Below are 144,179 nucleotides of genomic sequence, written 5' to 3'. Positions count from 1 at the left end.
AGCTTTATAAAGACATAGAAGATCTGATTGCCATAATCAACCAACTTGACCTGATAGACATATACAGAACACCACGCCCAACAGCTGCAAAGTATACTTCCTTTTAAGCGCACATGGAGCATTCTCTAGAATAGATCACATATTAGGTCATAAAGCAAGGCTTTGCAGAATCCAAAACATTGAAATGTTACAAAGCAGCTTCTTGGGCCGTAAAAGTAGAAATCAATAACAGAAATACCAGGGAAAAGAAATCAAGTACTTGGAAACTGAACAAACTCTGCTAGAAAAAGACTGGATTACAGACGACATTAAGGATGGAATAAAGAAATTCACAGACTCCAATGAGAATGAAAACACTGGCTATCAGAACCTTTGAGACCCAGAGAAAGCAGTGCTCAGAAGTCAATTAATATCAATAAATGCACAGATACAAAAAGAAGAAAGGGCTAAAATCAAAGAACTGTCCCTACAACTTAAACAAATAGAAAGAGAGCAACAAAAGAAACCCTCAGGCACCAGAAGACAGCAAATAATAAAAATTAGAGCAGAATTAATTGAATTAGGGAACAGAAAAACAATTGAAAGAGTTAACAAGACCAAAGTTGGTTCTTTGAACAAATTAACAAAATTGATAAACCATTGGCCACTGACAAAAGAAAAACAGGAAAAGAAAGAAATAACCTAAATAAGAAATGAGATGGGCAACATAACAACAACAGACCCAACTGAAATTAAAAGAATCATAGCAGATTACTAAGAAAAATTATACTCTAACAAATTTGAAAACATAGAAGAAATGGATGAATTCCTAGAAACACACTACCAACCTAAATTAACACAGAGGTAGAACAATTAAATAGACCCATAAAAAAAGAAGAGATTAAAAATGTAATAATAATAATAAAAAAAAAAAAACTCCCACAAAAAAAGCTCTGGCCCAGACGGTTTCACTGCAGAGTTCTACCAGACTTTCAGAGAAAAGGTAACACCACTATTACTAAAGGTATCTCAGAAAGTAGAAAAGGACAGAATACTCCCAAACTCATTCTATGAAGCCAGCACATCCCTGATACCAAAACCAGCTAAAGACATCACAAAAAAAGAAAATTATAGACCTACATCCCTTAGATGCAAAAATCCTCAACAAAATTCTAGCCAAAAGAATTCAACAACATATTAAAAAAATAATTCACCATGACCAAGTGGGATTCATACCAGGTATGCAGAGATGGTTCAACATTAGAAAAACAATTCATGTAATCCACCACATAAATAAAAGAGAAGAACCACATGATTTTATCAACTGATGCAGAAAAGGCATTTGACAAAGTCCAACACTGATTCATGGTAAAAATTCTCAGCAAAATGGAATAGAAGGAAAATTCCTCAACCTAATATACGGAATTTATACAAAGCCAACAGCCAACATCACTCTAAATGGAGAGAGCCTGAAAGTATTCCCCTTGAGAACTGGAACAAGACAAGGATGCCCCTATCATGACTCTTATTCAGCATTGTGCTGGAGGTCCTAGCCAGAGCAATTAGACTAGATAAAGAAATAAAGGGCATCCAGATTGGTAAGGAAGAAGTAAAAGTATCTCTGTTTGCAGATGACATGATCTTACACACAGAAAACCCTAAAGAATCCTCCAGAAAACTACTGAAACTAACAGAAGAGTTCAGCAGAGTATCAGGATACAAGATAAACACACAAAAATCAGTTGGATTCCTCTACACCAACATAAAGAACATCGAAGAAGGAATCATCAAATCAATGCCATTTATGATAGCCCCCAAGAAGATAAAATACTTAGGAATAAATCTTACCAGAGACATAAAAGTCCTATACAAAGAAAACTACAAGACACCACTGCAAGAAACCAAAAGAGACCTACATAAGTGGAAAAACACATTGCTCATGGATAGGAAGACTTAACATTGTAAAAATGTCTATTCTACCAAAAGCCATCTATAGATAAAATGCAATTCTGATCCAAATTCTGACTTTTTTTTAAGGAGATGGAGAAACAAATCACCAACTTCATATGGAAGAGAAAGAGGCCCCAGATAAATAAGGCGTTACTGAAAAAGAAGGACAAAGTGGGAGGCTTCACTCTACCTAATTTTAGAAGCTATTATACCACCACAGTAGTCAAAACAGCCTGGTACTGGTACAACAACAGATACATAGAACAATGGAACAGAATTGAGAATCCAGACATAAATCCATCCACATATAAGCAGCTGATATTTGACAAAGGCCCAAAGTCAGTTAGTTGGAGAAAAGAGTCTCTTTAATGAGGTGCTGGCATAACTGGATATCCATCTGCAAAAAAAATGAAACAAGACCATACCTCACTCCATGCACAAAAATTAACTCAAAATGGATCAATGACCTAAACATGAAATCTAAAAAGATAAAAATCATGGAAGAAAAAATAGGGACAATGTTAGCATCCCTAATACATGGCATAGACAGAATATAAAACATTTCTAAAAATGCTGAAAAGAAACCAGATAACTGGGAGCTTCTAAAAATCACACACCTATGCTCATCCAAAGACTTCACCAAAAGAGTAGAAAGACTACCTACAGACAATGTTAGCAGCCCTAATACATGGCATAGACAGAATACAAAACATTTCTAAAAATGCTGAAAAGAAACCAGATAACTGGGAGCTTCAAAAAATCACACACCTATGCTCATCCAAAGACTTCACCAAAAGAGTAGAAAGACTACCTACAGAGTGGGAAAAAGTTTTTAGCTATGACATTTCCGATCAGTGCCTGATCTCTAAAATCTACATGATTCTGCAAAAAACTATAAAAAGACAAACAACCCAATTAAAAAAAAAATAGGCAAAGGATATGAACAGGCACTACACTAAAGAAGACATTCAGGCTGCTAACAGATACATTAGGAAATGCTCATGATCATTAGCCGTTAGAGAAATGCAAATCAAAACTACAATGAGGTTCCATCTCACTCCAACAAGGCTGGCATTAATCCAAAAAACACATAATAATAAATGTTGGAGGGTTGAGGAGAGACTGGAACACTTATACACTGCTGATGGGAATGTCAAATCGTACAACTACTTTGGAAATCGATTTGGCACTTCCTTAAAAAGCCAGAAATAGAACTACCATAGGATCCAGCAATCCCATTCCCTGGTATATATCCTAGAGAAATAAGAGCCTTTACATAAACAGATATATGCATACCCATGTTCATTGAAGCACTGTTTACAATAGCAAAAAGATGGAAGCAACCAAGGTGCCCATCAATGGGTAAATAAATTATGGTATATTCACACAATGGAATACTATGCATCGATAAAGAACAATGATGAATCCTTGAAACATTTCATAACCTGGAGAAATCTGGAAGATATTATGCTGAGTGAAATTAGTCAGTTGCAAAAGGACAAATATTGTATGAGATCACTATTATAAGAACTGGAGAAATAGTTTAAACAGAGAAGAAAATATTCTTTGATGGTTACGAGAGGGGGGAGGGAAAGAGGGAGCGAGGTAGGGGGTTTTCACTAGTTAGATAGTAGATAAGTTTTATTTTAGGTGAAGGGAAAGACAACACACAATACAGGAGAGGTCAACACAACTGGACTAAACCAAAAGCAAAGAAGTTTCCTAAATAAACTGAACGCTTCGAAGGCCAGCATGGCAGGGGCAGGGGTTTGGGGAACATGGTTTCAGGGGACATCTAAGTCAATTGGCATAATAAAATCTATTAAGAAAACATTCTGCATCACACTTTGAAGAGTGGCATCTGGGGTCTTAAATGCTAGCAAGAGGCCATCTAAGATGCATCAATTGGTCTCAAATCACCTGGACCAAGGAAAAATGAAGAACACCAAAGACACAGGGTAATTAAGAGCTGAGGAGACTGAAAGGACCACATAAACCAGAGACTACATCATCCTGAGACCAGGAGAACTAGGTGGTGCCCGGCCACAACTGATGACTGCCCTGACAGGGAACACAGCAGAGAACCCCTGAGAGAGCAGGAAAGCACTGGGATGCAGACCCTAAATTCTTGTAAAAAGACCAGACTTAATGGTCAGACTTGGACTAGAAGGACTACGGAGGCCATGGTCCCCAGACCTTCTATTAGCCCAAGGCAGGAACAATTCCCAAAGCCAACTCTTCAGACAGGGATTGGACTGGAATATGTGATGGAAAATGATACTTGTGAAGAACGAGTTTCTTGCGTCAAGCAGGCACATGAGACTATGTTGGCATCTCCTATCTGGAAGGTAGATGAGAGGGCAGAGGGGGCCAGAAGCTGCCCAAATGGACATGAGGAGAGAGAGTGGAGGGAAGTACTGTGCTATCTCATTAGGTGGAGAGCAATTAGGATTGTATAGCAAGGTGTATGTTAATTTTTGTGTAAAGACCTACCTGATTTGTAAACTGTCATTTAAAGCACAATAAAAAAAAAGCAAATGTGAATCATCTCTGCAGAAAAATAGCAGGTACTGTATGGAAGAGTAGAAAGGGTAAGCACATGTGGTAAGAGTCAGAAAGGGATCTTTTTATCTTATCCATTCAATACAAATTGACTTAATATAAGTTTTGTTTATTACCATAATGAACAATAGCAGATATTGAACAGAAAAGGTTTTCCACATATTATACGGGAAATATAGTAATAACCATGTAGATTATCATGATTCAAAGTACAAGAGCATACTTTTTGTTCTTTGTTTCTTTAACAGTTCCAGCATGAAAATGATTTTAAAAACTCTAATATTGTACCAACTTGGGTATCATTTTGCTATAATACAATCATATCTTCTTTTTCGTCCAAAGTGTTAGAGGATTCCACTGATACTATTCGTTAGGCCAGATGATTCTAAAATGCTTAAATAGTATAGAATTCATAGCTTACTTCTCAAAGACCTAATTGTGGTAAAAGTTAATGAGTGCTAAGAATATAACAGAAATAATTAGGCATGTTCTGCTCCAGGAAATTCACTCCGTGGCTACTTATGGCAAGCAATGATGTTGGAAAATAATTGGGGTTGAAATACAGTACTTGAATTTCTTATAGCCTTCTTAGTCATGGGTATAATCAATGCTTAAAGCATAAACAATTTACCAATTAAAAATTATGGTGTCATTATATTAAATATAGCTCTTTTTTTTTCCCAAGACATTAAATACCAATTCATTCTTTTTAAACCTTTAAAAAGTAGACATAAAAATAATTGCAAGCACAGAAATACTGAATATGGCATTTTGAATGTTCAGTCTGATCTTCATCCATCTGAGATGAGATAGCCTCTTGGGGTTTGGAAGTTTGCGTATGAAGTATTTTAGTGAGGTGGGAAACTGAGATTTAAGGTTAGGAGATAGGCTTGTAGATACTACTTTCACCATAAACCTGGGTGACATATAAACTAACAAATGAAGAGGACAGGGAACATCTTTGAGGGTCCTCAAAATTTACAAAGACAGCAATGAAAAATCACAAAAGATTGTTGACTTGGAGTGAAAAAAAAAAAAAAGAAAGAAATGAGAAAACTGGTGTAGAAGAAATCCAAGAAAAAACAGAATTTTTCAATCTTGGTTGGGGAGCAGGGTGTATATAACATGAAAGGGATCAACTGTTAAGCACTACAGAGTAAGGGGTAGGAGGGCTATAAAGAATACATTGGATTTGACAATGAAATTACTAGGATTTAAGTACATGGGAAATATTGATGAGATTTTGATTAAATGGGAATTCACTGAAAATGAAAAAAAAACGGAAATAGGTTATATAGTTTCCTCTTTCAAGAAGTGAGACAACATGACACCTTAGACAGTCACACGGTAAGCATCAAATGAAGGGATAAATAGCTAGATCTAACACCAAATGGAAGAAATAACTGATGGAAATCAGAGAAAGAGGAGAGATATGGAGTGGAGGTCCCTCGCAAGCAAACAAGGCACAGAGTCGCCTTCTTGAAGCATAGCCAGAAATGACCCTGGACAGAGAGTATGGGCAGGCAACATCACAGAGCTCCCAGCAGGAGTCAGAGCACTTTGCTAACCAGAGAAACATGCTTTCCCTCTCCTCAAACTTCTGGCCCCACCATACCGTCGTGACCAGAGAGTCACCAGCTCTCTGTCTCCCTGGGTCTGCCCCACCCTCACCCACTGGCTCCTGCCACAACTCCATTTTTTTCCTTTCTTTCTCCCTCCCACCTAGCCCCATACACCACCTTCCCTCTTCCAGCCAACCCCCACTGTGCTGCTAGAAAACCACAGGCACACGGGATTGCTTCTGCCCTGGGTCTGCCCTACTCCCACCCAATGGCTCTCCCTGTACCATCATTTCTTTCTTTCTTTTCCTTCTTTCTTCCACTTTGCACACCATAAAACACTGCCCTTCCCTGTCCAACATCCCCCAGGTTTGCCTTGCCCCACTCACTGGACCCCACAGCACTCCCATTTTTTTTTTTCTTTCTCCCTCACACCTAGTCCCATATGTCACCTCCCCCTCCTTCCCACCAGCACCCATCACACCATCACAGATAGCATACCACCAGAGCACTGGGCCACTGCTGCCCCAGTACCACCACACCTCCACTCAACGGCACTGCAGATGGAGCCATTTATTTATTTTTCTTCTTTTATTCCTTTTTCTTTCTTTCTTTTCTTTCTCCCTTCCACTTTTCCCCACTTCCCACTGGCCCCTAGGTCTGCCATGCCCCCATCCGCTGGCTACCACCTCACCACCCCCATCCTTTTTTTCTTTTTTTTCTCTTTTCTTTCTTCTTTTCACCTAGTCCCATATACCACCTTCCCCTCTTCCCACCTGTCTCCACCATGGCACTGTGGCTAGAGGATCTCCAGTACTCAGGCTCACTGACACACCAGGCCTTTGCTGTCTCTCTTGTCTGCCATTTGACCAGCTGCTGAACAATGGTAAGTAAGCCTGTACCACACCCTGTCTGACATTGCTGTTCACCTGGTGAGGGGCTGTAAATGCTTCCACACCAGTGGGGCAACATCAAAAGGCACAAAGCAGCCACACTGTCCACCTTCAGCCACCTCTCCAAGCCAGTGTATAGCAAAGAGGGCTCACCATGCCTGCTGCTGCCATGCCCAGCTGGACAAGTTCATGAGAGTGAGAGCTATCATTCCCACAGATGAACAAACAGCAAATCATGCCAGGCCCACTCACCCTAACATATCAAAACAAAACAAAACAAAATAAAAAAAGGACTAAACAAATGAACTTTCAATCAATAAATAAAGAAAATAATATCTTAATGTCTTAGAGACAGCAGACAATATTGAAACATGGAAAAAGCAGGACAAGATGGCTCCAGCAAGTGACTAAAATAAAGATCAGATAACCTTCTTGTAGAAGAACAGGGAGTGGAATTACCTGATGTAGAATTCAGAAGACTAATATTTAGGGCTCTCCAAGACATTAAAAAAGAGATCAAGGGAAACAGACAAAACCAATGAAAACATATCCAAAATCAAAGAAAACACAGACAAAGCAATGGAAGAATTCAGGAACATAATACAAGATCAAAACATCAAAATAAATAAAAAATTAGAAATCATACAAAAACAGCATAATGGAAATCCAAAAGATAAACAACAAAATTTCAGAAATGGACAACTTGAAAGAAGGTTTTAGGAGCAAATTTGAAACAATGGAAGATAGAAGCAGTGAAACTGAAGACAAATCCATGGACATCAATTTGTGTGAAAAAAAATCAGAGACAAGAATGAAGAAAAAAAGAACTTTAGTGAAGAAGGGTGGTAGGAAAGAAGAATGTATTCAAGAAGACAGACTTTTTTTGCTGTTTCTAGTATAATCCAGTGCCATTGAGTTGATTCTGACTCATAGCAACCCTATAGGACAGAGTAGAACTGCCCCATAGAGTTTCCAAGGAGCGCATGGTGGATTCGAACTGCTGACCCTGTGGTTAGCAGCCTTAACGCTTAACCACTACACCAACAGGGTTTCTGTTTCTAACATAGGAGTGTTTTTGTGTGTTTTTTTTTTTTTTTTACACAGAAGGTAAAGTGTCTTAGAAGAGGAAAAAAAATGAAGACATAGGAAAAATAAACTTATTAATAAAGTGAAGTCTAGTAGGAGATAGAAAGAGAAATAATTCAGCTTTTAAGCAAATGCATGGAAAAGTAAACTGAACCTGAGAGGGGAAACAAACCTAACAATTATTTTCCCCTATTTTCCACGCACTAGGTTTGGTTCCTTAAAAGTCCAATTTTATTTACCTCAGTTTTCTCCCAGATACTTATGTGCTGTTGTTAGAAGTTTTTAAAATAAATGCTAGATTTCAATAATTATTTTCAAAAGAAGTTGATTAACTGCAACAATTTACACCATTGTATCATTCTACTCTATTGCCCCCTTTTTTCCATTGTTGTATTTAAACAAATATTTATCAGACATCTATTTTGTGTCAGACTTTATTTTTGATACAGTGAATTAAATGGTGAACAGGACAAACACAAACCTTTTCCTCAATGTTCAGCTATTCCAGGAGGGTCAGATATATATAGTAAATATTTTTGAAAATAGTAAAATAACAATATTCTGGCTTTGAGTACAGTTGCAAAGACGATAACATATGTAACGTTGTAGACAGTTGTTGTGTTCCTTTGAGTCAATTTGGACTCATAATGACACTATAAAGAAAGAATAGAACTCTGCAGGGAGTTTTTTTAAACTGAGATCGTCTAAAAGCATCTCTCTGAGCAGGAAAACTTTGATTTGAGGAGACAAGACTGGAAACCATAACATTTTGTAAATGGAGCATTTCTAGAATAGTAGACAATCAAGTGTGAATTATCAGAGAAGGTGAAAATATGCTGGAAATATTTATGATTCAGAAAAAAAAAAATCCAGGATTGTTTTAATACATACAATGGTAATATACGATGGTAGGATTAGTGTAGAGGCGAATGTAATTGGATGTTAGACTGGGGCTAGAATACATCGAATATTAACAGTGAAGGCCAGTCAGATGAGAGATATATTTTAAAGTTACAGCAGAAACAGAGGATACAGTGTTATCAAAGATGATGCCAGATGACTGGATAGATAGAGATTATATTTAATTAATTGAGGAAGACATAGGTGGAGTTTATTTTGATGGCGGTTTTGAGATAGAGCTCAATAGTACTTTTTTTTGGACGTGGTATTTGGAACATGCTTATTAGGTATGCAAGTGGAAATGTTGAACAGGCATTTGATGAGCTCTGGTGAGAGCTCTCTATCAGGGATGTAAGTGCAAATAGTAACTGAATCCGCTTAGTCTAAATGAAACCAGAAGCCACAGCCAGGCCACTGCCATCAAGTAGTGATAAACAAAACAAAAGTAGATTTAAGGCAGAATCTTAGCATCTATTAAAGAAGCAAATGCCATCAAAAAAGAATGGGAAGAGACAATGAGATAGGAGAAAAATAAAGGTATATCTATGTCACAGAAGATAGAAAAAAATTCTAGAGAGAGGTAGAAGAGTGGCTATCCTGTTATCCTGTTAACTGTTACTAAAGCATCAACAAAAATGTACACCAGGCTTTGCCTATTGGCTTAATTATGAGAGTGATCACTGGCATCCTATTTCAGTAGAACTACGTGGAAAGAATTCACTAGCATAAAAAGCCGGGAAAGGAAACTTCAAATAGGAGTATAACCCCACAAAAAGCCAAACTCATTGCCGTTGGGTCAATTCTGACTCATAAATACAGGTATAGAAACATAATTTTACAAGGATTGTTGTGATAAGAATGTAGTTTGACAGAGCTACCATGCAGCTGTTTACATTTAAAGTCTCTTTAGAAATTATATGGATGTCTTTACAAAGTGACAATGAATGAAGACTTAAGGTTAAAGATGAGTAGTTTAGTTGGTTTAAACAAAATATATTAAAAATACTAAGTATCTATACAGCATTCCCTTTTTGCAGTTACTAATTTGAATGCCCCACCACTCATCTGTCAGCTTGTCTTACTGTAGTGGCATGTGTGTTGCTGTGATGCTGGAAGCTCTGCCACCAGTGTTTCAAATACCAGCAGGGTCACCCATGGTGGAAAGGTTTCAGTGGAGCTTCCAGACTAAGACCAACTAGAAGGAAAGACCTGGTGATTTATTTCTAAAAGAAATTGGACAGTGAAAATCTTATGAATAACAGCAGAAGATTTTCTGATATAGTGCCAAAAGATGAGTCCCTGAGGTTGGATGGCACTCAAATTATGAATGGGGAAATGTGCCTCTTCAAAGTAGAATCAATCTTAATAAACTCTATGGGAGTAAAGGTTTTGGGATCTTCATTTGCTGTTGTGGCACAACTCAAAATGAGAAGAAACAGCTGCAAATATCCATTAGTAACTGGACCTTGAAAAGGATGAAACATGAAACTGGGAAAATTATAAATCATCAAAATTGAAATAAAACACATAAAAATCAATGTTCTAGGCATCAGTGAGCTGAAATGGGCTGGTATTGGCCATTTTTAACCGGATTATCATATGTTCTATTATGTCAGAAGTGACAAATTGAAGAGGAATGGTATCACATTCATTGTCAAAAAGAAAATTTCAAGATCTACTTGAGTACAACCTTGTCAGAGGTAGGATAATATCCATGCACCTACAAGGAAGATCAGTTGCTATGACTATTAATCAAAATTAAGCACCAATCACTAAAGACAAATATAAAGAAATTGAAATTTTTTACCAACTTCTGCAGTCTGGAATTGCTCAAACATGCATGCACTCAAGATGCATTGATACTTACTGGTGATTGGAATGAGAAAGTTGGAAACAAAGAAGAAGGATCAGTAGATGAAAAATATGGCCTTAGTGATAGAAATATGATGGAGACTGCATGATAGAATTTTTCAAGACCAATTACTTATTCATTGAAAATACCTTTTTTTCAAGAACACAAACAGCAACTATACAAGTGAATCTCGCCAGATAGAATGCTCAAGAATCATATCAACTACATCTGTGGAAAGATACAATGGAGATGCTCAATACCATCAGTCAGAATAGGCCAGGGGCCAGCTGTGGAAATGATCATCAATTGCTCACATGCAGGTTGAAGCTGAAGAAAATTAAAACAAGTCCACAAGAGGCAAAGTACATACAACCTTCAGTATATCTCACCTTAATTTAGAGATCATTTCAAAAAAATATTTGACACATTGAACAGTAATGAGCAAAGAACAGATGAGTTGTGTGATGAAATCAAGGACATCATATACAAAAAAAGCAAAGGTCATTAAAAATACAGGAAAGAAATAAAAAACCAAAATGGCTATCAGAAGAGATTCTTAAACTTGCTCTTGAACATAGAGTAAAAAAAAGCTAATTGAAGAAAAGATGAAGTAAAAGAGCTGAACGGAAGATTTCAAAGAGTGGCTCAAGAAGACAAACTAACATAATGAAATGTGCAAATGTTGTGGGGCATTAGACCAGCGAACACATATCGAAGTTTGTTTCCTGAAAAGAATTGAAGGTAGCAGGTAAAACCAGGAGAAAAGATTATATAGTGATAATAAAAATACAGTTATATTAATACAGCAACCAGAATAGAAGTTCCTAAAGAAGGGTATAGTTAAAAAGGAGATAGAAAGAATGGAGACCAGTATGTCTGTTGAAGGAGTCTCTAGGTGTTACCATTCAAACCCGCCTGGAGGTAACATGGAAGACAGGCATGGCAATCTGCTTCCGATAGGCCACAGCCTTGAAAATCCCGTGGACCAGTTCTACTGTGCATACATGGGGTCACCAAAATGAATTGGAATCAACTTGGGGGTAAATAACAACACATCATGTGCCTGTTGAAGCCTGTAAATGGGGTATCAAATAAATTAATTTTGGGGTGGTTTGTGTTGCTTGTTTGTTTCTAGTAAGCATTTACATAACTAAACCAGGTTTCTTTAAAGTGGCTATGACAGATTGGACTGAACAAAATAAGGTTGAGATACATGAATGACACAAGAAAACTACAAAGTGCTATGGAGTGTAAAAGAAGTGAAACAGTCTATGAAGGACGAGAAAATGTTCATAGAGAAACTATCTGTTAAGAGGGACCTTAAAATTTGGATGGAGATTTAATTCCTAGATATAAGGAAGAAGTGTGTGCTAGTTAGAGAAAACACCCCTAGTACCTCGTAAGGCCATTCCTTCATCCATTTATTGATTTATGTAATGTATATTTATTGACTTATGTGTACAATATTGTTAAAATATTGTAAAGTAATGCAGAATATGAAAGAGCGATTACAATATCAACACAAAAATTTATTAATTCATTGGAATTACAAGAAAATCAATGCTTACTTGCAATTATCCAAATGATTATTTTGCAGACATAAAAATCACATTTTAAAAAATTGGTGCAATTATATATATATATATCTTTATGTATTTAAATTGAATACTTATGCAGAATAACATCTGATTTCATATACATATATATACACATATATAATACATTTAAATTCAATATATATTCTACAAGCATATTCAATACATTAAATATATATGTATATATTTAACATATTTTAAATGCATTCAGTTCTCTGAGAAAGCATTTGTATTTCATCTTCACTATGACTTTATTTATAGTTAATATGTAACATAATTTAAAAGATGCATGACTTAAGAATGCATCTATTTACATAATATCCTATTGTCAACTGCTCCCTCCTCCTGCAAGGTATTTTCTGTATGCACAGCCATGCCAAATTTTTCTACATGTTGCTGTAAAAAAAATTAGCATAGCATGCTTATGAAAACACCTCCCAGGTGGGAGGGAACATTTCGCAAGCAAACATATAAGCTGTGAGCTATTTGGTAAAAATACAATAGTCACTTCATATAAATGTATGCCTTTTTATGATACTTATGACATTAACTCTACTTACTATATTCTCTCTGCAACACTTGAAATTAATTTCAGTAGCAAGTTTACTCAGTTATTTTTATTGTATCCAGTTGTATCCAGTGTGTAATAACTCTTATTTTTTTCTAAGAAACTAGATTGCTTAATAATCCACAAACAAGTCTCACATTGAATTATAGATCTGTTTACTTTTTATATAATTTTCACTTTACAAGGTGTTTTAACCATTTGTTCTACTTAGTCATTGTCTGATATAGTGCTGGAACATTGTCTGACATAGTGCTGGAAGATGAGTCCCTCAGGTTGGAAGGCACTCAAAATAGGACTCGAGAAGAGCTGCCTCCTCAAAGTAGAGTTGACTTTAACAATGTGGATGGAGTTAAACTTTCAGAACCTTCTTTGTTGATGTGGCATGACTCAAAATGAGAAGAAACAGCTACAACACCCATTAATAATTGGAATGTGGAATGTACAAAGTATGAAAATAGGAAAATTAGAAGTGGTCAAAAATGAAATGGTACCCATCAACATCATCCAAACAGCTGAAATGGACTGGTATTGGCCATTTTGAATCAGACAATCATATGGTCTACTATGCTGGGAATGAAAAATTTGAACAGGAATGGCTTTGTGTTCATCGTTAAAAAGACCACTTCGAGATCTATTTTGAAGTACAATATCAGTGATAGGATAATATCTATATGCCTACAGGGAAGACCAGTTAGTATGACTATTACTCAAATTCACTCACCAACCACTAAGGTCAAAGATGAAGAAACTGAAGATTTTTACCAACTTCTGCAGCCTGAAATTGATCAAACAAGCAATCAAGATGCATTGGTAATTACTGGCAATTGGAATGGAAACAAAGAATTAACGACAAAAACAAACAAACAAACAAACAAAAATTGGAATGGAAACAAAGAAGAATTAGTAGTTGGAAAATATGGCCTTGGTGATAGAAACAGCGCTAGAGATTGAATGATAGAATTTTGCAAGACAAACGACTTCTTCATTGCAAGTACCTTTTTTTCAAGGACATAAGTGGCAACTGTAAATGTGGACCTCTCCAGATGAAATAAACAGGGATCAAATCCACTACATCTGTGGAAAAAGACAACAGAAAACTCAATATCATCAGTCAGAATAAGACCAGGGGCTGACTGTGGAACAAACCATCAACTGCTCATTTGCCAGCTCAAGTTGAAGCTGAAGAAAATTAGAGCAAGTTCAGCTATTAGAGCCAAAATAAGACCTTGACTATATCCCACCTGAATTTAGAGATCATGTCAAGAATAGATTTGAAGCATTGCACACTAATGACCAAAGACCAGACGAATTATAGAATGACATCAAGGACATCATACATGTTGAAGAAAGCAAGGGGCCATTAAAAAGGCAGAAAAGACAAAAAGAACAAAATGGATGTCAGAAGAGACTCTGAAACTTGCTCTTGAACATAGAGTAGCGAAACTGAAAGAGAAAATAGTGAAGCAAAATCCTGAACAGAAGATTTTAAAAGGATATTTGAGAAGACAAAGTATTGTAATGAAATGTGCAAAGACCCGGCATTAGAAAGCCAAAAGAGAAGAACACTCTTGAAATTTCTCAAGTTGAAATAATTAAAAAAAGAAATTCAAGCCTCAAGTTGCAATATTAAAGGATTCTATGGGAGAAAATATTAAACAACACAGGGAGCATCAAAATAAGATGGAAAGAATAAACGAAATCACTGTACCAAAAAGAACTGGCCGATGTTGAACCATTTAAGATAGCATAAAATCAAGAATTGATGGTGTTGAAGGAAGATGTCCAAGAGGCACTGAAGGCATTGGTGAAAAACAGGGTTCCAAGAATTGACAGAATACCAGTTGAGATATTTCAACAAATGGATGCAGTAGTGGAAGTGTTTACTTGTCTATGCTAAGAAATTTGGAAGATAGCTACCTGGCCAACCTACTGGAAGAGATCCATTTTGTACCTATTCCAAAGAAAAGTGATCCAAATGAAAACAGAAATTGTCAAACAATATCATTAATATCACACATAAGTAAAATTTACCGAAGATCATTCAAAAGCAGTTGCATCAGTACATCCACAGGGAACTGCCAGAAAGTCAAACCTGATATAGAAGAGGACGTGGAGCCAGGAATATCATTGCTGCTGTCAGATGGACTCTGGTTGAAAGCATGGAATCCCAGAAAGATGTTTACCTGTGCTTTATTTACTATGTAAATATATTTGACTATGTGTGGATTATAACAAATAATGGATAACTTTATGAAGAATTGGAATTCCAGAACACTTAATTGTATTCATGAGGAACTGGCACTTAGACCAAGAGGCAGTCGTGCGAATAGCCAAGGGGATAGTACATGGTTTATGGTCAAGAAAAGTGTGCTGCAGGGTTGTGTCCTTTTACCATTCTTATCCAAATCTGTATGCTGAGCAAATAATCCGAAAATTTGGACAGTAGGAGGAAGAATGTGGCATCAAGATTGGAGGAAGACTCATTAACAGTTTGCGATATGAAGATAAAGTAACCTTGCTTGCTGAAAGTGAAAATGACCTGAAGATCTTTCAGATGAAGGTCAAAGAGCACAACCTTCAGTATGGATTATACTTCAATGTAAAGTAAACAAAAATCTTCACAACTGGACCAATAAGCAATATTATGATAAATGGAGAAAAGACTGGGGTTGTCAAGAATTTCAATTTACTTTAATTCACAATCAATACGCACGGAAGCAGCAGTCAAGAAATCAAATGAAGCACTGCATTGGACAAATCTGCTGCAAAAAGACTCCTTTAAAGTGTTAAAGAGCAAAAACGTCACGTTAAGGTGTGTCTGCCCCAAGCCATGGTGTTTTCAATTGCCTCATATGTTTGTGAAAACTGGAGAATGAATAAGGAAGACCAAAGAATTGATGCTTTTTGATTATGTTGTAATCAAGTAATATTGAATACACCACAAACTGCTAGAGAAAGGAACAAACCTGTTTTGGAAGAAGTACAACCAGAATGCTCATTAGTAGCAGGGATGGTGAAAATTCTTCTTACATACTTTGGACATATTATCAGTGGTATCAATCCCTGGAGAAAGATATCATACTTGGGAATGTAGAGGGTAAGGAAAAAAGAAGAAGATTCTCAAGGAGATGGATTGACAGTGGCTACAACAATGGGCTCAAGCATAACAATGATTGTGAGGATGACACAGGACCTGGCAGTGTTTTGTTTTGTTGTACATTGGGTTGATGATATGAGTTGGAACTAAATCAATGGCACCTAACAACAACAGCAACTTATATGAATTTAAATTATTTTTTGAAGACAGAAAATCTTTTTAAAATTTACTCTTAATGTTTTTACCTTTAAACTATTTTTAAAAAGAGACAAAAGCACCTTAAATTTTACCCTTAATGCTTCTGGTTAGAATAAAAGGAAAAAAAAATGATAAGGAGCTCAATCTGGCTTCAAAATGATTATTTGAAAGGTAAGTATGTGTAAGGAGATGGATGCAGATTTTCTTCTATGGAAAATATGTTTGTAAGGGTATATATTAAATTAGGAGACAAGAACTCCAACGGTGCAATGGACTTTTATCTTCACTGTGCCTACAAAATCCCTACAAAATATATACATATTTGTATCTTGGAAAGAATAACCATGAATATATGTAACCCAATTCTTGGGTCCTTATTTCTATCCTCCGATCTATACAAAGTCATAGAATGATTTTAACTTTTGTTCTCCTACAAATAACGGACATTATACAGGAAACTCAGTTAACCTGGAATAGGAATCTCAGCTTGCCCGAGTTGATAAATTTTCCCAAGGAGATAAATATCTTTTAAACCCTTGAAGACTTAGATATAAATACAAAAATTAAGAAGTAAATAACATCAATGCTATTACTGCTTTTGTTTAATTTTATAGTAATGTTTATTAAAAAAAATGATTTAAAGGTTTAAGAGAATTTGTCATATTAATTGGAAAATGGATTAGCACACGAATCTATTTTAAAATGTTATTGAATTTAAGTCACTGGCAATGGTGAAATAGTTTGTATTGAAATAACCCTTCCACATATAGCAATTAAAAACTTTGGACAAAAAAATAATAAATTTACTAAAAAAAAAATAAAACAGAAAAATACTAAAGAAAAGAACTGAATTGGGTGAGTTCTGCATATAAATGGCTTCTCACCTGACTGAGCGCTCCCCAGTCCACAGTGTAGGGAGCACAGTCTTATTGGCTCAAGGTGTCATCTAAGGGAACCTGAGAATACTACAGTATCTGGAAAATGAGTCAAAAAATCTGGAAATTAGATAACCACGGAAAAGTAAGTCCCAATAGAAACTCCACCAAACTTCTAATTCCTGAACATTCATACATGGAAATGACTCCAACTTTCCCAGTAAGAAGAAACTGTTAGAAGGCTGATTCAGTCGTTAACCTCTGTAGAGGTGACTGATGTCAGATTTGCGTTCAACCAAAGTAGTTGCCTGTTAGCATAAACAAAGAAACAAACGAAAACCAAGTCTTCAGTGGAAGATAATGAAATTCAGAATCTCTGAAATATGTTATCTGTTACGTACAATATACAATAAAATATGACTAAATTTTGAAAGAAATAAAAAAGTAAGGCCCATAATTAAGGAGGAAAAAAATAAAAAGGGCAAGAGAAACATTCCATAACGACCAGATGATGGAATTAGTAGACAAGGACTTTTAATCAGCATTTAAAAATATGTTCAAGCCTTAAAGGAAACTATGATCATTATTAATTAACTGGTTAGGAAACACAACAAAGAAATAGAGGCTATAAAAAAGGGAGGAGGGCTCTAGAAAAAAAAGATAAATTGACTGTATCTGGTTAATGGTAGATTGAAAACAGGAGAGAAAAGATCAAGTCAAGTTAATGATACAGAATTAAAATAATCTAGTGTGAAGAAAAGAAACAATAAAGATTGAAGTCATGCTGGACCAATAATGTGCTGTGAGATAATATCGACTAGTGTAATATACATGGAATTAGAATCCAAGCCTAAGAGAAAAGAGATTATATGGCAGAAAATAATGCTTATAGGAAAATTGGACAAAATGTGCTCATTTTTTGAAGAAATGTAGGCATATATCTCCAAGAAGCTTAGCCAACCCCAAGCAAACTATTTAAAAAGGAAATTACACCAGGGTAAATAGTAATCATCCTTCTAGAAGGCAAAAATAATTTTTACAAAGTTAATAAAGAAAATAATGACAAGAGAGCAAAGTTATAAATTATGGTTGATCACTCAGCAGACTAAATTAAAGACAAAATTCAAGGAAAGGGGGAAAAATTAAGCTGTCATGACAAAATTGTATAATCAGGGAAAATAACCGTCAAATATAATGGCAAAAATATATTTTTTGGTAGGAGTAAACTCAGAGAATCTATCACCAGCTGACCTACACAACAAGAAATGATAAAAATGATATATGGAATTTTTTTCAAGCTTAATGAAAATGGACCGAGATATGAACTTGAATTTACAGAAAGGAATGAAAATACCAGAAATGTTAATTTGCTGGAATATATATTCTCTATGATAACTCTCATATGCCCTTTGAAAATGTCAAGATTAAGAGAGACAAGAAAGATTTTATAATTTTACATTAAAATACACAAAAGAGATATGACAAATAAATGAAATGTGTGAACCTAAGTTGGATATTGTAGCAGAAAAAAACATTATTGAAATAATTAATAGAATTCAAATATGTACTGTAGATTAGAAAATAATAGTGTTATCAGTTAATTATTTTTTATTTGGATCATTTTACTATGGTTATGTGGGAAAATACCCTTGTTCTAATGAAATACAGATTGAATTATTTAGGTGCAAGAGAACATGCTATCTCCAACTTAGTCTTAAATAGTTCAGAAAAAAAAATAAAAATAAAACATAGATAGTGAGAGACAGAATATTGAGCAAGTAGGGTAAAATATAAACAGCTGGTGAATCTCAGTAAAGGGAGTATGGGAGGCCCCTGTAGGATACTGACAATTTTCCTCTACTTTTAAAATTATATCAACATAAAACAAAAAGTCGTTGTATTTACATTTGGGATTTTAAAATGAAAAGGTTAAATTAATTTGACAAGGCTGTAAACAGTGTACTTTTAGAGAACTAAACTTATATTCTTAATTATTTTAATTAATTAGAATTATACTGATCATTTAAGTATTTGGAGGTAGTTTTCTTATTAGGATTTCAAGCTTGTTTGTTCAGGCATTTTAGTGCTCAAAAGGAAAACTAAATATTTTAACTTAGAGCATATCTATTTTATAATATTTTCAAGTTTTTTGAAGAAGAATTTAGTTCAATTATTCTAACTTTAATCAGAGTTCCTCTATAAAGTGATTTTTCTTTTGGATATGAAATTTAACAGATTAATAAATAAAATTACAAAATACAAAGGTATGACTTAAAGATTTAAACATAACTAATTTTTCTAATGTGTAACAAAAAGAATGAATATTGAATAAAAATTTGACTTCTACCAATTAAAAAAAAATAAGGCCACATTGATTGTACATGAACCACCCTCAGTAAATGGGATTCACCTACTAGTGTGTTCATACCCCAGTGATTTGCAATTTAATCACTATTTCACCATTTACCTCACCTGTATTTGGCCAGTAGGGTGACTATCTCTGGTACAACTGGACAAATTCCTATTGTTTTAAGATTACAGTGGAGTGTTTAAAATGCATGATTGTGGTAGAGATGAGGAGTTTGGAATAGCTAATAACATGTATGATATTATTGTCTTAGTTATCTAGTGCTGCTATAACAGAAATACCACAAGTGGATGGCATTAACAAATTTATTCTTTCACAGTTTAGGAGGCTAGAAGTTCAAATTCAGGGTGCCAGCTCCAGGGGAAATCTTTCTCTTTCTTATCAGCTCTAGGGGAAGGTCCTCATCATCCATCTTCCCCTTGTCGAGGAGATTCTCCTCACAGGGACCCCAGGCCCAGAGGACAGTCACTACTCTGGGCTATGCTTTCTTGATGGTAGCCAGTTCCCCTGTCTCTCTGCTCACTTCTCTCTTTTATACCTCAAGCAATTGACAAGACACAACATAATCTTGTATATTGAATCCTGCCTTATTAACATCATTGAAGTAGGATTTACAATGCATAGGAAAATCACATCAGAGGACAAAGTGGTGCACAATCACAAAATACTGGGAGTCATGGCCTGCCTAAGTTGATACACATTTTGGGGGGACACAATACAATCCATAACCTTAAGAATTGGAGAAATACGTACATGTAGTGCAAAGTTCTTGCCACCTTTTTGGAAAAGCTGGTCACGCAGCAAATAACATCATTTGAGAAGGTTAACTTGCTTGTATTGGAAGTATGGTTTCACACTTTTGACATAATTTTATTTGATTATCTATGACAGTACTTAATAATTAAAGACACCATATTTTGACCTTGAGTTCTTAAAGCAGTTCTATAAAGTGACACGTGTTTGTTTTTGTTTCAAGAAAAGATTTGTCTTGATTGCTGATTTGCCTTTTGCGTAATTTGATGTTTTAGAATCTTGACATATCTGCAAATTCAGGCTTAAGAAATGTGCTGACTTTAGAAATACACAAAAATAGGGTTTGTTTTTCAACTTTTGTACTATATCTGAGGCAAAGTCAAAAAGAAACAAAAGTTTTATAAGATTAATCTATACTCCCCAGATGTCCTTATTAAAGAACAGAACAAAAACAAGAAAAGTAAAAAAGTAGTTAAGTTTCTATTGTTAGAATATTTTCTAACAAATCTTCTTCAGGCCAAATTGACAAAATTATAAGAATTATCCAGTAAATAAAGGTTTTTCTACTCTCTGTACAGGAAACCCTGGTGGTGTAGTGGTTAAGAGTTACAGCTGCTAACCAAAAGACTGGCAGTTTGAACCCACCAGGTGCTCTTTGGAAACTTTATGGAGCAGTTCTACCCTGTCCAATAGGGTCGCTATAATCAGGATCGACTCTATGACAACAGGATTTTTGGTTTTCTACTCTGTTTGTTCTGGCTTCTCCGTGCCTAATCTGCTGTTTTTTTATGTACAAAAAAAAATGAATAGGTTTAAGATACAATCTACACTGATATGGCCTCCTTAGCATAAAAAAGAAAACCCTATTCCCAAATGAGATTACATCTACAGGTATGTGGTTGATGTTAGTTGCCTTAGAGTCAAATCCCACTCATGATGACCCCCAGGAAAACCCTATGGAGCAGTTCTACTTTGTCACGCGCAGTTGCTATGAGTAGAAAATCTACTCAATGGCACTTAAAAACAACAATAACAACAATTTTTTTTTTTATAATTTTTATTGTGCTTTAAGTGAAAGTTTACAAATCAAGTCAGTCTCTCACACAAAAACTTATATACACCTTACCACATACTCCCAATTACTCTCCCCCTAATGAGGCAGCCCACTCCCTCCCTCCACTCTCTCTTTTCACGTCCATTTCTCCAGCTTCTAACCCCCTCTACCTTCTCATCTCCTCTCCAGGCAGAAGATGGCAACATAGTCTCAAGTGTCCACCTGATCCAAGAAGCTCACTCCTCACCAGCATCCCTCTCCAACCCATTGTCCAGTCCAATCCACGTCTGAAGAGTTGGCTTCAGGAATGGTTCCTGTCCTGGGCCAACAGAAGGTCTGGGGGCCATGACCACCAGGGTCCTTCTAGTCTCATTCAGACCATTAAGCCTGGTCTTTTTATGAGAATTTGAGGTCTGCATCCCACTGCTCTCCTGCTCCCTCAGGGGTTCTCTGTTGTGTTCCCTGTCAGGGCAGTCATCGGTTGTAGCCAGGCATCATCTAGTTCTTCTGGTCTCAGGATCATGTACTCTCTGGTTCATGTGGCCCTTTCTGTCTCTTGGGCTCGTAATTACCTTGTGTCATTGGTGTTCTCCATTTTTCTTTGATCCAGGTGGGTTGAGACTCATTGATGCATCTTAGATGGCCGCTTGCTAGCGTTTAAGACCCTAGACACCACTCTTCAAAGGGGGATGCAGAATGTTTTCTTAATAGATTTTATTATGCCAATTGACTTAGTTGTCCCCTGAAACCATGATCCCCAAACCCCTGCCCTTGTTAGGCTAGACTTTGAAGCATTCAGTTTATTCAGGAAACTTCTTTGCTTTTGGTTTAGTCCAGCTGTGCTGACCTCCCCTGTGTCATGTGTTGTCTATTCCTTCACCCAAAGTTGTTCTTGTCTACTATCTAATTAGTGAATACCCCTTTCCCAGCGTCCCTCCCTCCCCCTTCTCGTAACCACAAAAGAATACTTTCTTCTCAGTTTAAACTGTTTCCCAAGATCTTATACTCGTGGTCTTATACAATATTTGTCCTTTTGCAACTGACTAATTTCACTCAGCATAATGCCTTCCAGGTTCTTCCATGTTATGAAATGTTTCACAGATTCCTCACTGTTCTTTATTGATGCATAGTATTCCATTGTGTGAATATACCATAATTTATTTATCCATTCATCCGTTGATGGGCACCTTGGTTGCTTCCATCCTTATGCTATTGTAAACAGTGCTGCAATAAACATGGGTGTGCATATATCTGTTCGCGTAAAGGCTCTTATTTCTCTAGGATATATTCTGAGGAGTGGGATTGCTGGAGCATATGGTAGCTCTATTTCTAGCTTTTTAAGGAAGTGCCAAATCTATTTCCAAAGTGGTTCTACCATTTTACATTCCCACCAGCAGTGAATAACAACAGTATTAATGAAAGCAGATTGCCAGGCATTTTCTTCTGTGGTACTGTTAGGTGGTTTTGAACCACCAACCTTTGGGTTACAAATCAGTTTGTATCACCCAGAAAACTTACCTATTGGTATTGTTGTTGTTGTTGTTGTGTGCCATCAAGTTGTTTCTGACTCATATCAACCTTATATGACAAAGATGACTGCCCCATAGCATTTCCGAGGCTGTAATCTTTACTGGAGCAGATCACAAGGTCTTGTCTTCTGTGAAACTACTGGTGAGTACAAACCTCTGACCTTTAGGTTAGCAGCAAAGCACTTAACTATTGTGTCACCTGGGTTCTGATAGGGATTAGGGATTAGGACTCCATTGCTTGTTTTTGAAGTGCACAGTTCAATCTATACCAGTATCTAATTACATAATTTGTCTCTTCTCCCCCAATTTTTTTTTTATTTAAGTATTTATTTATATCAGTATGGATTCATGGATTTTTATTTTATACTTTGGGGTATAATTCAATGTTAATTTACTTATTTTGTTGCTCAGATTGTTCCATCTTTGTCCATTGGGTACTCTCAGTTGCCTCTTGTGTTCCTTGGCATATTCTGGTTAATGTGGGATTTCTTTTTTTTTTTTTTTTTAGCACTTCCTTAGTTTCAGTCAGTCATTTTTCTAAGGTGCTTTGGTTCTTTTTTATTGTAGAAAGGTATTAGTAACTAAGGTCTTGATGCTGGATGTGCTTGTTGCTACTGGGGTGTTAGTTCTTTAGGCCCTGCAAGCTGAGAGAGCAAAGGAATATATTAGTGCATATTAACCAATGCCTGTACACATATCTATAAATATGTACGCATCCGTGTCCGTATTAAGCTAAATATGAGTGTTTACTATATCTTCAATTCTAATCCGTTATCACACAAATCATTGTAGCCTATTTTCTTTGCTTGTATATAAATTTCCACTTCAACAATGAAAAGCTTGGCTCCCACAATTATACCAATATCATAATTGTTAGCCCACATTCCAGTTAGAAACTACTTTATCAGTGAGAGTAAAATGCTAAAGTGCATTTCCTTTTGTCAGATTTATTTCGGTTAGCATCTTTAGCTCAGCCCCCTTTACTGAGGTTGTTTCAAATACCTGTAATACAGTTAGGCTCTCTTCTTACAATCTGCATTCCTTCTTGAGAGCCTAAGACCTCCTAAATTATTACTGTTGTTTTTTAATTTGAATATATCAAATCATACTTTTTGTACTGCACAATTCTATAGGTTTTGACAAATACAAAATGTCATATACACACTGTTAGATTATCACACAGAATAGTCTTACCATCCTAAGAATTCCACTTGCTTCAACTATTCACGCTTCCTCCCTCCCTTCCCTTGAGCCCATGGCAACCACTGATGTCTTTTATTCTTTCCATACTTTTGCCTTTTCAAGAATGCTATTCTTCCATAGAAGGACATCTTGTTGCTTCCAATTTGGGACAAATATGAATAAGTTTTATGAATAACCATATGTGGGTTTTTGTGTGAACATAACGTTTCAGATCATTGGAGTAAGTAACCAAGACTATGATTAGTGAACCCTACAGGCAGATTATTTTTAGTTTCGTAAGAAACTGTGAAGCTGTTTTCCAAAGGGGCTGTACCATCTTGCAATCCCACCAGCAATAGTTCCTGTGACTCTGAATCCTTGGCAGCATTTAATATTGTTTAATTTCCTAATATTTTGAATCTTCCAACAATCTTTCTGTGATTCACTTGTAGTTTATATGCAGTGTCATCTGAGAACATACTTCCTATAATTTTTATTGTGTCATATATCTTAGGATGTATTTTACAGCCCAGAATGTTGTACTTCTAAGTGAATATTTCCTCTGAACTCAAGAGGAATATATATTCTGCTTTTGTTGATTGAAATACTTATATATATCAATTAGATCAAGTTGATTGATATTGCTGTTTAGGTCAACTATACGCTAATTTTCTCCCTGTTTAATCTATTAATTACTGAAAGAGAGATGTTGAAGTCTCCAACTACAACGATAGATGTGTCTGTTTCTCCTTGCAGTTTCATCAGTTTTTAACTTATGTATTTTGATGCTGAGTTGTTAGGTGCATACACATTAAAAATTTTTATGAATCCTTGGAGGATTTACCTCTTTATAATTATGCAATGCCTCTTTTAACCCTGATAATTTTTCTTTTTCTGAAATCTGCTTTGTTGAAATTAGTATAGCTACTCCTAATGTCTTTTGATTAGTTTTTTCACGATGTATCTTTCTCCATCACTTTGCTTTTAACCGATCTATATGTTTCTGTAAAGAGCCCTGGTGGCACAGTGGTTATGTGTTCAGCTGCTAACTGAAAGATTGGTGGTTCAAACTCACCAACCACTCCAGGGCAGAAAGATATGGCAGTATGCTTCCAGAAAGATTATAGCCTTGGAAACACTACAAGGCAGTTCTGCTATGTCCTACTGGTTCGCTATGAGTCAGAATTGACTTGACAGCAATGGGTTTGGTTTTTGGTTTACATGTTTATATTTAAAGTGGGCTTCTTGTAGATAACATACAGGTGGGTCTTCATTTTTTTTTTTTTATCCACTCTGACAATCCCTGTCTTTTAATAGGAGTACTTAAGCCATTCACAATTAAAATCATTATTGATATGGTTGAATTAGTATCTTGATGTCACCTAGTAATACACCTGTAAAAAAGTTAAAGTGGCAAAACTGTGGGACATATACTTTTATAATAAAAGAAGAAGAAAAGAAGGAGGAGAAGAAGGAGGAGGAAAAGAAGAAGGAAAAGGGGGAGGAGGTAAAAAAGAAGAAGGCATGTAGCTGTTGAGGCTTTTTATGTGCAGCTAAGCACCTCGCGGGATTTGGTTTCTTGGTTTGGAAGTTTAGGGTCATGGTTTCGTAGAATATTACAGTTAATTGACCTACTATACTTTTTAGTACTTCTGTTCTACCTTCCAGTTTATGGCATAGTGCCTGGCAATTTAAAAGCTTGCAAGTGACCAGTCAAAGTACAATTGGTCTCTATTTGCCTGGAACAACAGAGGATGAAGGCAAGTCAGTGATAGGAGGAGGAAATGGAATGCATTGCTAGTTGCCTCCATGAACATCTGGCTCCTTTGCTATGAGGCCAGAAGAATTGGGTGTGCCCATATATCATTACTGAACACATGTTCAGTTTAGAAGAATCCTGATGAAACAGGGGGAAACATGAAACAGAAATTCAAATTCTCAAGGAATCCAGACTTTCTGAAGCCACTAAGGCTTGATGAATCCTTGAAACTACTGCCCCGAGACAATCTTTAAACTTTAAACCAAAAGTATTCCTTGAAGCCTTCTTAAAACCAAACAATAAAAGCCCATCAAACCAAATGCCATTGTGTTGATTCCAAATATTAGTTACCCGATAGGATAGGCTAGAATTGCCCCATAAGGTTCCCAAGGCTATAAATCTTTTTTTTTTTTTTTAATTGTAATTTAGGAGAAGTTTTACAGAGCAAATTAATTTCTCATTAAACAATTAATATGCATATAGTTTTGTGACATTGTTTGCCAGACCAGAGCTCCTCAAACCGAACAATAGATCAGGTTAGTTAGTAAAGAATGTCTGCTTTGAACAGTGTGCTCTTTTAAGAACTATCTATATAGAATCAAATTGACAACAGCAACTGAAAAGTTTAGACAGGAAACTTAGGAGGCGGTGAGTTGATGTTATACTGTTTTAAGATTGTCCCCCAGTTCTTAGATATCCTGCTGTTTTGTCATTATTTTTTCACTTTGCATTTCAGTTTGGGAAGCATCTATTGACATATTTTCAAGCTCATTGATTTATTTCTTGTCTAGATCTAGTCTACTGAGAAACTCATTAAAGGCATTCTTCACTTCTGTTACATGATTTTTGATTTCTAATACATGTATATATATTTTTACTCTTTTTTAGACTTTTCATTCTCTGCTGACATTACCCATCTGTTCTTGTACTTAATTTTTTTTCCCATTTGAGTCATTATCATATTAATGTTAGTTATTTTAAACTCCCTGTCTAGATAAAGTTCTGTTAGGATGGAACTGACGACTCCTAAGGTTTTTAAATATTACACAAGAAATTGTGAGTATAAATGACAATTTCAACTTTTCACTGGCTAATGTCTGCAATATCCTTTCCTGTGTATTGGTAGAAATAAAGAAATGATGGCTTTCCATGCTACCTTGACGTTAAGTATTCTTTAATCCTTTTTAACATGAAGTTAAGACAACTGTGATGCTCAGCATATGCTTGAGTAGAAACATGTCCTATATATCTGTTATTTTACTGAACGATTAAGAATATGATATGTGAGAATTTTCACACCTGCCTGGTTTCTAGGATCTACCAAAACTTAGTCCCAAAAATGGTAATTAGCTATCAACAATAAAAAGTCAGTATTGGAAAAAATAAATATCAAGTTCCTAAAGTAGAAAATAAAATCATGCTAACCTAAGGTTTCTTTTCTTTTTCCTTTTTTTTAACTGATCAAGAGCTGCTAAATATGACAATAAAATACTTATAAAATTGTAAATATATTTCCTAGGATAAAATGATCTACAATCAAGTAAATGAAAGTAAAAAGTAGTTCAAGTAAAAATAATTCCTGGCCAGCCAAAACGATCAAGGAGCCAAAATTTTTAGGTATCAAAATTTATTTCTATATGAAGAATGATTTATTAAATTTCTAGAACAATGACATCAATATACGACAAAATAATGTTGATGCTAATTAATTTTTCGCCAAGTGTTTATTAAGCATCTACTCTGTACTAAACTCCATTAGGAAATTAACAAAACAATGCCACAGATCTTTCTCTGAAATAACTAATGCTCACAGTGTCATAGAATGGATAGTTCTGGAAGAGATCTTATATAACACATTTAGAGACCAGGAAGCTGATGAGCAGAGTTATGTGATTTGCTTAAATTCTTAAACAACGAATGTTAGAATTTCCAATTATTAGTCTCATGCTATAAGATAAAATATGTATGTTAAAAACAACCAAAAAGCATTAACAAAACTATGATACAAAGGGTATGTGTTATATGTCATTAAAAAATATGGAAAAAATGCTATATGTGAATAAAAGTGAATTTATGTAAAACAATTTAATATCCTCCTTTATATTATTTTGAACTTACCACTTCTGCAAACAAAGATTTCCTAGGGGTTAATAAAAGTTAAAATGTTCATCAGGACTTGAACATATATTCATATTATCTACTTATTTAAAGAGCTAAATCAGGTTTATCTGTCATGTCACTTCCAGCTTGAGAATCCTGGCTTTTGTCTCTATAGCATTCTGCCTATACATTGCCCCTGTCAAAATGCTTCACCTGTAATTACAAATATTGGCCAGCCATCTATACCTGTCTTCAAATTTTCTGTTCCAAATAGACACTGGTAACACTTATCGAATATTGACTAAACAATATGCAAGAAAAATCACAACACCTTTAATTATCATATGTTTCAAATAATATGGTCTCAAAATAGCAGTTAGTAGAATGTGTGTAATTTTGTGTACTTGGCAGTAAGACTTAAAAGCAGCATTTGGTGATGAAGTCATTTCTGTCAGTATGTGTTATCATTTTTTATCAAAGACAATACACTTGTTAATTTCACACTGGTATTTGAAGAAATTCTCACAAATTAAAATACTGGCAGAAAAATATGCAAAATTGTCTACAGCAGGCATCTCTGACAGGACTCTGAATAATCCCTATCCTGGTATTCATACCTTTATAAATGCGGACTAGGCCAATGAATTCTTTCCAATAAATAAAACATTGCAAACATGAAGTGATGTCATTTCTCTAATCAGGATATGAAGAACTATAACTTTTGCTTGCTAGCACTACCTCTCTCTTGTTGACACTCTCTCTTGTTCTATCCCTTTCTTGCTCTCACGAATCAAGCTGCTATGTTTTAAATTACCTCATGGAGGTGTCTATATGGAAAGAAATTGAGGGAGGACTTCAGTCAACAGTTCATCAGGAACTGATAAATCAGTCCAAAAACCTGAGAGAAGTTGAATCCTTCCAACAATCACTTGAGTAAGCCAGGAAGTAGATCCAATCTAGCCTTGAAATAACTAAAACTAAGCTACACACAGATTCTTGGATCACAGAAATTGTCAGGTAATGTATGTGCATTGTTTTAAGCCACTAAGTTTTCAGGTAATTTCTCTCAGCAATAAATAATACACTGTTCTAATTAAAAATGTATGCTATCACCAGTGTTCATCATAAGTTTCCATGAAAGTAGCTTCCTCCCCAATGCTTTCATCACTGAGTAAATAGCCATGCCTCATCTTCACAATTCCAAGCATCAAGAAAAAATAACAATGTGGAGAAAAAAAAAAGACAGAAAGAAACTGAGTTGACAAATATCTTTTTTCAAAGAAGTATTTCATTTCAGTGCCACATATATGTCAGTTTGTCGTATTGTGGTGGCTTGCACTTTGCTCTGATGCTGGAAGCTATACCATTAGTATTTCATATACCAGCAGGGTCACCCATAGTGGACAGGTTTCAGGGGAGCTTCCAGACTAAGAAAGACTAGGAGGAAGGACCTGGGGGCACACTTTTAAAAGAAAAAAAAAAAAAAATTGGCCAGTAAAAACCTGAATAGCAGTGGAACACTGTGTGTTATAGTGTCTGAAAATGAGCCCCCTCAGATTGGAAGGCACTCAAAATATCACCCGGGAAGAGCTGCCTCCTCAAAGTAGAGTCACACTTAACAAAGTAAATGGAATAAAACATCCAGAACTTTTATTTGCTGATTTGGTAAGGCTCAGCAAACATCCATAATAATTCCAAAGCAGAACACACAACATATGAATCTAGAAAAATTGGAAGTTGTCAAAAATGAAATGTAATGCGTAAAGATCAATATCCTAGGCATTAATGAGCTGAGATGGACTGGAATTTGCCATAATGAATTGGACACTCATATCATCTACTATGCCTGGTGGGAATGACAAATTGAAGAGGAATCACAAAGTTGAAGTTGAAGCTGAAGAAAATTAAACAAGTCCACAAAAGCTATACTATGAACCTAAGTATACCCTACCTGAATTTAGAGGTCATCCCAAGAGTCGATTTGACTTATTGAACACTAATGACCAAAGATAAGATGAGTCGTGGGATAACGTCAAGGACATCATACATGAAGAAAGCAAAAAAGTTCATTAAAACACAGGAAAGAAAGAAAAAAAACAAAATGGATGTCAAAGAGACTGAAACTTGTGCTTTTGAAAGGAAAGTAGTATAAGTGAATGGAAGAAATGATGAAGTTAAAGAGCTGAACAGAAGGATTCAAAGGGCTGCTCATGAAGACAAAGTATTATAATAAGATGCACAAAGACCTGGAGTTAGAAAACCAAAAGGGAAGAATATGCTTAGTATTTCTCAAGCTGAAAGAACTGAAGAAAAAATTCAAGCCTTGAGTTGCAATATTGAAGGATTCTATGAGCAAAATATTGAAGGACACAGGAAGCATCAATAGAGGTTGGAAGGAATACACAGAGTCACTATACCAAAAAGAAGTGTTCAAACACTTCAGGAGGTAGCATATGATCAAGAACCAATGGTGCTGAAAGCTGCGCTGAAGGCATTGAGGAAAATACTGTGCTCCAGGAATAGACGGAATACCAATTCAAATGTTTCAACAAACAGATACAACTGTGGAAGTGCTCACTTGTGTATGCCAAGAAATTTGAAAGACAGCTATCTGGCCAACCAACTGGAAGAAATCCATATTTATGCCCATTCCAAAGAAAGGTGGTCCAAGAGAATGTGGAAAATATTGAACAATATTATTAATATCACATGCAAATAAAATTTTGCTGATGATCTTTCAAAAGCAGTTGCAGCTGTATATCAACAAGGAACTGCCAGAAATTCAAGCCAGATTCAGAAGAGGGCATGGAATGAGGGATATCATTGCCAATGTCAGATGGATCTTGGCTTAAAGGAGAGAATACTAGAAAATATTTACCTGTGTTTTTTGAATATGTAAAGGCATTTGCTTGTGTGGGTTATAACAAATTACAGATAACATTGGGAAGAATGGGAAGATTATAATAAATTATATATAACATTGGGAAGAACTCAATTGTGGTTATTCCAAACCTCTATAAAGATAAAGAGGTACTCCTTCAAACAGAACTAGGGAGTAGTGAGTGGTTTAAAATCAGGAAAGTTGTGAGCCCTTTCACCATACTTATTCAATCTATATGCTGAACAAATAATCTGAGAAGCTGGACTATATGAAGAAGAACATGGTATCAGGATTGGAGAAAGACTCATTAACAATGGGCTCTAACATAGCAAAGAATGTGTGAATGGCTCAGATCCTTGCAGTGTTTTGTTGTACATAGGGTCATGGTCACTATGAGTGGGAACTGACCCAGAGGAACCTAGCAACAACATCTCCATTTCAAAAGAAGAAGCTGTTAGAAGGACGTTTTAAGTTCCATAAGTGTCACTGAAATTAAGTCACATTGGGAGCCACACAATCTTCCTTCCAAGATCCAGTGCACCAACCCTGATTGTGAGGCATAAATGTACTTTTAATTTTCAGTAGGGAGTAAAATGATTCTTGGAAGACAGCACAAAGTTTCTCTTCACTATGACAATGGCCATCTGCAAGTTATTTCAAGGTTCTGAATTCTCATCTTAGCGGAAAATTAAAGAATATCTCATCTTTTAATGGATTTTAAATGATCTAAAAATTCTGTCTGTATTTTTAATGTATGATTATTTTATATTAATAGCAGAACAGATATGAGGAATAAATTTTATGTAGCATACAGTAGATCAATAACACTTTATGTATTTGAAGTTCTTATGCTTACATTTTTTAACGTAAGCTCTGAATAGCATTAATTTTCTCTTAGGAAGCATTTGCAATCTCACTGAAGATACTTACTATAAATTTATGTTATTTCTTTAGATTGAATACTGCCTAATTTTCACTTTCTTGTTTAGCCTATCTCTTTTTGTCCAAAATTTATTTGAAAGCCATATTCATAACAGTGGCACAAATATCTTCAAACAAAATAAGATGCTTTGTTTACTAATCTAAATGGTAAAATTCTTCTGATCAGTGGTAGTTTTATAAACAAAAGGTCCAAATAAGTTGCAAAGCTAAAAGGACATGGCGGAGTGTCTACAGTTAATTAACAATTTTGTAAAAACTTGCTTATGTTACATGTTGAAAAACTACAACAGCATACAAACCATTACAGGTCTACCAAAAGGAGGTCAACGTCAGACCGAGAACTGATCAACTATTCCATTTGACCTTGGGCTACCTGCACTCTCTTCTAGTAAAAGGGAATAATATAATAGCACCTATTTCCTCTTTCTGATATTCTCTGCTTTCAGCCAAGATTCGCCTGACATCAACAATGATATCAGTCATTCCACATCTTCTTCTGAATCCAGCTTGAATTTCTGATAGTTCCATGACCATATACTGCTGCAACAGTTTTTGAATGACCTTTAGCAAGATTTTACTTGAATGTGATATTAATGATACTCTTTGATAATTTCCACTTTCTGTTGAATCACCTTTCTTTTGAATGAGCACATACACGAATCTCTTCCAGTCAGTTGGCCAAGTAGCTATCTTCCAAATTTCTTGGCATAAATGACTTAGCACATTCAGTCCTGCATCCGTTTGTTGAAATATCTCATTTGGTATTCCATCAATTCTGGGAGGCCTGTTTTTCATCAATACCTTCGGTACAGCTTGGATTTCTCCCTTTAATACTATGGGTTCTTGATCATACGCTACCTCCTGAATGGTTGACCAATTATTTTTGGTACAGTCACTTTGTGTATTCCTTCAATCTTCCATTGTTATTTCCTGAGTTATTAATTTGACCATAGAATCCTTCAAAATTGCAACTTAAGGCTTGAATTTTTTCTTCAGTTCTTTCAGCTTGAGAAATATTGAATGTGCTCTTTCCTTTTGATTTTTTAACTCCAGGTCTTCAAACATTTCATTATAGTACTTTATTTTCATGAACCACTCCTTTGAATTTTTATGTTCAGCTCTTTTACTTAATCATTTCTTCCACTGATTTTAGCTATTCTACTTTTGAGAGCAAGTTTCAGAGTCTCTTTGACACCCATTTTGGCCTTTTCTTTCTTTCACTGTCTTTTTCTTGACCCTGTATTTCTTCAGGAATGATGTCCTTGGTGTCATCCCACAATTAATCTGATCTTTGATCGTTAGTGTTCGATGGGTCAAATCTATTCTTGATATGGTCTCCAAATTCAGGACATATTTTGGCTCTTGTGAACTTGTTTTAATATTCTTCAACTTAAATTTAAACTTGCATATCAGCAATTGATGGTCTGTTCAGAACAAGAGGATTCTGCATGCTTTAAAATCAAGAAAGGTATTGTCAGGGTTGGATTCTTTCACCATACTTATCCAGTCTGTATGCTGAGAAAATTATCCTAGAAGTTGGACTATATGAAGAAGAACTTGGCATCAAGTTTGGAGGAAGACTCATTAAAAAACCTGCAATATGCATTTGACAAAGCAGTGTTGCTAAAAATGAAGAGGACTTGAAGTACTTACTGATGAAGATCAAAGACCACAGCCCTCAGTATGGATTGTACCCCAAAGTAAAGAAAACAAAAATCCTCACAACTGGACCAATGAGCGTGATCATGATAAATGGAGAAAATATTGAAGTTGTCAAGAATTTAATTTTACTTTGATCCACAATCTATGCCCATGAAAGCAGAAGTCAAGAAATCAAATGACATATTGCACCGGATAAATGCGCTGCAAAAGACCTGTTTAAAGTGTTGAAAAACAAAGATGTTGCTTTGAGGACAAAAGTGTACCTGACCCAAGCCATGATATTTTTAAAAGTCTTTTATATATGTGAAAGATGAACTCATATAGAAGACTGAGGTATTGATACCTTTGAATTACGGTGCTGGCAAAAAATATTGAATATACTATGGACTGTCAGAATGAACAAGTCTGTCTTGGAAGAAGTACTGCCAAAATCCTCCTTGCAAGTGAGAATGGGGAGACTTTGTCTCTTGTACTTTGGACATGTTATCAGGAGGGACCAGTCCCTGGAGAAGGACATTGTGCTTGGTAAGATAGTGGGACAGGAAAAAAAAAAGAAGGAAGACCTTTTACTATATGCATTGACACAGTGGTTGAAACAATTGGCTCAAACATAGCAATGATTGTGAGGATAGCACAGGACTGGGAAGAGTTTCTTTCTTGTACAAAGTGTTGTTATGAGTTAGAACCAAGTAGATGGTTCCTAACAACAATAACAACATCAACAACATCTATTTCATAGCCTTGTGTGAAGATTAAATAAGCTACTAAACATACAGTGCTTAGAAAAGTGTCTGGAGATGTTAAATTATATACATTCATCCATTTTTTCTTTCAGTATTTTCTAATTTTAATTCTGACAAAAACAAAATAGTATTTTGTGGTAAAAATTATGCATTCAAATATATTGGCCATGAAAAATGAGATAACACTAAAATATTATAATATTATTAATGTGATATTTCTCATGGTTAATTAGCTGAGTTAGAGTAAGAAATATTTATTATTTCATTATATATCTATTCATATTGTTTCTTAGAGGTCACATCCTTAAAATCCTATAGAGCAGTTTTACTCTGCACATGTGGGGTCACCACGATTAAGAATCAGCTCTACAACAACTGACAACATCAAAAATCAATTGCTGACAGTAAGATAGAATAGTGTACAAAAAATAAAATTTCCTCTTCTAACTAAGGTTATATTTCACTGGGGGGATATAGTAGAGAAAAAAAATTATATATGTAGCACGTCATGTGGTGAAATATGCTAAATGGTAGAAAAGTTAAGAGTGAAGGAACCAACAGTGAGAGGATGAGAGGAAGTGCTGTGTTTTCAAATAGTGTGGTCAGTAAAGGTCTGTCTGAAGTACTAAAGAAGGTGAAGAGCAAGCCATGTGGATAGTGGGGCAGAGAGAGGCCTTTAGGCATGTTGTTGTTGTTGTTGTTAGATGCCGTCAAATTGGTTCTGACTCATAGCAAACCTATGTACAACAGAATGAAACACTACCCCATCCTGTGCCATCCCCATGATCTTTGCTATGCTTGAGTCCATTGTGGCAACCACTGTGTCAATCCATCTATTGAGGGTCTTCCACTTTTTCACTGAGCCTCCACCACTTTACCAAACATGATGTCCTTCTCCAGGGACTGGTCCCTTCTGATAACATGTCCAAAATATGTACGACATAGTCTCATCGTTCTCACCTCTAAGGGACATTTTGTCTTTACTTCTTCCAAGACAGATTTCTGCATTCTTTTGGCAGTCCATGGTATATTCAATATTTTTGCCCAACACCACAATTCGAAAGCATCAATTTTTCTACAGTCTTTCTTATTCATTGTAAAGCTTTTGTATGTATATGAGGTGATTGAAAACAACATGGCTTGGACCAGGCACACCTTAGTCCTCAAAGTGACATCTTTGCATTTCAAGACTTTGAAGAGGTCTTTTGCAGCTGATTTGCCCAGTGCTTCATGTCATTTGATTTCTTGACTCCTGCTTCAATGGGCGTTGATTGTGGATCCAAGTAACGTTAAATCCTTGACAACTTCAATCTTTTCTCCATTTATCGTGATGCTGCTTATTGGTCCAGCTGTGAGGATTTTTGTTCTCTTTATATTGAGGTATAATCTCTACTGAAGGCTGTGGTCTTCGAACTTTACCAGTAAGTGCTTCAAGTCTTCCTCACTTTCAGCAAGCAATGTTTTTCATCTGCATAACCTGGGTTGTTAATAAGTCTTCTTGCAATCCTGATTCCCCATTCTTCTTCATATAGTCCTGCTTGTCATATTATTTGCTCAGTATACAGATTGAATAAATATGGTGGAAGGATACAACCCTGACACACACCTTTCTTGACTTTAAACCACCCAGTGTCCTCTTGTTCTGTTGAACAAGCTTAGAGAACTGCTAATGCAGAGACAGGCTCTGAGGTAGGCTAGCACTTGAGGTGTTCCAAGATATTTTAATAAAATACTTTGTTGTTAGGTGCCGTTGAGTTGGTTCTCATTCATACCACCCCATGTACAACTTCATGTAAAATTCCTTACATAAAGATTTAATAAAGATTATGACAAATCTTATAAGTCATGGAGGCAATTTTAGACTTTGCTTTTATCTTAAATAACTATTTTTTTAATTAAGAATATAACATTTATCTAAAAAGTTGAGTGAATTCCACCAATTAGATAAAAAACAAAAACACATAGTATTTTAAATTATTGAATATGCTTCACAAATATTATCTTATTCGATGCTTTCAGAAAACTTGTAAAACAGAATTTCGTTTATAGAAGTTAAGATAATGAGGATCAAATTTACCTATGATATTATTGGGAAAATTATAGTTATATCTCACACCAGCAAAATTTCCATACATTTTTTAATGCGTGACAGTTACTTTCAATTTTTTTAGAGAAGAGTAAAATATAAGCTGTCTGATATTTCATTACATTTAATAAATTTTCATACTAATCTTATGAGACATATTTTTATTCAACCCAAGATTCTAAAATTTGGAATATTATTTCATTTCATAGCACAAACTCATATGAAGGAAACAAAATATTTTGGGAAAATGGAGTTCTTAGTGCTTTTTTTTTAAATTATGTATTGTATTATCTGTCTTATTTTCTCCTTGTTTTAATGGTGAATATACTAAAGGAAGAAGGAAAAAATCATCTTTCCAACTTGAAGTAAGGGAATCCTGTCTCTGTCTTGAAGTGAAAAAAAAACAAACAAACATGTTGCTGTCAAGTCGATTCTGACTCATAGCGATCGTATAGGACAGAGTAGAACTGCTTCATAGGGTTTCCAAGGAGTGGCTGGTAGATTCAAACTGCTGACCTTTTGGTTAGTAGCCATAGCTCGCTGTAGCTCTTAACCACTGTGTCACTATGGTAAAGCCAATTCAAGGAAAAGTAGGGTTAAATTAGGAGAAAATACAGCTCCTGGTCCCATGTGTCTGTCAGTTTATCATACTGTGGGGGTTTCCATGTTGCGGTGATGCTGAGAGCTATGCCACTGGTATTCAGATACCAGCAGGGTCACCCATGGTAGAGAGGCTTCAGCTGAGCCTCCAGACTAACACAGACTAGGAAGAAGGCCCTGGAAGTCTACTTCTAGAAAGCATTAGCCAGTGAAAACCTTATGAATACCAGTGGAATAGTGTCTGACATTGTGCTGGAAGATGAGCCCCCCAGTTTGGAAGGCACTCAAAAGTACAGTCGACCTTAATGATGTGGATTGAGTCAAGCTTTCAAAACCTTCATTACTGATGTGGCATGACTCAAAATAAGAAGAAACAGCTGCAAACATCCATTAATAATCAGAACGTGGAACATATGGAGTATGAATCTAGAAAAATTGGAAATCATCAAAAATGAAATGGAATGCATAAACATTGATATCCTAGGCATTGGTGAGCTGAAAAGGACTGGTGTTGGCCATTTACAATCAGACAATCATATGGTCTACTATGCTGGAAATGACAACTTGAAAAGGAATGGCATTGCATTCATTGTAAAAAAGAACATTTCAAGATCTATCCTGTAGTACAAACCTGTCAGTGATAGGATAATATCCACATACCTACAATGAAGACCAGTTGATATGACTATGATTCAAATTTACACACCAATCACTAAGGTCAAATATGAAGACACTGAAGATTTCTGCTAGCTTCTGCGGTAAGAAACTGATCAGGATGCATTGACAATTACTGGTGATTGGAATGCAAAAGTTGGAAGCAAAGAAGAAGGATTGGTAGTTGGAAAATATGGCCTTGGTGATAGAAACAATGCCAGAGATAGCATGATAGAGTTTTGTAAGACCAGTGACTTCCTCATTGCAAATACTTTTTTCATCAACATAAGCAGTGACTATACACATGGACCTCACCAGATGGAATACACAGGAATCAAATTGACTACACCTGTGGAAAGAGATGATTGAAAAGCTCAATATCATCAGTAATAACAAGGTCAGGGGCTAAACGGGGAACAGACCATCAATTGCTCATATGCAAGTTTAAGTTGAAAATGAAGAAAATTAGAACAAGTCCATGACAACCAAAGTACAACCTTGAGTATATCCCACCTGAATTTAGAGACCATCTCAAGGATAGATTTGACACAATGAATACTAATGACCAAAGACCAGACGAACTGTAGAAAGATGTAAAGGACATTATACATGAAGAAAGCAAGAGGTCATTAAAAAGACAGAAAAGAAAGAAAAGACCAAAATAGACGTCAGAAGAGACTCTGAAACTTGCTCTTGAACATTGAGCAGCTAAAGCAAAAGGAAGAAATGATGAAGTAAAAGACCTGAATAGAAGACTTAATAGGGGGGCTCCAGAATAATGACATGTGCAAAGAGCTGGAGATAGAAAACCAAAAGGAAAGAACACTCTCTGCATTTCTCAAGCTGAAAGAACTGAATTAAAAATTCAAGCATTGAGTTACAACAGTGAAGAATTCTATGGGGAAAATATTAAACAATGGAGGGCACATCAAAAGAAAATGGAATAAATACTCAGAGTTGTAAGAATTAGTCGATGTTCAACCATTTAAAGAGGAAGCATATGATCAGGAACCGACGGTACTGAAGGAAGAAGTCCAAGCTGCACTGAAGGCATTGGCAAAAAAGAAAACTCCAGAAACTGATGGAATGCCAAATGAGAAGTTTCAACAAATGAATGCAGTACTGGAAATGCCTACTCATCTATGCCAAGAAATTTGGAAGACATCTACCTGAACAGCCGACTGGAAGAGATTCATATTTATGCCTATTCCCAAGAAAGGTGATCCAGCCAAATGTGGAAATTATAGAAAAATATCGTTAATATCACACGCAAGCAAAATTTTACTGAAGATCATTCAGAAATGGTTGCAGCAGTATATCAACAGAGAACCGCCAGAAATTCAGCCCGGATTCAGAAGAGGACATGGAACCAGGAATATTATTGCTGATGTCAGAAGGATCTTGGCTGAAAGCAGAGAATACCAGAAGGATGTTTATCTGTGTTTTATTGACTATGCAAAGGCATTCAACTGTATGGATCATAACAAATTATGGATAACATTGCAAAGAATGGGAATTTCAGAACACTTAATTGTGCTCATGAGGAACCTGTACATAGATTAAGAGGCAGTTGTTCAGACAGAACAAGGAGATACTGCGTGGTTTAATGTCAGGAAAGGCATGAGTCAGGATTGTATCTTTTCACCATAACTAAAAAAAAAAAAAATTTTTTTTTTTTATTCAATCTGTATGTGGAGCAAATCATCTGAGAAGCTGGACTATATGAAGAAGAATGGGACATCAGGATTGGAAGAAGACTCATTAACAACCTGCCTAATGAAGATGATACAACCTTGGTTGCTGAAATTGTAGGGAACTTGAAGTGCTTATTAATGAAGACCAAAGACCATAGCCTTAAGTATGGATTACACCTCAACATAAGAACATTGTGATAAATAGGGAAAAGATTGAGGTTGTCAAGGATTTCATTTTGCTTGGCTCCACAATCAACACCCATGGAAGTAGCAGTTAAAAAATAAAAAGACACATTGCATTGGGTAAATCTGCTGCAAAAGACCTCTTTAAAGTGTTGAAAAGTAAAGATTTCACCTTGAATACTAAGGCCCGCCTGACCCAAGCCATAGTATTTTCAATCGTATCATATGCATGCGAAAGCTGGACAATGAGAAAAGAAGACCAAAGAAGAAAAGATGCCTTTGAATTGTGGCTTTGGCGAAGAATACTTAATATTTAATATACCATGCACTGCCAAAAGTATGAACAAATCTGTTTTGGAAGAAGTACAACCAGTATGCTCCTTAGAAGCAAGGATGGAGAGACTGCATCTTCCATACTTTGAACATGTTGTCAGGAATGATCAGTCCTTGGAGAAGGACATCATGCTTGGTAAAGTAGAGAGTCAGGGAAAGAGAGGAAGACCCTCAACAAGATGGATTAACTCTGGCTGCAATAATGGACTCAAGCATAATGATTGTGAGTATGGCACAGGACGAAGCAGTGTTCCATTCTGTGGTACATAGGGTTGCTATAAGTCAGAACTGACTCGATGTCACCTAACAACAATGCAAGCTCCTGAAAACAAGTTTGAACCCGCTTTTCTGAAGGAAAAATCTTAAATTTTTCTTTGAAAGAAAAATTTCAAATTTCAAAGAACCTGCAAATTTTCAGTTTGAGATTTTTTTTATCGCCACAAAAAACAGACACTGAATACTGAAGTAATATTGCTTACCAAACATTATTCTAATGAAAGTAGTTTGTAAAGAGAACAAAATCAAGCTCTTGTCAATATGAATTCTTTAGAAAGGAACAGAATTGATCAAGTCTTTATCTGTATGTTTTCTAATTTTATGTTATGATATATACAAGAGAAAGAGTTTTTTTTTTCAATTTGTGAATCAGTTTGGTTATAATTTCAACTACTATACCTTTGAAAATCAAATTGGCTTTAATTAAGATAAGTTAATATAAATCATTTCCACTGCTTAGATGAAAACTCAGAAAAACTGAGAAGTTCCTTGAATCATAACACAGAAAACCATCCATAAAATAGAAAAGTCCCAGCTGTACCTAGCCATATCTTCTGGTTCGAATTTTATACCAATTTTTCATAAGAATATTAAACAATTCATAAGAAAAGTGCAGGTCATAATCAAAAGATTTAGAGGTAAATCTTATAAGTCATGTAAATTTTCACATCTCTCTTCCCACTCTGAATACTCAGTTTCTTTCTGTATTGTAGATATTTAACACCTAAACTGTGGTGGCTGTGAATGGTGCATCGGAGAATAATTTGTGAGTTGCTAATTACTACACAAATAATTGTATGTATGTGCGTGTGTAATATGTATGGATATGCTTGATCGTTTTGTTTTAGTTATATATATGTTATATACCTATGTATGCCCATGATAGATTTCAAAGAATCTCAGAAACCTTTCCAGATTAAAACACTACTTGTATAACTCAGGGGTTAAGAACCCTATCTCTGAAGCCAGACATCCTGGGTTCAGATTCACGCTCTGTCACTTAATAACTGTGTGACCTTTGACAAGTTCATTTAACTTCTCAGTGCCTCAGTTTCCTCATTTGTAAGCAATTGTTTCCATCTCGTAGAATTTAAATTAATACACATCAAGATATTGGAAGAGTTACACTGGTGCCTGGCACATGGTAGGGATTCTACAAATATTAGCTTTTAATTTGAGCAATCCTTATGCAATTTCCTTTTATGGTTTGCTCAGCCCTTGCCTCACGTTCCATTTTCTCATTTAGATAAGACCTTGTGAGATTTTTTCATTCTCTGTATTCTGGACAACATTTGTATTCTTCTTTCATTTCCCAGAAAACTGAAGATGCCAGGCATGATGGTAAGGGAGAGAGCTCAGAGAAAACAGGTTGTCAGACTCTCGCCCCTAGAAACATTCAGACTTCCTGGATAAGATACTACTTCCCCTTTGGGTGACATCAATAGGCAACACATATCACATTGTTTGTTTATCACTGGGTCTTCTTTGGTAAAGGATTAGTTCCTTTAGGGCATGGGCCATTTTAAATTTATCTGAAGAAAACAGTGGCTCTTCAGATACAGGAAAAGAATCTGAACTTAAGAAGAAGCCAGGCAGCGGTGAGGCAGTAAAAAGACATGAAATAGAAAGCAGGAACTGCAGAAATGAGCACTACTCTGCAAAGTTTTGGAGCCAGCATGGAAAACAAAGACATGTTTCAGTTAGTGATAGTTCTACAAAGGGGTTAAAGTAAAGAGTTTGAAAAATTATAGTAATAATGCAAGAATATAGTGGGTCCTCATGAGTTGGAATTGACTCAACAACAATGGGTTAGTGTCAGTGATATCAATAGTAACAGTAGAAAGAGTTGGGAACAAATTCAAAGGAGGGGCATTTTATGTCTGGGGTCACTGGTGGTCTTACTAACACTCGCAGATGTTTGAAGTAATTTGGGCTTTGTGACAGTGCTCTAGAAAGGAGCAGAGTTATTTGAGATCATGAAAGAAGAGTACAAGTTATTTTATCTTAGGGATACCTCCACTTCAATGTCAGCAAAGGAAAAAAATGTTCAAGGCTATATTTATCTTAAATAATCTGAGATTGCATTATATATATATAAAAATATATATATATAAATATAAATGTATGTGTGTACCTGTAGCATGTATATGTGTATATGTATGTGTGTGTGTGTGTATGTATAAATGGAGCCCTGGTGGTTCAGTGGCTAAGCACTGGGCTGCTAACCAAGAGGCAGGCAGTTATAAATAAACATATACATAAATACATATACATTTAAATATCACACACATATATAGTTGATAATCATTATTCACGGATTATTTTCAAATTTACCTACTCACTAAGATTTATTTGTAACTCCCAAAACAATACTCTTTGAGCTCTTGTGCATGACATATAGTCACCAAAGGCCATGCCCAAAGCAGCAAAAAATTCAAGTTGCCTCATGAGCACAATCCCAACTGATGTAATGCTCTGCTTCTTGTGTCAAAACTCATACTATAAACTAATGTTCTGTTTGTGGTCTATTTATGGCCTCTTTTTTCATTTTGTTCATTTTGTTGATGATTTCATTGCTTAATGTGGCTCCTAAGCATAGTGCTGAAGTGCTGTCTAGTGCTCCTAAGTCCAAGAAGACTATGACGTGATTTAAGGAGAAATAGATAAAATATATGTGTTAGGTAAGTCTGGTTCAGGCATGAGTGGTAGTGTTTTTGGCCATGAGCTCAATATTAATGAATCAACAATACTGCACATCCAGGAAAAGGAAGAGGAAATTTTCCAATCTTTATGTGAAACCTCTCTGGGAAATGCTAAAGTAACATCTATGGTGTGTGGTGAAGCTATAGAAAAGATGGAAAAAGAAGTTAAATTTGTGGATTTGTTAGAAGAATACAACCTACAAAATAAGTGTAGTGGGCAGCACTGTTGTGAGGCTGAAAGCCAAAGAAATTTACAGTTGTGTTACTCAGGGTCAATAAAATGTTAAATTCTTCTCTACTAGTACAGCCTGGCTCACACATTTCAAAAGGCAGTATGGTACAGAAAATGCTAAACTTGCAAGAGAGGCAGGTTCTGCAGATAAGGAAGCTGGAGAAGAATTTTAAAAATATGTGCTAAGTGTTATGTAAGAAAAGGGCTATACGGAAGAGCAGATTTCCAATGTTCCAGCAGCTTCTTCCTTGGTTTTCAAGGGGCAAGTCAAGAACAAGAGACTTAACCACGTAGTGTACTGCTCCACTCTCATCTTCATCAAAAGTAAGTTTATGTAACTTTAAATGCTTAATCATTGTTTTTTTTTTTTCATGACTTCCTTTATTTGCATTATTGCATTGTACAGAATATATTTTGAACAGAGGTTTGCAGGAATCTAACCTAATATTTTCCCTAGGAATAATGGTTCAGTATTCAGTGTTTGCAGTTACTTTATAGAACATAACTACTGCGAATAACAAGAATCAATTGTATATGTGAATATATATACAGTCATGCCCTGCATAATATCTGTTTGGGCAACGTCGGAGCCCACATACATCTGTGGTCTTCGGATTATGAGCCTCTGGCTGACGTACAACCCTTAATTATGAACTAACCCCAGTAAATCCTATTAAGTTTAAAAAAAAATTGTGATACATACATTGATTCGTAATCACAGACACAACAAACTATTATTATTATTACTATATTATTGTGTAAAAGATTTTTTAGTGTATCTGGAAGTGTTTCTTTAATGTTTTTTATGCATAGAAAACTACACTATGTGATATATACTAAGACAAATATTTGACTCACTGACATTAAACATGAACCCTACCTAATTGTTCCAACTTATATACAAATTCATCTTCAATACAGGCTTAGGAATGGTACTCGTTTGTAATCTAGGGACTGCATGTATATAACTTGGTGTTTGCACAGTGTCCAAATCATGTAAAGTCCTATTTCATGGAATGTATCATGGATGTTAAACGATGCATGACTGTATGTACATGCTAGAATCCCAAATCTCAGCAACGACATCCGATCTGCAGTCAATAATTTCTATCCACAACTCTAGACACAAGGAAGTTGGGGTAATGTGGTTTAATTTTCCAGCCTATGCATCACGGATAGGTACACTAGAAGTTGGATGGATGCTGCAGGCCAATCCATCAATATACAAGAGTAACGTTGTTTATTACTGAACTTTGACTGTGCTTTTGTTCATGCTTGTACTATCCACAATAACAATAGCAGCGAGATAAGCTTCTGCCAAACAAAACTCTCTCTCATACATGTGAGTGGTCCCTTCAGATTTAACAGATAAATATAACAAACTCTGAGGTATAGGACTTGGTGAACTGGAAGTAAAAATTGACGTAAACTGAGATGTGGAAAACTGTAGGAGAAACAAGTTTAGGAAGGAAATACTAGGACTTCAGTTTGAGACATACAATGTGTAGTCAGAGGCAAAGGAGTTCTACAACTTTCTCTCTCTGTCTCTCTCACGCCTTCCCTCCCTTCTGCTATCCTAAATTTCTTCTTTTTGACCTTTTTCTTTCCTCTATCTTTATCCTTCTATCCCTCCCTCCCCTCCTTCATTCTTCACATCCATTCAATACTTAAGAGTGAATTATAACTATAGTTCCAGGATTAATTTTCAAATAAAAAAATTGGCCCATCAAGGCACCTCTTTAAAGAACTATTTATATCTAAAATGTTCAGGCTATTTTGTTGAATTGGGCGATGTATACTGTGTCTGTAATGTTTTAAAACTTTGACAAACTTACAGTAAGTTTATAGGACTTACCTTCAATGTTTAAGTCATGCGTCACATATTGTTTCACCTTGAATTCTGGGGTACTGATTTTTATTATTTATGTATTAGTATATCTGCATCTCTAGACAAAGTGATATGCATTAAATCACTTCTCTTAACTGCATTCTCTATATAAAAAAGATTTTACCTAACAACAAAAATACACAAAAATCAGGTCCAAGCGTATTCTGCCTTGCTGTATTTTTCTGACTTCCCTTATTCTAGTCTGCTGTGTGAACTGTCCTTCAACCCATGTCACATGGGAATCTACTACTTCATACCCCAATGGGTCATCAATTTAGGAAGCATTTCCTAACCAGCCTATTCCTCTGTATGCTAAGTATTCCTTCTTTGTGCTACAGAAATATTATCTTCACAACTTTGTAATAGCATTTTGACACAACATTGTCATTATCGTTAGTTTAGTTGATATGCCTGCTCCACTAGTTACTGATCTCCTTGGGGGCAAAGAACAGATGGTAGTGTCTAACTTCACTACCTATTTCAGTTAACTTTAACATTATTTTTTAATGAAAGCTTATTGAGTTCAAGGTCTATAAAAAGTGGAATAAATTATGCACACTAACTTTAAAGATTTTACAATCTAATGGGATAAATTCAATATAATACAGTAAGTATAATGATATACATAGGCCAGGCATATTGAAGATATTTAGTAATTTCTTGAATAGGTAAAATAAGTAAGAATGGAATATTCTGAGTAGGATAACAGAATCAGTAACAGAGTAAATATTTCATAACTGTACCTGGAGCAATGACCTAAATTCTTTAATTTTTTCATCTTGACACTAAGTAATGAAAATCATTTCAGGGACACTTCTTAGATAATAAGAACAACTGGCTTATTAAATGCGCACAGTTATAAGACTTATAACCAATCTATTTCCACGCTCTGTGAGAGAACATTCAAACATTTATTTAAATATTTTATAAATACACTAGGCATACAAAGTACTTTTTTTTTAATAAAAAGAAAATGATCTTATTATTGCTCTCTCAGGCATGGATTTTGATGTAAAAATTTATTCCAGATTTGTACACATTATAAAATCTCTAATTGCATAACAATCAATGCCATAAATATGAAATATTGCATAAACTTTGCACCATCATCTTATTATATGTATCTATATATAACTTTTTTTTTTAATATATAACTATATTTATATCTATCTATATACATGGAAACCCTGATGGCATAGTGGTTAAGTGCTATGGCTGCTAACCAGAAGGACGGCAGTTTGAATCCACCAGGCGCTCCTTGGAAACCTTGTGGGGCAGTTCTACTCTCTCCTATAGGGTCACTATGACTCAGAATTGACTCGATGGTGGTGGGTTTGTTGTTTTTTTTTGGTATCTATAAACCCAACCCAGGTACATATATATATATAGAATAGAATATATGAACATAATAAATAAATTAATAAATATTTGCTTATTTGATTACATCTAAAAAGTTATTTATATAGATTATTATTGATGTACTCTCATTTGTATTTTATTAATTCTTTTGTTAAGGAAAATATTTCATCTCAGCAGTCACTTACAATAGCATATGTTAGCTCTACTCCATTATTCATTCTTTTTAGAAATTTAAAAATAACAATAATCCACAGAAAGTTATATTTTATATGTTTAATTTCTTCATCCTGTGGCATATAAGTATATAAATTTAATTATTGCAAATATATTGGTAATTTCACATATACAATACTGTCATATAGTAGATGACTTCTAGTACCTAGTCATTTTAAATAAAATCTTATTTAAGTTTTAGAAAAGTAAGGGAAAATGTGTTTTGGTTGGGTTATAAACATATTTAGGGGAAAAGTATTCTAGTGCAACAGAATGAAAAAACAATAGTTAAAAGATAACTACCATTGATTTTTCCCTCATTATAGTCTTTTTTTTTTTATAGTCCAGGAACTTCAGCTACATGATAAATAATATCATGGCTTCTGTTTTCACTTCAGGCTCAATTCCTCACATGTAAATCAAGTCCCTACTATGTGACAGGCACTATCCTAGGTGCTTGGTAAACTCAAGCAACAAAAAATGACAACCTACTGGAACATCTAGTTGAAAGAGGCAATGAGTAATGAACATAATAAATGAGAAAACTCAGGAGACACTAATTTAAAAAGGGCAATGAGTAGAAAAGGATAACTGACTTGGGAATGCAGGAAGAGGGTTGACAGGAAGAGGAATTAGAGCATACAGGTCTTGGAGATCCACCTCACAAGACTGTGAGACTACTGGGGGAAATTTGGCTTTTTTTAAGTGAAATGGAGAGCAATTAGGGGATTTTGACCAAAAAGGACATCAATCACCATATTTGTACAGACATAAATTTTATCAGCAATGTAACTTTTATTTCTGATAGAATTGATATTGGAGAACGTGGTTTATATCTAAAGATTTACCTAGCATGCCACTGGTTAACTGGGACTACCTTTCAAAGAGGGCTTTACCCTTAAACTGTGCCGGGTGGAAACAGGACTCATATTCCTTCTGGGATAGTGGGATTCCAGATTATTAACCAAACAAACAAATGAATGGTGCAATAAGGGAAATATATGGCCAGTTTTTTTTTTTTTTTTTCTCAGTTCTTGTTTTTTCTTTTCTTTTTTTTTCCCCAAAGTCTCTAAGCAAATTAAGTCCTTCTTTCTTCTTTGGAGATGAGTAAATGATGGGTATAGAGCAGCCAGAGTTTTTTATTACACTCCTGCCATGTAGAATAGAACATCAGGAGTGGGGAAGATATGTTTCTCTCTACAAGGTCCATTCTGGACTGTTTTTCCACCATGCAATAAGGAGCTTGCCCCTATAGGAAAGGACTATGTTTATCTAGTTGATAGGGTGGGTTAGTCATTCTAATTTAGGTGAGTGTTAGCAAGTTTCTTTGGTCATTCAACTAAACCCCATCTACCACCCAGTATTAACCAGCCATAGAAATTTGATCTACATCAATTTGACCTCTCCTCTCTCTTTCAATTACTTGTAAATTAGGACAGGAACGCTATCCATTAGCCACTTAAACCTTGACTGAATTAAAGTATGTATGATCCACAAAAGAAATGGAAGCCAGAAGGTATTATGTGGAAGAAACTAGAAAAAAGTACTTACCCTCCCATAAAACCTCTCCAGACAAAGACATTGTTGCTAACTCATCCACTAGAAGCATTTGGTTTCTGCAGGCACAAGATTTGGACTGTGTACTCAAGACAGAGACATCTGAAGTTTTCCAACAGCAGAGACAGAGTATGGATTGTTTGGCAGCAACAGTAGCACTAAGTACCAATATACATTAGGACACTAGGAAACACAGTGAATATGAGGTAAAAACGGATATGAGAAAAACTTCATAGACCTTCACCATAGTTTGGAAAGTCTGTTGGAACTGGGTTGTATAAGCCATGAAATGAATGCTGTTAATATTTTTGACTCTTTGCTTTCTTCATGATTAATCTCTTGATGTCATCACACAACTTGTCTGGTCTTTGATCATTAGTGTTCAATGTGTCACATCTATTCTTGAGATGGTCTCTAAATGCAGTTCGGATATACTCAAGGTTGTACTTTGGCTCTCACATATGAAGAAAGCAAAAGGTTGTTAAAAAGACAGAAGAGAAAGAAAGGACTAAAACGAACTCCAGGTGAGACTCTGAAACTTGATCTTGAACATAGAGTAGTTAAAGAAAACAAAAGAAATGATAAAGTAAAAGAGTTTAACAGAATATTTCAAAAGGCAGCTCATGAAAACAAAGTAAAATATTCCAAAGAAATACATAAAGTCCTAGAGTTAGAAAATCAACAGGTAAGAATGTTGTTGTTGTTGTTGTTTTTAGGTGCCGTCAAGTCGGTTCTGACTCATAAAGACCCTATGCACAACAGAACAAAACACTGCCCAGTCCTGAGCCATCCTTACAATCATTGTTAGGCTTGAGCTCATTGTTGCAGCCACTGAGTCAATCCACCTTTTGAGGGCCTTCCTCTTTTCCACCGACCCTGTACTCTGCCAAACATGATGCCCTTCTCCAGGGACTGATCCCTCCTGACAACATGTCCAAAGTATGTAAGACGCAGTCTCACCATCCTTGCCTCTAAGGAGCATTCTGGCCGCACTTCTTCCAAGACAGATTTGTTCATTCTTTTGGCAGTCCATGGTATATTCAATATTCTTCTCCAACACCACAATTCAAAGGCATCAATTCTTCTTCAGTCTTCCTTATTCATTGTCCAGCTTTCACATGCATATGATGCTATTGAAAATACCATGGCTTGGGTCAGGCACACCTTAGTCTTCAAGGTGACATCTTTGCTCTTCAACACTTTAAAGAGGTCCTTTGTAGCAGATTTACCCAATGCAATGTGTCTTTTGGTTTCTTGACTGCTGCTTCCATCGCTGTTGATTGTGGATACGAGTAAAACGAAATCCTTGACAACTTCGATCTTTTTTCCATTTATCATGATGTTGCTCATTGGTCCAATTGTGAGGATTTTTGTTTTTTTTTATGTTGAGGTTCAATCCATACTGAAGGCTGTGATCTCTGATCTTCATTAGTAAGTGCTTCAAGTCCTCTTCACTTTCAGCAAGCAAGGTTGTATCATCTGCTTCACACATTAATGAGTCTTCCTCCAATCTTGATGCCCTGTTCTTCATCATATAGTCCAGGTTCTCGTATTATTTGCTCAGTATACAGATTGAATAGGTATGGTGAAAGAATACAAACCTGATACGCACCTTTCCTGACTTTAAACCAGTCAGTATCCCCTTGTTCTGTCCAAACAACCACCTCTTGATCTATGTAAAGATTCTTCATGAGCACAATTAAGTGTTCTGGAATTCCCATTCTTCACAATGTTATCCATAGTTTGTTATGATCCACATAGTTGAATGTCTTCTCATAGTCAATAAAACACAGGTAAACATCTTTCTGGTATTCTCTGCTTTCAGCCAGGATCCATCTGACCTCAGCAATGATATCCCTGGTTCCATGTCCTCTTCTGAAGCTGGCCTGAATTTCTGGCAGTTCCTTGTGGATATACTGCTGCATCCATTTTTGAATGATCTTCAGCAAAATTTTCTTGTGTGTGATATTAATGATATTGTTCTATAATTTCCACATTCAGTTGGGTCACCTTTCTTGGAAATAGGCATAAATATGGATCTTTTCCAACCAGTTGGCCAGGAAGCTGTCTTCCATATTTCATGGCATAGACGAGTGAGCACTTCCAGCGCTGCATCTATTTGTTGAAACAACTCAACTGATATTCCATCAATTCCTGGAGCCTTGTTTTTCACCAATGCCTTCAAAGCAAGTCCATGAGAGCTAAAATATGACCTTGAGTATATCCTGCCTGAATTTAAAGACCATCTGAAAAATAGATTTGACGCATTGAACACTAGTGACTGAAGACCAGAGGAGTTGTGGAATGACGTTAAGGATATCATACATGAAGAAAGCAAGAAGTCATTGAAAAGACAGGAAAGAAAGAAAAGACCAAGTTGAATGTCAGAGGAGACTCTGAAACTTGCTCTCTAACATCGAGCAGCTAAAGCAAAAGGAAGAATTGATGAAGTAAAGAACTGAACAGAAGATTTCGAAGGGCCTCTCGAGAAGACAACATAAAGTATTATAATGACATGTGCAAAGAGCTGGAGATGGAAAACCAAAAGGGAAGGACACGCTCGACATTTCTCAAGCCGAAAGAACTGAAGAAAAAATTCATGCCTCGAGTTGCAATAGTGAAGGATTCCATGGGGAAAATATTAAATGACACATGAAGCATCAAAAGAAGATGGAAGGAATACACAGAGTCATTATACCAAAAAGAATTAGTCGGTGTTCAGCCATTTCAAGAGGTGGCATGTGATCAGGAACCGATGGTACTGAAGGAAGAAGTCCAAGCTGCGCTGAAGGCGTTGGCGAAAAGGTAAGAATACTCTAGGCATTTTGAAGCTGAACGAATTGAAGACTAGAGCTGCAACATTGAAGGATTCTATGGGGAAAATAATAAGCTTTGTAGGAAGTATCAAGGAAAAGTGGAAATTATACACACAGTCTATGTTCAACAGAAAATTGGTCAACATTCAAAGATTTCAGGAGGTAGCATATGATCAAGAACTGATGGTACTGAAGGAAGAAGCCCAAGATGCACTGAAGACACTGGTGGAAAACAAGTCTCCAGGAATTGAAAAAACATCAACAGAGGTGTTTCAACAAACAGATGCAATTCTGGAAGTGCTCACTCATTTATGAAAAGAAATTTGGAAGACAGATACCTGACCAATTGACTGGAAGAGATACATATATATGTCCATTTCAAATAAAAGTGATCAAGGATTTCATTTTATTTGGATCTACGATCAATGCCCATGGATGCAGCCATCAACAAATCAAAATATTGAACTGGGAAAATCTTTGGCAAAAGACTTCTTTAAAGTCTTGAAAAGCAAAGATGTCACCTGGAGGACTAAGGTACATGGTATTTTCAATCATCTTATATGCATGCAAGAGCTGGGCAATGAATAAGGAAGACGGAAGAGGAATTGATGTATTTGAATTATAGAGTTGGTGAAGAATATTGAATATACTGTGGACTGCAAGGAGAACAAACAAATCTGTCTTGAAAGAAGTACAGCCAGAGTGCTCATGAGAAGCAAAGATGGCAAGACTTAGTCTCCCATACTTTGGGCATGTTATCAGGAGGGGTCAGTACCTGGAGAAGGACATCATACTTGGTAAAATAGACGGTCAGTGAAAGAGAGGAAGACCTTTAATGAGATGGATCGACATAGTGGCTGCAGCAATGACCTCAAACATATCAATGATTTTGAGGATGGTGTATGACCAGGCATTGTTTCTTTCTGTTGTATAGAGGGGCTCTATGATTCAGAACCAACTGGACAGAACCTAACAGCAACAATATTTTGATGTCTTTTAAAATCCTTGGCTCTTGCCTCCGAAGGGATCATTGGAGAGTAAGAAGGTGTCATATGAGGTTATCACAGAAGTTTGTCATTTGAGATATATATTCTAGTGAGCATATTTTAGGTGGAGAGAAAGCAAGCTGACACCTAAAAAGGTGTAAAAATGTTACGCTGACATGGATCAAAATCTCCATAAATGTGTTTTGCAGTATGGGTTTAGAAAAAGAAAAAGGAATATATGTAGTGAAAATAAGTTGGAACTACATAGTGGGGACAGGATGTCCTTAATTACACTTTAAACACATTCTCAATTTTGTTACTGTACAAATGGAGTTTAAAATTTTATTTGTTTTAGTTTGGGTATTTTTCCTACTTAAACATTTCTTTGGAAAATTAATGCAGAAGAATCATCTATGTTTTATTGAAGCAAGAAATGATTAAAATTAGGATAATACTTAGGAATTAATTTAACTTGCCTGATTCTCTAACTTCAGTGTGCAGAGGGATGATGTGGGAACATGCTAAAGTGAAGATCCATGACATCAGCCCCAGAGATTCAGACTCATTTAATCTGAAGTAAAGCACAGATTATCGGCATTGTTATAAACTCTGCACTGGATTCTAATATTGATGGCCATTATACATTGACCGATGCTACAGTAGGTTACATCAGAAGTGATGAGTGTTTAAATTTTGGTGTGTCAGTGGAAATGAGAAGAAGATAATAAACTAGAGACGTTCTGTTTGGGTTTGTATTAGGGTAGAAAAACGTGTATATTTTAGATGAAAAAGGACTCATTTGTAGTTATAGTAACTCAAGCCCTAGGAGTGAAGAGAATGTTGATGCTTTTTATGCAGTTAAAATACTTAAAAACTATATTTTAAGCAGAAAGATATTTTTTGCTATAAGGTAGACTTTAACATGGCATAAGGAAAGTGAAGTAGACATGCCAACTAGGTACTTGGTGTAAAGTCAGAGAAAGTAATGAAAGTTAGAGACTTAGATTCATTATTCACTTCTATGGAGTTAACAGGCAAAGATGTAAAATGGTTGAAAGGAATGCAAAACTCTGAGAATCTATGTTTGGAGGATGCAGATGGACCTGGTTATGAAATTAACATCTTCCCCTTTCCTCGGAAAGTGACAACAGTTTGTCATACTGTGATGGCTTGCATGTTGCTGTGATACTGGAAGCTTTGCCACTGGTATTTCAAATACCAGTGGAGTCATCCTTGGTGGATAGATTCCAGTGGAGCTTCCAGAATTAGGCAAACTAGGAAGATGGACCTGGAAGTCTAGTTCTGAAAAAATTAGCCAATGAAAACCTTATGAATAGCAAGGGAACATTGTCTGGTATACTGCCAGAGATGAGCACCTCAGAATGGAAGGCATTCAAAATATGACTGGGGAAGAGCTGCCTCCTCAAAGTAGAGTTGAACTTAATGACTTAGATGGAGTCAAGCTTTTGGAATCTTCATATGCTAATGTGACATCACTCAAAATAAAAAGAAACAGCTACAAACATCCATTAATATTTAGAACCAAGTATAAATCTAGGAAAATTGGAAGTCGTCAAAATGAAATGGAAAGCATAAAGATCATTATCCTAGGCATTGGTGAGCTGAAAGGGACTGATATTGGCCATTCTGCATGATACAATAATATGGTTTAGTCTACTGGGAATGACAAATTAAAAAAAAAAAAAAGAAATGGAATAGGAATAATTTTGGCAAGAAGGGAAGGAAGCATAATCCAGGCAGAGGTCAGAGCCTTTAGGAAAACCTAGAGGCAGAGGAGCTGGAAATAGCAGCAACCTGAGGAGCATCTCAAAGGAAGATAGGACTGGAGGTGTAGGAAGAGGCCAGGTCCTGAGAGCCTTTGTAAACCACTAGAATGGGGAAGGGGAAGTGCAGACTGCACCACGTGACACTGTTAGGGGGTGTAACACCAAAATGACAGTCTATAAATATTTGTGCAACATTGCAGTAGAAATTTATTATTTGTTAGGAAAATATCCCTGTAGTTATTTATAACAACAAAAACATTTTCCCTAAGTCCAGTTTACTCGTAATTAATATACGTACAAGGCTAAAACTCTATGCTAAGTTGCTTTTTGAACCTCCTAATGCGCTCCAGTTAGAGCTGTCATTATTACCCAATAACAAAAACTCTTCAAGTCATGTGGTTTTGTCTGCATGTGCTATAAGTGCTGCTATTTTTGTTGCTGCCAGTGTTCTTATAGTTGCTTATTTTGTCAAATTTTCTGATGTTTTAGCTACGATATTGTGGTAAGTAGTATTTGTGAAACTACATGAATAATTTTTTTTTGAAAATGAAGTAGTTATTAAAGGAAAAGGAGAAATACAGGAAATACAATTACAAGTGACAGAACAAAAACCATTACTAAGGATTCTGCATGGTCTGGTATGAGAGGAGGTCCATGGGTAGAGGGGTGACACATGGGTTGTCACACTGAGTAACGCCAACCCTAGTGATGCCACTGGAGTAGAGCATGTTCCAAGAGTAGGGTTCTGAGGACCTGTGATAAGATACAAAAAAAAAAAGAAACTTGCCGTGGAGTTGATTCCGACTCACAGCAACACTATAGGACAGAGAAGAGCTACCACCATAGGGTTTCCGAGGCTGAAATCTTCAGAGTAGCAGACCACCACATCTTTGTCCTACAGAGTGGCTGGTGTGTTTGAATCGCCAACCTTTTGATTAGTAGCCAAATGCTTAACCACTGTACCATCAGGCCTCCTTGCCATAAGATACTTTCTTAAGTATGGAACAGGTTTGAATTCCAGCCATTGATTTAGGCTTGTTGTTGCTTCCTCAAGTGTGCACTACAGAATAGGTAAATGTATCCTGGCAGTGCCTGGGTAGCACAAATGATTAAGTCCTCAACTGCTAGCTGAAAGTTTGGCAGTTCAAACCCACCCAGAGGTGCCATGGAAGAAAGGCCTGGCAACCTGCTTCAAAAAGGCTAGAGTCATTAAAAATCCTATGGAGCAGTTCTATTCTGTACCTTTGGGGTCTCCAAAATTTGGAATTGATTTACTGCCAACTTTTTTTTTTTTTTTAATAGAATGTATCCTAAAAAATCCTGACTCTATGCACACTCGTTGTGTTACTTTGGGGCAATTACTTAACTCAGTGCTTCTCAACTTTGGTTTCATATTGGAGCCATCTGAAAGGCTTAAAAAAAAATACCAATACTTAGCCCCATTCTCCAGAAGTTCTAAACTCAGCCTTAGTGATATTTTTCAGACAACATCTCCAGGTGTTTTTAATGTGTCTTCAAGACTAAGAGTCATCAGGTAAGTCTCTTATTTCTCAGTCTCCTCATCTTTGAAAAATTACTTGACCAAAAAAAAAAAAAAGTAGTTACCATTGAGTCAATTCCGATTCATGGCGACTACACGTGCATCAGAGTAGGAATGAATTTCATAGGGTTTTCAATGACCGTGACCTTTTGGAAGTGGATCTCCAGATCTTTTTTTCTGAGGTACATCTGAATGGATTTAAACTGACAGTCTTTCAGTTAGCAGATAAGAGTGCTATCTTTTTGCACCACTCAGGAACTCCAGGTGATAATAATAGTATCTAGTTTAGTACTGGAGATACCGTGAGAGGATGAAATTAGATAGTGTCTCATAGCACTTAACATAGACCAGAGCATGAAATAAGATATAAATGAGAACTGTTACCATAATCACTCACTGATACCATTCCCATTGCCATCCAAGGCTTATCCATGTAGTAAATCCATAGGGAAAGTTTTTCTCCAGCTCCCAGTAGTTAAAAACAAAACAAAAAATTCTCCTTCAACCAAATATAGATGTCTTCTGGTTGATGTGTGGTGAGGTTTCCCTGTTTTCTGTTTATTTAATGGACATTGAGTTAACTCCAACTCATGGCAATTCCGTATGTATCATAGTAGGACTGTGCTCCACAGGGTTTTCAATGTTTTGTTTTGTTTTTTTTCAGAACTCCATCACTAGACCTTTCTTCCCAAGCACCTCTGGGTAGACTCAAACTTCCAACCTTTCAATTAACAGCTAAGTACATTAAAAATTTGCACCACCCAGGGAGTCCTCTTTCTGCTGCTAGCAAAAAAATCAAATCCATTTCCATTGAGTCAATTCTGACTCATAGTGACCGTACAGGTGAGAGTAGAATTGCTGCATAGGGTTTCCAAGGCTGTAATCTTTACAGAAGCAGACTGTCACATCTTTCTCCTGCAGAGCAGTTGGTGGGTTCGAACTGCCAACATTTTGATTAGTAGCCGAGTGCTTAACTACTGCACCACCAGGGCTCCTATATTGCTGCTTGTAGACACTAAAAATCTGTTTGCATCACTTTTTCCAAACATTTGTCTTCAAAAACAAATCTGTTTTTATTTCTCATTCTTTCTTGAATGCAAATTCCTTTTCCACCCACTCCTACACCCCCATCAGAGTAGGCCTTCTCAACTCCACCAGCACTAAACACACACACACACACACAACAAAAAAACTAACAACAACAACAAAATCTCATTTGGCAGTGGGAGGTGCAAGTGTAGGTAGAATTTAGAAACATTAACTATAATGACATAGGTGCGAGGCTCTTCTTTAGAACACGAAACAAATTGTGCTATGCAGAATAACTTTAGATTCAAAATTTTAAGTAACACTACCACGTTCTCTATAAAAACCAAAAACCAAACCTGCTGCCATCGAGTCAATTCGGACTCATAGCGACCTTACAGGACAGAGCAGAACTGCCCCATATAGTTTCCAAGGAGCACCTGGTGGATTCAAATCACTGACCTTTTGGTTAGTAGCCCTAGCTCTTAATCACTATGCTACTAGGGTTTACAGAAGCTCCTGAATCTACAGAAGTCCCTGAATTCTCTATAGAAGCTCCTGGGAAAGAGCGTATATTGTTGCCTGCCTGGAGCTACCCCTCCCTTCATTCTCGAGTGCTTCTATGATGTATATCTTTGACTGTGGGGATCTGAGTAAAGTGTGAACCATTATCAGGCTACATTTTCCTGCCTGACTCTAGTTCCTGTATTGATTCACTGTTAAGAGGTTGTAACTCAGTCTCTAGGTTTCTCATTACAATTTGTCATATATAATGATTCATCATCCCCTCAGCACTCAATTGAGTATAATTTATTTCCTATTATTTTGTGCTTTCTCAGATGTTCTCTAGTTAAGTCATACATGTCTAAATGGTAACTTTCTTGAGGGCAGAGATGGTCTTTTCTACTTGCTCCTGGGCTAACAAATTCAGTCATAACAGAACTACCATTTCAGAGCACATACGGGCCTATGTTTAATTTATTATTTTGTTATTGAGATTTTTTTTTTTAACAATGTTGACACATGTCCTTTCAAATAGATAAAAAAATATTAGCATGACATAAATGAATATGATTGTAATGCTGACGAGGGCTTCACTTTGGCTCATCGCCATCTTTGGTTACTTCGGTCCTATGAACGTGATGAATTTTGTTCCTTTCAGTACAATGCTCATCATAAACATAACTGGCTAATCATTTTGTTAGCTGAGAGCTAAAAGAAACAAAGAATAAAAAAACGAATTTGTTTTTACTTACCCCTCAGAATAATGAATGCTATATATAACCATTAAATATTTTTATTCTCTAATGTATATTTGATATGGATTCAATTTTTTTTTAATTAAATAAGGATTAGAAACAGTATAGAAATGGAAGATGGGGTAAAGGGAGTTGGAAACCTTGGCAGAGACATTTTTCAATACATCAGGATATGAACACTAGCACTTCATTAAAATTATATAAAAATATATACTGCATTTAACCAAAAGCATTATTTTCTACACAGTCTAGAAAAAGATTTCTAGTAATGTCACCTGACAAGAGTGACAGAATTAAACGCCTCTAGCTCCCAAATCCACTAGGCACTCCTTGGAAACTCTAAGGGGCAGCTCTACTCTGTCCTATAGGGTCGCTATGAGTCGGAATCAACTCGGCAGCACTGGGTTTGGTTTGGTTTTGTTTAGCTCCCAAAACTACGACTTGTTCCAGTATAAGAAAACTTCGAGTGCGTTTAGCGTTTCTTTTATTTTTTTACCAAAGTGATTAGCTGAATTTCACTGCATCACAACTTTGCTCCAGGAGCTCACTGAAGAGAACAGTTTTTTTTTTTTTTTCTTCGCCCCCCCACCCCCGCCCCCCCCACCAAAAAACGACTATACACAGTGCACTTACCTTTAAGTTTTTAAGTCCAGCTTTTCTGAATCTTGTTTGAACTAAATGGGTTGGGTAATTGAAGTGAAATAAAAACTGTTTCCACTTTCAAGGATATTGAAATGTGAAAACATTTGGGTCAAAAAAATAAATAAATAAACACATCAGTGCATCAGTGGCATAAGAGTACAACCAAACCAAAAACTAAACCCACTGCCGTCGAGTCGATTCCGACACATAGCGACCCTATAGGACAGAGCAGAACTGCCCCATAGAGTTTCCAAGAAGCGCCTGGTGGATTCCAACTGCTGACCTTTTGGTTAGCAGCTGTAGCACTTAACCACTACACAACCAGGGTTTCCATAAGAGTCCAAGCAAAGGAAAATTAACATTTGACAAACACCTTTCAGTATCAGATACTTCAGAGTCTCCATTTCACCTAAGTCTGACAATGGCTATGCAATGTAAGTGTTCCCATTCTTAAAATCAGGACAATAAAACCTCCTTAATGTAATTAGCTTGCCCAAGGTCATCCAGCTAGCCAGTGGCCATGTCAAAGCCCAAACTGATTATCTTTCTTACAGCAGAAATCTGTTCTGCAGACTTTTCTGTGACAACTTACTGGCTGTTGTTAGGGGCCCTTCAGTCTATCCCGACTCAGAGTGACCCCATGTGACAGAGTAGAACTGCCCCATAGGCTTTTCTAGGCTATAATCTTTATGGAAGCAGATCAACAGGTCTTTCATGGAATGGATTGTGGGTTTGAATTGCCAACATTTTTTAGCAGCTGAGTGCTTAATATTGCATCACCAGTGTTCCTTAGCACTTGTAATAACTTTTTTTTTTTTAGATCGTAGTAGATTCCAACTCATGGCTACCCCATGTCTGTCAGAGTAGAACTGTGCACCATGAAGTTTTCAATGACTGATTTTTCAGAAGTAGATCACCAGGCCTTGCATTTGACGTGCCTCTGGGTGGATTTAAATCTCCAATCTTTTGGTTAACAGCCTAGAACATTTGCACCACCCAGGGACCCCACTTTGTAAATGACCTATCACTATCCCTCCACCTTTTCAAGAGGTTTCCCCAGTAACTTAAAATTGTACAAATTCATCCAAGAAGTACTCTAGTCAACGTCTCATTTTGCTTAAGTTATTAAATGCTAGTAAGTTTGCAAACTTAGGACGTAAACTTTTCTCTTTGGCTTTTCTTCCACATATTGTGGTGCGATGACTGAAATGAATATTGTGCTGTCCTTGGAATAATACCGCAGGCCAAAGTGGCATCCCAAAATTGCAAAATGGTAGAGTTGAAGGAGACCTTGGAGATCATTTGAAATTCTAAATTTACATGTGAGGAAGTTGGAAGCTGAGCCTCACTGAAGTGAAATAACTCCATCACACATTGGTCTTAATCTAGTCACAGAGCTCATTAGTACAAGAACAAGAATTAAACCCGGGCTTCCTAGCAGGTAGCTTGGTGTTTTCTTTCCACTGCATTATGGGTAATCCTACAACTGAAGAGTTATTCTAGCTTTCTGTTTATATCCCTGTACAAGTTTGAAGATATCTGCTCTATTTAATTAAGTTATAACTGTCCTTAAAATAACGATCCAAATTTAACTTTTTCTAACTTGGGAATTTAAACGGGAGGAGTGAATTGAACCCTGGTTGCTTGCCTGCTTCTCAATTAAAGTAACCTGATTATTATAGAAGTCTTACTGTTTTTACCAGGCTGAAAACTGACATGAGTTAACTTGAATGGTATTCATTGAAGCATTGTTTTCTTCGGTCAATTGGTGTTTAATTATCGCCACTTGACTTATCAATCTCATTGTCCTAAAATGCTCATATATATGTAAAATGCATTGAATGAAAAGGGTTTTCTGTTACCAAAAAGAAAAGAAACCTAAAATTACTCTATCTCTGTAGAAGCTAATTCAGGACTAGGAGAAAATTTATTTTTACATTCAAACGCATTCACCTACCAATACTTTTGTCCTTTTAGTGGAAAATAAATTTTTATTCATTTCCTCTATGGACACCAAATTGCATTTGAGAAAACTAACATTCTCACTGTACTAAATTGAAAATTGCTAATTTCTCACTTGCACAGATTTCTTAAGACATCTGATATACTTTCTTTATTCCTTCCATGAGCAATAACATTGTAAATTGAGCTGTTAAACTGATTCATGCTTAGACCAGCAAAAAAGAGTGGTAAGTGGCTCTGAATCTTTCATAAATGCTGCAGAAGAGATTGCAGTCCGTGCTTGCCCCTTACCCCTGCTGGTTTGTGTCATAATGCATCATTACGTACTGATGCTCCTGTGCAAGTCAGCAAAAAAAGGGATTACATATTGCATGTTGGCCCTTTCCCTTGAATTAACTGTGTCATTTTTGATTTGTTATGTTATTGGACCATGCTTCAGGACTTTTAACATTGGCAGCTGCGGCACCAATATATATAGTCATCCTCCTGGGTTTGTTATTTTGTAATCTGCACCCCGAACATTTTAAAATTTTTTATTCTGGTAAAATCAATTTAAAAATATTATAAAATTAGTGCTTGAAAGAGATAAAACAGCTGACGTGTAATCTAATGAGTGTGTTTTCTGTAGTTACTTTTTTGTGAAAAATGGTAGTAGGGGATGAAGTTTTTTATGGACTCCATTATAAAGTAAAATAAAAGGAGACCAGACTTAATGATCTGAGGGAGACTGGAGGAACCCCTGAAACTATTGCCCCTGGATGCTCTGTTAACCCAGAACTGAAACCACTTCTGAAGCCCATTTTTCAGACAAAGATTAGACAGGCCTATAAAACAAAAAAATAATACACATGAGGAACATGATTCTTAGTGCAATCAAATACATGAGACCAAATGGTCAGCCCCTGTTCAAAAGCAGGATGAGAAGGCAGGAAGGGACAAGAATTGGACAAATGGACATAGGGAACCCAGGGTGGAAAGGGGGAGTATGCTGTCACATTGTGGGGATTACAACCAATGTCACAAAATAATATGTGTGTAAATGTTTGAATGAGAAATTAACTTGAGCTGTAAACTTTCACCTAAAGCACAATAAAAAAAAATTGAATATGAAATGGTCTCAGTTAGCATAAACCCAAATCAGAGAGCATATAGTCTAATAATCATTCTCATCCTCAAATGTGTTCCATAACATCTAGGTTTAATGATCATTCCATATTTTGACCAAATAACTCCAATGATGAAGAAATGACTGCTATCATGGTTATTTCTAATCATCAGACTTCTCATAGTTGCTCAAATATTCTACATGCTGTTCTATCCATTGATCCAAAGAGCTCATCTGGGAATACTAAATGAAGTTGTAATGTACTTACTAAGTACATTGACCTAATATACTCTGGGTAGTCTAATATTTTATTAGGTTTAGCCTGGAAGGGAAAACTTAATACAGCTTTCCTATTTAAGTTGATTCATTTATGAAATATTTACTGAGTTAAAACTATGCTCCAAACTCTAGGTCAAGCTCTCAGGATTCAAAGGGAAATAAGGATATGACTGGTGTCCTCTCAGAGTTCATAGTTTTGTTGGAAGATGAAAATAGGTAAGAGTCTTTCTGAATGAACTGGAACAACACATGTGCGTATGTGCATGCATTAGAAGAAATAACATATTTAAAGTGCTTAGCATAGCATAGGTCTAGGCATAAATGTTCAATAAAAAGTAGCTACTGTTTATTTACTTATAGTTATTTTTTATCATAGAAATTTAAAATATGTATAGAAATAGACAAACTAGTACAATAAACTCACAATAGCCATTGTGTTGTTGTTGTTAGGTGCCATTGAGTTGGTTCCAAATCATAACTACCCCATGTACGACAGAATGAAACACTGCCCTGTCCTGCGTTATCCTCACAATTGTTTTTATGCTTAAGCCCATTGTTGCAGCCACTGTGTCAATCCATTTCACTGAGGGCCTTCCTCTTTTTCCCTAACCCTCTACTTTATCAAGCATGATGTCCTTCAATAGGGACTGACCCCTCCTGACAACACATCCAAAGTATGTGAGATGAAGTCTTGCCATCCTTGCTTCTAAGGAACATTCTTGTTGTACTACTTCCAAGGCAGATCTGTTCGTTCTTTTGGCAGTCTATCGTGTATTCGATATTCTTCTCCAACGCAATTGTGTCAATTCTTTTTCAGTCTTTTTGTTCATCATCCAGCTTTCACATGCATACTAGGTGATTGAAAAAACACCATATCTTGGGTCAGGTGAACCTTAGTCTTCAAGGTGATATCTTTTTTGCTTTTCAACAATGTAAAGTTTTTTTTTTTTTTTTTTTCCCAGCAAATTTGCCCAGTGCAATGTGTCTTTTGATTTCTTGACTGCTGCTTCCATGGCTGTTGATTGTGGATCCAAGTAAAATGAAATATTGACAATTTTAATATTTTCCCCATTTATCATGATGTTTTTTTATTGGTCCAGTTGTGAGGATTTTTGTTTTCTTTATTTTGAGGTGTAATCCATACTGAGGACTGTGGTCTTTGATCTTCGTCAATGAGTGCTTCCAGTCTTCTTCACTTTTAGCAAACAAGGTTGTGTTATCTGCATACGACAGGTTGTTAATGAGTCTTTCTCCAATCCTGATGCCCCATTCTACTTCATATAGTCCAGTTTCTCGGATTATTTGCTCAGTATACAGATTGAATAGGTATGGTGAAAGGATAAAACCTTGATGCACAACTTTCCTGAATTTAACCCACACAGTATTACCCTTGATATTTTCGAAAGACTGCCTTTTGATCTATGTACAGGTTCATCATGAGCACAATTAAGTGTGCTGGAATTCCCATTCTTCCCAATGTTATCTATAATTTGTTATGATCTACACAGTCGAATGCCTTAGCATACTCAATAAAATACAGGTAAGTATCTTTCTGGTGTTCCCCGCTTTCACCCAGGATCCTTCTGACATCAGCAATGATATCCATGGTTCCACATCCTCTTCTGAATATGGCTTGAATTTCTGGTAGTTCCTTATTGATGTACTACTGCAGCTGCTTTTGAATGATCTTCAGCAAAATTTTACTTTCTTGTGATAATTTCCAAATTCAGTGGGATCACCTTACTTAAGAACAGGGAAAAATATAGGTCTCTTCCAGTAGGTCAAACAAGTAGCTGTCTTCCATATTTCTTGGCATAGACAAGTGAGCATTTCCAGTGCTGCATCTGTTTGTTGAAACATATCAATTGGTATTCGTCAATTCCCGGAGCCTTGTTTTTCGACAATGGGTCAGTGCAGCTTGGACTTCCTTCAGTACCTGCTTATATGGTACCTCCCGAAACGGAAGAACGTCAACCAATTCTTTTTGGTATAGTGACTCTGTGTATTCCTTCCGTCTTCTTTTGCTGCTTCCTGAGTCATTTAATATTTTCCCCATAGAATCCTTCAAAATTGCAGCTCAGGGCTTGAGATTTTTTCTTCAGTTCTTTCAGATTGAGAAATGCAGAGCCTGTTCTTCTCTTTTAGTTTTCCATCTCCAGATCTCTGTACATGTCTTTATATTACTTTACTTTGTATTAGCAAGCTACCCTTTGAAATCTTCTGTTTAACTCTCATTTCTTCCTTTCACTTTAGCTACTTGACATTCAAGAGCAGGGTTTTTTGGTCTTTCTTTCCTGTCTTTTTGATGACCTCTTGCTTTCTTCATGTATGATGTCCTTGATGTCATTCCATAACTTGTTTTTGTTAGTGTTCAATGCATCAAATCTATTCTTGATATGGTCTCTAAATTCAGGTGGGATATACTCAAGGTCATATTTTGGCTCTTTTGGACTTGCAATTTTCTTCAGTTTCAATTTGAACTTGCATATGAGCAATTGATGGTTTCTTCCACAGTCGGCCCCTGGGCTTTTTCTGACTGGTGATATTGAGCTTTTCCATTGTTTCTTCACAAAGATGTAGTCAGTTTGATTCCTGTGTATTCCATCTGGCAAGGTCCATGTGTATACTTGCCATTTATGTTAGTGAAAAAAGTTATTTGCAATGAAGAAGTCATTGGTCTCGCAAAATTCTATCATGCCATCTCAGGCATCATTTTTATTACCAAGGCCGTATTTTCCAACTACCAATCCTTCTTTGTTTCCAACTTTCACATTCCAATCTTTACTAATTATCAATGCATCCCGATTGCATGTTGGATCAATTTCAGACTGCTGAAGTTGGTAAAAATATTCAATTTCTTCATCTTTGGTCTTAGTGATTGGTGTGTAAATTTGAATGATAGTAGTATGCATATTATGTTATTATGCTATCACTGACAGGGTTGTACTTCAGGATAGATCTTGGAATGTCCTTTTTGACAAGGAATGCAATGTCATTCCTCTTCAAGTTGTTGTTCCCATCATAGTAGACCATATGTTTGTCTAAGTCAAAATGACCAATACCAGTCCATTTCAGCTCATTAATGCACAGGATATCAATGTTTATGTGTTCCATTTCATTTTTTGATGACTTCCAATTTTCATAGCCATTATTTAATAGTAATAATTATTTATCAATTATTTAATCTCAATAATTATCTACTCCTGGCAGGTCTTTACTTATTTGTGAATCTTGTCACTTCTTCTCTCCAGTTTTTTCCTGCAAATTCCAAAAATGATATTAATTAATCAGCAGACATTTCTAAATGTTTTTCCAATAGATAAAATATCTTTTACAAAGAAAAACATACTATTACTACATCAGAAAATTAATAAATCTTTAGATCATAGCATTCATTTAATAAGTTGATCTTGCTAATTACCATAAATATGATAGAGTTTCATCAAATTAACATTATTTTCTTGATTTAGGATATATAAAATAAATGAATCTTTTATTGGCTGATTGTTTAAGTCTTTCTCTCTCTGTATTTTTATTGCTGGGAAGAAATTGATTGTTTATCCTACAGAGTTTCACACAGTCCGGGTTTTTCTGGCTGCTTCTCCATAGTGTTATTTAACATGTTTGCCTATCCTATGTATTTCCTGTAAATTCTAGTTGGTTCCAGAGGCTGAATCAGATTCAAATTCAGGTTCTTATTGTGTGTTTATATTGTTTTGTTTTTGTTTGGGGGAAAGATTGATATATAGGTGATGTTGTGTTCTTTCATATGTTGTTATGTTGTTTTATGTTTATTCTCTTTTTTGTAATGTGAAAAGTTATTGATGATCAATGTGTAGATAGAGCCTTTATTCTCTTAAGGGTAGCAAAAGTGCTATTCTAATCTATTAGTCCCTCTTCATTTATTAAAGGGAATGTACTTACAAGAAAATATCTCTGATACATAATTTGGAAAGAGTGTTACTGTTTATATAGGAAAGATAGAACAAATACTCGATTATTTTTGTTTATTTAGCAATTATGAACTGCTTCACTAACATAGCAAATGGTTTTGGCTTATTTACTTTTGTTTGTTTTTTGTATGACTATGAACTCTTGTATTTAAAAATAATGTTGTTTCCAACATGTCTATCAGTTTGTCATACTTTGGTGGCTTGTGTGTTGCTGTGATGCTGGAAGCTTTGCCACTGGTATTTCAAATACACCCAGGGTGGACAGGTTTCAGCAGAGCTTGCAGATTAAGACAGAATAGGAAGAAAAACCTGACAGTCTACTTCAGAAAAAAATGGCCAATGAAAACCTTATGGATAGAAGCAGAACATTGTCTGGTATAGTGCCAGAAGATGAGCTCTTTAGGTTTGAATGCACTCAAAAGATGACTGGGGAAGAGCTTAATGATGTGGATGGAGTCAAGCTTTTGGAACCTACATTTGCTGATGTGACACAACTCAAAATGGGAAGAAACAGCTGCAAACATCCATTAATAATCAGAATGTGGGATGTACCAGGTATGAATCTAGGAAAATTGGATATGGTCAAAAACGAAATGGAACATAAGATCCATATCTTAAGCATTGGTGAGCTGAGATGGACTGGTACTGGCCATTTTGAATCAGAAAATTATATGGTCTACAGTGCCTGGAATGACATGACACATGAATTGAAGAGGAACGATGATGCATCCATCATCAAAAAGAACATTTCAAGATATACCCTGAAGTACAACCCTGTCAGTGATAGGATAATATTCATACACCTACAAAAAAGATCACTTAATACAACTATTATTCAAATTTATGCACAAACTACTAATGCCAAAGATGAAGAAATTGAATATTTTTACCAGCTTCTACAGTCTGAAATTGATCAAACATGCGATCAAGACACAGTGATAATTACAGGCAATTGGAATGCAAAAGATGGAAAAAAGAAGGACTGGTAGTTGGAAAATATGGCTTTCATGATAGAAATGATGCCAGAGATCACATGACAGAATTTTCTAAGACCAACGACTTCTTTATTCTAAGTATCTTTTTTCAACAACGTAAGTGGTAACTATACATGTGGATCTCCCCAGATGGAATGCACAGGAATCAAATCAATTATATGTGGAAAGAGAGGATGGAAAAGCTTAATATCATTAGTCAGAACAAGGCCGGGGTCAAATGAGGAACAGATCATCAATTGCTCATATGCTAATTCAAGATGAAGAAAATTAGAACAAACCCACAAATACCAAAGTACAACCTTGAGTTATCCCACCTGAATTTGGAGACCATCTCCAGAATAGATTTATTGCATTCAACACTAATGACCGAAGACAAGACACATTGAAGAATGGCATCAAGCACATGAAAAATGAAAAAAAGCAAGAGGTCATTAAAAGGACAGGAAAGAAAGAAAAGTCTAAAATGGATGTCAGAAGAGACTATAAACCTGCTCTTAAAAGTAGATTAGCTGAAACGAAAGGAAGAAATGATGAAGTAAAAGAGCTGAACAGATTTCAAAGGGGGCTCCAGAAGATAAAGTAAAGAATTATACTGCTTCCTGGTTTAACATCCAGAAAGGTATGCCTCAGGGTTGTATCTTTTCGCCATAGTTACTCAATCTATAGGCTATGCAAATTATTCGAGAAGATGGACCATGTGAATAAGAATGCAGCATCAGAATTGGAGGAAGACTCATTAACAACCTGTGATATGCAGATGACAGAACCTTTCTTGCTGAAGGTGAAGAGGACTTGAAGCACTTACTGATGAAGATCAAAGACCTCAGCCTTCAGTATGGATTATGCCTCAATATAAAGAAAATAAAAATCCTCACAACTGGACAAATAAGCAATATCTTGATAAAAGGAGAAAACATTGAAGTTGTAAAGGATTTCATTTCACTTGAATTCACAATCAACACACATCAAAGCAGCAGTCAAGAAATCAAAAGATGCATTGCATTGGGCAAATCTGCTGCAAAAGACCTCTTTAAAGTGTTAAAAGTCAAGAAGTCACTTTAAGGACTAAGGTGCGCCTGAACCAAGCCTTGGTGTTTTCAATCTCCTTGTATGTGTGTGAAGACTGCAGAAGAAGTGATACCTTTGAATTATGGTGTTGGTGAAGAATATTAAATATGCCATGGACTACCAGAAGAATAGGCAAATCCGTCTTGGAAGAAGTACAGCCATCAATGTTTATTAGAAGCAAGGATGGGGAGACTTCGTCTCACATACTTTGGACGTGTTATCAGAAGGGACTAGTCCCTGGTGAAGGACACTATGCTTGGTAAAGTAGAGGGTCAAAGATAAAGAGGAAGACCCTCAATGAAATGTACTGACACAGTAGCTGAAACAATGAGCTGAAGTATAACAATGATTGTGAGGATGGTGATAGACTGGACAGTTCTTCGTTCTGTTGTACATAGTGTCGCTATGAGTTGGAACAGACTCAACAGCACATAATGACAATGATGTTTAATCCGTTGCTGTGTTTTTTTTTTTTTTTTGACAATACTCAAAATATTCTATAATTACCCAGTGGGAGCCTCTTAACTTTGGCTTCTGTGTCCTTTTATTATTTTATTGATTTCTAGCATCATAAACTTATCCTTCTGAAAATAAAAGAAAATTCAACTTAGAAGAAACACCCTTAAAAAAAGAGACAAAACTTAAATTTAATCTCCATGACATCTGTGAACTAAAATAAAGTCTTCAAATATATATTAAGAAGTAATGTTTTTGTTACATTCAGTGGAAATACTATCTTTGCCATTTCGTGGGATAAAATTTTAAGTTTTAGAAGAAAACATGTAAGGTTAAAGTGATAGAAAATGAGAGTTTGGGTGCATGGATGTGTTTATTATTTTTTAATGTTGCTTGTTGCCATCAAGCTGACTATGATTTATGGAGATTCCATGTACAAAACAATGAAATGTTGTCAGGTCCTGTACCACCTTTACAGTCATTGGTATACTGAAGTCCATTGTTGTTGTCACTGTGTACTCTAAGTGTCTTCATACCTATGGGGCTCATCTCACAACTCTATAGTGGGCAACATTCTGCTGTGACTCATAGGGTTTTCACTGGCTAATTTTCAGAATTTGATCACAAGACCGTTCTTCCTAGCCTGTTTAAGTCAGTAAGTAAGGAAATATTTCGCACAAAAAAGAGAAGTAAGTGTTTAGGAGTACTACTAAGGCATATCTTGAACTAAATTGTCCGGAAAACCCTGTAATTTAAGGTCATGTTTGTACCAACTCAGAAATGCTTACACAAGGAGATGGAGATATATTTAATTTAAAATGTGATAAAGGTTTTAACTAAAAAAACAAAACACTGCCCTCGGGTCGATTCCAACAGTTAGTGACCCTATAGGACAGGGCGGAACTTCCTCATAGGGTTTCCAAGGTTGTAATCTTTATGGAAGGAGACTGCCAATCTTTCTCCTGAGGAGCGGCTGGTGGATTCGAACTGCTGAACTTTGGGTTAGCAGCTGAGTGCTTAAGCACTGCACCACCAGGGTTTCTACAATTTTAAAAAGGGGGGCATTTATGTGAATAAAAAGAAAACAAGTGCTTTTGTTTCCTCACTGATTGATCCATTGGCTACATAGTAAAAATCACACAATGGAATGTGACAGTCTCTATTGTGCTTATAGAAAATATCTAGAAACGGTAACATCTTAAGGTCGGATCCATGATCCAGTACTTAATGTGTAAAAGGCAGATAATTATGGCAAAAAAAAAAGGAAATCTCTCTTTTTCTCTCTTTCTCTATTCAATTTAATTTATTTGTGTGAAATTGAAATAGGTTGTGGTCTGACTGAGAGTGTTATGGGTAATCAGTCACAAGGAGAAAGAAACAGTGCTTCAGGCAGCTTCTAAGCAATCTCCCAAGTTGGCTGAAATTATTTATATAGGACAGTGACATGGCCTTTCTGTCTTGCTCATGGAGGGCTTTGGTAGTGGGAAATTGAAGGGGAAAAAAATGCAGAAATGTCAGACCATTTATGTTCCTAAAAGCTAAAATAATTTCAACTTACACATCAAGACAAAGTAAGGCATGGAAATCTTTACAAATGTGCTTTTTTCTCAGTAGTATAACAGCACTAATGCATTTTACTAGATGTTAAATCACATACATTAAAAAAATATATCAGATGGAAATGGAAAACAATTTTCTGACATTTGAATTTACTTCCAGGAATAATGTAGACACCCGCCAGAACCGTTATACATCAATTCAGCTATTAATGGGAGCTGACAGGTCATCATTCAGATCCATCGTACTAGTGCTGATTATGCCATCTACACTGGAAAAATATGGTGAGAACCAGTTATATAAGAGTATATTTTTTTTCTGAAGAACATTTTTTCAGTCTCTCCCCAAATTACAATTCCATGCAAATATATGAATTCCTGATTAAAAATGGTTTTCAGCAATGTGAAATCTGAACACAATAAGGAAGGAGAACATTTCACCTACGGTAGTAAACCTACCAGAAGTACACAATATCTGGCATTTGTTATACTTAACAAATGTGTGTTGAATGAATGAATGAATTTATTGAAGAGGTAGTTAGTTGACTAATACTAAAGCAATACAAAGAATCACGATAAAAACGTACCAGTGTTGTTGACCACAGATCGAATTAGACCTAATATACCTACACAAAGGGTCAGCAGTTTGAATCCGCCAGGTGCTCCTTGGAAACTCTATGTGGCAGTTCTACTCTGTCCTACAAGGTCACTATGAGTCAGAATCGACTTGAAGGCATTGGGGGTATACCTACATAGCCTGATATTATACTAGTGTATGGTTGTCCACATAAAATAAAAATGACTTAATTCAATATGTTTTCCTGACTAGGTAAGATTCCTTGAATAACTGGCACTTCACGGACATGTCTGTAAACCCTGATCAAAGTCACTGAACATATAAGCTGTATTTTTCTAACTAAGAATAATTGAGGAATTATTACCTGTGAATCACTGTCTTAAGAAATTTCCTTTTTAGGTCATTTAACAACGTGGAACCCTGGATAGCACAGTGTTGAAGAGCTCAGGCTGCTATCCAAAAGGTCGGCAATTCGAATCCACTAGCTGTTCCTTGGAAATCTTTATGGAAACCCTGGTGGTGTAGTGGTTGAGTGCTACAGCTGCTATCCAAAGGGTCAGCAGTTCAAATCAGCCAGGTGCTTCTTGGAAGCTTTATGGGGCAGTTCTACTCTGTCCTGTAGGGTCACTATGAGGAAGAATCGACTCGACAGCACTGGGGTTTAACAATAACAACCTATGATGTGGATGCTATTACTTCCTCATTTTACAGACGGGAGTTTCAAAGAAAGAGAGAGTAACTTGATGAAGTTTACAAACTTATTGACAGAGTCCTTCAAATAAAAATAAATTAGCCAGACCTTATGCACTCCCTGACAGTTGACTTTAACATTTTAAACAAATAAACCAAAATTAGGTTTTTCTCAGAATGTGTTCCATGACTAACCGTGTCAGAATTATCTTAATTCTCCCTAAACTGCACATTGTACGGCTCCATCTCACATAGGAATCAGAAGTTCTGTGATTGGAATGTAGGAATCTTCACTTTTAATTGAATTTCTAAGTGATTCTTAGATATAATAAAGATTGTGAGCCTTTGTTTGAAGCATTTAATAAATGTAGTGCTGGTCCACACAGTGTCCCTGAATATTTAATATATTATCTAGATCTAAATGTTTGTTTTTTACCTAAAAAAGGATCAATCCTATTAAAAAGATGCAGTAGCTTGCATTTGTCTTTGTGTTACAGATACTATCTATGTTTGTCTTATCCACTCTTCCACTTCCTAAGACTCTGGAATGTTCTTTACCTCCCCCCTCACTATGATTTTTGAGAGTCAGTGACATTCCAAGGTGAAATTAAGTCAATGATTTTTTTTCTAGTAATTGATTACTATTTAATTTTTAATTTAATTTAATTTTTAATAACAGGTTCAATGGTAATTTGTTTCAGTCAAAGTAGTTCAGACACCACTGAATGCCCTTAAATTATCCCTGTGAGTTTGAGTAATCTATCTGGCCATTATAACATATATTCCATCATTTTGTTTTTGTTTCAGGCACTCAGCTGCACTTCGGGAAAAAAAAAAATATGTGTATATACACACACACAATTAAGAGAGACAGAGACAGAGAGACAAAGAGAGTGAGAGCGAGAGCTAAGAAACATTGTATGCTACATACGAAGAGTAATTAGTAGAAAGCCAAAAGGTTGGAATAGCTCTTCTCCCCTGTTTTCTACAATTCCATAATCAACTTTAGAGTTCTACTCTACCGTGTTGTTCCTCCAACCACTTCTATTCTCCCTTGCCTCCTCTTGAAAGATAAACGTTTCCCTAACTTTTTAAAGACTCTGAATATCCAAAAATTCCTTTGACATAACCAGATGTACTCCTGAAGTAAAGATGTGTAGTAGATTAGACTATTTTTAGTGAGTATTCATTTCTCCCTACCTGCAGGGAAATTATTTTCCTTTGGCCTATTAATTTTGTTCTTAATTTTTTTTTTTTTTTTTGCTTTGGTCTAAAAGGGAATAAAAAGAGTACCTGGCACTAATTTCTGCATCTCCATTGCTTAATGCACCAATATTTATTACCAGCCATGAGTCTCCAGGTTGGACTGGGGTCATTTTTAAAATAAGCCGGCTTAGCTGGGGAACTGGATTCAAGCCTTGCTGGGCTACTTGCTTATTTCTTCATTATTACTCCATTTTCAATTCTGTATTATAATGCTGTAGATTTACATATATGTAAAAATATTAATTTTTTACCATCATTCTACAAATATTTTATCAACCGTTGAAACACTCAGAAATATAAATATACTTAGTTTGTTATAGAGCCATGACAACTTGAAATTCATTTCAAAGAACATTTATATTTCTTTTCAGAATTACTACATTTTTTTTTTTATGTCAATATTCTTCATATAGTCCAGCTTCTTGGATTATTTGTTCAGCATACAGATTAAATAGGTATGGTGACAGAATACAACCCTGATGCACACCTTTCCTAACTTTAAACCAATCAGTATCCCCTTGTTCTGTCTGAACAAGTGCCTCTTGATCTATGTAAAGGTTCCTCAGGAGCACAATTAAGTGTTCTGGAATGCCCATTCCTCACAGTGTTATCCACAGTTTGTTATGATCCACACAGTCGAATGCCTTTGCATAGTCAATAAAACACAGGTAAACATCCTTCTGGTATTCTCTGCTTTCAGCCAGGATCCATCTGACATCAGCAATGATATCCCTGGTTCCACGTCCTCTTCTGAAACCAGCCTAAATTTCTGGCAGTTCCCTGTCGATATACTTCTGCAGCAGTTTTTGAATGATCTTCAGCAAAATTTTGCTTGGGTGTGATATTAATTATATTGTTTTATAATTTTCATATTCGGTTGGATCACCTTTCTTGGGAATAGGCATAAATATGGATCTCTCCCAAACAGTTGGCCAGGAAGCTGCCTTCCGTATTTCCTGGGATAGGCCAGTGAGCAACTCCAGCGCTGCATCTGTTTGTTGAAGCATCTCAACTGATAGTCCATCAATTCCTGGAGCCTTGTTTTTTGCCAATGCCTTCAGAGCAGCTTGGAGTTCTTCCTTCAGCACCATCAGTTCCTGATCATGAGCCACCTATTGAAATGGTTGAATATCGACTAATTCTTTTGGTATAATGACTCTGTGTATTCCTTCCATCTTCTTTTGATGCTTCCTGTTTCATTTAATATTTTCCCCATGGAACCCTTCACTATTGCAACTCAAGGCTTGAATTTTTTCTTCAGTTCTTTCAGCTTGAGAAATGCCAAGCGTGTTCTTCCCTTTTGGTTTTGCATCTCCAGCTCTTTGCACATGTCATTATAATACTTTATCTTCTCGAGAGTCCCTTTGAAATTTTCAGTTCTTTTAGTTCATCAATTCTTCCTTTTGCTTTAGCTGCTCGACGCTCAAGAGCAAGTTTCTGAGTCTCTTCTGACATCCGTCTTTGTCCTTTCTTTCTTGTGTTTTCAGTGACCTCTTGCTTTCTTCACGGATGATGTCCTTGATGTCATTTCACAACTCATCTGGTCTTCAGTCACTAGTGTTCAATGCATCAAATCTATTCTTGAAAGATGGCCTCTAAATTCAGGTGGGATATACTCAAGGTCATATTTTGGCTCTTGTGGACTTGCTCTGATTTTCTTTAGTTTCAGCTTGAACTTGCATATGAGCAATTGATTTGTCTGTTCCACAGTCAGCCCCTAGCCTTGTTCTGACTGATGATATTGAGCTTTTCCATCATCTCTTTCCACAGATGTAGTCAATTTGATTTCAGTGTGTTCCATCTGGCGAGGTCCATGTGTATTGTCACCGTTTATGTTGGTGAAAGAAGGTATTTGCAATGAAGTTGTTGGTCTTGCAAAATTCTGGCATTCGATCTCCAGCATTGTTTCTATCACCAAGGCCATATTTTCCAACTACCCATCCTTCTTCTTTGTTTCCAACTTTCGCATTCCAATTGCCAGTAATTATCAATGCATCTTGATTACATGTTCGATCAATTTCAGACTGTTGCAGCTGATAAAAATCTTCTATTTCTTCATCTTTGGCCCTAGTGGTTGGTGCGTAAATTTGAATAATAGTCATATTAACCGGTCTTCCTTGTAGGCGTATGGATATTATCCTATCACTGACAGCGTTGTATTTCAGGACAGATCTTGAAACGTTCTTTTTTAGGATGAATGCAACACCATTCCTCTTAGAGTTGTCATTGTCCGCATAGTAGACTATATGATTGTCCGATTCAAAATGGCCAATACCAGTCCATTTCAGCTCACTAATGCCTAGCATATTGATGTGTATGCATTCCATTTCATTTTCAATGATTTCCAATTTTCCTAGATTCATACTTTGTACTTTCTAGGTTCTGATTATTAATGGATGTTTGCAGCTGTTTCTTCTCATTTTGAGTGGTGCCACATCAGCAAATGAAGGTCCCGAAAGCTTTATTCCATCCATGTCATTAAGGTCGACTCTACTTTGAGGAGGCAACTTTTCCCCGGTCATCTTTGGAGTGCTTTCCAACCTGGGGGGCTCATCCTCCAGCACTATATCAGACAATGTTCTGCTGCTGTTCATAAGGTTTTCACTGGCTAATGCTTTTCAGAAGTAGACTGCCGGGTCCTTCTTCCTAACCTGTCTTAGTCTGGAAGCTCAGCTGAAACCTGTTCTCCAAGGATGACCCTGCTGGTATCTGAATACCGGTGGCATAGCTTCCAGCATCACAGCAACACACAAGCCCCCACAGTACGACAAACTGACAGACACGTGGGGAAGATGTTAATATAGGGAATTACAATTTCTGATGAGCTAACCATGTGAATTCAATTATTATTTTGTTCATACGTTTTGGAATCATGTTTTTTTTTCCCCCTTTTTTGTGGACACTCTTATAGCTATAATAGATCTGTTGAAACAAAGCAGCTAAAATCTCTGACCTCGTGGAGCATATTATCTAGTAGGGGAAGATAGAGAAAAAGAAAGTAAATAAACAAGATACTATCAGCTACTGAAAATTGCTTTGAAACAGTAAGTTCTATGGGGATAAAATTGAGAAATGTATTTTAACATCAAATTGTCTTAGTAACTGAGAAAATAGTTACTTATATTCTTATAGTTTCATTGTTATGCTAGACTGCAAACACATCTTCTAAATATGGCAATAATCCTCCTGCACCAGCATTAGCTTTACCAGGGAGAATCTACAGGACTTGTACATTTCATAGGGCAAATTTAAATATGCCCATTTCATAAAACACACAATTATCTTTGAAATATTGCATCTTATGGAATGTAAAATAACATTGCCAATCTTATGCTGTGAATTGTTATATATTCTGGGAATTAGATCATTTCAAATGTACCAAATATGGTACAGATATCTGTGAGAGTCGGGGGATACAATTAGTGGAGATAGAAGAAAAGAAAATGTTTTTGATTTTTATTAGTATTTCTGTTCTTGAATTAGCTAGCTAAAATGGTGAGATTTGAGCCACGAAAATAACATATGGTTTCTTGAAATTAAAAATCTTTTATACAAAATCACTTAAAATTATGTTAATACTATATTTATGCATGTTTTGCATTAAAAAATGCAGGATTTTAAAGGACAATAGGAACTCGTTAAAGGGACAAATAAGTGGAATCTATGTAATCAGAGCTGAAAAATATATGAAGAGGACTTATTTAGTGAATGCATGCTTATTTGTTCTAATGTTTCATGATGTGGCCAAATGTAGACATCAAATTACCTTTACCACCTTGATTTCACCCTTAAAACTTGGTGAAAAAAATCACAAATCCATTCCTATTTACATAAAAATGTATAATTTTGTATTCCAAGAAAGCAAAATTTTCAGAACAAATTGTCTTCAAGTGTGTTGTTACAAAAATAATCTCCCCTCTATATAAAATTTTGATTGCATAATATGATTTAACTAATTGTTTCCTAAATACTTGCCTTTGCTGAGAAACATTTTAAACACAAAGGATAAAATGAAATCTTTATATGTGTCACTATTCAAGGGTGTACACATGTCGTCTGTTTTTGCCAAGAACTGGTAGATTTTGTGCCCTAGGAGGTTAACAATCTAACTTACATTACCATGAATTTCTACAATGTCATGAACAAAACCGCAAAATGGCCTTGCATTCCAAACATTTCTATCTGGATCCCGCAGGTCGACTTTATTGAAGGGTTATGCTGTAGATGTTCACATTAGTCTCTTTAAATCCATCTTAATAGTAGTACTTCTTCTTTTAATTTTACAAACTGCCTTCACCTGTGTCTTTTATAGTCAGCTAGTGGTTTTTTAAATATTGAGGAGTGGAAAGGGGTAGGAAGTAGGGAATAGGTATAAAAGCTCTCTCTGAACTTCTGTTTAAACTCAGAATTATATAAAAGAAAAAGGTTGGATTGAACATTTTTAAAAGTTTTTTATTATAATCTGAAAAATGCCCTCCTAAAATTTGTCTTTTAGTCTCAAATTCTTTGTATGCATATAATCAAAAACTTTGAGAACTGTAAACATCATCTTCATAGGCCATCTATTTAATTATTAAATCCTTTGATATTTATTTTTTAAAAAAGCCAGTTTTTGTTGAGTTTAGTTTGACAATTAATCAAATTTTTGTCAGAATATTAGGATCGGTGGGATTTATGGAACATCTAATATTAATTTTGCAATCCAGGTTGCCAAATAAATATGTGCTTAACTGTTTCTGAAAAGTTATTTTTTATTTCATAAATAAATTTTAATAATATTAAATAAAATAATGCTCACATATAATATCTATTAACCAGTACACAGTAATGATTTTAATGAAAATTTCACGAATTATTTTGATAGTCCAGATGATGGTCAACACTTTTATGGTGACTGGAATATTTCGTTATCAGTGGAATTCACTCATCTTCTATATACTACACAATCAAAAATTTTAAACCATTCTCCAGAAAATATAGTCTGTGTCTATACTCTCCAGCTTGACATTATTGGACCTCCACCAATTGAACCCATACAATCTCAATCAACTTGGGTCTTTCTCACAAGACAAGCCCATTTCCTTAGCTGAGGTGATTTCTCCAAATCACAACTCCTGTTTTTAAGACTTTTTTTTGTCATGTTCTGTATTCCCTTCCCTTTCATTCCCCCACCCAGACAAATGTCTTTCATAACTCTGTCTGACAGACTTATCACACACTCTTGATTGTTTAATGATAAGAAGATAATCATGATGAGAATAAAGTTGTTTTATTTTATTATAAAAATATTTTAAAATAAATTTTTTGATGTCTATACATGCCGTGGAAACCCTGGTGGCATAGTTGTTAAGTGCTTCAGCTGCCAACCAAAAAGTCAGCAGTTCAAATTCACCAGGAGCTCCTTGGAAACCATATGGGGCAACGGTTTTTTTTTTTTTTTTTAATTTGTGCTATTTGTTGTATTTAATCTCAGCATGCTTAATAGAATCAAATGTATGTGTTTTCTCATCAGTTAAAAAAAAATGCATCCTGTCTGAAGATCACGATTTAAATGTTTGAATTCATTCTTTCCCATAACAATCAGTGTATGACATGGATACTAAATTTTATCTCAAACCTAGAAGTATCACTTATAAGCACATTGTCTTAGGCTGGTTTCTCTAGAGAAGCAAAACCAGTAAAGTGTATAAGAAATATGGAGAGAGATTCATATCAAGGAAATGACTCATCCAGCTGTAGAAGATGAAACGTCCCAAATCCATAGATCAGGATAGAGGCTTCTCCTGAGTCACATAGCTGCAGGGGCTGGAGAACCCAAGATCAGCAAGTAGGAGAGCAGGGCTCTTGCTCACAGGCTCTGAAGTTCAACAAATCCCAAGATCGGCAGGCAAGATGACAGGTAAGCTGGTAGCTCAAGTCCCAAGTACTGGAGGTCAGATGAACAGGAACTAGCTGCAGAATCCAGACTGAACAAAAGCCCACAAGCCTTGCCAGAATATCCACTTATATTCAAGGTAGGCCACATGCCCAAGGAAATTCTCTTTCAACTGATTGGCTACTCACAGCAGATCCCATCATGGAGGTGATCACATCATACCAAATCTCATTATGGCAGTGATCACAACATCATAGGACTGTCAATCCACTGAGAATCATGGCCCAGCCAAGTTGACACACAATCTTAACCATCACACATATATATGTATTTAACTAGCATATTAAAAGGATAACTAATGTAAAATTGAGATTGAAGTGTATTAAATTTAATCTCATAAAATTTCTATTGTTCTGTTTAATGCTTATATTATAATGCTAATAATCCCTTTGAATCTTGTTAAACTTACTTGTGCTATAGAGAAGCAAATGTGGTTTGTATGATTATTATCAGCAAAAATTATATTTTCAACACCCTGTTGTTGTTCGGCACCCTACGTATGTCCATTTGGTGATGCAAACTGTTAAGCACTTGGCTGCTAATTGAAAGTTTAGTGATTCAGATCTCACAGTGATTCTGAGACCTGGCAATCAGTTTCTGTAAAGATTATAGCCGCAAAAACCCTATGGGGTAAGCGCTACTTTGCCACACGGTGATGTGAGGGGAAACAACAAAAAAGATACGTCCTAACTTGTTGAGAATGTTGAAGAGGGATAATTGATTTAATTATCTGTCCATCTATCTATCTGTTTCTTTACCAATCTAACTACTTATCTATCTACCCATTTACCAGCAGATTGTATTTTCTTTGTAGGGAAAAAAAAAAAATGAGCTGATTCAGAAAGAAGACTTTTTTGGGGAAATGTCACAATAAACTAGAATATGTAATCTTTTATTCTTTCTCTTTTTTTAATCTCTGCACCCTAGGGCAGAAGGATATTGAATTGATCAGACATTCACTTTAGAGACTAAGACATAAAACTAAGCTGGATTATATATCTTTAGAGGGTGTGTTGATTTATAGAATTTGATTACCTTTCTACTTGAGTATCCTAACCCACTGGGTATCTTAATAATCATTCCCGATGGGCAGCTCATTTGCCCTTAACCCCACTGTTTTCAATTCCAAAGGCATATACGTAAAACATTTTACTGTTTTAGGTTTCATGTTATTAATGACATTTGGAAAAATCTTGGAACTATTATTTTCCTCCAATCACAGACCAATTATTTTAAACTACCTCATCTTATTAATGAAAACATTTTCCTAATTAATTCGTCCAACACTCAATATTATTATTCCAAATATCCCCAAGTCATGTTTAATTCTCAGGGTCATGAATCATTCTTTCAACTTTATTTAATGAGCAATAACTACCTTTCATGCACCATGCTTCAGCACTATTTATTTATACTTTTTAGTTAGATCATTGCAGAGTTATCGAAATTAAATTTCAGAGAGCTGTTAACTGTTTTTTTTTATGTCATTTGAAATACAATTTCTTGATATATAAAAATCCATCCTCCCTAGGAGCCCTAATACAGGGCATAAACAGAATACAAAAACATTACCAAAAATGATGAAGAGAAACCAGATAACTGGGAGCTCCTAAAAATCAAACACCTATGCTCATCTAAAGACTTCACCAAAAGAGTAAAAATACTACCTACAGACTGGGAAAGAATATTCAGCTATGACATCTCAGACCAGCGCCTGATCTCTAAAATCTACATGATTCTGTCAAAACTCAACCACAAAAAGACAAACAACCCGATCAAGAAGTGGGCAAAGGATATGAACACACATTTCACTAAAGAAGATATTCAGGCAGCCAACAGACACATGAGAAAATGCTCTCGATCATTAGCCATTAGAGAAATGCAAATTAAAACTATGATGAGATTCCATCTCACACCAACTAGACTGGCATTAATCCAAAAAACACAAAATAATAAATGTTGGAGAGGCTGCGGAGAGATTGGAACTCTCATACATTGCTGGTGGGATTGTAAAATGGTACAACCACTTTGGAAATCCATCTGGAGTTATCTTAAACAGTTAGAAATAGAACTACCATACAACCTAGAAATCCCACTCCTCGGAATATACCCTAGAGATACAAGAGCCTTCACACAAACAGACATATGCACACCCATGTTTATTGCAGCTCTGTTTACAATAGCAAAAAGCTGGAAGCAACCAAGATGTCCATCAACGGATGAATGGGTAAATAAATTGTGGTATATTCACACAATGGAATACTACGCATCAATACAGAACAGTGACGAATCTCTGAAACATTTCATAACATGGAGGAATCTGGAAGGCATTATGCTGAGCGAAATGAGTCAGTTGCAAAAGGACAAATATTGTATAAGACCACTATTATAAGATCTTGAGAAATAGAAAAAACAGAGAAGAACACATACTTTTGTGGTTACAAAGGGGGGAGGGAGGGAGGGAGGGAGAGGGCTTTTTATTGTTCAATCAATAGATAAGAACTGCTTTGGGTGAAGGGAAAGACAACACTCAATACAAGGAAGGTCAGCCTAATTGGACTGGACTAAAAGCAAAGAGGTATCTGGGATAAAATGAAAGCTTCAAAGGTCAGCGGAGCAGGGGCTGGGGTCTGAGGAACTTGGTTTGAGGGGACTTCTAAGTCAATGGGCAAAATAATTCTATTATGAAAACATTCTGTATCCCACTTTGAATTGTGGTGCCTTGGGTCCTAAATGCCAACAAGCGGCCATCTAAGATACATCAGTTGGTCTCAACCCACCTGGAGCAAAGGCAAAGGAAGAACACCAAGGTCACACGACAACTAAGAACCCAAGAGACAGAAAGGGCCACATGAACCAGAGACCTACATTATCCTGAGACCAGAAGAACTAGTTGGTGCCCGGCCACAATCGATGTCTGCCTTGTCAGGGAGCACAACAGACAACTCCTGAGGGAGCAGGAGACCAATGGGATACAGAGCCCAAATTCTCATGAAAAGACCATACCTAATGGTATGACTGCGACCAGAGGAATCCCAGAGACAATGCTCCCCAGAACTTCTGATGGCACAGGACAGGAACCATCCCCGAAGACAAATCATCAGGCATGAAAAGGACTGGTCAGTGGGGGGGAGAGAGATGCTGATGAAGAGTGAGCTAATTAAATCAGGTGGACACTGGAGAGTGTGTTGGCAACTCTTGACTGGAGGGGGGATGGGAAGATAGAGAGAGAGGGAAGATGGCAAAATCGGCACGAAACGAGAGACTGAAAGGGCTGACTCAAAAAGGGGAGAGCAAGTGGGAGAAGGGAGTAAGATGTGTGTAAACTTACATGTGACAGACTTATTGGAATGGTAAATGTTCACTTGAAGCTTAATAAAAATTAATTAAAAAAAATAAAGAAAGGGGCTAAAGCAGTGCAAATAATCTCAAAAAAAAAAAAAAAAAAAATCCATCCTGTATACTACTAGCCACTTTTCAAGGTTATGAAAACATACATTACTCATGTAATATGGGTTCTGAATTACAGGAATATTAAGTTCTCTGGACTGATCGATATGCCTTTTGCCTATATGATTTTTTCAAGGCCACAGATAAGTGTTGTTGTTGTTGTGATGCGTCAGTGAGTCCATTCTGACTTATCGTGATCCTATAGGGGCAGAGTAGAACTGTTCCATAGGGTTTCCAAGGAGTGGCTGGTAGATTTGAACTGCTGATCATTTGGTTAGCAGCTAAGTTATTGCTCCACCAGGGCTCCTCAGGTAGGGAAACTTAAGTAAAGCTATTTATTCTTTAACGTTCATTTTGTAAGGGGAAGTCATTTGCTACATAAATCAAAACCAAACCTGTTGTCATTGAGTCAATTTCAACTAATAGTGACCCCGTAAGAAATAGCAGAAGTGCCCCATAGGGTTTACAAGGCTGTGACCATTACAGAAACAGTCACATCTTTCTTCCACAGAATGCCTAGTGAGTTTGAATTGCCTACTTTTTGCTTAGCAGCCTAGGGTTTAATCACTGTACCACCAGAGCTGCTTTGTTTACTACATAACCAAAAAAAAAAAAAACCAAACCCAGTGCCGTCGAGTCAATTCCGACTCATAGTGACCCTACATATACCACTAAGTAAGAGATTGTGATCTAAACATGGAGACTATTTACCTATGTTCCAAGTACTTCGTTCCAGATCTTCACATGTTTCTTCTACCTTATCCTCCTTTTTTTGTGGCTTGAATTTTTCATGGCTAAAGGATATTACGTGGAAACCCTGGTGGCATAGTGGTTAAGTGCTACAGCTGCTAACCAAAGGGCTGGCAGTTCAAATCCGCCAGGTGCTCCTTGGAAACTCTATGGGGCAGTTCTACTCTGTCCTATAGGGTCACTATGAGTTGGAATCGACTCGACGGCGCTGGGACTGGGTTTAAAGGATATTACATGTGAACATTATTTTTATTTAAGATGGTTAACTTTTACTTTATTTTTAAGGTTAAAAAAGAGAATTTTATAATGGACTTTAAAATTATAGAAAATTTATCAGAAAAGCTGATAATAAGTGTTTTAGTCATCTAGTGCTGCTGTAACAGAAATACCACAAGCATATGGGTTTAATGAAGAGAAATGTATTTCTTCACAGTAAAGTAGGCTAAAATCCAAATTTAGGGCCTCGGCTCCAGGGGAAGGCTTTCTCTCTCTGTCAGCTCTGGAGAAAGGTCTTTGTCCTCAATCTTTCCCTGGTCTAGAAACTTCTCAGAAGCAAGGACCCTGGGTCCAAATGACGTGCTCTGCTCCCAGTGCTGCTTTCTTGTTGGTATGAGGTCCCCCTGTCTCTCTGCTCCCTTCTTTCTTTTATATCTCAAGAGATTGACTCAAAACACAATTTAGTCTTGTAGATTGAGTCCTTCCTCACTAACACAACTGTGGCCCATCCTCCCTCATTAACATCATAGAGGCAGGATTTACAACATACAGGACCATCACACAATACCAAGAATCAAATCTCAGCCAAATTGATACACACATTTTTTGGAGGGACATAATCTAATTCATGATACTAGGCAAATTCCAAAACATTTCTAGTTAAAACTTAACTAAGGATTTGTTGAGAAATAAAATGTCACAGAAGTATGTTAAGGACTTAAGAAAATGTTACATGAAATATGTAATTTACAAGCAAAAACAGAAAAAATAACCTTATCACAATAGTCTCATCCAAACATTGTGAAAAGTTTGAGAAACACCTGTGCAGCCTTCCTTAGAAAGAATTAAGATGAAATATCAAATATTGCAGTAAATATAAAAGCACCACTGGCTTTTTCTTGGTTGATGATATTGAACTTCTCCATTATCTCTTTCCATGGATATAGTCCATTCGATTCTGCATAATCTATCTGACACTATATTAGACAATGCACTGTTATTATCTATAAGCAAGATAGCCTAGCTGAGCATTCTACTGCTACCACAGTCTGACTGATCTTGGGTAAATCATTTAACTCTGTTAAGGTTTTGTTTCTTAATCTTTAAAATAAGGATAATAATAATGCCTACATTATAGTATTATGGGATGGTTAAATAACACAATATACGATTTAACATAGGCAAGCATTTGGGAAGGCCAGCTGCCTTGGAGTTGATTCTGATTCATGGTAACCCCATCAATGTCAGAATAGAAATGTACTCAGGGTTTTCAATGCCTGATTTTTCAGAAGATCACCAGTTTTTTTCTTCTGAGGCACTTCTGGTTTGACTAGAAACTCCAACTTTTCAGTTAGCAGCTGAGTGTGTTAACTGTCCTCCACATGTCTGTCAGTTTGTCCTACTGTGGGAATTTGTGTATTGCTATTTTTTTTTTCTATGATGCTGGAAGCTATACCACTGATATTGAAATTTAAGCAGGGTCACCCATGGTGGACAGGTTTCAGCTAAGCCTCCAGACTAAGACTAGAAAGAAGGACCCAGAGGTCTACTTCTGAAAAGAATTAGCCAGTGAAAACCTTATGAATAGTAGGGAACATTGTCTGATACAGTGCTGGAAGATGAGCCTCTCAGGTTGGAAGGCACTCAGAATATGACTAGGGAAGAAGTACGTCCTCAAAGTAGAGTCAACCTTAATGGCCGATATGTAGTCAACATTTTGGGACCTTCATTTGCTGAAGAAAAATTTCAAGTTGAAATACTGAAGGTTTTTAAAGGGAAAATATTAAATGGTACAGTAATCATCAAAAGAAGATGGAAGGAACACAGAGTCACTATACCAAAAAGAATTGGTTGACATTCAACCATTTCACGAGGTAATGTATGATCAGGAATCAATGGTACTGAAGGAAGAAGTCCAAGCTGCATTGAACACATTGGCAAAAAACAAGGCTATAGGAGCTGACAGAATACCAATTAAGTTGTTTCAACAAATGGCTGCAGCTCTGGAAGTGCTCACTCATCTATGCCAAGAAATTTGGAAGACAGCTACCTGGCCAATTGACTGGAAGAGATCCATATTCATACCTATTCCCAAGAAAGGTGATCCAACTGAATGTGGGAATTATCAAACAGTATCATTAACATCACATGCAAGCAAAATTTTGCTTAAGAGCATTCAAAAGCAGCTGCAGGAGTATATCGACAGGGAACTGCCAGAAATTCAAGCTGGATTTAGAAAAGAGTATGGAACCAGGAATATCGTTACTGCTGTCAGATGGATTCTGGCTGAAAGCAGAGAATAGCAGAAAGATGTTTACCTGTGTTTTATTGACTATTTGACTATGCTAAGGTATTCGACTGTGTGGATCACAACATATTATGGATAACATTGTGGAGAATAGGAATTCCGGAACACTTAATTGTGCTAATGAGGGATCTGTATGTGAATCAAGAGGCAGTTGTTCAAACAGAACAAGGTTATACTACATGGTTTAAAGTCAGGAAAGGTGTGTGTCCGGGTTGTATCCTTTCAACATACCTATTCAATCTGTATGCTAAGGAAATAATCCTAGAAGTATATGAAGAATGGGCACTAGGATTGGAGGAATACTCATTAACAACCTGCAGAACATCCTGTCGTATGCATATGATACAACCTTGCTTGCTGAAAGTGAAAAGGACTTGAAGCACTTACTAAGGAAGATCGAATACCACAGTCTTCAGTATGGATTACACCTTAACATAAAGAAAGCAAAAATCCTCACAACTGGATCAATAAGCAACATCATGATAAACAAAGAAAAGATAGAGCTTGTCAAGTATTTCATTTTACTTGGATCCACAATCAACACCCATGGGTGCCCAACCCAAAACCCAGCATGGGTGCAGCAGTGAAGAAATCAAAGGACACAATGCATTGAGCAAATCACCTGCAAGGGATCTCTTTAAAGTGTTGAAAAGCAAAGATGCCACCTTGAGGACTAAGGTGCACCTGACCCAGCCATGGTGTTTTCAATCAACTCATATGCATGTGGAAGCTGGACAATGAATGCAGAAGGCTGAAGAAGCGGTGCTTTTGAATTGTGATGTTTGTGAAGAATATTGAATATACCATGGACTCACAAAAGAAGGAACAAATCTGTCTTTGAAGAAGTACAACCAGGATGCTCCTTGGAAGCAAAGATGGTGAGACTGTGTCTCACATACTTGGGATGTGATGTGAGGAGGAATCAGTCCCTGGAGAAGGACATCATGCTTGGTAGAGGATCAGCAAAAAATTGAAAGACTCTCAACAACATGGATTGACACAGTGGCTGCAACAATGGGCTCATGCATAGCTACAACAGTGAGGATGGCACAAGACTGGGCAGTGTTTAGTTCTGTTGCGTGTAGGGTGGTTATCAGTTGGAGCTGACTCTATGGCACCTAACAGCAACAACATGTTAATTGTAACATGGAGGGATTCCAAGTACTCAATGAATAGTACCTATTACTATTCAACTTTTACTCAGTAATAATATTCTGAGTCTGTGATAATACTTTAATCACTATATAAATTGTATCTTTTTTAGTAAATTGCACTATTGGAAGTTTCCAGAATTATAACAGTACATCAAAATTAGAGTAATAGAATCTTGATGTTTAGAAACCTTGGTGGTGCAGTGGTTAAGTGCTATGGCTACTAATCAAAAGGTTGGCAGTTCAAATTCACCAGGGGCTCCTTGGAAACTCTATGGGGCAGTTTACTCTGTCCTATATGGTTGCTATGAGTTGCAATCGACTGGATGTCAATGGGATTTTTTTTTTTTTTTGCTTTGACATTTGGTTAAGATTATCTGATTCCCTGTGACTAGTTAAGAATACAGAATTTCAAATATTCTAGGAACTTTGAAAGGGTGCATGAAGTTGGCTGCTACAGTGAACAAATAGTTACTGTTATGGGGCCCTACAAATGTGAAAACTGGAGAAATGACTCGATACAGGAATTCAGAAAAATGTCAGTGATTTTCCACCCTGACTACATACATGTCGTCTTTGGGGAAGTTAAAAAGAAAACAACAACTACAACAACAACAAAACTTGTTCTTGGATCCTCTCCTCCAGAAATAGTACTTTATTTTTCAGGAGTGGAGCCTGTGTGTGTGTGTGTGTGTTTACGTATGATTCAGTTAAAGTGGAAAGCCACTGGACTAAGTTAAAAAAAGCTTTAACAAATCCTTAATTTATCTAGTCAGTAATATATTCTGAAGCCTGTTTTTTAACAGCAAATGCTGTACTAATCATTGGGGCTAAGATGTTAAGGAAAAACAGACAATTTGCTGTGCTTCCATTGGAGAAGAAAACATTTGAGTAATGGGCACATGGGTGATAACAAGTGACAATTGTTTTAATACCTATATGAGAAAGATAATGATATCTTAAAAACGAGTGACATTTGACCTAATCTGAGGGATTCAAGGAAGACTTTTCTGAGAAAGTAGATTCTCCATTGTCTTTGGTATTTTTCCTATGAGCAAAGGGAAGCCATTGTTTAAAATCAGTATTGTGAGGAATAAACCAGAAGATAACAATGGTAGGTGCAAGAGGATTTTTGGCAGGTGAAACATGATGGTAACTACAACTAGAAAAGAAGAGTACTGGAGGCATAGTGGTTAAGAGCTTGGCTGCTAACCAAATGGACAGCAGTTCAAATCAACCAGCCACTCCTTGGAAAGCCTATGGGGCAGTTCTACTTTGTCCTATAGAGTTGCTATGAGTCAGAATGAACTCCACAACAACAAATTTGGTTTTTTGGTTTGTTTGTTTTAGGACCAGAAAGATGGTGGCAGAGATTCTAAGTAATTAAGAGAATTTAGAGATTTTATAAAGTAAAATTGATACAGTATTTTAATAATTTGAGTATAGAAGGAAAGGATCACAAAAATAGATGTTTTTATGATGTTCAATGAGGCTAGAAGCCATGAAAAAAGGAAGTTTTATGAATTTTTGATGTATGTATTTTCAATGGGAAGTGCATTTGAGGTTTAGGAATAGATTTGTTTTATTTAGACTGAGTGGTCATTTGCTTCAAATCACTTCATTATAAAGAGTGTGAAATTGATGTACCTTATTTAAGAGGCCACACTCTCCAGAGGGTTGCTTAAGCATGTCACATTAAGATCAAAATCTACACCAGATGGTTTCTTAATTATCAGAAGTAAAGTTGGAAATATTTTGCATTGGCAAAGTGAGTTATGTTCAGAATTTGCTAAGAAATCTTCACAGTTCTTACATGAACAGTAATAATCAGTCAAGCCCAGCAGCCAATACTTTGAAATCCGGCCCCAAGGTCTTGTGATCTGTTGACCCTATATCCTCCCACTTTATCAACCACATGATGGCTGTTTCTGTCATCAAAAATTGTTGTCTGCCTTGAAATTCAAGCACCTGAGGATAGAGCTGAATGAAAATTTTTGTGCCTGGATTCTATTAATAGTTTGCATAATTTACAGAATTTGGTTTGAGACTTGCTTTCATTTCGATATACTACCTTGTAACAAAGTTGTGGTAACATCATATATAAATCCTCCATCTATAGCTAATCAAATACATGCTGCTGATTTTTCCAAAAGAACCTGGTGGTTCTTTAGTAGCAAATTGGCTTTGATTGGTTTACAGTGATGTGAGAGAGAACAAGAGAATGAAAGACAGGGAGAGGAAGAGGGAGAGAGTGAGGTGCAGGGAGAGAGAATAGGGAAGAGAGAAATACTTGATTATATTTATATGGAGTTTATGGGGCTGAGAATAGGAGTACAGGATAGATATATAGAGTTCTAGCTCGTCTGCATGTAAGAAGTAATTGAACCCATGCATAAGAATAAGGTAAAATAAGAGGCCTAAGGCTATGACTTCCAGAATGCCAACATTTAAGATCCAAGTAAAAGAGTATGAATTTGCATAGAACGGTAAGAAATACTGGAAGAAGTTAAGAAGAGTACGTAAAAATGAAAAAAGTAAAAATATTTGAAAAGATAACATGGAAGGTTAACAGTATTGAATTCTGTTGAGAAATCAAATATTATGAGGGAAACAATGTCATTTGAGTGAATGACTGACCTTAGTGAGAAAGAATTTGGTGGAATGGGGTTTGGTAGGACACAGAGGGAAGACCAGTAAGGACCAAGAGTTGAGCTGGCAGAAGCACATATAGATAACTATTTACAGAAGTTGGCTCTGAGGAAAACAGAATAATAATTGGTACCTAAAGCATGATGTGAAATCTGAGGAATTATTTCCTTTAAGTTCTTTTGTGTGAACAAAAGTTTAAATATACAAGAAAAAGAAGAGAAGTAGAAAGGAGGATATAAAGCAAACATGGACATGCTGAACTTTCTTAGAAGATTGGAGAGCTCATTTCTAATCACCTCATAACTCGATTTATTTAAAAAAAGTGTTTTTTTTTTTTCTGTTGGCTTCCCCGGAATTAATTAGAAATGTTTTTTATTGCCTTGTCAAGAATTTAGTCAGGCTTTTGTTTCCCAATGTTCTGACTTTCTATTACCTTCAGAGGAGGTGTAGTTTCTCAAGGCTTTGAACCAAATAGATCTAGTAGCACAGGCTGAGAGGGGTTTTCTCCTTGTGTTTGAAGTCAGTGGGGAAGAGTAATGAAAAATGTTTGAAGGTCAGGCATTTTTATATCCTTGAAACTAGAGCTGAGAAGGAGTTTCTTAAAGGATAGTGAGTGATACGCTTTCAAGTGCAACCAGCATCCTGGAGGTGGTAGGACCTTAAATGCATGATTGGCTGTACTGGTGTCTATGGTACTGGAGCCAGTGCTGGTCCTGTATCAGTTCCCATGGCTGACCTGGCTCAAAGGGAATGAGCCGGCTGAGGACCTACAAACCTTTAATGAGTTACCTAGGCCTGGGAATTGACTTAAAGGCACCAAAAAAAAAAAAAAAAAAACAGGCCTGGGCAAGGACCATCCTTGGGAGCAACCACAAGGGTTTCTCAAACAGAGCTTTCTTTCCTAATTATGCACAATTGCAAAAACCCCTGAATCCTGCTACAAACCAAAGAAAGAATCCAAAAGAAATGACTAATATTAGACTATTTGTCTATCACAGTGCTTGGAATCCTGGGAACAGATTTGTTTCAATTTAGAAAATAAAAACTGTGACATTTCTTATAGTTATATATAGTTTAAGTGCTGTGATGAAATTCACATCATGGACAAGTCTGCAACATTTTCCTAATAAGAGATTTGTGTCCTCAGGTGGGCACAGCAAGGATGGAAAAACTAAATAGACTTGACAAACTCTAGACACATTCTGAAAATTTCCCCAAGCAAATTTGAAGAGCGATTTACACAAATTTCATATGTAATAAAAATTAGTTACCACTATGGTTTTTGTTCATCATTTTAGGGAAAAAAAATACTAAAATGAAATCGCATATTGTAAATATAAAGTGGCATTTCATAAGTTTATTGCGTTCTGTGCAAGGATTCAGAATCTCTCTTTTACTCTGCCTCCTTAAAAATTAGGAGTATTGGCGATTAAGTGAAAGTTGTTTGTTGTTTCCTTAGGTTAAGAAATTGTTGTTGTTATTTGCTGTTAGTCAATTTCAACTCATGGCAACCCCATGTGTGCAGACTAGAACTGTTCTGTAAGATTTTCAGAAGCAGAGCTCCAGGCTAGTCTTCTGAAGTGCCTCTGGGTGTGTTCGAACTGCCAACCTTTCAGCTAATAGTTGAGTGTTTAACTGTTTGCATCACCCAAGGACTTTACAGGTCAAAATTATCTGTAATTAATTCTATGTTAAAAATATGCTTTTGCATAAGAATTGTAAGGAAACAAACTCAAAAATATTATTCTGTTGAAGAGTATAGAAATGTTAGAAAAATTAGTCTTTGTATTGTCATTTAGGGAAAATATTATTTATTCAACAAACAATAATAAAGTTTTGCATTAATTAGAAAAGAAATCAAAATATATTGTCTTTTAAATTGTCTGGAATGTCACATAATGTTGCATTTTTTAGCTGATTATAACACCAAGAATGGTAGTTTGAAACTCACCAGGAAGCAGTGAACATATTTAGAAAGCACTCCATGACTACCATTTCAGTAACGCTTATTTTTTCTTTATGAAGTGATTCCATTATGAATAGACTAGGATATGAAATATTGCACTAAAATTGAGTTATTCTTAAGAAAAGAGAATCAACTCACTGAGCTTCAGGCCTCCTGATGTCATACGAATATTTTGGAGAAATCCTGTCTCCCTTGCAGCTTGAGTTATATCAGTCAGGCACATATTGTGCATGGTTATCGTACTTCTGAGGAGAGAATTCACTCAAAATAGCTGAATTGGCTAATAACAAGTTGGTGGACAGGAATATATTTTATTATCTGTTGCTATGGGAACCCACCATTTACACAGTGCACTTTGGCTATGGTGTGAGTGGTCAGAATTATGAGAAACACTTTGCAATCTCAAATGTCTGCATATTTGTATCATGTGAAGCCGTGTTAAAGCAGAAATGTAGAAATTCTCTCTGTGCACATAAACACAAGCACTCTGGTCATTGCCAAAAAGGATGAAAACAAGTGCTTCTCCAAAAAAAAAACAAGGAATTATAAAAAGAATATATAACGAGAAAATTACTGAACAGAGAAGATGGAAAACTGCTTTTTCTAAAGTGCATGGGTTAGAGAGCTGATTCAATTCTTACTGTATTCTATAAAACCACCATTGTATTATTAATAATTCAAGAGAGCATACCTTGGGGAAAGACATAATCATTTATTTAGCTCCTAGGAACTTTATTTTTCTCTTTCGTGATAGTAAAATGATCACCTTTTTTCTCCTTGTATTGGTATCTGTATTAAATTTACATTTGCAACTGCCTAGCCATGCTTCATAGGTGTTACAGGTTGCTCTTTAAATGTTTTCGACTTGGTTTCCAAGGGAAGGCATTTTTTTTTTTTAAGTTTTGAAATGTTGATGTATGATTCTGAATCCATGATTTATTGACAGAATTTTCTTAGGTGCAGATATTAGGAATGTCTAGGTGTTAAGCTAAGGGAATAATAGTGCAATCTAAAAATCTTCAAGGGATAACTGAATTTTCAATTTCAAAAGAAACTTTTCAATATACAGTGGAATTGAAGGTGCTAAAAATAAGCTCATATAATAGCAATCTATCTCCTCAAACATCGCCTTCCTTGTGCAAGTGTTTATTGAAAATTTTTGTAACTATAACACTGTAATCAATGCCTTAGCAGGAGCATGCCACAAAATAAGCAGAATATGTGGTCCTTAATTTCAAGGAATTGTTTACCTACCAAATAATAACTACAAAACATATGCAGTCTCCTGAAAGTTACATTGGTCAAGGATGGCTTAGATATATTGATATTGGTATTAGTTAATGATGCTAATAAAGATGATTGCTGAATTAAAGGATTTTTTTTATTTAAACAGAAACTGCCAGATACTTGTACATCCAAAGAGCAAACTTAAATGTGTCTTTGTTTTGTTTTGTTTTTCCCAGAAATGTAAGAGGGTTTATAGATCTTCCAATGTAGTAAGTGAAAAAGTTAAAAAAAAAAAAAAACTACTATTATCTCAAATACTTGCTAAAATATAAAAATATATTTGATAATAATTCAAATCCATCCTAGTGTATTTCTTACTGAACTAGATCTTGTATTAAGCATAACAGAAAAGTTTTTTCAGACCAACAGTTAATACTACACATAATGATGGCACATTAAAGGAATTCTCAATAAAGTTCTAAATTAGAAACAGGCAAAACATTTCTGGGATCCTCACCATTAATTAGTCCTTTTCCTTGGTTCTATCTTATGCAATATGGCAAGAAAACTAAATAAGGATAACGAGTATTGGAGGAGAAAATATGTATTTTTGACAGAACATATATTTACCTACAAAGAAAACACAAAGTAATAACCTGTGGAAGATATTAGAATTGATAAAGTAATGCATTAAGCATAATTGCAAAATAAATATACACAAATGTGTAGTTTACTCTACTTATCTATTGCTGCATAACTACTCCAAAATTTAGCAATTAAAAAAAATTATTATCTCACATTTTCTGCAGGTCAGTAATATAAGAGTTGCTTATTAGGTTGATTCTAGATCATATTCTCTCTAGAGGTTGCAGTCAACCTCTCAGCCTACTCAAGATTCCACTGAGGTTGAAGGATCTGCTTCCAAGCTCACTGACGTGGTTCCTGGTAAGCCTTGGTTCTTCACAAGCTGTTGGTCAGAATGATGGGCAGCTGGTGGGGTTTCAGAAGGAAGAGATAGAGATTTTCATAACTTAATTTGAAACTGGCATATAATAACCTCTGCTGTATACTGGCTGCTTCATGAGAGAAAGATGTGGCAAACTGCTTCTGTAAAGATTGCAACCTTGAAAACACAATGGGTCAGTACTACTCTGTCCGATAGGGTAGTTATGAGTTGGAATCCATTCAATGGCAATGAGTTTGGTTTTCTCTTCTTTTTTTTTTTTTTTTTTTGCCTGTAGGCCACTGGTCACTCAAATCAGCCCTAGTACAATGTGGAAGGGTAAATACAGGAGTGTAAACAGCAAGAGTTAGGGATCATTTTTTGACATCTTGGAGACTGTAGAGAAAGCAGTCAAGAAACAAAATTAAACACAGATACACACATTCTCACACACACAAAATCCAGGGCATAGAGAAGTAGATAAAGGTATGTGTCAAAGGTTTATTTATTATAATCTACACCAGCACTAGGAGCCTTAGTGGTGCAATGGTTAAGCAATGGGCTACTAACTGAAAGGTCAGCAATTTGAGCCCACCAGCTGCTCCATAGGGAAAAGATGTGGCAATCCACCTCAGTAAAGATTACAGCTTTGGAAACCCAACGGGCAGTTCTACTCTGTCCTGTAGGGTCAAAATGAGTCTGAACCAACTCCAGGGCAATGGGTTTGAAACTTTTGGTTTTATACCTGCACAAGGGATATCATTGCTGATCTCAGATGGATCCTGGCTGAAAGCAGAAAATACCAGAAAGATGTTTACCTTTGTTTTATTGACTATGTAAAGGCATTTGACTGTGTGAATCATAATAAATTATAGATAGCATTGCAAGAATGGGAATTCCAGAACACTTAATTATGTTCATGAGAAGCCTGAACATAGAACAAGAGGCAGTCCTTCAAACAGAACAAGGGAATACTGCGGGGTTTAAAGTCAGGAAAGGTGTGCATCAGGGTTGTATCCTTTTACCATACTTACTCAATTTGTATGCTGAGCAAATAATCTGAGAAGCTGGGCTATATGAAGAACAACTTGGCATAAGGTTTGGAGGAAGGCTCCTTACCAACCTTAGGTATGCAGATGACAAAACCTTGCTTGCTGAAAGTAAAGAGGATTTAGAGCAGTTACTGATGAAGATCAAAGACCACAGCCTTCGGCATGGATTTCACCTCAGCATAAAGAGAACAAAATCCTCATAACTGGACCAATCGCAACATCATGATAAACGGAGAAAATACTGAAGTTGTCAATTGTTTCATTTTACTTGAATCTAAAATAAACATCCATGGAAGCAGCAGTCAAGAAATCAAGTGACTCATTGCATTGGGCAAATCTGCTGCAAAAGACCTCTGTAAAGTGTAAAAAAGCAAATATATCAGTTTAAGGACTAAGGTGCTTCTGACCCAAGCCATAGTGTTTTCAATTGCCTCATATGCATGCAAATGCTGGACAATGAATATGGAAGACCAAGGAAAAGCTGATGCCTTTGAATTATGGTGTTGGCAAAGAATATTGAATATATCACAGACTACCGGAAAAACAAACAAATGTGTCATGGAAGAAGTACAGCCAGAATGCTCATTACAAGCAAGGATGGTGAGACTTCATCACATACACTTTGGATATATTATCAGGAGGGACCAGTCTCTGGAGAAGGACATCATGTTTGGTAGAGCAGAGGGTCAGGGAAAAAGAGTGAGATCCTCAAGAAGATGGATTGACACAGTGGCTGAAACAATGGGCTCAAGCATAACAATGATTGTGAGGATGGTGCAGGATCAGGCAGCACTTTGCTCTGTTGTAAATATGGTCTTTATTAGCTGGAACCGACTCAATGGCACCTACAAACAACAACAATGTACCTGCACTATGAGTCAGTAGCAACTCGATGGCAATGGATTTGTTTTTTTTTTGTTTTTTATCTAATATAGTAGCCACTAGTCACGTGTGGCTATTTAATTTTGAATTTTAATTAATTAAATAAAATACAATTTCAGTTCCTCAGTCACACTAGCCATATTTCAAATGCTAAAAAGCCACATGTGACTACTGGCTAACATAATGAAGGCCATAGAGATATAGAATATTTTCTTCATTGTGTAAAGAAAATTTATAATATACATCTCATCCATCAGGGCTTGAAAGATGTTACAATACTAAATGACACAAGTTTATACAGAACATTTATGTGAGGTTAAATATAATGTAAATAAAAAGAGAATGGGGGAAAAAAAAGCAGGTCATGATCACATTTGTTTATTAGAACAGAACTTAACAGTAGAAGAATACCTGGTCATAAAATGAAAAGATGCTAATTTAGATAGACATGTTTTTCATTAGAATAGAAAATAAAGACTTATTTGACAATATTATTCAATACTCAAATGAGAAGTTAAAACTTCAACTGCTGAATGTAGGACATTATATAAGGCACACATCCAAATAACAGAGGTGGGTTATTTATTGCTCTGGTTGGAATTATATGATCATTTACATATATGAAATATGAAACTTTGCGTTCAAAATATTAGTCCAAGTTATTTTTTGGACTATTTCATCGGTTCAACAACCCTCATTTTTCAAAACATTATTTCCTTAAATGAAGTGTCCATTTGTGATAAAGAGAAATTATAGGCTTGACTAATAGAGTAACACATTATCAACGTGCCCTTATGTTAAATTTACCCTTATATTTTATCAAGGTCAATGGCTACCTAAACAGTTATTTTAACACCATTTAAATGAAATGATATAAAAGTCCTTACTTGTTACCATGTGAGTTTAACTTGATTGCTTTGAAAATTGGCTGTTTTTGAAATTGTTTTAACAACAAAGTGAGACAAAATAAAACAGTGCATATGTTGCTTCCCTAGGAGAAATGTACCTGATAGTTGCTAGAATAACACACCACAGCTTTTCTAAACCAGGCTGCATTTTCCAGACTGCACAAGCTTTTCAATGACAACAGAATGAATTTGTATATGAAGAAAAATATCTCACACACATCACTTATGCCTCTATATGAAGTTTTTGAATACCATTACTGAATGAGAAGCATCATGGCAGAGTAGTTTGAATAAGACATTAAGAAGCGTAATAAGATTTTAGACAGATAAACTGTGCTTCTAAGATGGCAGGAACCAGGTTGCTTCATGCATCACTGGAATCTCACAAAGGAGGGTAGAACTCACCATGTGGTGATCACTCAAATGATTTTTTTAAAATGAGTGTTGAATTAGGTCATGTAATCTTTGGCAAAATAATCTACATAAGTTTTATTTAACTTTTTTTATCAGATGATAATAATACCCAACTTTATGGAAATTGAAATTATAATCAATATACATGCGACAGCTTTCAAATAGCTGCCACTCAGATATCCGAATTATTTGTGTTTGTATTTGAAAATTATTTCCAAATATGAACTAAACACTGTTTTCTTGCTGAAAAGGATATTAGGCATGAGAAGATCAGGGTCAATTACATTAGTGGGGAAGAAAAAGAGACTTTCTTTTTTCAAGTTGAAATTACATCCAATTTGTAGATAAGCAGAGGTGAGGGTAGGTCAGATAAGGATGGCAGTATCTGTCTTCATGTCTCTCCTTGCACCCAGGAACACCTAGGTAAATCTGAAGAGAATTGGAGAAATCTCCTTTTTATAAAGCAAGAATCTAAAGAAGGATAAGATCTTAGATTCCATGCTCCTTCAGACTTGGGCCCTGACTTCTGCTCCACAATTTATAATTTCTTCGATTTTGCTGAAATTCATTCTAAGTTTTACTCTTTTAAGCAGTAAAATTAGGATAGCATCCCTACTTATCTTGCAGGATTATTGAGAGAACTAAATGAAATAATTATGCATGATACTTTGCTCATATTAAGTAATCAATTTATTATTACAATGATTATTATCTCACTGGAATAATTTCCATAAAGAGTTTTAACCTTGCAAAAGCTCTATGCTCTGAGATCAGCAAACTGACTTCCAGAACACAGTCAAAGAAAGACCTGTGTTTTAAACTTTGGCCTTTAGTGGTGGATTGGGCCACACGTTTTAAGCTATTACCTGAAATTTTTTTTTGTTATTACTTTTTACATTGAAACATTTTACTGTTTTAATTTTTGACCATAGCCCCAAGCTCTCACAAATATTATGGAAGCACATGTACTTTTAAATGAATTCTTAAAACATGAATTACTCTTTCAAGCTTAAGATTTTCACTTATACTGATAATATAAAAAAAAAAAATAGATAACATAAATAATCTTAGGAACTGTGCTGTTTATTTAGATGTTGCTAGGCTTTGGAATGTCTTAGATTTCCTCAAGTAAAAGTAATGTTTTTCAATGGCAGTGACCTTAAACTGATGTGTTCTTTAATAATAAAAAGTCACTTTTATTATAGTAGGAAATTACTGAAAAGAAATATTCCAGACTTGGCACTGAGAAGATAAATAACTGTCATGTTCTTGGAAGTAAGGTTTTGATGTGTCAATAAATATAGTAAATACTGAGATTTAACTAGGACAGAGTCCAGAACAGAAGTGGGTAAAACATTTTTGTTCTGGTTTTCTTCCAATCTCATCATTTTTGACTATCAAAAAGTTCAAAGTTAATTACAAATAATTAACTTAATACTTACAGTGGAAATCAAACAAGTGCAATACACAAGGATTTTGGCTTCGGTTAACTCTCAAATGAATTAGTCCTGTAATTCTTGACAAGATTTTATATTCTCTTGACTCTAACTTCCCTCTCCTGTAACATATAAAAAATAATTTATCTAAATAATTGTGATGATGCATGTACAATGCCTGGCACATAAATTTAATAAATTACCAAAATAATTCTCCTCTCTACCTGTCTTCATTCCCTCGGAATGTCATAACAAAATACTACATATTGGGTAGCTTTTAAGAACAAAAATGTATTCCCTCAGAGTTCTGGAGGCTAGAAGTTCAAATTCAGGACGTTAACAGACCATGGTCTCCCTCTGTTCTCTCAAGGGAAAGATCTTCTTTGTCTTCTCTAGCTTCTTGTACCAAAGGCATTTCTTGGCATTCTTTGACTTAGAGATACATCTTCAAATTTTGTGATTATCTCTGTGTCTGTTCTCTCTTCTAATAAGATACTGCTCAGGAGAGATCAGGACTCATCCTATACCCATATGACCTTGCTAACTGATAATAAAAAGGAAAAAACACTATATCCAAGCAAGATCACATTCACAGGGACAGGGGTTAGAACTTCAACATATCTTCTTGGAGGACACTATTTAATCCATAAGATCACTTTCCATTTCCATGATTTTTTGTCGTCATTGTCATTTTATTACCTAAATATTATACCGGTGCTATAGATAAAGATGTTAGAGAATTGTCCAAGCCAAATGGTAACTTATTATTGAAGACTTTACTCATCCTCTTTTACTCAATAAGGCTCTCTTTCTATTATACTCTGCCTTGTACCTTATATGGTTCCTTACATGTCTCTCTCTGTCCTAAAGATAATAAAATTCTTGAAGGCAAGAGTGTCTGTAACTCTTTAAGAACTCTATCTCTGCAACTCTCCTTCTACCCATAGCAGGTCCAGAAAGGCATATTGTACATTCCATGGACACAAGTACACTGTAAAAAGGAGGAGGAACGAAGAGACAAAGGAATAAAAGAAGGCACGGAAACAAAAGGAGTGGAATGGAATTAAAATAAATAAATTGCATTTGAATGATCATTTAACATATAACACAAACTAAGGAAGAAAGATAGAGCCTTGGGGGCACAAAGGTTAAGAGCTAGGATGCTAATGGAAAGGTTGGCAGTTCAAACCCACATAGCCACTTCACAGGCAAAAGACTTGGTGACCTGGTGATTTGTTCCAGGAATGATTACAGCCTAGAAAACCTTATGGGGCAATTCTACTCTGTTACATGGGGTGACTGTTGTTGTTGTTAGCTGCCTTTGGGTCGGTTCTGACTCACAGTGACTACGTACAAGAGAACAAAACACTGCCTGGTCCTGTGCCATCTTCACAATTGTTGCTATCCTTGAGCCTATTCTTGCAGCCACTGCGTCAATCTATCTCATTGAGGGTCTTTCTCTTTTTTGCTGGCCTTTTTTTTTTTTCCACTTTACCCAGCATGATGTCCTTCTCCAGGGACTGATCCCTCCTGATAACATTTCTGAAGTATGTGACATGTAGTCTTGCCATCCTTGCTTCTAAGGAGTATTCTGGTTGTACTCCTTCCAAGACAGATTTGTTCGTTTTTTTGGCAGCCATAGTCTATTCAGTATTTTTCCCCAACACCACAATTCAAAGATGTCAATTCTTCTTCAGTCTTCCTTATCCGTGATCTAGTTTTCCAGTGCATATGAGGCAATTGAAAATACCATGGCTTGTGCCAGGCGCACCTTAGTCTTCAAGGTGACATCTTCGCTTTTTAACACTTTAAAGATGTCTTTTTGCAGATTTGTCCAAAAGCAAAGTGTCTTTTGATTTCTTGACTGCTGCTTCCATGGATGTTGATTTTAGATCCAAGTAAAATGAAATCCTTAACAAATTCAATCTTTTCTCCTTTTATCATGATGTTTCTTATTGGTCCAGCTGAGAGAATTTTGTTTTCTTTAGGTTGAGGTGTAATCCATACTGAAGGCTGTGGTCTTTTATCTTCATCAGTAAGTGCTTCAAGTCCTCTTTTCTTTCAACAAACAGGTTGTGTCATCTGTATAACACAGGTTGTTAATGAGTCATCCTCCAATCCTGATGCTCCATTCTTCTTCATATAGTCCAACTTCTCGGATTATTTCTTCAGCATACAGATTGAATTAAAAAAAAACCCACTGTGTCTAGTCGATTCCGAGTCATAGCAACCCTATACGACAGAGCAGAACTGCTCGATAGAGTTTCCAACGAGCGCCTGGTGGATTCGAACTGCCGACCTCTTGGTTAGCAGCCATAGCACTTAATCACTACAACACCAGGTTTCCAGATTGCATAGGTATGGTAAAAGGATACAACCCTGAGGCACACCTTTCCTGACTTTAACCCATGAAATATCCCTTGTTCTGTTGAAAGACTGCCTCAATCTATGCACAGGTTCCTTACGAGCACAATCAAGTTTTCTGGAATTCTCATTCTTCACAACTGTTATCCATAATTTATTATGATCCACACAGTAGAATGCCTTTGCATAGTCAGTAAAACACAGGTAAAAAATTTTCTGGTATTCTCTGTTTTCAGCCAGGATCTATCTGACATCAGCAACGATATCCCTTGTTCCACGTCCTCTTCTGAAGCCAGCTGGAATGCCTGGCAGTGCTCTGTCAATATACTGCTACAGCCATTTTTGAATTATCTTCAGCAAAATTTCCTTGCAGGTGATATTAATGATATTGTTAGATAATTTCCACATTCGGTTGGATCAGCTTTCTTGGCAATAGGCATAAATATGGATCTCTTCCAGTCATTTGGCAAGGTAGCTGCCTTCCAAATTTCTTGGCATAACGAGTGAGCACTTCCAGCACTGCATCTGTATGTTGAAACATCACAATTGGTAGTCCATCAATTCTTGGAGTCTCATTTTTTTGTCAATGTCTTCAGTGCAGCTTGAACTTCTTCCTTCCGTACCTTCAGTTCCTTATCATATGCTACCTCCTGAAATGGTTGAACATCAACTAGTTATTTTTGGTATAGTGACTGTGTATTCCTTCCATCTTATTTTGATAATTCTTGCAGCATTTAATATTTTCCACATGGAATCCTTTAACATTGCAACTCGAGGTTTGAATTTTTTCTTCAATTCTTCCCTTTTGGTTTTCTACCTCCAGGTCTTTGCACATGTCATTATACTATTTTACTTTGTCTTCTCGAGCAGTCCTTTGAAATATTCTGGTCACCTCATTTACTTCATCCTTTCTTCCTTTCGATTTAGCTACTCAACGTTCAAGAGCTATTTTCTGAATCTCTTCTGACATTCATCTTGGTCTTTTCTTTCTTTCCTGTCTTTCTAATGACCTCTTGCTTTCTTCATGTGTGATATCCTTGATGTCATTCCACAACTCATCAGTTCTTGGTCATTAGTGTTCAACGTGTCAAATCTATTCTTGAGATGGACTCTAAATTAAGTGGGATACGCTCAAGGTCATAGTTTGGCTTTCCTGATCTTGTTCTAATTTTCTTCAGTTTCAACCTGAATTTGCACAAGAGCAACCAATGGTCTGTTCCACAGTCAGACCCTGTTCTTGTTCTGAATGATGATATTGAGATTTTCCATAGTCTCTTTCCACAGATGTAGTTGATTTGATTCCTTGTATTCCATGTGGTGAGGTCCATGTGTGTAGTCCCTGTTTATGTTGGTGAAAAAAGGTATTTGAAATGAAGAAGTTGTTGGTCTTGCAAAATTCTCTCATGCAATCTCCGGTATGGTTTCTATCACCAAGGCCATATTTTTCAACTACTGATCCTTCTTCTTTGTCTCCAGCTTTCACATTCCAGTCTCCAGTAATTATCAATGCATCCTGACTGCATTTTCAATCAATTTCAGACTACAGAATTTGGTAAAAATCTTCAATTTCTTCATCTTTGGCCTAAGTGATTAGTTTGTAAATCTGAAAGATAGTCATATTAATTGGTCTTTGTTGGAGCCATAATGATATTATCCTATCATTGACAGCATTGTACTTCAGGATACATCTTGCAATGTTCTCTTTAATGGTGAATGTGATGCCATTCCTCTTGAAGTTGTCATTCTTGGCATAATAGACCATATGATTGGCCAATTCAAAATGGCTTAAACCATTCCATATCAGCTCACTAATGCCTAGGATACTGATGTTTATGTGTTCCATTTTTGAAAATTTCCAGTTTTTCTAGATTCATAATCTGTATATTTCATTTTTTGATTATCAGTGGATTTTTGCAGCTGTTTCTTCTCAGTTTGAGTCATGCCACATCAGCAAATGATGGTCTTAAAAGCTTGACTCCACCCATGCCATTGAGGTTGACTATACTTTGAGTGCCTTCCAACCTGAGGTATTTATTTTCTGACACTACCTCCAACAATATTCCACTGTGATTTGCAAGGTTTTTACTGGCTAATTCTTTTCAGAAGTAAACCACCAAATCCTTCTTCTTAATCTGTCTTAGTCTGGAAGCTCAGCTGAAACCTGTCCTCCATGGGAGACCCTGCTGTTATTTGAATACTGGTCACATAGCTTTCAGCGTCACAGCAACTTGCAAGACCCCACAGTAAGACAAACTGACAGATGCGTGGAGGATTGGGTCACTAGGAGTTGGAAATTAACTCAATGGTATCTAATAAAAAAGAAAGGTTTTCTGCTGTAGTAAAGTGTTTTTAGCTGCTTCTATTTTATGAGGTTATTAATTTACTTGTTTGTTTTTACTTACCAATATTCACCTAATTTTTAAGTGTATAAAAGTGTTTTTGGCTCGCATATTTCCAACAAGTCAATTCTTTAAGATAAGGTGTAATTAGAAAGAAAAAAAAGTGTTTTCATTTAAATATGGATTCTTCAATTACCTTTAATAATATGACATGAACTAAAACTAAAAATGTCATTTGATCATTATGGTATTCCATGTAAAAATTATTACATCATGTAACAGATATATTTTGTTCATTTATATTTTTGACTTTATTTTTCATTTTTTTTTTATTAAAGGCATAACTTACACTAGAAGTAGAGTATGGTACTGTGTATCCAATGGGCAATTCTCCCCCTTCTTTTTTGCTCATTGCTGTATGATTTATTTTTTTAATCCTAAGCTGCTGCTTCTTTTTATTTTTATTTTTTCTTAATTGAGTTTTTGGTGAACATTTACCGGCAAGTGAGGGTCCCTTTTGACAATTTCCACACAAATTGTTCATTGATATTAATTAACGTTTATCGCAATTTGTCAACATTCTCTTTAATCATGTTTAATGTCCATCCATATGTGCTCAAAAATCCACTTTTGCTTTGGTTATGCTGCCCTCACTACATTCACACTCAATGCCACTTTTCCCAAATCACAAATAACAAGTGTCTATGTTTGTACTTTCCCCTCCCCTTTCTGCTCTCTGGTAATCACCAATGAAGATGTTCTCTCTAAATTTATCTGTTCCTGTCTTCTTATAAATGAGAGACCATGCAATATGTGTTTTTATATGCTTGACTCATTTTACTTAGCATTATGCTTTCCAGATTCACCTATGTTATAACTTGATTCACAGACTCATTACTCTTCTTTATGGTTGCATAGTTTTCCATTGTGTGTATGTACCACAATTTGCTTAACCACTCACTTCATTGACAGGCAAATCTGTTGTTTCCATTTATTTGCTGTTGTCAATAAAGCAGCAATGTCTCTTCGTGTCATTATTTTTAGATCTGTAAGGTATATACCTAAGAATGGGATTGCTGGATCATAGGGTAGTTTTATTTCTCATTTTTTAAAGAAAGCGCCATGCCATTTTTCATAGTGGTTGTACCGTTTTACAGTCCCACTAGCAATGGATAAGAGGTCCCATCTCTTCACATCCTCACCACCATTTGTTGTTATCTGCTTTTTTATCAGTGTCATTTTAGCAAGGATAACGTGGTATTTCACTGTAGTTTTGTTTTATATTTTTCTGATGGCTGATGATTATGAACACCTTTGCATATATTTGTTGGCTGCTTGGGTGTTCTCATTGGTGAAGTTTAGGTTTATATGCTTTGTACCATTTTTGATTAGGTTGTTTGTCTTTTTGGTTTTGAGTTGTTGTAGTTTTCCATAGATTTTAGAGGTAGATCTTCACTGCTTAAGTCATTACAGAAGATTTTTCTCCAGTCTGTAGGTTGTTTATTCTTTAATAAAGTCTTTTTATGAGCATAGGCTTTGAATTTTTATTAGGTCTCATTTATCTATTTCTATTTATACCTTTGTTATAATGTTTGTTATCTTATTTTTACAAAAGAATAAGTCCCATAGTTTTCTCCTTATGTTTTCTTCCAGGAACTTTATGAATTTTATTGAATGCAGTTTCTGCATTGATTGATACAATCATATGATTCTTTCCTTTGTTTTATTTATAAGGTGGATTACATTGATTGGTTTTCTAATATTTAACCACATTTGTAATCCTGGTATGAATCCCATTTGGTCATGGTGTATGATTTCTTTGATATGTTGCTAAAGTCTGTTGGATTGAATTTTGTTTGAAAATTTTTACATCTATGTTCATGAGGGGTAATGGTCTATAATTTTCTTTTTTTGTGATGTCTTTGCCTTGTTTAAGTATCAATGTTATGCTGGGTTTACAAAAAGAGTTCAGTAGTGTTAATTTTCTCCTCTGTTTTTGAAGAGATTGAATAAGATTGGTGTCAATTCTTCTCTGAAAGTTTGGTAGAATTCTCTGTTTGTAGTCAGTATTTGTTTCATGTGTATTGGCGCATTGCTGTTAGGTGCATATATATTTATAATTGTTATGCTTTCTTGATGAATTGGCCGTTTTATTATTATGTAATGCCCTTCTTTATCTCTTGCAAGAGATTTTGATTTAAAGTCTTTTTTATCTGATATCAGTATGGCCACTCCTGGTTTTTTTTGTTTTGTTTTGTTTAATGGTTGCATATAATATTTTTTTCCCATCCTTTAATTTTCAGTGTGTGTCTTTATGTCTAGAGTCTGTTTCTGGTGGACTCCCTGCCTTTTGCATGGGACATTTAAGACATTTGCATTTAAGGTTTTTACTGAAAGCAAAACGTCTACCTCACTCTTTTTGTTATTTTGTTTTTGGGTGTTTCATATCTTCTTCACCTTTTTATTCTGATTTTTCTGTTTTTGTTTGTATTTGAATGGTTTCTGGTGATGTGCCTTTTTGTTATCTTCCACCTTGTCTTCTGAAAGTTTCTTCTTCATGGTTTCTTAGTTGTTACCACTTATGTCACGTTACACAGCTTACGATTATAACAAATTTTAACATATGAACAAAAGTTAATATAAAATATTAACAAAATAACTCTATTTGTGATTTGTTCCTCTCTTCTCCATTTCCATTAGTGTGTCTCCCTTAACATCAATATACAACCTATATTCAATAAGTTTACTTTGTACTTATTTTTTAATGATCCTGCCTTTCTATTTGGAGTACTCCCTTGAGTAATACTTGCAAAGGTGCTCTGGTAGTAGCAAATTCCCACAACTTCTGCTTGTTTGGGAATGTCTTGATTACTCCCTTGTTTTTTGAATGATTCCTTCGGTAAGTAAAGAAATTTAGGTTGGCAATCATTTTGGCTCAGTATTTTATATGTCGCTTTCAGAATGTCTATAAAATGTGTCCCCAGCTGTTTTCAGAATTACCTCCTTGACTTTGGTTTTCAAGAATTTTATTAGGCTTTTTTTTTTATGTCATGGGGTTGATCTTCTTGTGTCTCTTCTGAGTTTTATGTAGCTTCCTCTGTTTGCAGGCTTGGTTCTCTGTTCAGGTCTGGGAAATTCTAATTATCTCTTGGAAAATTGTTTACTTGCCTTTGTTGTTGACATGTGCCCTGGGATTCCAGTAATTGTAATGTTACTTTTCTTAATTGAATCCCACATCTTGGGTTTGTTAGCTTTCCTTTGTTCTTTTCTCTTGTTTATCTTGAGATTTGATAAGTTTAGTTATTTTGTCTTCTAATTCACTTATTCTATTTTCTTTCTGTTCATCTTTATTGTTGAGCATTTCTCTTGCTTTTTCTAATTTGAATGTTTTATTATTCAGTTCCAGCAGTTCTGTTTTTTTTTTTTTTTTTTTAACTTATTTTCATTTTCCTTGAGTCTCTCACTTTGTTCCTCCACTGGTTTCCTGATCTGCACTAATTCAATTTCTGTGTCTTTTTGGCTTTTTTAAACGTATTTAGAACCAGAGTATGGAAACACTGGTGGTGTAGTGGTTAAGTGCTACAGCTGCTAACCAAGAGGTTGGCAGTTCAAATCTGCCAGCCGCTTATTGGAAACTCTATGGGGCATCTCTACTCTGTCCTACAGGGTCGCTATGAGTTGGAATCAACTCAAAGGCTCTGGGTTTTTTGTTTGTTTGTTTGTTTACTCTGAAAATAATTAATTGTTTGCATTATTTTGGCCTCCATAGGAAAGATTTCCACTTTTTCTTGTTTTGCTTTTGATTGTTCCTTCTTCCCCTCTGATTTTGTGTATTTTACTATCTTGTGTTGAACTTGGGTGGTTGTGTTATCTTTTTTTTTTTTTGGCTTTAAATTTTAAGAGTGCCATCTAGTAGCACTCTTGTCCTTAATTTTTTTTTTCAGTTCTGGTTCAGGAGTTCTGGATGCTTGGTCTCTGGAATTTAATATGCATGCTCAGGAGAGGGATTTAGCTGGTTGCAGGTACTGATGAAAACAGTGGGACTGGGCTTTCCTGTGGTGATGGTGGCGGGCTCTCTGTCTTTCCTGCACTGATGCCCCTGCACAGACACTCCTATGGTGTCCCACTGTGGGCTGTTTCCTGTATCATCTGTCATTTTTCAGTATTCTCCTCACCCTGCTGCCCTTGCAGTTCCTCCTGGTCACAGTACCCATCCATCTCAGAACTCAGTGAGAATCAAGAGCACTATCAAACAGTACCACGGTCTCCCTTCGCCCCCTCCCAATTGTATGGCCTACAAACTCACATGGTCAATTGGTACCACCTTAAAAAATGATCAAACCAGAGCTTCCTCACATTTGTTCTTTTTCTGTGTTCCTTGTTTGGTGTGTTACCCAGCCATATCTCCAATCGGATGCAGTGAGGGAGCACTCCTAAAGTTAGCAGGTAAGATCTCCCAGTGCCTGTGCCAACCGCGTTCTTCCTCTGCCCCACTTTTGGACTCACACTAACTCTCTAATACCTCAACTGCTGCCTGGAGTTCTGAGATCTCATTTTGTTCTTGCTTTTATTTTTGTGAGTTAGTTACTGGGGAGTAAATGAGAGCACCCATTCAAGTCACCATCTTGCTCCACTTCCCCCTCCATACTTCTTTATATGCTTCTGAAAATGTTCTCAGCCTCAAACACAGAAAGTGAACCCTAATTAACTTAAATGATGATAATCCAATTTCCCTTGCCAATGATTAAAAGATTTAAGTAAGAAGATAATGTAACATAATTCTGATGAACGGGGCATTAAAGAAACATTCTGTTTTTCTAGGAAATGTATTTTAGTTATTAAAAGAAAAGAAAGGTTTTTTATTTTTTGCATCTGGACACTAGTGTACATGTTCGTCATTCTTGCAGCTGCTATAGCACTGAAGGAACCAAGAGCTAAAACTGCTGAGGTTGACAAGATGAAGAGATGGATGGAACCTGGGTTTCTGGTGACATTACTGAAATGTGAATTCACCAGCAGAGCTTCTTATGTAAAGTAATAAACAATTCTATTATTTAGCCATTTTGACTTTGGGTTTTTAGTTACTCACAGGAAAACCACCTTGCATGACATAGATCATATCTATGGAGAAAACTCAAAAATATTTTAGCTAGTAGAGACTAGAATATACAGTTAAAAAATAACAAATCATCATTGACTATGAAAATATTTTCATATATGAAATATCATCCCACAAGTGGATTATTTTGCTTTCTTTATTTTCTTGTATATCATTTTCATCTCACTCTTTGTTATTTTCTTCTGTTTTTTTTTTTTTTTTTTTTTTTTAATCTTCTGGTCAGCAGTTCAAATCCACCAGGAGCTCCTTGGAAACTCTATGGGGCAGTCCTACTCTGTCCTATAGGGTCACAATGAGTCGGAATCAAGTCGATGGTGCTGGGTTTGGTTTTTTTTATTTTCTAGAAATCCCTAAATATTAATATTTCATGAAGTGAACAATCTGTAACAACAGAAAAGAAACTGCTTTGTTCATTTTTTAATTCAACTTTCCTAACACATACTAAGATATCTTCTGTGACTAATTAGCTTTAAGAAATGGTATTTTGATTATTTTAAATTTTGCTTTAAAAGAATATTCTATTTCTAACTGCCTTATGAAAGTATCAACTCATTAAGGATAATTTTATAGCTATTTTCAAAAAAGTCTATTAAACCACAAATAAACTAATATCATTGTGCTCTTTAATATCATTGCACTCTCCAAAGATAAAGCATTATCAGAGTTGTAAAGAAGTGTCAAGAAATGTGATTACGGTTTAATTTATGCTTAAATTATTAAAGCAGTGCATACATACGAAAATATATTAAAATACCTGGCCCAAAAAATATAATTTTCAAGGCAAAGAGAGAAAATTAGTAAAGGGAATGTGCTTCCCAGACCCTCATCTGATTCAAATAAGATAAATGCTGAAGCCTTGCTGTGTTCAACAAGACATACAAGATCAATTTCCCTGGAGATTTAAATAAATTCACTACTAATCTACAAGTAATTGACATTCAGTGGTTAAAATTTAATTGCAATGATTATTTAAATAGCCACTTTTAATGAGAGAAAGGATCATTTTTAGTATTCTTGAGTTAGAAGAATAAATAAGTCAGAAAATTAATGTGTTGAATTTCCACACTCTTTGAAAGGGAATGACCCCAACTCATTTTGTTGGCTCTGAAAGGAAAAGCAATGGCAGACTGGCAATAAAATTAAATTCTGCTTCCCTTCAGAAAAAAAGGTCTTGTGAGCATTTGCCCTAGTCAAAAATTCAATTTTCAAAGATTATTCTTGGAAATAACATTTTAAAAGAAAAATATAATTGTCACTGTTTAAAATAAATTCTTATTTTATAATGGATAGTCTTTGAAGGTTGAATGATGCCCTATCCTTCATAATTAATTAAGCTATCAGTTGGTTTCAAAGTTGAAGCATACACTTTTAATTTTTGATATCCTATGAGTCAAAATACAAATAGATTCACTTTGTTTTTTATATTTTTTTAATAAGAAGAGTTTCACATTTTTAATGACAATATGAGAGCTTGGATTATAGTAGTCAAATTTATCACTTGTAATTGCAAAGATATATCTATATCTAAGATATGAAGCAGATCAATGAGGAGGACAAACCAATTACTATGTTATTCTCTTTTAATGACTAGTATAGAATTGTCCATAGGTATATGTGTTTTTTTTTTTTTTTATGTGTAAGATAAAACTTTGTGATGGTTAAATATAGCTTTTAACTATGTTATTATTATTATTTTTTAATGAAGAAAGCAGATAATCTAAAGACATACAAAGCTAAAAATGTAAACTTACGTTTTCTGGATGACTAGATTGAAGTGTGGTATATTCCTGTTAAATGTCCATTTTCTACAAAATTTTCATTTTTGAGTCTGAAAGCATCTGACTCTTAGATCAAAATGTTTAATGGTCCAGTAAGGAAATTAGCTCTTTATCAGTTTGCCTCTCTTTCTTTTTCTTTTCTTTCAAAATTATAGGCCTTATATGTGAATTGCTGCTAGATGAGGTGAACTTTGGATATTGATCATCCCCTCCCACTGAATCGCTGTAATAGTGAAAATTAAGGTGAGTACTATTACTTATGACAATCACCTATAAGACCTCCTTGTTATGAGAAAATACACATTTATACTTGTATCAGGGGTAAATTCATATAATATCATTTCCTAAGAGTATAGGTTCACTAATGTTGGCTGAAGAGTCAATTAGTCACGAAAAGCTCTATTCCAAATCAATACATACTGAAATTAGAAACATCTGCAAACTTTGGGGTACTGTTCTTTGTTCCTTAACTGGTGATTCTACATAAAGGTGGATTTGGTTACACAATACTTCTGATAATTGTCGAATGATGTACTACCCTCCAGAAAGAAGAGAGTGGATTATTCGGTGCAGAAGTGGAATAAGCAATTGTTTGAATGCTATGTGTTTTAGCAGCTACTGAATTGACTAACAACATTCTAACCTAGCAGCTACCATGAGGTCCTGATATTCTCTCTGTAAGAGTAGTTATATATTCTTTTTTTTTTTTTTCCAAAATGAGAAGTGAGTGGAAGAGATTACTTAACACCTTAGTAAAATGAACTTCTTTGATTAGCAAACTTCAGGAAGAAGGGCTCCTTGTTGTTGTTGTTGTTAGGTGCCATGGAGTCTGTTCAGACTCATAGTGACCTTGTATACAACAGGATGAAACACTGCCGGGTCCTGTACCATCCTCATAATCATTGTTATGCTTAAGCCCATTGTTGCAACTACTGTGTCAATCCACCTCCTTGAGGGTCTTCCTCTTTTTTGCTGACCTTCTACTTTACTAAGCATGATGACCTTCTCCAGGAACTGATCCCTTCTGACAACATCTCCAAAGTATGTGAGACGTAGTCTCACCATCTTTGTTTCTAAGGAACATTCTGGTTGTACTTCTTCCAAGACAGATTTGTTCATTCTTTTGGCAGTCCATGATATATTCAATATTCTTCTCTAACACAATTCAAAGGCATCAATTCTTCTTCAGTCTTCTTTATTCATCCTCTAGCTTTCACATACATAAGAAGTGATTGAAAATGCTGTGGCTTGGGTCAGGCACACCTTAGTCTTCAAGGTGACATCTTTGCTTCACAAAGCTTTAAACGGGTCTTTTGCAGGAGATTCACCCAATGCAATGTGTCTTTTGATTTCTTGCCTGATGTTTACATGGATGTTGATAGTGGATCCAAGTAAAATGAAACCCTTGACAATTTCGATCTTTTGCCTGTTTATCACGATGCTGCATATTGGTCCAGTTGTGAGGGTTTTCGTTTTCTTTATGTTGAGGTGTAATCTATACTGATAGCTGTAGTCTTTGATCTTCTTTAGTAAGTGCTTCTGTCCTGTTCACTTTCAGCAAGCAAGGTTGTGTCATCAGCATAACGCAGGTTGTTAATGAGTCTTCCTCCAATCCGGATGCCCTGTTCTTCTTCCTATAGTCCGCCTTCTCAGATTATTTGCTCAGCATATGGATTGAATAGGTATGGTGAAAAATACAACCCTGATCCACATCTTTCCTGACTTTAAACCGTGCAGTATTGCCTTTATTCTAACTGAATGACTGCCTCTGGACCTATGTACAGGTTCCTAATAAGCATAATTAAGTGTTCTGGAATTCCTATTCTTTGCAATGCTATTCATAATTTATTATGATCCACACAGTTGAATGTCATTGCATAGTCAATAAAACACAAGTAAACATCTTTCTGGTATTCCCTGCTTTCAGCCAGGATCCACCTAACAGCAACAATGATATCCCTGGTCCCACGTCTTCTTCTGAATCCAGTTTGAAATTCTGGCAGTTCCCTGTTGATATACTGCTGCAGCCACTTTTGAATGATCTTCAGCAAAATTTTACTTGTGTGTAATATTAATGATATTGTTCAATAATTTCCACATTCAGTTGGATCACCTTTCTTGGGAATAGGCATAAACATAGATCTCTTCCAGCTGGTTGGTCAGGTAGCTGTCTTCCAATTTTCTTGGCATAGATGACTGAGTACTTCCAGCACTGCATCCATTTGTCAAAACATCTCAGTTGATATTCTGTCAATTCCAGGAGCCTTGTTTTTTGACAGTGCCTTCAGTGCAGCTTGGACTTCTTCCTTCAACACCATTGGTTCCTGATCATATGCTACCTCTTAGAATTGTTGAATGTCTACCAATTCTTTTTGGTACAGTGACCCTATGTATTCCTTCCATCTTCTTTTGATGCTTCCTGAGTCAATTAATATTTTCCCCCATAGAAACGCTCAATATTTTTTCTTCAGTTCTTTCAGCTTGAGAAATGCAGAGCATGTTCTTCTCTTGGTTTTCTACCTCCAGCTCCTTGAACATGTAATTAATAGCAGTTTACTTTGTCTTCTTGAACTGCCCTTTGAAATCTTCTGTTCAACTCTTTCACATCTCATTTCTTCCTTTTGCTTTAGCTACTCGATGTTCAACAGCTAATTTCAGAGTCTCTTCTGACATCCATCTCTTCATGTACGATGTGGATGTCATTCCACAACTTCTCTGGTCTTTGGTATTTGTGTTCAATGTGTCAAATCTATTCTTGAGATGGTCTCTAAATTCAGGTGGAATATACTCAAGGTCACACTTTGGCACTCATGGTCTTGTTCTAATTTTCTTCAACTTCAACTTGAACTCACATATGAGCAATTGATGGTATGTTCCACAATCGGACCCTGGGCTTGTTCTGACTGATGATATTGAGCTTTTCCGTTGTCTCTTACCACAGATGTAGTCGATTTGATTCCTGTGTATTCCATCTGGCTAGGTCCATGAATATATTTGGCGTTTATGTTGGTGATAAAATCTATTTGCAATGACTAAGTCATTGGTCTTGCAAAATTCTATCATTCAATCTCTGGCATTGTTTTCATCACCAAGGCCATATTTTCCAAGTACCATTGCTTCTTCTTTGTTTCCAGCTTTTGGATTCCAATCACCAGTGATTGTCAATGCATCCTGAATTCATGTATGATCAATTTCAGACTATAAAGATTGATAAAAATCTTTAATTTCTTCATCTTTGGCCTTAGTGTTTGATGGATAAATTTGAATAATACTCATATTAACTAGTCTTCCTTGTAGGCATACGGATATTATCCTATCACTGAAAGTGTACTTCAGGACAGATCTTGCAATGTTCTTTTCAAGTTGTCATCCCTGGCGTAGTAGACCATATGATTGTCTGGCACAAAATAGCCAATACCAGTCCATTTCAGCTCAGTAATGCCTAGGATATCAATGTTTATGCATTCCATTTCATTTTGGTGACTTCCAATTTTCCTAGATTCATACTTTGTCCATTTGACCTTCTGATTATTGTTTGTAGCTGTTTCTTCTCATTTTTGAGTCATGCCACATCAGAAAATAAAGGTCCCAAAAGCTTGACTCCATCTTTGTCATTAAGGTTGACTCTACAAAAAAAAAAAAAAAAAATTTTTTTTTTTTTTTTCTACTTTGAGGAGGCAACTCTTCCCTAGTCATGTTTTGAGTGCCTTCCAGCCTGAGGGGCTCATCTTCCGGTACTATATCAAACAATATTCTGCTGCTATTTGTAAGGATTTCTCTGGCAAAATTTTTTTCAAAAGGAGACTGCCACGTCTTTCTTTCTACTCTGTTTTAGTCTGGAAGCTCAGCTGAAACCTGTCCACCATGGAATTTGAATAGCTTCCTGCATCACAGCAACATGCAACCCCCACAGTACAACAAACTGTCAGGTATGTGGAGGAAGTGCTCCTTGGTACTTACTTATTGCATAATAATAATAATAATAATATAACATATTCCTGTGACATTTTGTAAGAGTTCCTTAAGCTACTTTAATCTCGTACTGACTCAAATGAATTTTAAGCAAAGACATAGCTGTAGTCATATGGATTATAATTTAAAAAATTTTAAATCAGCTCCAGTTCTTCTGTTCCTAAGCTCTTTCCTTAATATCACACTACTTTTGATGGAAATAAAGTACCTGCATTCAGAATCATAGAAGCAGAGGAAATACTTGGAAGGGTAGGGTAGAAGGAGTCTTAACCTTTTAGGTAAGTGTAAAGACATTGTTTTATTTTATGGAATGAGCAGACCTTGAGAGAGCATTTAGGTGCAAGAATAATAAACTTTTTTTTTCTTTACACTTTGTTCATACCTAGGGATGTCCAATAAAATAAAGAAGGTCCAATTAAATATGAATTTCAGTTCAACAATAATTTTGAGTATTGTTTTGTGTTTTTGGTTGTTGTGAGGCAACAACCAAAAGTCAGTTCCTACCCATAGTGACCCTGTGTACAACAGAATGAAACACTGCCCCATTCTCAAAATCATTGTTTTGCTTGAGCCCATTGTTTCAGCTGCTGTCTTAATCCATCTCATTGAGAGTCTTCTTTTTCCCTGACCCCCTACTTTATCAAAAATGATTAAGTTTAGTGAGGAAGGCATGTTGAAAGCTGAGATTGGCCAAAATCTAGGCCTTTTGCACCAAAGAGTTAGCCAAGTTGTAAATGCAAAGGTAAAGTTCTTGAAAGAAATTAAAAGTGCTACTCCAGTGAACATGCAGATAATAAGAAAGAGAACACCCTTATTGCTGATATAGAGAAAGTTTTAGTGGTCTGGATAGAAGATCAAAGCAGCCAGAGCATTCCCTTAAGCCAAAGCCTTATCCAGAGCAAAATACTAACTCTCTTCAATTCTATGAACTCTGAGAAAGGTGAGGAGGCTACAGAGGACAAGTCTGTAGCTAGCAGAGGTTGGTTCATGAGGTTTAAGGAAAGACTCCATTTCATAACATAAAAGTGCAAGGTGAAGCAACAAGTACTAATGTAGAAGCTGCAGCAAATTATCCAGGAGATCTAGCTAAGAGAATTTATAAAGGTGGCTACACTAAACAACAGGTTTCCAATGGGGACAACACAGCTTTATATTGGAAGAAGATGCCATTTAGGACTTACATAGCTAGAGAGGAGAAGCTAATACCTGGCTTCAAAACTTCAAAGGACAGGTTGACTCTCTTGTTAGGGAATATTGCTGCTGGTGATTTTAAGTTGAAGCCAATACTCATTTACCATTCTGAAAATCTTTGAGCCCTTAAAAGATTCCTTTCAAAATGTTGCCTTTGATTGACAATGCACCTGGTCACGCAAGAGCTTTGATGGAGATTTACTAGGAAATTAATGTTGTTTCCATGCCTGCAAACACAACATCCATTCTGCAGCCCATGGATCAAAGAATAGTTTCCACTTTCAAGTCTTACTGTTTAGGAAATACAATTTGTAAGGCTATAATTGCCATAGAAATAATTCCTCTGATGGATCTGGGCAGAGTAAATTGAAAACCTTCTGGAAAGGATTCACGATTCTAGAAGCCATTAAGAACATTCTTGATTCATGGGAAGAGATCAAAATATCAACATTAACAGAAGAAGTTGATTTCAACAATCCTGGATGACTTTGAGGGGTTTAAGACATCAGTGGAGGAAGTAACTGCAGATGTGGTGGAAATATCAAGAGAACTAGAATTAAAAGTGAAGCCTGAAGATGTGACTGAATTGCTGCAATCTTATGATAAAAGTTTAACAGATGAGGAGTTGTTTCTTAAGGATGAGCAAAGGGAGTAGTTTCTTGAAGTGGAATCTGCTGCTGGTGAAGATGCTGTGAACGTTGTTGAAATGACAATAAAGAATTTAGAATATTACATAAACTTGGTTGATAAAACAGCAGCAGGGTTTAACAGGATTGACTCCAATTTTGAAAGACATTCTACTGTGAGGAAAATGTTATCAAACAGCATTACATGCTGCAGAGAAATCTTTTGTGAAAGAAAGAGTCAACTAATGATGTAAATTTCATTGGTATCTTATTTTAAAAAATTGCCACAGCCACCCGACCTTGAGCAACCACCACTCTGATCAGTCAGCAGACATCAACGTGGATGTAAGACCCTCCACGACCAAAAAGATTACAACTCATTGAAGGCTCAGATGATGGTTAGCAATTTTTAGCAATAAAGTATTTTTTAATTGAGGTATATAGATTGTTTTTTTTTTTTCAGACATAATTCTATTGCACGCTTAATAGACTGTGGTATATTGTAGAACATAATTTTATATGCAGTGGGATTCCAAAAAATTGAAATGACTTACTATATTGAGATATATGCTGTTTTTTGGTAGTCTGGAACCAAACCCACAAAATATCAGAAGTATGTCAGTTGTTATATGTTGAATTATCTCCTCCTAAAATGTGTGTCAATTTGGCTAAGCTGTGGTTCCCAGTATTGTGTGGTTGTCCTCCATTTCCTGATCTGATGTAATTATCCTATGTGTCATCAATCCTATGTGTTGTTAATGTGGCAGGATAAGAGACATTTATGTTAATAAGGCAGGGCACAACCAATATGATTAGATATAAATTTTGAGATATAAAAGAGAGAAGCAAGCAGAAAGGAGATGGACTTCATTACCACCAAGCAAACAGAGCCGGAAGCAGAGCACGTTCTTTGGATCCAAAGTCACTGCACTGAGAAGCTCTTAGACAAAGAAAGATTGATGACAATGACTTCCTCCAGAGACAACAGAGAGAGAAAGCCTTCCCCTGGAGCTGACACCCTGAATTTGGACTTCTAACCTCCTAACCTGCGGCAGAATAAATTTCTCTTTCTTAAAGCCATTCATTTGTGGTATTTCTGCAATAGCAGTATCAGATAACTAAGACACCTGTACTTCCGATTGATTGATGAATCCTAAAAGACTAATCATGATTAGACTAAGCCAGTTATGGCAATCAAATTTCCTTTGTCAGTCATTGGCAGAGTAAGAATAGGATCCAGCCAATTAAAAATAAGAAGTTAGTAAAGTCCTTTTGCTCCTGATTAAAGGGACAGAGAGGGTAAGAATAGTTATTTCTATTGACCCTAAAGACAACACATCTTTCCAGCCTGCCCATGACCCAGGAAGGTACCATATGTTGCAGTAATGACAAGACCAACACCAGGAGAGGTTTAACAAGCCAGAGGTTGGTAGTGGCAAGGCAACTGAAAAAGCAGCATGGTTACAGAAACAAAAGGAGAAAAAGATTTATTTCTTAATTAGAGAGAGGCTACGTGTCATATGATTTTACCTGATTAGTTAGATTTGAAACCTGACTGGCACTTGCATATGCTGCAAAAAAGATAATTTTTTTCCTAAGTTTATCTCAGCATTGTACAAGGGCCACTTACCAACCCAACACATGAAGTACTGGGCTGTCAGTTTAGAAAATACAGAACTGGGAAGAGACAGGTCGGAGGACCTTGGTAAGGGATCCCTGGGTTAAAGGGTATCTATAGTTGTCTCTCAGACTTCAAAACAAGTGGGCTTCTCTTACTGAACTAGTGCAAAGAGAAAGTGCACTACATCATTCTATTGCTTTCTGTTTGGGTTATTGTTAAAAATCCCATAAAAACCCATTGCCATGAAGTCCACTCCGGCTCATAATGACCCTATAGGACAGAGTAGAACTGCCCCTTGGGCTTTCCAAGACTGAAGACTTTACGGAAGTAGACTGCCACATCTTCCTCCTGTGCATGGTTTCAAACTGCCAAACTTTTGGTTAGCAGCTGAGCGATTAACCACTGCACCACCAGGGTTCCTTCTATTATAACAATGATAGAGCCAACACAAAAAAAAAATCACAGAAGTAATGATGGAAAAAGCCTGGATTAATGATTTCAATACTGGGTTGGCATACCAAACCTGAAGCTGTCTACTTCTTGACTCCTTGTTAACAGAAGATACTCTTAAATATTTACCCAAGTTTATTCCTTGCAATTAAATGCACCTTGATGAAATATTGAAAAATCTCAATTTCTCAACTCTTCTTATTTCTATGAAAAAACAAAAACAAACAAACAACTTGCTGTCAAGTAGATTCCAACGCATGGAGACCCCATGTGTCGCAGAGTAGAACTGTACTCCATAAGGATTCAAGGCTGTGATTTTTTAGAAGCGGATCGTCAAGGATTTCTTCCAAGAAGTCTCTGGGTAGGTTCAATCCATCAACATTTTGGTTAGTATTCAAGCACCTAATCATTCGTACCACCCAAGGGCTCCTGTAATTCTAAGGAAAGAACAGCTCTAAAAACACACGTGTAGTTTATCTATTTTATTTGAAAAAGTTTACTTAGTAGCTACTTTGTCCTATATACTGCTTCTGACACTAGATATAGTAATCTACAAGACAAACAGAGCCCTTTACATTAGGGTGGTGACATTCGGGGTAAAGATGTGGGGATCCTGGAATTTAGCTTGGGGATCTAAATAAAACAGTGGAGGATTAAGTTTGGTAGATGCAATTGAGAAATGCTGACATGCAAAATTTTTGATGACTCTTAGACAACCAAACATAACAATTATGCAGTGAGTTATAAATGTATAGTTGGATCACAAGGAGACATTAGAACTAGAGATATATGAGAGTCACCAGTGGTTAAACACTCAACTGCTAACTGAAAGGTCAGCAGTTCGAATCCACCAGCCACTCTGAGGGAGAAAGTTGTGACAGTCTGTTTCCTTTAAGAGTTACAGCCTTGGAAACCCCTAGGGGAAAGTTCTACTCTGTCCTATAGGGTTTGCTGTGAGTCAGAGTAGACTTGATGGCAATGGATTGGTTGGTGAGTACATGGCTAGTAGCCTGGGATGCAATGGTTAAGTGCTCTGTTGCAAACAGGAAAGGTTCACAGTTTGAATCCACCAGCAATTCCACAGGAGAGAAAGACCCGGCCATCTCCTCCTATAAAGATTATTAAAAAAAAAAAAAAAAAGATTATAGCCTAGGAAAAATTATGGGACAGTTCTCTTCTGTCATGTATTGGCACTATGAGTCAGAATCAACTTGATGGCACATAACAACAACAAGTACAAAGGTGGAAATTAAATGTAGATAAAATGACCTACCGAAAGAACAACAAAAACTCAAAGAGACCCAGAGCTCTTTTCTGGCATAGTCCAGAATTTAGTCTATTCAGAAAGACAGATTCTTAAAGAATAAGTAGAAGTAGCATGCAGAGAGGAATACCAGAAATTATTTCAAGGAGATCAATTGTATTAAACCCTGCTGAGCAGTTGCTTAAAATGAAGACAAAGCAATTTCCATTGATTTTGGAAATGAAAATGCTCTTTGTAACCTTGACGAGGACTCTAAAGGGCATGTCAGAAATTGAATGAGGGAAGTTAAAATGTCATTGGGAGGTGAGGAAGTCTTAGCAATTTTTCATTTGAAAGTTTTTTTGTTTTGTTTTCCCCAGTAATTGGGAGAAGAGAAACTAGACATATTAAGAGAGTTGTTTGATCAAACATATGTTTTTTTGCGCCTGGATAAAGTTGAGTAACTACGAGTAAATCTCCTGAGAAAGTAAAAGTTCGAGAGCAAACGTGATAAAATGGCCTTTGAAAGCTGATAATGGAGAACAGTTTTTACCTTATAAAAATAGCTCAAGTAGAGAATACAGGGTGACTGTGCAGTTGGTGATGGAATGACGAGGGAGGTTCTATCTCATGGGATCCATTTTATAAATGAGTTTTGAGGCAAGATCACTAGCTATGAGTGAAGAATGGAGAAGATTTGCATGGTTTCTGAAAAAAAAATTAAGATACAAAACAGATATCTAAAAGCAAGAGAAAACAAATTTGATGTAAACACAACTGGGTTATCTGGCTGAATTGTCTACTCGGGGTTTAACTTCCTAAATTTAAGATGAAACCAGTCAAATGTGTGACTATTTCCAGAAACTTTGCTGTTATTGTATGCCGTCAAGTCAATTCCAACTCATAGCAACCCTTTTTGTTAGGTGCCATTGAGTCAGTTCTGATTCATAGTGACCCTATATACAACAGAACAAAATACTGCTTGGTCCTGCACCATCTTCACAATCATTGCTATGTTTCAGTTCATTGTTGCATCCACTGTGTCAATACATCTCATTCAGAAGCTTCTTTTATGCCGAACCTCTACTTTACCAAGCGTGATGTCCCTCTCCAGGGACAGGTCTCTCTATAACATGTCCAAAGTATGTGAGATGAAGCCTAGACCCTAGGAAGGTGGATATTTGTGTTCAACCATTGTTGTGATTTAGAGGTAAAGTTGTTAAATCTACTCTCTATTCTGGGGAAGTGAAAGCAAAAGAGTAATAATCACTGTAGAAAACGAATGTTAGAAGTCTGTTTAAATAACTAAAGTTTTTTTCTGGTAATAACTGCTACAATATGATTTCTGGAATAAATGAATGGAAAGAATAAAAGAGGTAGTCAGATTTTGAGACTGTAAAAAGCAGAGTTTTGATGGAGATTGAGTTATTGGGTAAAGTAATATTGAGGTTGTATCTATGAGACAACTGGAGGAAAATTGAAGCAATGAGGTCAAGAAGCTGAGATAACTAGTTATTAGATGGGTTGTGTACATGGATGACACATTTACAATGACTAATAGGTTACAGGTGAAGAGGAAGGCAGAGCTAGTAATTGATCTCTGACTGCGGGAAATAAGCAGAAAATCTAATTGTGACAGCAAGATGATGGGTTAGGTGGAGTTATCCTTTATGGAATAAGCTTCAGTGGAGCTGAAGCATTTGAAGGAGGAAAGAGACATGGCTTGTGAAGGCAATAGACCTTTACATATTGAAAGAGGAAAAGGAAAGAGAATTACAACAAAATAAAACAGCCTTCATATGGAAGACTAGATAGAGGGAGATAGACTCAGGAAGAAATAATGAAGAGCTGAGCAGGTGATCTCAAAGAGCAGCTTAAGAAGGCCAAGTATTACAATGAAATGTGCAAAGACCTGGAGATAGAAAACCAAAAAGGAAAAACCAGCTGAGCATTTCTCAAGCTGAAAGAACTAAAGAAGAAATTCAAGCTTTGAGTTGCAATATTGAAGGAGTCTGAGGCAAATGTTAAATGACACAGGAAGCATCAGAAGAAGATGGAAGAAATACACAGAGTCACTGTACAGAAAAGAAATGGCAACATTCAACTGTTTCAGGAGGTAGCATATTATCATGAACCTGTGGTGCTGAAGGAAGAAATCCAAGCTGCACTGAAGGCATCGGTAAAAACCAAGGCTCCAGGAAATGACGGAATACCCACTAAGATGCTTCAACAAATGGATGCAGCACTGGAAGTGCTCACTCCTCTATGCCAAGAAATTTGAAGGACAGCTACCTGGCCACTTGACTGGAAGAGATCCATATTTATGCCAATTCCCAAGAAAGGTGATCCGACCCAATGCGGAAATTATCAAACAATATCATTAATATCAAATACAAGTAAAAATTTGCTGAAAATCATTCAAAAATGGCTGCAGAAATATATTCACAGGGAACTGCCAGGAATTCAATCCAGATTCAGAAGAGGACTTGGTACAAGGAATATCATTGCTGATATCAGACGGATCCTGGATGAGAGCAGAGAATACCAGAAGGGTGTTTATGTGTATTTTATTGACTATGCAAAGGCATTTGCCTGTGTGGATCATACCAAATTATGGATAACATAGAAGAGAAAGGGAGTTCTGGAACACTTAATTATGTTCATGAGAAATCTGTACATGAATCAAGAGGCAGTTATTCGAACAGAACAAGGGAATAGTTCGTGGCTTAAAGTCAGGAACGATGTGCATCAAGTTTATATCCTTTCACCATGCCTATCCAATCTGTATGCTGAGCAAATAGTCAGAGTAGCTGTACTATATGAAGAAGAATGGGGCATCAGGATTGGAGGAAGACTCATTAACAACTTGCCTAACGCAATGACACAACCTTGCTTGCTGAAAGTGAAGGACTTGAAGCACTTACTGATGAAGATCAAAGACCACAGCCTTCAGTATGGATTACACTCAACATAAAGAAAACAAAAATCCTCACAACTGGACCAATAAGCAACATCATGTTAAAGCAAGACAAAATTGAAAACGTCAAGGATTTCATTTTACTTGGATTCGCAATCAATACCCATGGACACAGCAGTCAAGAAATCAAAAGAGGCATTGCACTGGGCAAATCTGTTATAAAAGATCTCTTAAAAGTGTTGAAAAGCAGAGATGTCACCTTGAAGACTAAGGTACACCTGACTCAAGCCATGGTGTTTTCAATCACCTCATATGCATAAGAAAATTGGACAAGGAATAAGAAAGACAGAAGAATAATTACTGCCTTTGAATGTTGATGTTATGGAAGAAAATTGAATATACCACGGACTGCCAAAAGAATGAATAAGTCTGTCTTGGAAGAAGTACAACCAGAATGTTCCTTAGAAGCAAAGATGGCAAGACAACATCTCACACACTTTGAACATGTTATCAGGAGGGACTAGTCCCTAGAGAAGGACATCATGCTTGGTGACGTAGTGGGTCAGTGAAAAAGAAGAAGATCCTAATGAGATGGATTGACACAGTAGGTTCAATAATGAGCTCAAGCATAACAACGATTATGAGGATGGTGCAGGATGGGGCAGTGTTTTCTCGTGTTGTACATAGAGCCGTTGTCTCAGAACTGAGTTGATGGCACTTAACAACCACAAAGATAGAGGGAGATGGTCTCAGGAGATTACAAGCATTGAATTATTATTAAGAGGAGGGGTTAAGTATATAGAAAACTTTGCTGATCATAGATCCACAGTGTTAGTGGGTAAAAAAAAAAAAATGGTTTTGAGAAATGTGAAAGAGGATCTGGGTCAAACTAGGAGATATAGAAACTAGGGGTAGAGCAAGATTATCTAGACCACCTGGACTTACTGTGGACCAGAAAGACAAATATGATGAGGGGTGGAATAAGTCTTGAAAGGTCCTTAGAGGAAGGTTCATGCTTAGTTCATGCTATGATAGGGGCTTAGGTTTACATCACCTGGTGATTTCTCCTGAAGTTCCTGATGGTGTATGTAGTGGTCTGGAGCAGGGCTGGTAACTGTCAGTAGTATATTGAATGCTCATTTTCTTTTTTTAATTAACAAATAGTAACTTTATCATCATTTATGGAAATATCTGGTAGGTACCAGTAATTGTCACTTTTTTAGGCCTGGGAAACTGTAGATCATCTAAAATATTCCCAGAAGTGATTGATTTTAGTACATATCCTTACTGATAGGCCTCATTATCATAAAAAAAAAAAACAAACTTTTTTCCAGATGGGATTACACCCACATGTATAGGGTTAGGATACTACCACATATTTTGGCGATGTGGGGGGTCACAATTCAATCCTTAAATTCCTTCCTACAATCTTCTGATAGGATATTAAAATAAATATTATGGGAATAACAGCAATAATAATAATCAGTCAAAACTCCTTGGAAACTCTATGGGGCAGTTCTACTCTGTCCTATAGGGTCGCTATGAGTCAGAATCGACTCGACGGCACTGGGTTTTTAAACTGTATCCAGCAAATATTAAATATTCATGTCAATTTATTAATGCCTAAATAGAAATTCCTATTTTTTTCTTCCCACCTATATTCAAGGCATTCAAACACACACACACACACACACACACATGCACACACACAGAGTGAGTTGCTTAAAAACATCATGACTTTTAAAAACATTCTAACATAGTGATTGGATGTCATCTGACTTGAAACCTGGGCTGAAGTATTTTTGATGTGGATTAGGAAATACGGTACTTTTATGACACTGTAAAAAGTTAACTATGTAACATCTTTTTATGTTATGATGTGAAGTTTTATAGTGGGATCATTACCCCAAAATATCTAAGATCGATTTTACTATCAAAATTTGGATTGAATCCACAGTGTTAATATTTCTACTTAATTTTTTTAATTCAAGGAATAGTGGTAGATGCTATTAAACAGGAATTGTCTATATTGCATCAATACATACAGTCCATAACAGTTTTTACTTATCTTTGAACACATACACTTTGACAGCTCTCTAAAATATTCAGTATAGGTGCTTGGATTATTGTATAACATTGAGTTTACTATTTAAATCCGTAAGAAATATAATACTTTGTATTACCATCTTTTATGCAAATAATGTGTGACTTTTACATTTGTTTACCAACTGCTCCCCTCCCCTCAAGGTATTTTCATAAGCACAGCTATGCTAATTTTTTTTAACATATTACTGTGAAAAAAAAAAGCACGGTTATGAAGATACGTCTCAGAGGGAGGGAGCAGTTGGCAAACAAAATATGATACATGGCAGATATAAATATGTGTTATCTATTTTTAAGTCATATGATTAAAATGTTTACAGTAGTTACTTACAATTTGTTTTAAAATGGCTGAAAGTATGGTAATGACCTAAATACTACTGATTTACTTCAGATATGACGATAACCAGCTAACACTTGAATGCCTACTATGTATAATTTCAAGCACTTTTCATCAATTAAGTCATTTATATCTCACCATAACCATATTAGGTAAAAATATTGTTATTCCCATTCTACAGGCTTGGAAACTGAGGCATACTTTTCCCAAACGTATGTAGTCATAATCATTGTCTTAGTTATCTAGTGTTGGTATAACAGAAATACCACAGGTGGATAGCTTTGTCAAACAGTTTATTCTCTCAGCCTAGTAGGCTACCAGTCCAAATTCAGGGAGTCAGCTCCACAGGAAGGCTTTCTCTCTCTGTCGACTCTGATGGAAGGTCCTTGTCATCAACCTTTCTCTGGATGAGGAGTTTCTCAGGCTCAGAGACCCTGGGTCCAAAGAACGCACTCTGTTCTCAGCACTGCTTTCTTGCTGATATGAGGTCCCCATGACTCTCCGCTTGCTTTTCTCTTTTATGTCTCAGAAGAGATTGGCTTAAGACACTGCCTAATCTTATAAAGATCTCATTAATATAGCTGCCACTAATCCATCTCATTAACATCATAGTGATAGGATTTACAACACATATGGAAATCACATCAAAGGACAAAATAGTAGACGATCATGCAATACTGGGAATCATGACCTAGACAAGTTAACATATGTTTTGGGGGACACAATTCAATCCATGACAATCATGTAGTCAGTTTACACTGGCATCTAAGCCCAGGCAATAGAGCTGAATCACTCATATTCCTGAAAACATCACTCTCCTGCCTCTAAAGATAGCAAAATTAATGAAAATTTTATTTTCATTTGAATAACTTGCTTTTAGTTTATGAACTACTAATTTTTTTAATTTAATATAAACAAGTAAAAGAAAGTGAATTACCTTTCTGTTTTCATTAACATAGTTACAAATTTACACACATTAAAAATAACCTAAAAAAGAAAAAAACATGCTTTTGTGAAGTTTGCAAATGATGGAAGGTATAACATCCAAGTTATCAAATTATATCTGTAAAACTCAAGATTAAAATAATACCTGATTCAAAAGAGAAGGTCAATATAGAATATAAAAAAATGATTGGCTCAGTAAGATGTTTTCTCAATCTATTGGTAAATGAATGCATAATTATTTGAAAACATTTTGAGCTTTGACATAACTTACGTCTTTGAATATGAGTTTTTATTTTTAATGCATGTGACAATAATAAATACATTGTTGTTGTTAGGTGTCATCAAGTCAGTTCCGACTCATAGAAACCCTGTGTAATAGATGCATAAAACCAAAAAAACCAAACCCAGTGCTGTCGAGTCGATTCCGACTCATAACGACCCTAGAGGACAGAGTAGAGCTGCCCCACAGAGTTTCCAAGGAGCCCCTGGTGGATTCAAACTGCCAACCCTTTGCTCAGCAGCCATAGCTGTTAACCACTGCACCACCAGGGTTTCCAATAGAGGCATAAAATGCATAGTGTTGCTTATTTCAATAAAGAAAAAAAAATCATTGTAGTCAATGTGTTTTCTCTCTTTTGGTGTTAGAACCCTACTGAATAAAATGTGCTCTATATGATTAGCAGAATTTTATATTGGCGTGGGAACAACAATACATTTTTTAAAAGAGATAAATATATAAACCAAGTAATTTTTTAAAGTTTGAATTAAAATAAGTCTGATAAAAAACTCACAGAAACGGTTTTTTTAATATGTATGTTAATAAATCCACTTCAATTGTTCTAAATTTCAAGGATAATAATTTTCTAGAATGAAATCTGAAATCTGGTTCAGGAATAGAGCACGGCAGGTTGGAAGTAGGGAGAGCTGAATCCTTGTGAGTCCAGATTTGCTTGATAAAATTCAGGATAGCTGTTAAATTTGGACTCCGGATAAAAAATAAATGCTCAGATAATATAAGTATGCCCCGTTTGGATCATATATGTATTCACTGTTTATTTGAAATTCATGGTTACAAGTGTAGACTGTACTTTTATTTGCTATGTCTGGCAACTCTATGTGGAATTTTTGTTACCAGCAATAGATCTATTTTTATCTTTACCATTACTTCAGATTTAAATTCTTTGAAATTTTGCTTCAATCTATTTTCCTAAAATAATAAAGTTGCCTCATATTACTCTCAAGGGTCATGAAGACAAGTACCATAATAAGTAAAATGCAGTAGGTTTTTGGATGAATTAGCAAGGCTGAATGCTGATATTTATAGAAATTGGTTCCATTCTCTAAATATTCACACATATTTTGGCTAAAAAATAAAGCAGGAATCATTTATCGTAATTAATGCCAACTATTTTGAAAAATAACATTATTGTAGAAATATTTGCCAAAAAAATCTACAAATGTACATACATGTGTAACTTCTGCTACAGAAACCCATGCTTTTCAGCGGTTTTAAATTTTTAGTTTTAGCTTGTAGTCATTCATCCTTTCATTCAACTCTGGTTGTTAATTTGAACAGAAAATTTAGAAAAACTGGTGAAGCACACAGTATATTTGCTTTGTTAATTTTGCTAACATTTGACTCTACAAGGAGAATGCATTTTCATAAATAGCTATGACAGCTGCTTAGTTCAAAGCATAAATCCTTCATCCAGCCGTAATCTCCAAAGCGAAAATATCAGGCTTCCCTTGTTTACATAATTCTTTATTTAAATAGCTCTATCTAAATCACGGAAATCCTGGTGGTGTAGTGGTTAAAAGCTCAGCTCCTAATCAAAAGGTCAGCAGTTCAAGTCCAGCAGGTGCTCCTTGGAAACTCTATGGGGCAGTTCTACTGTGTCCTACCAGTGGCTATGAGTCAGAATCAACTCAACAGCAATGGGTCTTATCTGAATCATTACTCAGGGGGTTACCATACATCCAGTAAAAGTTCCCATAACCTTTATAATGGCCGCTTAGGAAAACTGGGAAAAGAGAAAACCTGTGTTATAAAAATATTATGGTCCTGAAAAAACACCATAATCCTAAAAAAGACCCCAAGATAATATTCACATCTGCTTCTAGACCACCTAGATTTAACAGTCCATATTTCTTTTTTGAAAAGGAAATAGGTTTTATGATCACCTCATTTATATCATGGATAGCAAAAAAGTTAATTACATTTTAAAAGTTTTCGTGGGCAATGCTCTATCTTTTGTACTTTAAAATGTAATGATTAAAAAAAAAACTCAATTCGGATTCATAATTATATCTAATGGCTTTATCTGTGTTTTTTTTCTTGTTGTGAAACTTCTGTTTATTACCACTGTTTTTATTTTTTATTATACAAATGACAGCATTAGAAAAAAACACGGAAAAGTTAGTTGAAAACCCTTGTTCTATGACCTAGTAAAATAACTGTCAGAATTACGTTTCCTTCTAACTCTTTTCCTGTATATATGTGAATGCATGTCACATTCACCTTATTACACACTTGATTCCCACCTATGATTTACTAAATATTTAATTATGCTATAAATTATTAGTGTATAGGTCACCTAGGGATTGGTTTACCACAGTCACCCAAATGATTTTAAAATTCTGTTTATTTATTCACATTTTTTTTTTTTTGTGAAGTCCCTGGGTAGTGTAAACAGTTAAGCACTCAACTACTAGTTAGAAGTTGGTTTTTCAAAACCACCTGGAAGAGCCTCAGAACAAAGGCCTGGCAATCTCCTTCCAAAAGATCACAGCATTGAAAACCTTATGGAGCAGTTCTACTATGCAATCACGGGGTCACCATGAGTTGGAATCTACTTGATGGCAACCAACAACAACCTTCATTTTAATATCCATAAGATGGATTCCTGAAACTTGTTGGCATTTTCTAGTGTTTAGAGTGGTAGATATCAATTTGTGTGGAAGATTTCCTTTCATTCAGAAAAGATAGCCAAAATTGGACTTATATGTTTTACAAAAGAAGAGTCTAGTAATTTTTCTCAGGAATAAAGTCGTTCTGTATCTAAATGTAAAAGTTTCAAACTGAGATATTAAGTAATGTAAATTGGTTTTTTTAGATTTCACAATAAAAGAATTAGAATAGTGTTTTTTGTAACAACTTGAATAGAATTTTAGTGTCTATTGTCCATCGAGGGGATTATTTAAGTTAGAATAAGTCAGGGTTTGAGAATGCTTTATGGTGATTGGGAGAGGCTTGGAACGTCCTGTGAATAAAATTTCATGTGTCAGTTTTTTTCTTTTGTGAACAGGTGATTGGACACAAGGAACTCTGTTTCTCCTGTTCTATGTTGGAGTTTTCTTAGACCACAAGACTCTTATACTGGGTATAGGAACTGTGAACCATTTGCTAGTGACCTATAAGTAATTCTCAGCACTGCAGCCTCTTAAGCTGGAGCTTTGGTAAAGCTTGGCAGTATATTGGGGAGTTGACAGAGAACTATATTTATGTTTGATATTATTCAGTATGAGAAGGGATCCTTATGGATAAGCAAGTATAGTGACATGGAGAGTAGAAGAAGGGAGCAAATGATGATCACCATGACTGATTTTTGGAACAAGCAAGAATGAACCCCAAATCTAAAAAGTGCTACAAAAATCCTAAAAATATTTTAACATCTTCACAGGATGATTGCACTGGTAAATGGCAAAAAAAAAAAAAAAAAAAAACTCACTTTTCTTTTTTAAATCTCTATTTCTTGAGATACTTTTTATAAGAATGATTTTTTAAAAATTTGTCATCAAAATAAATGTGGAAATATAATTAACTTTATAATAACTTGCATTGTAGACCACTTTCTCAGAACTAATCAATTTAGTAGTTTGCATAAAAGTATACTAAGCTGGATTTATACATGACCAAACATAGATGATATAGATATATATAAAGAGAGAGATAGAGACAGATACAGGTATAGATAAATATATAGATATGGAAACCCTGGTGACCTAGTGGTTAAGTGCTATGGCAGCTAACTAAAGGGTCAGCAGTTCGAATCCGCCAAGTGCTCCTTGGAAACTCTGTGGGGCAGTTCTACCCTGTCCCATAGGGTCGCTATGAGTTGGAATCAACTGGATGGCACTGGGTTTTTCTGGGTTTATAGATATAGATTTTAAAATCCATAATACCACAAAGTGTTTATTTACGAAAGCTAGACTCGATGACCTGTTTTTATAGAGCTATAGGCCTTAGAATCTTCAAAATAATGAAATGTTTGTATTAGCCTTATGAAAAACTAATGTTAGTTACACTTACTATTTCTTTAGCAATAATTGCATAGAAGTTTGTTATTTTTCTTAGCAAGTACTCAGGTAATTTTAACTGATGGCTAATTTTCACTGACTATAACAATTATCCAAATATTTGAATAAATATTTGAATGTTCTTCCAGATGTTTTGAATCATATCTATACTACATTCCTGGTCAAAGAATAAATATAATTCTCCTTAAAGTTTTTTAAAGTAAGATATTCAAAATCCTTGCCTTCTCTGATTCAATTTTTTTTTCATTTAAAATCAACAAGTTTTTATGGCCTACTTCCCAGGTCTTCAGCCTATATGCTGGCTAAAATACAAAAGATATATAGATTGATGCCTTCCTTTCAGAAAAGCTAGACTTCCTTTGCACAACTCATAAAATGGAGTTACACAGTCAGGGAGGGTTCCTGGCAATTCTTGGACTGATTTGATCAGTTACTTACAAACACAATTTTTTTTTTTTTTTTTAATTTTTATTAAGCTTCAAGTGAACATTTACCATTCCAATCAGTCTGTCACATGTAGGTTTACATACATCTTACTCCCTTCTCCCACTTGCTCTCCCCCTATTGAGTCAGCCCTTACAGTCTCTCGTTTCGTGCCAATTTTACCTTCTTCCCTCTCTCTCTATCTTCCCATCCCCCCTCCAGTCAAGAGTTGCCAACACACTCTCCCGTGTCCACCTGATTTCATTAGCTCACTCTTCATCAGTATCTCTCTCCCCCCCACTGACCAGTCCTTTTCATGCCTGATGATTTGTCTTCGGGGATGGTTCCTGTCCTGTGCCATCAGAAGTTCTGGGGAGCATTGTCTCTGGGATTCCTCTAGTCGCAATCATACCATTAGGTGTGGTCTTTTAATGAGAATTTGGGGTCTGCATCCCATTGGTCTCCCGCTCCCTCAGGAGTTGTCTGTTGTGTTCCCTGACAGGGCAGACATCGATTGTGGCCGGGCACCAACTTGTTCTTCTGGTCTCAGGATATTGTAGGTCTCTGGTTCAAGTGGCCCTTTCTGTCTCTTGGGTTCTTAGTTGTCGTGTGACCTTGGTGTTCTTCCTTTGTCTTTGCTCCCGGTGGTTTGAGACCAATTAATGTATTTTAGATGGCTGCTTGTTGGCATTTAGGACCCCAGGTGCCACAATTCAAAGTGGGATGCAGAGTGTTTTCATAATAGAATTGTTTTGCCCATTGATTTAGAAGTCCCCTCAAACCAAGTTCCCCAGACCCCAGCCCCTGCTTCGCTATCCTTTGAAGCTTTCATTTTATCTCGGAAACCTCTTTACTTTTAATCCTGTCCAATTAGGCTGACCTTCCTTGTTTTGAGTGTTGTCTTTCCCTTCACCCGAAGCAGTTCCCATCTACAGATTGATCAATAAAAAGCCCTCTCCCTCCCTCCCTCCCTCCCTCCCTCCCTCCCTCCCTCCCTCCCCCCTTTGTAACCACAAAAGTATGTGTTCTTTTCCGTTTTTTCTATTTCTCAAGATCTTATAATAGTGGTCTTATACAATATTTGTCCTTTTGCAACTGACTCATTTCGCTCAGCATAATGCCTTCCAGATTCCTCCATGTTATGAAATGTTTCAGAGATTCGTCACTGTTCTTTATCGATGCGTAGTATTCCATTGTGTGAATATACCACAATTTATTTACCCATTCGTCCGTTGATGGACATCTTGGTTGCTTCCAGCTTTTTGCTATTGTAAACAGAGCTGCAATAAACATGGGTGTGCATATATCTGTTTGTGTGAAGGGTCTTGTATTTTTAGGGTATATTCCGAGGAGTAGGATTTCTGGGTTGTATGGTAGTTCTATTTCTAACTGTTTAAGATAACGCCAGATGGATTTCCAAAGTGGTTGTACCATTTTACAATCCCACCAGCAGTGTATGAGAGTTCCAGTCTCTCCGCAGCCTCTCCAACATTTATTATTTTGTGATTTTTGAATTAATGCCAGTCTAGTTGGTGTCAGATGGAATCTCATCGTAGTTTTAATTTGCATTTCTCTAATGACTAATGATCGAGAGCATTTTCTCATGTATCTGTTGGCTGCCTGAATATCTTCCTTAGTGAAATGTGTGTTCATATCCTTTGCCCACTTCTTGATTGGGTTGTTTGTCTTTTTGTGGTTGAGTTTTGACAGAATCATGTAGATTTTAGAGATCAGGCCCTGGTCTGAGATGTCATAGCTGAATATTCTTTCCCAGTCTGTAGGTGGTCTTTTTACTCTTTTGGTGAAGTCTTTAGATGAGCATAGGTGTTTGATTTTTAGGAGCTCCCAGTTATCGGGTTTCTCTTCATCATTTTTGGTAATGTTTTGTATTCTGTTTATGCCCTGTATTAGGGCTCCTAGGGTAGATCCTATTTTTTCTTCCAAGATTTTTATCGTTTTAGTCTTTATGTTTAGGTCTTTGATCCACTTGGAGTTAGTTTTTCTGCATGGTGTGAGGTATGGGTCCTGTTTCATTCTTTTGCAAATGGATATCCAGGTATGCCAGCACCATTTGTTAAAAAGACTATTATTTCCCCAATTGACTGACACTGGTCCTTTGTCAAATATCAGCTGCTCATACGTGGATGGATTTATATCTGGATTCTCAATTCTGTTCCATTGGTCTATGTGCCTGTTGTTGTACCAGTACCAGGCTGTTTTGACTACTGTAGCTATATAATAGGTTCTGAAATCAGGTAGGGTGAGGCCTCCCACTTTCTTCTTCTTTTTCAGTAATGTTTTGCTTATCCGGGGGTTCTTTCCTTTCCATATGAAATTAGTGATTTGTTTCTCTATTCCCTTAAAGTATGACATTGGTATTTGGATTGGAAGTGCGTTGTATGTATAAATGGCTTTTGGTAGAATAGACATTTTTACTATGTTGAGTCTTCCTATCCATGAGCAGGGTATGTTTTTCCATTTAAGCATGTCCTTTTGAATTTCTTGTAGCAGAGTTTTATAGTTTTCTTTGTATAGGTCTTTTACATCCTTGGTAAGATTTATTCCTAAGTATTTTATCTTCTTGGGGGCTACTGTGAATGGTATTGATTTGGTTATTTCCTCTTCGGTGTTCTTTTTGTTGATGTAGAGGAATCCAAGTGATTTTTGTATGTTTATTTTATATCCTGAGACTCTTCCAAACTCTTCTATTAGTCTCAGTAGTTTTCTGGAGGATTTCTTAGGGTTTTCCATGTATACGATCATGTCATCTGCAAATAGTGATAGCTTTACTTCCTCCTTACCAATCTGGATACCCTTTATTTCTTTGTCTAGCCTAATTGCCCTGGCTAGGACTTCAAGTACGATGTTGAATAAGAGCGGTGATAAAGGGCATCCTTGTCTGGTTCCCGTTCTCAAGGGAAATGCTTTCAGGTTCTCTCCATTTAGAGTGATATTGGCCGTTGGCTTTGCATATATGCCCTTTATTATGTTGAGGAATTTTCCTTCAATTCCTATTTTGATGAGAGTTTTTATCATAAATGGGTGTTGGACTTTGTCAAATGCCTTTTCTGCATCAATTGATAAGATCATGTGGTTTTTGTCTTTTGTTTTATTTATGTGATGGATTACATTAATGGTTTTTCTGATATTAAACCAGCCTTGCATACCTGGTATAAATCCCACTTGATCAGGGTGAATTATTTTTTTGATGTGTTGTTGGATTCTATTGGCTAGAATTTTATTAAGGATTTTTGCATCTATGTTCATGAGGGATATAGGTCTAAAATTTTCTTTTTTTGTAATGTCTTTACCTGGTTTTGGTATCAGGGAGATGGTAGCTTCTTAGAATGAGTTGGGTAGTATTCCGTCTTTTTCTATACTTTGAAATACCTTCAATAGTAATGGTGTTAAGTCTTCTCTGAAGGTTTGGTAGAACTCTGCAGTGAAGCCATCTGGGCCAGGACTTTTTTTTGTTGGGAGTTTTTTGATTACCGTTTCAATCTCTTTTTTTGTTATGGGTCTATTTAGTTGTTCTACTTCTGAATGTGTCAGTTTAGGTAAGTAGTGTTGTTCCAAGAATTTATCCATTTCTTCTAGGTTTTCAAATTTGTTAGAGTACAATTTTATGTAGTAATCTGATATGATTCTTTTGATTTCATTTGGTTCTGTTGTGATGTGGTCCTTCTCATTTCTTATTCGGGTTATTTGTTTCCTTTCCTGTTTTTCTTTAGTCAGTCTAGCCAATGGTTTATCAATTTTGTTAATTTTTTCAAAGAACCAGCTTTTGGCTTTGTTAATTCTTTCAATTGTTTTTCTGTTCTCTAATTCATTTAGTTCAGCTCTAATTTTTATTATTTGTTTTCTTCGGGTGCCTGATGGATTCTTTTGTTGCTCACTTTCTATTTGCTCAAGTTGTCGGGACAGTTCTCTGATTTTGGCTCTTTCTTCTTTTTGTATGTGTGCATTTATCGATATAAATTGGCCTCTGAGCACTGCTTTTGCTGTGTCCCAGAGGTTTTGATAGGAAGTATTTTCATTCTCGTTGCTTTCTAAGAATTTCCTTATTCCCTCCTTGATGTCTTCTATAACCCAGTCTTTTTTCAGGAGGGTATTGTTCATTTTCCAAGTATTTGATTTCTTTTCCCTAGTTTTTCTGTTATTGATTTCTAGCTTCATTGCCTTGTGGTCTGAGAAGATGCTTTGTAATATTTCGATGTTTTGGATTCTGGAAAGATTTGTTTTATGCCCTAATATGTGGTCTATTCTAGAGAATGTTCCATGTGCGCTAGAAAAAAAAGTATATTTTGCAGCAGTTGGGTGGAGAGTTCTGTAAAAGTCAATGAGGTCAAGTTGGTTGATTGTTGTAAGTAGGTCTTCCGTGTCTCTATTGAGCTTCTTACTGGATGTCCTGTCCTTCTCCGAAAGTGGTGTGTTGAAGTCTCCTACTATATATGTGGAGGTGTCTATCTCACTTTTCAATTCTGTTAAAATTTGATTTATGTATCTTGCAGCCCTGTCATTAGGTGCGTAAATATTTAATATGGTTATGTCTTCCTGATCAATTGTCCCTTTTATCATTATATAGTGTCCTTCTTTATCCTTTGTGGCGGATTTAAGTCTAAAGTCTATTTTGTCAGAAATTAATATTGCTACTCCTCTTCTTTTTTGCTTATTGTTTGCTTGATATATTTTTTTCCATCCTTTGAGTTTTAGTTTGTTTGTGTCTCTAAGTCTAAGGTGTGTCTCTTGTAGGCAGCATATAGATGGATCGTGTTTTTTTATCCAGTCCGTGACTCTCTGTCTCTTTATTGGTGCATTTAGTCCATTTACATTCAGCGTAATTATAGATAAGTAAGTTTTTAGTGCTGTCATTTTGATGCCTTTTCATGTGTGTTGTTGGCCATTTCATTTTTCCCCATGCTTTTTTGTGCTGAGACGTTTTTCTTAGTAGCTTGTGAGATCCTCATTTTCATAATGTTTAACTTTGTGTTTATTGAGTCGTTACGTTTTTCTTGGCTTTTTTCTTGAGTTATGGAATTGATATTCCTTTTTGTGGTTACCTTTTTATTTACCCCTATTTTTCTAAGTAAAAACCTAACTTGTATCCTTCTATTTCGCCTTGTATCACTCTCCATCTGGCAGTTCAATGCCTCCTATATTTAGTCCTTCTTTTTGATTATTTTGATCGTTTATCTATTGATTTCCATGTTTTCCTGTTGTGTGTATTATTTTGTTTATTTATTTATTTTTTAGAATTAGTCTTAATTTGTTTGTTTTTGTGCTTTCCCTGTTTGAGTTGCGTTGATATCAGGACGTTCTGTTTTGTGACATTGTATTGTGCTGGTACCTGATATTATTGGTCATCAGGCCAAACAATCTCCTTTAGCATTTCTTGCAGTCTTGGTTTAGTTTTTGCAAATTCTCTAAACTTGTGTTTATCTGTAAATATCTTAATTTCTCCTTCATATTTCAGAGAGAGTTTTGCTGGATATATGATCCTTGGTTGGCAGTTTTTCTCGTTTAGTGCTCTGTATATGTCATCCCATTCCCTTCTTGCCTGCATGGTTTCTGCTGAGTAGTCTGAACTTATTCTTATTGATTCTCCCTTGAAGGAAACCTTTCTTTTCTCCCTGGCTGCTTTTAAAATTTTCTGTTTGTCTTTGGTTTTGGCAGGTTTGATGATGATATGTCTTGATGTTTTTCTTTTTGGATCAATCTTAAATGGGGTTCGATGAGCATCTTGGATAGATATCCTTTCTTCTTTCATGATGTCAGGGAAGTTTTGTGTCAGGAGTTCTTCAACTATTTGCTCTGTGTTTTCTGTCCCCCCTCCCTGTTCTGGGACTCCAATTACTCGTAAGTTATCCTTCTTGATAGAGTCCCACATGATTCTTAGGGTTTCTTCATTTTTTTTAATTCTTTTATCTGATTTTTTTCCAGCTATGTTGGTGTTGTTTCCCTGGTCCTCCAGAAGTCCCAGTCTACATTCTAATTGCTCGAGTCTGCTCCTCTGACTTTCTATTGCGTTGTCAAATTCTGTAATTTTATTGTTAATCTTTTGGATTTCTACATGCTGTCTCTCTATGGATTCGTGCAACTTGTTAATTTTTCCACTATGTTCTTGAATAATCTTTTTGAGTTCTTCAACAGTTTTATCAGTGTGTTCCTTGGCTTTTTCTGCATTTATCCTAATTTCATTTGTGATATCTTTAAGCATTCTGTAAATTAGTTTTTTATATTCTGTATCTGATAATTCCAGGATTGTATCTTCATTTGGGAAAGATTTTGATTCTTTTGTTTGGGGGGTTGGAGAAGCTGTCATGGTCTGTTTCTTTATGTGGTTTGATATGGACTGCTGTCTCCAAGCCATCACTGGGAAACTAGATTTTCCAAGTAGTCAGCTAAAAAAAAATGCAGTCAGATCCCTATCTGAATTCTCTCTCTGGCTCCGGGTATTCGGATGTTAATGGGGTCGCCTGGGGAGGGTGGGGGAGGGATCTGAGAGCTAGGAGTGTAGCACCACAGAATATAGAGCTGAACACCACGTTCACGCTCCGCCCCCGTTCGCCAAAATCCGGGCTGGACGGGTCCCTGGCTAGGACACTGCTTTCCTTGCTCGGAAACCAGTCCCTTCCTCCTGGGGACTTCCTCCGGTGCGCGGCACCGCTCGTGGGCACTGGGTGGGCGTTTCCCGCACGAACGGGTGGGCCCGCCCCCAGGGTCTATTCAGGTGATTATAATTAGATCCCGCGGTCATGCCCCGCCTGTGCGCGCACCCAAATCCCAGCGGGATGACTTCCGGGTTGAGACGCTGCTTTCCCTGTTCGGGAACCAGTCACTTCCTCCCCGGGACTTCTCCTTCCGGAGCGCCACACCTCTCGCGCGAACTGGGTTGGCCTCACCTGCACGGCCAGGTGGGCCCGCCCCCTGGGTTAATTCAGGGCAATAAAAATGGACTCCGCGCTCACGCCCCGCTCGTGCGCACGCCCAAGCCCCAGCAGGGCGGCACCCCGTCTGGGACGCTACTTTCTGTGCTTCGGGACCAATCAGTTCCTCCGCACGGCCAGGTGGGCCCGCCCCCTGGGTCAATTCAGGGCAATAAAAATGGACTCCGTGCTCACGCCCCGCTCGTGCGCTCGCCCAAGCCCCGGCAAGACGGCACCCTGTCTGGGACGCTACTTTCTGCGCTTTGGGACCAATTAGTTCCTCCCGGGGACTTCTTCCGGTGTGCCACACCTCTCGCGCAAACTGGGAGGGCGTCACTCGCACGACCAGGTGGTCCCGCCCCCTGGGTCAATTCAGGGTAATAAAAATGGACCCCGCGCTCATGCCCCGCCCGCGCGCGCGCGCGTGCGTGCCCAGATCGCAGCGGAATGGCTCCCCGTCTGGGATGCTGCTTTCCCTGTTTTGAGACCAGACACCTCCGGGGATTTCTCCCTCTGGTGTGCCGTGCCACACGCGCGGACTGGGTGCGCGTCCTCCCGCACGAACGCGTGGGCCCCGCCCTGGGGTCACTCCAGGGAAACACAGCTGACCCCCCCCCCCGCGCGCCCCGTCGGCTTCTCGCCTAACTCCCGGCGGGGCGGCACCCCAGCTGGGAGGCTGTTCTCCCCCCTCTCAGATCAGTCACTGCCTCCCGGTTGTTTCTCCCTCCGGCTGCGCCCCTACGCCGCCCGCGCCAACCTACTAGGCTTCCTCCCGGGATGGGTTCGGGGGGGAAGGGGTGGGCCCCCTTTCTGTGCCATCTGCCCCCCTGGGCTCTGCCCCAGATCGAGCTCCGAAGGTCACCTGCCTGGTGCGCTGGCTCCTAGTTCTGAAAACAGTCGCTGTCTGCCCGTATTTGTTCGTCCTCCGTCTCTAAGTCTGTGCTTGTTGTTCAGAGTTCATAGATTGTTATGTATGTGATCGATTCCCTTGTTTTTCCGAGTCTTTGTTGCAAGAGGGATCCGCGGGAGCGTCCACCTAGTCCGCCATCTTGGCCCCCCTCTCACAAACACAATTTTTAAATGAGAATTCCCAAGACAACATTTTTGAAGCCCCAATTAAATTTAGTTCTTAAGAACTTCTCTCCAAAAGAAAGTGGAACGAAATCAAATTGTTTGTCTTTCCAGTTCCTTTTTAAATGGAAGTTGCTCCTTTTTCTCACCCACTGCATGTCTGAAACAAGAGTTTCCTATCTACATTCTGCCCTGAAATTTTAGAATTCAGTAGCTTTTTTTGCTTTGAAAGTCATCAAAAAACACTTATTCAACTTTTTCTAAGTCACTTGCAACCAGCTCATGGAAATAATTACTTATTTTTATTGACTGCTTTCTATGTGCTAAGACATGTGTTAATGTGTTGTTTTACCTTACATGTTAATTTTATAGAAAAAAAAATAAGGTAGATTTCTCCTTTTTTACGACAGAGCAAATAGAGACAGGAATAACAGGCTACCTGCCAAACATCACACAGGAGAGAAAAAGACAAAATTTGGTCCTAGTTCTGATTGCAGAGCTTGTGCCCTGAAAAATTGTGCTATTCTGCGCCTTTCTTCAGTCCCTTGACATCATCAAAAACCTACATCTACGGACAGTTTTCAACTACCGAAAATAGGTTTTCTGTCTGAGAAACATTTGCCACGATATCATGGTCTCCTTTTCATTGTACCTCCTGGTAGCAGTCTCAACTCAGTGAGCCCTTTCAGAATTGACTTTTTTTTTTTTAATGAGCTGTGGTACCTAGCGATTAGCCAGCTTCTGTATATTCCTCAGCATTCTACTACTGCTACCCAGGTGCTCACGCCCAGCTTATAAAATGTCTGGGTTAAGATATTCTATCTCCATTCATAGAGAGCAGTGGTAGTTCTGTGTTAGAATTCTTGTCTTCCATGTGGGAGTCCCAGTTTTATTTTGGCCAGTGTGCCTCATGCATAACCATTCCATCACCCTTCTCTCAGTAGAGACTTGTGTGTTGCTAAACAGGTTTAGTGAAGCTTCCAAGCCAAGACAGAGTAGGAAGATAGGTCTGCATATCTTCTGTTGAAAATCAGCCAATGAATATCCAATGGATCACAAATGCTTGATATTTTTGCTCATGAATTAGCCATGAGTCAAGAGCCAAGTCCATGACAGCTAAAAATATCTATACTCTTTATGACTTATGGCAAACTCATGACCCAACATCATCTATCGATGCATGCAGTTAAAACCAAACAGTAATTTATTCAAATTTGGAAGAGTAAAAATTTCAGCCACATCTATTCTATTGATTTTTATTGAAAGCTTTCAAGGCTCTGAAACTGTGAAAAGAGGCTTGCCTGGAATTGTCTTGCAATTGCCAAAATTAAAACCTTAGCACAGAGGGCAAAAAAAAAAAAAAAAAAAAAAATAGAAATAATAACAATCATACCAGCAAGGAAAATCCTGTTTCTTGGCTAACATTCTGATTTCCAAACCAAATTCCCAACCTTCCATCAGTTAAAATCTCAGTAGCTATATTTTTGCACTATCATAAAATAATTTTAAAAATATTTTCTGCCAGCATGGACACAGCTTTTACTCTTGTAAGCCAATAATTTACATCTTTTAAGATTAAAATACATGACCAAATGCAGCAGAGGAAGTGATGTGAACTTCACAACATTCTGCAAACTGCTGCTTTGAAAGCAGAAAGCGGGGGTAGAAAGCTCAATCCCTATTCATCTGATTATAAGACTTTGCTATGTGTTTAGGCGACAGGATGCTCAGTTTGTTTCTGGCCAGCATATTGATTGCATAAGCCTATTGACGTGCTATCTGGATAAAGAAATATTTTCGAATCACAGTTAGAGTTGGGTATTTGGCAGGTTTGTTGAGAAGCAAACTCAATAAATAAAAAAATATTTACTCAGGTCTTGTACTTTATAAAATATTTACCCATACTTTTTTTCTAACTTTACCTTTTTTTTTTTTTTTTAGTATTTTGTTGAACGAAGGGGGTTGGGACAGTCACACCTTAATATATTCCTGGTTCTAACTTATTTTTCAGGATTTTTTTTTTTTCTAGCTGAATCATATGCCATTTACAAATCCATCTTGGAAAATAAATAATAGCATTAAAGATTCTAACTTGCATCATCAACTCATTTTCCAGATAAAATGACTGAGGAATAGGGAGGCACAGCTAGTTAGTGGATGTGCTGAAATTAGAATTCAATTTTTCTCACTCGAGGCCACTCATTAGCACCTCTACGTAGCAGGGAATAGTTGGGAACCAAAGGGCTTTTCTATGTGCTGTTTTATTCAATATGTTATCATTTACACAGTTTGAAATTTAATAGCTATCTCTGCAAGTGTGAAATCTTTACCTTTTTTTTTTTAAAGCAACCAGTTTAGTAGAAGCTCTTCATCATGAAAAGACTCATAAGCAGCTCTCATTTTATTTAGTTACTCAGACTCAGTTTCCTCATCTTTCTATTGTGATAATATTATCTGCCTCACAGGGTCATTTCAAGGGATACTGAAATGAAGATAAGTACAGTGACTGAGAACAGTATCTGGGCACATGGTAATCGTTACACAGAAGTGTTAACCATTAGAATTTCCTTGTCAAGAAAAGAGTTAAAGCTTTATCTTCATGAGTTGACAGATGATTTTATTATTGAAACATAAAACCAAAGGAATGTTTCCTCTGATTAAGATTATTAGTGTTATTTTGGCTTGGAAGCAACGTGTCTTAGAAATAGAATCAACTGTTTTCAACTGTGGCTTATATAACACAAAAACAGCTTCAGCCCTGATTCACTGAAAGTTTGAGGCAGAATAATGAATAGATAATTTCCTTCTAGGACTTTGGCTCCCGTTATTCAATCAAGTCCTAACATTTTATATAAGACGACTTCTAATTGGTGGGGAGGGGGTTGGGCAATAAAAACATGGCGAAGCTCATTAAGTCCATTGAGTTGTATATTACAGATATCTGCATGGAATATTAGCAACCTAAAGATAATATTTAAATAAATTCTCCAGCATGGCATAATCTATGTTTGCCCATATTTTGCATAAGTTATTACCTTCTACCAAGGAATGGAAATGAGAACTGTTTAAATGGGGTATGCTTGATGGTGAATCAAATTTCCCTGGTATGTAAATTATTTCCTGGGAGTGAATAAGGCACATTGGGAGCAATTTAATAAATGATACCCTGGAGGTCTGAACGGATTAATGAACCTGATTATCAACTCCTGCAAAAGAGGAAAACTGTCACTCCACAGTCAGTCTAAAATGAGCTCTTCATACTGTTACTTCAAGGTATTTTGTGGGGATAGGATAAATATAGGTGCCCCAGTTTTAATACTTCTTGAGGTAGTGTGACATTCCCTGATTATTTTCTCCCTCAGTAGGTTGTCATTAGTAAAGGAGCGTATAATCTTACTGGGGCAAGAGAGTGGGCTGGTTCTGTTTACAAAACAACAACAACTCTAGTGCTGTGGAGCCTGGCCCACAGTGAATGCTATAGTCTTCCTGTCCTTAATATTGATGCTTCAGCTTGCAGCTGGCCTCCTCTTGCCTTGTCTCACAGCTGTTTTCCCATCAAGCACTTCTACGGAATGGGCTTTCTGCTCTTTACACAGCAAGAAAAAAAAGACTGAGGTACTTATAAACCACAGTAAGAAAATAGGGTCACTTATCATTTTATTTAAAAAGCAATATCAGTTTTCTTTAACAAATTATCACAAACTCAGAGGATAAAACAAAACAGATTTGTATTGCACAGCTTGCCTGGGTCAGGAGTCTGGACACAGGTACACTGGGTCTTCCGTTCAGAGTTACTCAAGGCTGACATAAAGGTGTCAGTCAGGGGTGGGATTTCATTTAAGACTCAGGTTGTTCTTCCAAATATATTCAGGTGATTAGTAAAATTCTGTTCCTTGAGGGTGTAGGATTAAGTTCCCCATTTTATATCCAAGGATGATCTCAGCTTCTAAAGGCCAGTCTTTCACCTCTCACAACATAGCCATTTGCTCCTCCAAGCTAGGAAGATAATTCTGCTGGCCTTAGGGAGGGCCCAGGCCCTCTTTTTAAGGGATCACCTGATTAGGTCTGACCTCCCAGGACAATTTCCCTTTTGATTAACTCAACAACAAGTGATTAGTGATCTTAATTACATCTGCAAAATTCCATTTGCCATATAAAGTAACATAATCATGGGATTGATGCCCTATCATATACCCTGGTGGGGTAGTGATTAAGAGCTACAGCTCTTCGAATCCACCAGGTACTCCTTGGAAACCCTGTGGGGCAATTCTACCCTGCCCTATAGGGTTACTATGAGTTGGTATTGACTCTACAGCGGTGGGTTTGATTTTTTGGTTTGGTGCATACTTTAGGGGAGGAGATTATACGGGGCTTGGGTCATTTGGACTCATTCTATAATTCTGCTGACCACAGAACATGTATTTTTTTCCCTTTTATCTGGACTGGTACACACACTCACACACACACACATGCACACTACAGAAGACAGAGTTCACGGTTTTGCACTTACACACAAAATTTTCTTGCCTACCACTTAGAATTCTTTCTCTTCCCAGGCAGCTCAACATTTTTCTTTTAATTAATACACATGTGTACTAGTCTCCAAAAGCAAACTGATTTGTATGCTGGCTCACCAAGAATTAACAACACAGTAAGAGAAACTGATCTACACTTAAAATAATAAAGTGTAGACTACATGTAGTGCTGTAAAAAGGGGTATAAATAAAAATTTATAGCAAGAACCAGGACAGGTTAATTTCAAGGTATTTGCAGAGGAAAACTTGGAGATCATCTGCTGGGAGAAAAATATGACCAGAGCCTACCTTTTAAAAATGTGTAAAATTTTAACAAAGAGATTTAGTCTATAGATTTATAACTTTTCATACTATTCATCAAATTAATCATCCTTTATTTAACCAATATTTATTGGGTATTGAAAATATGTGAGGCACTGTATTATTCAGTGCTCAACATATATCAGAAACTGTGCTAAGCAGGCTATGTGTATTAATTCATTCAATCTTGTAACAACCCTAAACTGAGAAGCACTACTAAAATAAGATAAATAATGATAGGCTAAGAAAGAGGAGCCTAAGAGGCTTTCCCAAAGAGATAACTCCTAAGATGATGTTTGAAGGATGGATAAGAGTTAGATAGCAATCAAAGATGGGTATAGAGGAAATTATACAGGTAAGATAACCAAACACTAGAACAAAGGGCATATTTGGCAACTGCAAGTTGCTCCATTCCACCGTAAAACAGCTGTGGGTTTAACAGAGTCCTTTAAGCAAATGTGACAATCTTATGTGTATGTAAAAATGCCTCTCCTCTAAGTGGATAAACTGCAAAAAAAAAAAAAAAAAAAATGCTTGTCGATCATTCCTCTGGCCTGCCCTTAAGAAGTAAACAAGTCTTGGCAAGTTCCAAGCCTTTTTTATCCTCATGGCTAGGATTTCTAGGGAGATTAGCTCTGATTTTATCCAAATCTCTCTCCACAGATTCTTAGATTTGGGAAAGAAAGACACACAGAGATAGAGCTAAGGGGCTAAAGGAAATCAAGTGAGTTAAAACCTGATGATAGTCTCTGGGAAGGGTCTATGCACAAGGATCCCAAATTTTATTCTAAAGAGAGGTGGGACTAAAATATACAGATAAGTATATGGATCTTAGAGTAACCAGACCTATGTCTTGCTTCTCAACTGGCATTGACTCACAAAAGTAAATTGGAAAGAGCAGGGCTATGTGCTAGGCAACACATACAGAACTGATTCCACCTCCCTCTAGACCCTACTTTAAGCTTTCTGTGTTCAAGGGCATGAGCATACCCCTGAGGGTCCTCAAGGGGACATACACGTATAGAGATCTTGCAGCCAAGGTAAGGGCAGATTGCAAAAGAAAATCCAAATGGACCAGCAAGGTTGGTAATATCACATTGGATGGATGAAGAAGATTGTTGTTGTTAGCTACTGTTGAGTTAGCTCCTGACTTATGGCTTGGAACCCCAAGCACAACCAAACTATCAGACTGTTGCGATCCTTAGGGTTTGCGTTCGGAAGTAGATTGCCAGGCATTTTTGCTAGTTTGTCTTAGTTTTTAAGCTCCTTTGAAATCTGTTCAGCATTATAGCAATACATAAAACCTCCACTGACAGAAGGGTAGTGGCTGTGCATTTGATATACTGGCTAGGAATCAAACATGGCTCTCCCACATGGAAGGTGAGAAGAACCACCACTGTCCCCCCTCAAGGAGGTTAAGCCCTGTGATTTTGTCTTTCCCCCCTGCTATGAAGCAAGAGAAGCCCAGAGGACTTAAATTCAGGAGAAAAAAAATTACACTTAATTGACTAAGCTCTCAGGTAGACAAAAAGCTCTAAATAGATTAAAACACACACACACACACATATATATATATATATGCTGGGAAACCCTGGTGGCATAGTGGTTAAGTGCTATGGCTGCTAACCAAAAGGTTGGCAGTTCGAATCTGCCATGCGCTCCTTGGAAACTCTATGGGGCAGTTCTACTCTGTCCTGTAGGGTCGCTATGAGTCGGAATGGACTCAGTGGCACTGGGTTTGGTTTGTTTTTTGGATATATGAATTACACAGTTAGATTAAAATACACATATATATATATATATATGAACTATACAATTTTACATACCTGAGTTTTTTAACAAAAGATTGTAGGATATACAAGGAAGTTTAAGTGGCAAAAAATATGTTAATATACTGTGACTAATTCTTACAAGGAAATTGCCTGAACAGTAAGGGATTTGCATTTTTATTCCGAATTCAATAATATCATTGAATGGTTTTAAGCAAAATGGTAACATTATCAGGTTTAAATATTAAAGGATTTCTCTGGCAGCAGTAGAGGGAATGTGCTGAATGATATTCGGATGAAAGGCAAAATCTATATTAATGGGTTGTTGGTGATGTTTTGATTCAGATGATTCAGAACAAGAATTGAAATAAGATGGAACTCACTTGTTCTACTTTCTTATAAATTAATAATGAGCTTTGGAGACTGTGAGAGAGGAAGTAGCTGAGAAGGCAGATTCTCAGGCTTCTGCCATAATCAAGTAGGTTGAAAATAATGCCATTTTCAAAATAGGGAGTGCAGGAAGGAATCAGCAATTGGGAAGAGAATGCTAAATCTGATGTTTTGTTTTATTTTGCCATATATCAGGGAGACAAATGTATTTGGAGCCCGGGAGAGAAAGACAGGATAGAGATCAAGATTTGAATAATTAGCAGAGAGGTGGTAGTTGAAGACATAGGATGAGATGACTTACAAAACGTTTTGCAGAGTTAAAAGGAGTT

This window comes from Loxodonta africana, chromosome 5 (genome assembly GCF_030014295.1).
Source record: "Loxodonta africana isolate mLoxAfr1 chromosome 5, mLoxAfr1.hap2, whole genome shotgun sequence".
Classification (NCBI taxonomy): domain Eukaryota; kingdom Metazoa; phylum Chordata; class Mammalia; order Proboscidea; family Elephantidae; genus Loxodonta; species Loxodonta africana.
The sequence above is the reverse complement of the archived record's forward strand: the minus strand, read 5'-3'. Positions refer to the sequence as shown.